Source organism: Hemicordylus capensis, chromosome 11 (assembly GCF_027244095.1).
Source record: "Hemicordylus capensis ecotype Gifberg chromosome 11, rHemCap1.1.pri, whole genome shotgun sequence".
NCBI classification, from domain to species: Eukaryota; Metazoa; Chordata; class Lepidosauria; order Squamata; family Cordylidae; genus Hemicordylus; species Hemicordylus capensis.
Window position 1 is genome coordinate 2,040,633 of NC_069667.1, and position 141,006 is coordinate 2,181,638.

The 141,006-nt window shown below is 49.7% G+C and overlaps 3 protein-coding genes and 1 long non-coding RNA gene across 5 annotated transcripts in view; 2 read left to right on the forward strand and 2 right to left on the reverse strand.

The window, feature by feature from the left end:
- Positions 1-6,035: 6,035 nt before the first annotated feature.
- On the reverse strand, positions 6,036-10,641 carry LOC128335436 (uncharacterized). Its single transcript, XR_008311612.1, has 2 exons — positions 9,881-10,641; positions 6,036-6,273 (listed from the first exon to the last, which is right to left on the reverse strand). It is a non-coding gene; the product is annotated as an uncharacterized LOC128335436 (long non-coding RNA).
- A 3,396-nt stretch (positions 10,642-14,037) lies between these two features.
- Positions 14,038-85,700, forward strand: MSN (moesin). Of its 2 annotated transcripts, XM_053273668.1 has the most exons (13): positions 14,038-14,205; positions 62,666-62,749; positions 69,930-70,025; positions 70,961-71,235; positions 72,603-72,686; positions 74,178-74,324; positions 76,012-76,108; positions 76,642-76,805; positions 77,911-78,041; positions 78,182-78,342; positions 79,878-79,970; positions 82,187-82,420; positions 82,664-85,700. In XM_053273668.1, the coding sequence occupies exons 1-13, from the start codon at positions 14,194-14,196 to the stop codon at positions 82,826-82,828; spliced, it is 1,743 nt and encodes a 580-aa protein (XP_053129643.1). In that variant the 5' UTR covers positions 14,038-14,193; the 3' UTR covers positions 82,829-85,700. The 2 variants fall into 2 exon arrangements, with proteins under 2 accessions (XP_053129643.1, XP_053129645.1); XM_053273670.1 differs by lacking the exons at positions 14,038-14,205; positions 69,930-70,025; positions 70,961-71,235 and having other exon boundaries at positions 62,691-62,749.
- An 11,152-nt stretch (positions 85,701-96,852) lies between these two features.
- Positions 96,853-104,076, forward strand: LOC128335324 (adrenodoxin-like). The gene is made up of 4 exons (XM_053273358.1): positions 96,853-97,093; positions 100,820-100,944; positions 102,583-102,712; positions 103,029-104,076. The coding sequence occupies exons 1-4, from the start codon at positions 96,924-96,926 to the stop codon at positions 103,147-103,149; spliced, it is 546 nt and encodes a 181-aa protein (XP_053129333.1). The 5' UTR covers positions 96,853-96,923; the 3' UTR covers positions 103,150-104,076.
- Positions 104,077-113,405: 9,329 nt separating this feature from the next.
- LOC128335704 (rho GTPase-activating protein 20-like) overlaps positions 113,406-141,006 on the reverse strand; it is a 48,604-nt gene continuing 21,003 nt past the window's right edge. Inside the window, exons 2-15 of the mRNA XM_053274369.1 lie at positions 138,728-138,810; positions 135,261-135,434; positions 133,559-133,708; positions 131,146-131,187; positions 130,619-130,703; positions 129,160-129,237; positions 128,177-128,243; positions 126,389-126,577; positions 125,934-126,109; positions 123,732-123,893; positions 120,978-121,087; positions 120,062-120,251; positions 118,898-119,015; positions 113,406-118,131 (exon numbers count right to left, since the gene is read on the reverse strand). Coding sequence (XP_053130344.1) covers positions 116,441-118,131; positions 118,898-119,015; positions 120,062-120,251; positions 120,978-121,087; positions 123,732-123,893; positions 125,934-126,109; positions 126,389-126,577; positions 128,177-128,243; positions 129,160-129,237; positions 130,619-130,703; positions 131,146-131,187; positions 133,559-133,708; positions 135,261-135,434; positions 138,728-138,810 — 3,315 coding nt within the window. The 3' untranslated portion in view covers positions 113,406-116,440. The remainder of the gene's footprint in view (positions 118,132-118,897; positions 119,016-120,061; positions 120,252-120,977; positions 121,088-123,731; positions 123,894-125,933; positions 126,110-126,388; positions 126,578-128,176; positions 128,244-129,159; positions 129,238-130,618; positions 130,704-131,145; positions 131,188-133,558; positions 133,709-135,260; positions 135,435-138,727; positions 138,811-141,006) is intronic.

A 141,006-nucleotide genomic window follows, 5' to 3' on the forward strand; every position in this document is an offset into this window, starting at 1 on the left:
GGAATTTCTCCAGGGATGGACGTTATTAGTGGGGGTTTCTCAGAAAATCTGCTTGTCTGGGAACAAAGCTTAGACTGGACATCCATTTTATTTTATTTTAAAATCATTAACTCCCACTAGACAGAGAGACAACTGAAACATACCCATGAATTGCACTGGATCACATTATGCATTTTATTTTAATTTAAGCTCAGGCCTTTAGAACACATCATTTGCTTTACATGCAGCAATAGTTTATTTGTATAGAGGGAGAGACCTGTTACATGAAAAGGTATGACTGGCCCGCAAACCCTTAAATTAGAGTGAATAAATGAAGACCTGGCACACCCTTTGGAAAGGAAGGCTAAAGCCTATAGCGGTCTAACCTCTAGGCTAGCCTGAGGTCTGTTGGATGGCCTGGCAATGCTACTGGAAGGGCTGCAGGTCCCCAGGGCTATTGCCAGCCGAGCAGCTGCTGTTCATGCTAACTTCTAGCACAAAGTGATATCATGCACAGAGGCATTGTATGCAGGCCAACAGACTGCACAGAACTCTGCACACCTGGAACCTGAGTGCATTGCTGTGCAAGAGCGCTCCCAACAGCACACTAGAAGTCAAGGCTCCCACAGATCAGTGAGTGCCATCAGCACGAGCGTGAAAAACAGCTGGCTTCCCATGCTCGGCTGCTACCTGTTTCTCGAAGGCAACGGCATGTTATAATCCTCCCACAGGGCCTGGCTTTTCCAGATGTCATCAGTACAGCCCAATTGCTTCCCGACTAGACTTGCACTTTACTCTGAAGCCTGTGATGATGGATTGCATGGCTTTAGCATTCCGATTCTGCTACTCCTGCACTAGCAGCATCACAAGGTTTTGCTTCCTTTTAATGAGAGAACACCTGAGATTTATTTGTGATATAAGCAGGCATCATGGAGACAAATACATCCTTATAGGCAAACCACATGTCTTGCATCAGGTCTCCAAAGGCAGCAACAGCCCTTCAAAGATGCTCCTCTGTCTGATTCTTTCTCAATTCAAACTTTCGCTGGGTCCAAGGTGCTTCTCTACCCCCTCTCTTCTCCTCTGATGAGTATCACATTTGCAAAGCTGGAGATGTTCCCCGCTATCAAGAGATCATCTCCTGTTACTAGCTCTCATTGGTGAACGATGGAGCAATTATCCTAGAACGCTAGCAAGCCATCAGTCTAACCAAAGAAGTGTACCCTGCATCTGTAACATTTATACAAGCAGAGGTCAGCAGAACCAATCACCGTCTAGGGATTGGGAATCCTGGAATGATTCTCTTCACTGTCTCCAAGTGTAGGAAGCAGAGAGGGTTGTCGTCCCTGACTTGGTGCTGCATTTTGGAGAATATGCTCAAGGACAAGAGCTCGTCCCTTGATGGAGAGCCACATTCTGGAGACCACCCACCTTTGGCTGGCTGCCAAGGCTAGCCTAAATTTGTGGGAAACCCCCCCCCCCATTCCATGTTTGGTGAAACAGAAACACCTTCACCAGGAAGCAGGAGACCAACAGTGGGGGAACCAGGGGGCTCATCATGGGGCAGGGAGTTCCACTTGCCCCTTTTCAAAATACTAGAGGCAGAAATTTGCTTCCAGTAGGGAGGTTGCTGGGGAAAGCCCTTCGGTCTGCTCCTCCCATCCAGCTCTTCCTCCCTCAGAGCCAGTCCCTCCTCCCATTCCAGCTGTTCCCTTCCAGCTGCCAACATTTCATGTGGCTAACCCGTTTCCCGTTAGGAAAAGTAAAAGCCGTTTTTCCTGTTTGTGGAATCTCAGAATGACCAAGAACAAGAAAAAGCCCTGGCGAGCGGTGGCTCTGATTGGCCAAGCTGCACTGCCATATAGGGTCGAAAATGCCTCAGGTTTCGCTCTGGGGTGGGCTGGGAAACGGACCTTTTCCTTTCTGCTGGTGATGCGAGGAGGAGGCCCCAACGTGATGATGTCATGGCACACTTGAGGCCACAATAACAGGAAGCCGTCCCGTGTTTATACTGACAGGCGGGGACTCTGGTGTGGCCCTCCCACCCGCCCCACTTCCTCGCTATATCTGTTTCCTCTGATTAAACTGGCAGGGGCCGAGGTGGAGACGCTGCACGCTTGGGAGCGCCATCCCACCCCGGGCATCGCCAGCTCACACCACCACCACCGCCTGAAAGAGAGAGGGGAGAACGGCCTGCCAGTTGCTGCCGCAATTCTGTGCCTACAGAATGGGTGCTCACAATGTGGTGGAGGAGGAAGAGATCTAGCATCATCAATGCACACACACAGCCCTGGGCAAAGCACAAAATGAAAGGTCCCTGCCCCAAGCTGCTAACCATCTAAAACCGGACCCAGGGGGAAGACAAAACAGCTCGGAGATGCTCCTGGATGGCCAGGTCCACCTGCAGCCCCTGGAGGAGCCTCCCCAGCTCAGCCTCAGCTGCTGCAGCCATTCCTAGACTGACCAGAGCTGGGCACACTTATCTGCACACTTATCACAGGTTTCCTGGGTACCTTGAGACTGGGCGGCTGCAACTCATACACATCGGAACGGAAGCGGCCTGACGGAAGAGTCAGAAGACTTGCCCATCTAGGCCAGAATGGTCTGCGCTGACTGGCAGGGACTTTGAGGATTTGAGTGCCAAGTCTGCAGTCTCCAGAGAGGGTCGGAGTTAGTGAACCAGCTGATCAGGGGCAGCACTGGGGGGGGGGAGACAGCAGGTGAAGGGCAAACTACTTGTCTGAGGGGGTGCTCCCCCCACTTCCCCCCACCACCAGAGCCACCCTTGCAGGCAAAGCTGGGCAGAAGAGCTCCTGTCCACTGCCACCACGACCTGGACATCTAGGGCAGGGCTGCTCAACTTTGGCTCTCCTGCAGATGTTGGCCTACAACTCCCATAATCTCTGGCTATTGGCCACTGTGGCTGGGGATTATGGGAGCTGTAGTCCCCGAACAGCTGGGGGCCCAATGCTGAGTAGGCCTGATCTAGGGACAACTCCGGATCCAGGAGTGCAGACCTACCCTAGCAGGGAGAGAACGACCCCCTCCAAGGTAGGCCAACCAACACCAGCCAGACCATGGTAGCACCACTGCGGAGCCAGCCCAAAGTCAAAACATGGAATTCTAAGAGGAGCTACAGGAAGGGATTGACCACAAAAATGATCAACTTAGGGTGCAACTAAAGCTATAGCAGTTCTAGAACATTCAAATCACTTTCCACACATTATCTCAGTAGAACATCAACGGGACTCCATACAACAGCCATCCAGGTCTTGTGGAAACCTGTCTTTGCTGGAACATGCAATGCAGCCCCTTTGTCTGCTGCTTCTATTTCCTGTCTGCACACAACTGCTTCATGGGTGGGGTGGGCGGTGCAGATCTATTGCAGAAAACCCAAGTAAGAGTCTTGTGCACCTTAAAGAGGGACATGTTTGTTGTAGCAGAAGTGTTTGTGGACTGGAGCCCACTTTATCAGATGCGCGCGCGCGCACACACACACACACACACACACACACGTACATACAGAGGAAAGAAGTTTTAAGCAATGGAGCCAAATGACCATGATAAGCAAAAGGCAAGGTCTGTGACAATTCAGTGTAAAGCTTCGATGTGCATCAGATAACTGCAAAGACCATTCGCAACAGCTTATCTCGTTTACATTGAAGCTTCACGTAGAACAGCCACAGACTTTACCTTCACGGCCAGGTGGCCTCACAGTTGATCTCCCTCCTCCCACCGCCACAGGCATGCCTGCTAGTTGAGGATATGCAGCACTTTACACTTCATGCATCTGTGAAGTGGTCCAGTCCCTCCCCACCAGAACATCATGCACAGGAACCTCCCGTCCTTATCTGGAGGTCAACATTTTGACCCTTGCTGAAAGACTATGCACACCCTTTTCTAGCTTGGAAATCATTCTACCCACACCAAGCAAGCCAGGAAACCCCTGGCACTGGCAGAAACCCCACCAGTCGCTTTCTGATTTCCCTGCTGCAAGGTAATGTATGCAGCAGGACCTGCGAGGGATTCCATATAACCTTCTCAGTCAAAAATCAAAGGTGGTTGTGCGTGGCAGGACCAGCCCTGTACAGACGCCGCCCGGCCCCTCATTCCTCGGCCATCTCCAGCTTGCCTTCGCCCTGCTCCTCACTGCCACTCACTGCCTGTGGTCTCCTTCGGGATTCTTGGCAGAGAGCGGAGCCTCTTATCTCTCTTTCGAGTGCTCTGGGGCAGCCGTATTGTCCCTTGCCACATTATCATCTGCGCTGATTATGGCATAATCTAGAGCAAATAGTACGGTGCTGGAACTGAATGAGAGTCAACAAACAAAGGATAACAGGCTGTGATTCCTGCTCTCTGCTCTGTTGGTTTTTCCTAACCGCAGCCAAACAGGGGAAAGAAAGAAAAAGAGAACCCCCAAGGCACAAACCCCGGTGGCTTTTTCAAACCCTGTCGCCAGATTACTGTAGTAATCTAGACAATTACTGCAGAACTCACAAGTGGAGTTGTGCAAAGGCCAGTTTTCACTCAACACAATCCGCCCTCAAATAAAGTGGAGGATGTCTGCTTAGACAGAAAGTATATAGGCAGGCATCACAGAAGGAAGGCGTGCACTCCGCGACAACCCCTCGCAGGAGCACCACACACCACAGCCCCGTCCAGACATTGCATTGCACAGGTGTCTGCACAGATGTACATGTTTTTGTGGGAATGACTGCACTTGGCAACGTGGGCAGAGGAGAGAGCCGGCAGGTGGAAGGCTGCACAAATCTTACCTTTCCCCCAGACGATCACACACATTGCTGGGAGCATGGACTATGCTCCCAGGTGAGTAGCATAGTGTCAAGGAGCAGTATGCAGCTCCAGAAGCCAGGATGATGCATAAGCACCATGCACTGAGTGGGGTGCGTTGGGGGATTCCTCCAGGAGAGGGGCACTCTAGGCACCTGTCTCTGTGTGGAAGCAGCCCGAGCTCACACACGACCAGGGAGCTGGGTTGAACGGTGCGCCGGTGCCCTTCAAGGTAAAGTTGTGCCATCGAGTCAGTTGTCGACTCCTGGGCACTTTCCAGATTAGACCCTGCCACTGGGTCACGGAGGATCTGGGAAGGGGGCTTCCACACTTCCTGCGTCGTGACACCGCAGTCCCTACATGGACAGCAGGGTGCCGTTCACATTGCCACTGCCTTGCTTCGAATTTAATCTCTGAGATATAGAGCTAGGACGTCGTATATCTGGGGTAAGAAAGTGGCTGGTTTTTTGGTTGTTAGTTCCCACGAGACTGCTCCCCCTGCTTGCCTGAACGGAGGCATTTTGCTGCTGTTGGGCTGCTAGTCTGGAAAGTGCCCTAGCGACTACAGAGCCCTGTGGTTGTCTTGGGTAGAATACAGGAGGGGTTGGCCATTGCCTCCTCCTGCACAGTACGAGATGACGACTTTCAGCATCTTCCTCTATTGCTGCTGCCCAATATAGATGTTTCCCATAGTCTGGGGAACATAGCAGTGGGGATCCAAACCAGTAACCTCTTACGCCCTAGTCAAGTTACTTCACCACTGCACCATTAGGTGGCTGCACGGGTGCCCTTAACCCCAACTAAAAGCTGGGATCAGCAGCACTGGCCCGCCGGGGTCGGGCTCGATCCTGGTGCTCCTCATGCACAGCTTAACCCAGGCTGGGCTTCCGTAGCCTGGGTTAGGCTGCGTGTGAGAACAGCCACAGCGAGTTTCATGGCTGAACTGGGATTTGAACCTGGGTCTGAGTCCGACGCTCTGTATGCATGTACGGTTCTGTAAGTGCATACACGGTACACAGATTGTGTATGTAACGTGTGTATGGGACACATGATTGCAGCTTGTCCTCTGTGACTTAATCCTCTGTGCTAGCACACACGCACACAATGCAAGCTGTTGCCAATTACTACTCCATGTGCTTTGACGTGTTTTTAATTACTTGTGATGCTTAATTTTTCTGAGTTTTGTTGTAAGCCACCTTTGGTTAAGTAGGGTAGACATTTCTTTAAAAAATAAAGGAGTAATCAAATTATTTTCAGATTTGGAATGGTTTTATGAGCTCAAGCTCAATCATAGCATATTTATTTGGAATGTATTTAATCCTGAGTGGTGCACAGGACCTGGTGCGAGATGTCAATGTCGTGGAAGCTTTAGGGAACAGTGACCATCCTGTGATCCAATTCAGCATATATGCGAGGAGAGAATCGCCAAGGAAGTCTAAAGCAGACACGTTGAACTTCAGAAGAGGAAATTTCTCTAAGATGAGGAGTTTGGTACAAAGAAAACTAAAAGGGGAAATCAAGAGATCACTTCACTCCAGAATACATGGAATTTATTCAAAACCACAATAACAGAAGCCCAGTTAGAAGGTACACCAAAAAGGACAAAAGGCACCACTAAGCATGGCTAACATGTCAAGGAAGCTATAAAGAAGAAGAACAGAAAGGAACACAACCCCCCACAAAAGAAATGTAAGGCAACAATAAGGGAGGTGAAAAAAGAATTTGAGGAACATTGAGCTAAAAGCATCAAGGGGAACAACAAAAACATCTTTAAATACATCAGAAGCAGGAAACCTGCCAGGGAAGTGGTTAACAGATGAACCAACTCCCTGTAGTTGATGAGGGAGTGAAAGGGATTATTAAGGAAGATATGGAGATCGCAGAGAAGCTAAACATGTTCTTTGCATCTGTCTTCATGGCAGAGGATATTGAGCATATACCTAAATCGAGCCTCTTAGGGACACAGGCTAAATAACTGAGTCAGACAGAGGATGAGGTGCACCTAGGTAATTTTGGAGCCTGGACCTAAAGGCCTTTGGAGCCCACCCCCTCCCACCTCCCGCAAATTAAGCATCATCATGCCGTACCAGGCAACCACACCACCCGGGACAGACTAAAGAGGATTTGGGGGCCCCCAGGGGTGTGGAAGCCCTGGACTTCAGCCCCAAAGTCCAGGGGTAAGAGCACCACTGGATAGAGGAGACAAGAAGAGATGGCAGTCTAAACTGTCTGGAAAAATTAAAAATGAACAAATTGCCAGGGCCAGATGGCATCCACCCAAGAGTCCTTAAAGAACTCAAATGTGAGATTGCTGGCCTCCTTGCAAGTAGCCAGTATAACCCTGATTTTCAAAAAGGGATCGGGGGTGGGATCCAGGAAATTAGAGGCCGGTTACCTCTTCTGTTGCATGCAAATTGTTGGAAGATATTTTCAAAGAAAAAATTGTCAGGCTACTGCAAAGCTACATCTCGCCTCACCAACTTTTTGGAGTTCTTTGAGAGTGTCAATAGGTGTGTGGATAAAAGTGATCCAGTTGACATAGTATTCAAAAAAGCATTTGACAAAGTTCCCCACCAAAGGCTCTTGAGAAAATGTAGCAGTCATAGGATAAGAGGACTGGTTCATGTGTGGACTGGTAAGTGGTTGAAGGACAGGAAACAGAGGGTAGGAATAAATGGACAGTTCTAGAGAATGGAGGAAAGTAAGAAGGGGATCTGAACTCAGACCGGTGTTTTTTAACTTATTCATAAATGATCTAGAAGTTGGAGTAAGCAGCAAGGTGGCCAAATTTGCATATGACACCAATCTATTTAGGGTAGTAAAACCCAAAACCTATTGTGAGGAGCTCCAAAAGGATCTCTCCAAACTGGGTCAGTGGGCGACAAAATGGCAGATGTGGTTCAATGCAAGCAAGTGTAAAGTGATGTGTATGGGGGTGAGGGGACTCCAGATTCACATATACACTAATGAGGTCTGAGTTGTTGGTGACTGACCAGGAGAGAGATCTTGGGGTCGCAGTGGACAGCTAGTTGAAAGTGTCGTCTCAGTGCGTGGCAACTGTGAAAAAGGCTAATTCCATGCTAGGAATCATTAGGAAAAAGATTGAAAATAAAAATGGTAATATTATAATGCTTTTATACAAATCTATGATGTGGCCTATGATCCAGGACTATGATCTGGAGTACTGTGTACAGCTTTGGAAAACAGAACTGGAAAAGGTGCAGAAGAGGGCAACCAAGATGATCAGGGGCCTGGAGCACCTTCCTTACGAGGTAAGGCTACAGCATCTGGGGCTTTTTAGTTTAGAAAAAAGATGGCTGAGGAGCAACATGATAGAGATCTATAAAATTATGCATGGTGTGGAGGTGAGGTTTTTCTCCCTCTCACATAACACTAGAAAGAGGGATCATCCCATGAAACTGATTGCAAAGAAATTTAGGACCAACAAAAGGAAGTACGTTTTCACACAACACATAATTAACCTATGGAATTCTCTGCCACGAGATGTGGTGATTGCCACTAGCTTGGATGGCTTTAAAAAGGACTTAGACAAATTCATGGAGGACAGGTCTATCAATAGCCACTACTCTGGTGGCTACAGACCACCTCCAGCCTCAGAGGCACGATGCCTCTCAATATCAGTTGCAGGGGAGCAACAGCAGGAGAGAGGGCAGGCGCATACCTCTTGCCTGTGGGCTCCCCAGAGGCATCTGGTGGGCCACTGTGGGAAACAGGATGCTGGACTAGATGGGCCTCCTTGGGCCTGATCCAGCAGGGCATGTACTTACGGAAGTCCCTCATACTCCTAAGTAAGTGCACATAGGATTTCCGTCTCAGTCAAGGATTCAAGTGGGAGAGAGAGATCTGGACAGGCTCCCCCTAATTCCCTCCCCCCAGTAAATGAGCATATGAATTTGTTGTGAAGAAGAATGAATTAAAGATTATAAAAGCACTTTGCACCATTATGGTCTGCTGTAAATGAGATACACAAATACAATGGGGACATTTGAGACCCCCTGATGTAACTGCATCCTGGCTTATTCCCAAATGTCTTTCTGGATGATACCGTAGTAAATTACGGCTGGCCAGGGTCTGCCTACCTTGAGGACAATAACTGAGATTACAGCATCCCCTTAATGTCTGGGTAATGGCTCTGCAGGGTCCAGATGCAGGAGGGAGAGAGTCGCAGGTGGTCTCCATGACCTCCACAATGCAAGGGGGAGTGACTGGAACAGAGCCCCTCCCAGAATGGGACCTTCCTCTGGACTCCATGAACTTCTTTACAGAAAACTGTTAAAAGCTGAAGTGGAAGCAAAGTTCTCAGAAAGCCTGCTTCCCTCTCTGGCCAAAAGCACTGGCAACTCCCAGGTTATTTTTAGCATTCTAAAAATAGACTCGAGCCTCGGACAAGACGAACAGAGACAAATTGTAGACGGAAAGAAACAGTAAAGGGTGTTGCACATCTGTAGGTAATCATTAAGAAAAGCAAATGGCAAATCACTCCAAATCCTACCATTTTGAAATATAAACCCAGTTTTTATGGTTTTTAGATCTTTGGGTTATTAAATCCTGTCTGATTCAGGGATGGCAGGGCAAGGTCCCTAGCAACCGTGCCATGGCTGACATTTTCTTACAGTAAGCAAGATTTGTGTTTGATCTAAATCAGAAACAGAAAATATCCTTAAAAATAAAGCAGCAGCAGTCGGTCAGAACGGTGCAGTGAAGAAGGCTGGGTGCTGGGCAAACCTCAGGCCCAATCCTGCTCATGGAGTGACCTTAGACCACTGACCGTCTCTCTCTCAGCCTGATCGACAGGGTGGTTGTGAGAGTAAAATGGGGGCGTGGGGAGGAAAGAACCGTGTCTGTGGAGCTCTTTGGAGAAAGAATGGAATACATTTTAAAAGGAAAAAGAAAACTCTCTTATGAGCACCCCCAGGCCTTGGGGCGGGGGTTGGGGAAATCCCTGGATGACGAATCCATACAAACACCAGGTATGTCCACAGAATACTGGCAACATTTCGAGGTACAGACCCCATGCCTTTAACAGCTACCTGGCTAGCAGAAACTCAACAGGTGCAGCTTTCCCCAGCATAGGCAAGCAGAAACTCACCAGATGCAGCAGCTTTCCCTGGCATAGGCAAGCAGAAACTCAGCAGGTGCAGCAGCTTTCCCCAGCACAGGGAAGCAGAAACTCACCAGGTGCAGCAGCTTTCCCCAGCATGGGGATACTGTAAGGAAAAAAAGGGAGGAGGATTTCTTTTACAGCCTTTCTGTAGAGTGTTTCTTTCCCCCAGGGCTCCACCAGTGAACTAAAATGAAAGCATTTTAAACCTTACACCTATTTTCCCCCCACTTCAAAGTGAACCACATCTAAGCTGCTTAATATTAATTTAAAAAAATGTTAAAGGCAAGTGGTGTTATCCAGCATCTCTGGAAGATCCCTAATAGAATATACATTAAGCTGGTTTCAAGGACTTCTAGACCTTAAAAGCCAATGGTTTGGGTTCTTCCCAGGCCATGGTACTTAATCTGCTTGGTTTCCTTTGAAGATGTCGCTCCTGGTGGGGGGCAGGGGGGGCACAGCAGGTCAACAGCATCCCCCCAAAAGCCCAGGGTGCAGCATGCAGATGACTCTGCGGGACCTGGCCTGCAAGCTCTTGTGGAATCCACTGACATGCTTGCTCGAGAGAGCTCAGCAAACAGAGCCGGCCTCTTGAGATGCCTTGTGCGCCTAGAAGCTGCAGACTGGGGGCAAAGCAGCAGCAGTAGGCTCGCTGCTGACGGCCCTGCTGGGGGCTACCATCTTAGGGCAGCCATTCCCCATCTTGGGTCCCCAGCAGTTGCTGGACTACAACTCCCATCATCTCTATTTGTGGCTGGGGGTGATGGGAGCAGTAGTCCCCTGACTTAGAGGTACAGGTGCTGGCCATCTTCAGTCCAAGCAGTCTTGGGAGAAGATTCTTTGGGGTAGCCCACATGGATGGGTACAGTTGAGAGATGTTATGGTCGGCATGTTTTGAGCGCTGCGTTGGGGTTAACATTCAAAGGTTTGAGCACTGGGGTTATCCAGTGCTCACTATAAGATTAATCGTGGTCATGCCAAAAACAAAAATCCAACACCTAAGAAAATGTGGATTAAAGCCAACCAAGGGTGCCTTGCTGTTGACTTGTTATGAAACCAGCCCAAGCACACAAAGCCAGAACAGGAATTTAGCTGCCTGCCTTGTTGATAGACCCTCTTTGCCCAACAGCCCCAGGAATTCCTGTGCTCTTAATAGGGAGCCCACCAGACAGCCCCAGGCCCATGCAGAGACCTGGGGAGCGCCCTGAAGGGCCCTTTAAGGGTGGGGAAGCAGCTTCCCGTGGGGATGGTCAGAAGCACCGAGAGGGACTGCTTAACCCTTCCTGCCCGGCCATTTCCTCACTCCGAATTGTCCCTCAGAGTAGCCTTTCACCATATGGGACGTCACTGAAAATCTTCTGTGGGGACATGGATAAAATTTTACCTGTTTTAAGAATAATTAAGATTCTGCCTTTCACACTGGGAGACTCCCAGGTTGGCAGACGTACTAAAACACCAGCACAAGACAAATGCACTGAAATGCAATTTAAACAATAGCAGAAGCAGCAGCAGCTGCTGCAGAGTCAGTAAAAGGGCCTTTAGAAGAAGTCATTACGCAAGGTGCTCTCCAGCTGATGTTGGACTACAACTCCCATCATTCCCTGTGGTGGGATCTTTACCCAGAGAAACTACACTCTGGGTTTCTTCATCAGCCTCTTCAGCAACACAGCATGCTGCAAGAACTCAAACTCAACAAAAGACTGCTCCTGACTGGGATGATGCCCCTATAACGCAGAGCAGCTGAGCTGACAATTAAGGGTGGGCCAGAACTCAGGGGCAGAACTTCTGCTTCGCATGCAGAAGGCCCCAGGCTCAACCCCTGGCGGTAAAGATTCCTGCCTGAAACTCTGGAGAGCCATTGCCAGTTGGTGCTGATTGATTTAGTGTGTTTTAATACCGCCTCAAATTACTTGCATCTCTAGGCGGTTTGCAACAAATACAACATAATAAAAGCAATAATTAAACATTAAAACTATTATTAAAAACTACATTGAAATCTAATTATAAGGTTATGGAAACAGATGTGTTTTAAGCAACTTCTCAAAAACATCCAGAGATGAGGTGGCACTTATTTCAACCAGGAAGTTCTTCATAATGGGCTTTTCAAGTCCTTTAGCTCACATCTCCTCTGGAATGGAAGGAGTAAGTTCACATATCAACCAGATTTACCCAAACGTTTTCGGGGAGCAGTTAACACACAATTTGGGTTTTTCACTGCATGAAGGTGTAGCCCAATTTCTATCTGAGGTTTAAAAAATGCACTTTTTGCATTGGTTTTTTGGGACACCTTCGAGTTCACAGCAAAGCCTCCAACAAACCTGCGTTAAAGCCTGCTGTGTGTAAAAGTCCTAGGGCATGCAATCCAAAACCAACAACAGCGGTGGCAGCAGAGAAGGCTTGTCCCAGAGTGCCACCCGATGAGCCGGTGGCAACTGCAGAAGCTTCCCCAGACAGCAGGCTTACTGTGAGGCTTTACTGTGAACTCGAAGTTGTCCCAAAAACCCAATGCAAAAGGTGGATTTTTTTTACCCCAGATATAAATCAGGCTGCACTCTAACGTGCAGGGAAAAACCTGAATTGTGTGTTAATGGCTCCCCGACAACTCGCAGAGATTCATGGGTAAATCTGGCAGATATGTGAATGCACCCCCGCCATTCCGGAGGAGATGCAGGCTGAGTGGTCTCAATAAGCCATGTGGCTCCTAGATGGCATTCTCTTAAAATGCCCGGGGCCTAAGATGCTTAAGGCTTTGTAGGTTGGTTGGCTGTGCCGTTGAGTCGGTGTCGACTCCTGGCGCCCACAGAGCCCTGTGGCTGTCTTTGGTAGCATACAGGAGGGGCTGACCATTGCCTCCTCCTGCGCAGTCTGAGATGATGAGGCCTTTCAGCATCTTCCTAGATCGCGGCTGCCCAATATAGGAGGTCTCCCGTAGGCTGGGGAACACACTGGCGGGGACTCGAACCAAGAGCTTTCTGCTCTCTAAGCACGCTGCTTCCGGGCTGTGCCATCAGGTGGCTTCACCTTTTTTGTAGGTTACTTAGAACCAACAGTAGAGATACTACGGAGCTGGGTGGACCAAGGCTCGGACTCAGCAGAGGGCTGCTTCCCTGTTCTTGTGCAACCTTTGGGACGCACATAAAAGCACCCCCTGCCCGCCCCCCCCATTACAGCTGCACTCTGCCCTGCCCCTGTAACAGCTGCTGGGTGCAATGCAATCACGGGATAATGGCTGAAGAAGAAGAGCAACAGGGACAGGGAGCTCCGAGCGCCTCCCTTGGATACACTGTAGAAACCCCGCTCCGGATTTAACAAAAAGGATACAGCGAACTAGAGGCTGGTCTGGGAAGCTGCCAGGAGGGATGGAGATCCCAGCCCACAGCCCCGGGGTATTTTCCAGGGCCATGTGGGGTCCCAGCACTTGTCCCCTTTGGAAAAGAGGCTGACACAACCCAAGGAGGGAGAAGGGGGGCAAGCAAGGAGATGGCGGGGTGTGTGTGTGTGTCTGAGTGAGGAAGGGGAAGCAGAGGGAACAGGAAGACGGCACCGGAGAAGGCAAAATCACAGGAAGGCCTCTTGATCTATCACAGTGGAGGCCACCCTGGGACTACAACTCCCATCACCCCCCCGGTCCCCTGCTGTTGCTCCCCAGGAGCCGGCCACGCAGGCAAGCCGCTCTCTGTTGCCTCCCAACAGCTGCTACGGAGAGACAGACTGCCTCGGAACACGGAGGCTCCCCAGGGCCATCCATCATGGCTAGTGGAGAGGCCGCAGCCAGCTGCAATGTCCTCCTCGAATTGCCGCCGAAGTCCCGCGGCCTTTGCCCTGCTGCCGCTGCCGCCCTATATCTCCCGCCCATCACTTTTGCTGCCCCTGGTGTTCCGGGGAGGGGCAGAGGTCCCTCCGACCCCAGGCAGGCGCCGTGCCCAGCCCAGGGGCCCCTTTCCCCCGGGGAGGTGTGGTGGAGGGTGCCGTGCCGCGCGGGGCCCACCGTGGGACGGGGCGGGGAGAGGGCCGCGATGGTGGTGGCAGCGCCAGCGAGCGGGGCCCCGCCGGGGGGGGAGGGAGGAGGGCAGGCAGGCAGGAAGGGCGGGGGCTGCGCAGCGCCTGCCCCGAATAAAGGCGGTGGCGCGCGCGCGCGGCGGGCTTGGAGAGGCCGGCTCGCTGTGTCTGTCTGTCTGCCGGGTGGGGGAGCAGCAGCCGCCCAGCCACTCGCTCGCTCGCTCACTCGGGCCCGATAGCACGAAGAAGCAGCGCAGCCAGCACCCGCCGTCGCGCCCAGAGGAGCCCAGCCCAGCGGCATCATGCCCAAGACGGTACGTGGAGCCGGCGGGAGTCCCCTCGGCGCGCCCCTCCCCAGCGGAGCCCCTCGCCACCTGGGGCCCCCTCCCCGCTCGCCTGCTGGAGCGGCAGCTGCTTCGAGAGGGCCAAACGGGCCACCTTTGCAGCCCCCCCCCACCGAGGGAGCCGCGGGGCCCACCCCTCCCTCTCTCTGGGCGCGGAGGGGGTGCTGGTGGTGCGCGCCCTGCCTCCCTCGAGGTGCCCGCCCGCCTGTTGGCTCCGGCTCGCGGGCCGGGCCGGGGCAGCTTCTGAATGGGGCGCATTCATGGCCAGGAGGCGCGCCCGTCTCTCGCACCCGGGCCGGCGGGGAAGGGCAGTTTCCGCGACGGCGGCCCTCTCGCTGTGGGCGGGGGGGGGGGGGAGGCCGGCTGCGAAGCAGGAAAGGGCTGCGGTTGCTGCTGCTGCTGCCGCCTAGACGTGACTCTTGTCTTTCTTTGCCCGGGCTAGGCTGGGAAGCCCCCTGGCCCGGCCCGGCCCGCCCCGCCCCCCAGCGCGCGCGCGAGGCTTCCTCTGCCCACGCCCCAGTTCAGAGGACCAGTGGGGCGGGGGCGTGTGCGCGGATGGCGGGCCGGGAAACCGCGGGCGTGCTCGGGGCGGGGGGCACCTGTTGAGTCGCCCGCCCCCACTCGGGCAGGGATGTCCGCTGCCCGCCGGTCTCGGGATCTCGCTCCAGGGATCCTGGGAGGACCTTGTGCTCGCAAGCCACGTGCTGAGCCGCCCCGCAGCCTCCGGCCCCTCCTCGGAATCTTCGCCGCTGCTGCCTGGTGCTGAGTCGGTCCCTGGTCCCTCCGGCCTTGCGCTGTCTGCTCGGACTGGCAGTGGCTCCTCTGGGCAGGAGCTCTCCTTCCCCATGTGGAGCTCGGCAGTCAGAGCAGGCTCGCTGTGGCTCCCTCCCATTACGGTGGCAAGTTTGCTTCCTACTGAGTTGGGCCATCCCTACTGGCAGCACTTTCCAGAGAGAGGGGTGGGGGCTTTCCCAGCCGGGCTGAAGGAGATCCTTAGAACTGGCAAAGCCGGAACTCGAACCGGGAACCTTCTGCAGGCCAAGCACGTGCTGGGCCACTGGTTATGCCTCCATGCCAGCCTCTGAGGGCTGCTCTGGGTCGGGGCTGGTTGCTGACTGCAAGGCCTGCCTGGAATCGCCAGGGAGGGGGCGGAAGTCAAGGAACAGCAGACACCAGGACCGGGAGGGAGCCTCTGCCTGCCTGTGCAGGTCCCCCGGGCATGCTGGTTCTGGCTTAGTTGCCCACCAGCTCTGTGTGAGACTCTTGCCTTGGGAGAGCTGAACCTGAGCCTGCCCAGACCCCGCCCCTCCTTAGACTGCTGTGGGGCTGTACCTAGAGAGCATCCGCCTTGCACGCAGAAGGTCCCAGGGTCAGTCCCTAGCAGCCTGTCTGAAGCCTTGGAGAGTGCTGCCAGTCAGTGTAGTGAGCCAGATGGAGCAGCGGTCTGACCTGGCGTATCAGTTCCTGTGCTCCAGTGCTTTGGGAGTGTCTAGTTGTGAAGTGGGTAGTAGAGCGTTAGGCCTGCCCTGGGGGCTCTGGGTAAAGCTGGGCCAGGTTGGTAGCTCCCCAGAGTGTCAAGCTGGGGAGTCCTTGTGCCAGCCAGGCTGTTTCAGCTCAGACGGTCCTGAGTGAAGGCGCCTTTTCCTTCCGCTTCTTTGCCCAAGTAACACACCGGGGTGTTCAACCGCTTCAGTTCCGGGAGAGGAGCCGGAGTGCAGTTCCCACCCACAGAGGGGGTGGTCCCATAGCACAGGCCTTCTCCAACTTGGGTCCTCAGACTGCCAGGAAACTTAGGGACATAGGAAGCTGCCACATACTGAGTCAGACCATTGGTCTATCTAGCCCAGTATTGTCTTCACAGACTGGCTCTCTCTCAGCCCGATCTTGGAGGTGTTGCCAGGGAGGGAACTTGGAACCTTCTGCTCCAGTGTTCCCTCTAACAGGGATTCCTGGATGTTGTGAACTACAACTCCCCAGCTGCAATGGCTTTTGCTTGGGGATTATGGGAATTGTATTCCACAACATCTGGGAATCCCTGCTAGAGGGAAGACTGTTCTGCTCTTCCCAGAGCGGCTCCATCCCCTGAGGGGAATATATCTTCCAGTGCTCATACTTCTAGTCTCCCATTCATATGCAACCAGGGCGGACCCTGCTTAGCTAAGGGGACAAGTCATGCTTGCTGCCACAAGGCCAGCTCTCCTCTCCGAGGACCATTTTGTCAACTTAGGGCTGGCAAAAGCAAGTACTTCTTTGCACAGCACATAATTAAGTTTTGGAAATGTCTGCCTCTGGATGTGGCGAAGGCTACTAGCTTGGATGGCTTCAAAAGGGCCTGGAGGACCAATTCACAGAGGACAAGGCGATCTTGATGCCTCTGAATGCCAGCTGCAGGGGAGCAACAGCAAGGGAGGTCCTGCCCTCCCCGACTAGTTGAGGGCTTCTCAGAGGCATCTGGTGGGCCACTTTGTGAAACAGGATGCTGGACCAGATCGGCATTGGGCCTGATCCAGCAGGCCTGTTCTTATGACGTCAGACCACAACCGCCATCATCCACAGCACCAATGGGCTTTGGCTGGTGCTGCTCTGGATGATGGGAGTTCTAGTTCAGCACCATCTGGGGATCCAAGTCTGAGACCCTCCCTCCTTTGGCATGTAATGTGCATTCCTCAAGGGGTGTGTGTGTGTGTGGCGGGGGAATTCTAAAGAAATAATGAAGCTTCTTGTGGCTGACTAGTGCAGTTGTGCAACTTTACTTTAGTAACTGTCAGCAAGCCGTGATGTTCTTCTGAGCTATAGCCTTGTGATTTCTGAAGTATAACCACTTAAAGAAGCACTAGATCTGCACCTTAGAGACCGCTATTGTTGCATAAGTGTTTGTGGGCACTGTGTGTTGCCTAGAACCCACTGATCATCTAAGATGCCGCAAAATGCTTCGTTCTTGCTGCTGCAATGGACTTAGTAGCACAGTGACCTCACTGACCATTGATGGGTAGTGTGTGAGTGAAGCAGATGTTATGTCCTTGCTGCTGCTACCCGTAAATGGGCTTTGTGGCTAAAGTCTTGTGCAGGTCTTTGAGGGTGGCTTTCTTGCAACTCATAACTCAGGTCTTGGTCTGAGTTGCTATGGTGCCTTGTCTCGGCTTGACTGAAAAGTATTTCTTGGCTGAGGAGGCCAGGCAGTGCTGAGATGTGTCAAGTCCATACTTGACTGGCTTGTGAAAAAGGAGGCTGTCTGAACAAAGAGGGGAGGGCTTCTCTCTTGGGGAAAAAAAAAACCCCACAAAAAAACCAACAAGACAAAAAACCACCAACCTCCTTAAAAAAAACTCTTGCTTGGAATCCTGCAATTATCACATTAATTTCCAATTGGAAAACCTGAACCAAAAGGAAAATATTAAGAGCAGTTGTCCTAGGATTTCTTAAACAAGCCTACAACACAGGAAAGTAAGGTATATTATGCCAGTGCTGCAAGGAGGCTATGCATATCTCTTTAAAATAATGGGCACCTTGTGAGCGAATCCCACCTGACTTCAGGCAAAGATCTGGGTGATTCTTCTCGCAACAGTTATCTGCTTGGTTTGTACAATAGCTACTTTAAAGGAACAGCTACCTGATACTTTTCCCCACATGGGATAGAACTTTTAAAAAATGATTGATGGGCAACTCTTCTTTCCCCCCATCTTCAAGCAAAAGTGTTACCATTTTTGCAGCAAACCAATAAAGTCTGCCAGCCCCTCCTTCAACAGGGGCTTGTTTATCTCTAAGTGGCTTCTTAAAGTAAAGTTATGCTGACTCCTGGCGACCACAGAGCCCTGTGGTTTCCTTTGGTCGAATACAGGAGGGGTTTCCCATTGCCATCTCCCTTTCAGCATCTTCCTAGATCACAGCTGCCTGATGTAGGTGTTTCCCATGGTCTGGGGAACATACCAGCGGGGATTCGAACCAGCAGCCTCTTGCTCCCTAGGCAAGTTACTTCCCTGCTGCGGCATTAGGTGGCCAAGTGGCTTCTTAGCAATGGATAATTTTTAGGGCTTGCATCAGCCTGAAACTAGGAACAGGCTGCAGGAGCTGTAGCTGGCTCTCTCTGCCAGCACCAGCAACCCCAGGCTGGTGGTGTATCTCTTCCCGTTTCCGTTCAGAGACATGCCCTATTTCAGCTCCCCTTCTTAGTCATTCTTGTGTTCATGATGGTCACCTTTGGCTGCCTGACTCAGTGGCAGCTTAATGCAGATACTTATTTTTACATTTATAACCTGCTCTTCCTCCAGGGAAACTAGAGCGGTTATGTTTCTCTTCACAATAACCCTGTGGGGTAGGTAAAGGTGGAGAGAGAGAGAGAGAGATTTATGGCTGAATGGGGATTTGAACTCTGATTCTCCTCCCATGGTCCCTTAACCATGGTCCCTCTAATTCATCTCTGTGCGGAATGAGTTTTGTTCTGGGCGGCAGTATCAAGGCAATGTGCACGCACCTACGTTCAGAATGGGGCCTTCCTGATTCAGCCTGAGCGGGATCTAAAATGAACTGAGTGGACATGCAAAAACTTGTGAGCGCATGCATGTGTGCATGCCTCAGAGGGAACAGTGGCCTTAACCCAACACTCTGGCTACTACGCTATGCTGGCCCTTATATGGTATGATCATATGAGATTTAAGTAACTGCACATGCATAATCTGGCTTCATTAGTTGGAGCTCTGTGTATGGATGGATACGTAAAGCTGCCTAAATTCAGCCGCCTAGGATTGAGCTAGCCAGACGAGGCCCTCTTTTCGGTGGAGGGGTTCTTAATGCATCCTGCTTGAGTGGATGTTCAGATAATGATATGGCTAGACCAGGGATTCTCAGCGTGGGGTCCCCAGATGTTATTGGACTTCAACTCCCATAATCCCCAACCAAAGGCCACTGGGGCTGGGGATTATGGGAGTTGGAAGTCCAAAAACATCTGGGGACCCAATGTTGAGAACCCCTGGGCTAGACAGTGTACCATGTGTGCAATAGAAGGTAGGTTACCACCAGGTGTCCTAGGAGCCTTGATATTTTAAATGCAGAAAGGTTTTTGGGGGGTTGCCATTGCATGTCATGATAGTGGCTGTTGCTTGCATCTGGGAGGAGTTGTTCTCTGCCTGCTTTTGGAACAAGAAACCCTGTCATCCATGCATCCAATCTGCAGAGTGAGAGTCCATGTTTAGAGCAGCTTCATAGTTAAGAAATAAAGGAAAGTATCACTCAGTGGCTGAGCATCTGCTTTGCCTGTGGAAGTATTAAATTTGCAAAGGAATTCCTGGCAACATCTCTAGGTAGGGCTGGGGGCACTCCTTCCTGAAGCCTTGGCGTTCAGGCTGCCAGTCAGTGTAGACAGTTCTGAGCTAGATGGACTAGTGGTCTGGCTCAGTATATGGCAGGTTCCTATGTATTACTGTGTTTACCCAAATTGAGGAGGACTCTGAACTAAAGAACCCCTTGAAAAGCAGAGGTGAAATACAGGTTATACCTGCATTTGTTAGAAAGGAACAGGTCTCTGAATGTAAGACAACCTCCTGACTTCTAATATCAAAAAACTTGGGAAAAACCTCATCTTGCATTCTGGTAAATACAGTGTATAATGGGTGATTCTGAGCATCCACTTGTTGCTTGAGAGTGCAAGAGCTACTACTACTTGTAGTAGTGGTAGCAGCAGCAGCAGCAGTAGTAGTAGCAGCTGCAGCAATACATATATTTACTACTAGTATTACTACAAATAGTAACAACAATCAATCAACAAACAATCTTTATTATTACAGTCCAAGACCAGCACAAGAATAAAAGCATACAAGGGCATGGACAAGGAAATAACAACATAAGCTAAAAATAACATCATGATTAGTCAATTACAACCCTACATTAAAACTGTGGTATATATTTAACTATGAAAAACAAAATACCCTTATTATAAAGCTATAAAATACTTTTACTATAAAACTAGAAACTACCTTATACAATGAGAAAAGTCCAGTAAGATTAAAAGTTAAAGGTTAAAAGGCTAAGCATCATAACATGATCGGTTATGAACAAGGCAAAGAAAATGTGAAACAGGACATATGTGATGGGTTGTATGTATAAAGCAGATCATGATGAATTAAGAATGTACAGTGTATGAAACTAGTATAAAAACCAGTAAGTGGGTTAAAATCAAGATGTGTATAAGAGAACGGCTAACTGAGCAGACAAGCCAAAGACTGCAGTTAACTGTTAGAAAAAAATCAGGAGCTTGGTTATAAGCTGGCAGTCACCGTCCGACTACAGATAGTAGTAGCTCTTGCACTCCCAAACAACAAGTGGGTGTTCCGCATCACCCACCATATGCTGTATTTACCAGAATCCAAGATGAGTTTTTTCCAAGTTTTTAAAAATATATGTACTCCTACAAATATTTATATACCGCTTTTCAACAAGTTCTGAGTGGTTTGCAGAGAAAGATAAATAAATAAATAGGTTGGCTTCGAGTCCCAAAAGAGCTCGCGATCTAAAAAGAAACATAAGGTAAGACACCAGCAACAGCCACTGGAGGGTTAGGGATAGTCTCCCTCTGGTTAATGTAAGAGAACTGCCAATTTCAGAGGCGCCTCTTTGGTCAGTTAGCGGGGTGGGGACTGTCCCACTGGCCTCTCTGTTCCGACATTATTTGCCAGGATGGTTGTGACCAGCAGGTGGTCCACCGGGGACCCCACCCTGCCCTTCAGCTCACTCTAGCTTACCCAGTTGGCTGCATAAGGCAAAAGTGTGTGTGCTGTTTGGCTTGGTTTAAGCATCCGTGTGCTGTTAAGCTACCTGTGTGAAATCAGCCAGCTGGCATTGGGTGGGGTGTGTGTGTGTGTGTGTGTGTGTGTGTGTGTGTGTGTGTGTGTACACAGTATTTAGAAACCTGCCACCTCACTGCTGTCCAGAAGATGGTTGTGGGTGGGTTGGTGGTTCTTTCCCTCTTTATTATGCATCATAATTCAAAAATCCAAACATAGAAGGATAGGAAGAAAGTGTACAGTTGCTAGCAGAAAGATCCGGCATCTTGTCAGGCCAGGAAGGTGCTTTGTCACGAAAACAATAGCCAGCCCGTCATTTTTCACCCAAAATGAGAAGCTGTCCAGAAGCCTTTCTCCAGTAGCGGTTTGTTCTAACAAGCCAGGTGGGAGGCACAGCTGCCTCTGCTTCCCAGCACCTTCGCTCACGCCCACTTTCCTGGGAGCCACGCTGCTGGCAGGTTGGCTCTTCATCAAGTAGAGCTGGGCCACCTGGCGAATGGCCAGCCTGCAGGCGGCACTCCTTTTGAGAAGAGTGGGAGAGCATGGAGCATCCCACGCTGCTGCCAGGCAGCAGAGGCTGCTGTGCCTCCTTGGGCGCGTGCACACACACGCACACACCCCGCAACACGTTTGGATGAGTCGCTGCTGCGGAAGCCGGAAGAAATGGAGAACATGACTGGCTGCTCTGCCTCCGAAGACCACCGTTGACCCTTTGAAGAAGATTCACAAACAGCGATTCTCTTTGCAAATACCAGCCATTTTTATATTGCCCCCGTCTGCAGGAACATAAACTTTTAAAAGAGGAAATGTCCCTTATTGCTGCATACACACTGGTTGTGGGGGTGGGAACATGGAATGCTTGCCATGAAGAGGCTCACACAGGACTGGCTCAGCTGAGCTGCTGTTGGAGCACAACTCCCATCATCCCCAGCTGCCATGATTTGCTGATGAGAGCCTCAGCCCAGCCACCCCCTAGGATGGTGCATCAGACTGGAGTCGCCAAGGCCATGACAAGTCTTAGGGTGGCTGTAGCTGTTCGGGGCACTGTACAAAAACTCCCAGAAGAGCAGTCTGTGCCAGGCTTTGACAGATAGATAATGGACTCTTGGATGACAGACTTGATGGGAGGGGTCAGGGCAAATGGGCTTCTCTTGACCCCCTTGACAGGCAACATACCTAGAACAGAAACAGGCTGCCTGGGACAAGTAAGGATTTTATTAAGTAACTCTGTCTCCTGTTTTATGCCCTGTTTTAGATAGTACCATTAAGAACATAAGAACAGCCCTGCTGCTGGATCAGGCCCAAGGAGGCCCATCTAGTCCGGCATCCTGTTTCACACAGAGGTCCACCAGATGCCACTGGAAGCCCATAGGCAGGAATTGAGGGCACGCCTTCTCTCCTGCTGTGACTCCCCTGCAACTGGTTAACTTCCTAGATGCCATGCCTCCCCAGTGCCTGGGATTTGTCCCTTCCTGGTGTGGGCTGGCTTTCCGCTTGGATTGGGGACAGTCCAGAAGCCTGAAGGAGGGCGTGCAGAGGAATCTCCCTGCCTCCCCCCTTGTTTGCCTCCAGCGCCTGGTACTCGGGGGCCGGTGGCTTCCCCAGAGATGCAGAGCTGCTGGCACCTATTGACTATTTACACCTGAACTCATTTTGCACGCGAGTATTCTGACCAATGTTGGTTTGTAACCAGAGCTGCTCTTTCCCTGTGCATGGGGTCTGCATGTTGCAGATGTAGCGCTCCAGGCTGTGGTCCAGCATATGGGTGCTCACGCCTGCCAATGGAAGCCAGTTTCGGCGTGCTTGTTGTGGCCGGAGGCTGCAGTCCTGCTCCCACTGAAAGGCAACTAGGCATCCTCTGTGCACAGTGGCAGCCAGACTGAATCACAGCTTGGGAGTTCTGATTGCTTGATTGGTTGGCTGCCCCACAACAGTTGTTTTCTGGGTGGCGAAACCATCAAACAGCTGGATAAAACATATAGTTAGAAGCACATTAAAAAGGAAAAGCTATGACAAAATATATAACACATTTGAAAAGATTTTTAAAAGGTCTGGGTGACAGGTCTTCACTTGGCATCTAAAAGAAAAAAGTGATGGTGCTGGGCAAGCCTCACTGGGGAGGCTATTCCATAGACGGGGTGCCACCACCAAAAAGGCATTCTCCCTAGTAGCCATCTGCCTGACCTCAGTTGGCAGAGGTACTCGGAGCAGGGCCTCTGAAGAGGAGCAAGCCAAGCTCTCTCCATCCTGGGATAAGGGCTGTAGGCTGTGTGTGTCACTCAGCGCACAACAAAACTTGGCTTATATCCCCTAAGCGGAGGCGTTGCCGTGCAGAGACTGAACATGTGAGCCCAGACATGTGCAGTCCCAACCTTGCTTCAACCACAAGCTTGCTTATGTGGCCTAAAGCACTGCACTTTTCTCTCTGCCTCAGTCTCCCATTTGCAGTATGCACCCTACCACATGCAGACCCACCAAATTCATTCCGTTGGCCTCTTGAGGGGGCAGCATAAGCCATTCTCTTATCAGGCTTTTGGGATAGAAGCACTTGGCTTTATTAAGATTAGTAACATAGGGAGCTGCCATATACTGAGTCAGACCATTGGTCTATCTAGCTCAGTATTGTCTTCACAGACCAACAGCAGCTTCTCCAAGGTTGCAGGCAGGAGTCTCTCTCAACCCTATCCTGGAGATGCTGCAAGGGAGGGAACCTGGAACCTAGATGCTCTTCCCAGAGCGGCCCCATTATCCCCTAAAGGGAATCTCTTACCGTGCTCACACATCAAGTCTCCCATTCATATGCAACCAGGGTGGACCCTGCTTAGCTAAGGGGACAAGTCATGCTTGCTGCCACAAGACCAGCTCTCCTAACATTTAGTTGACTGTTAATGTTAGTTGATGTGAGGGACTGTAGGTTGCCACACAGCAGCATATAAATGGGTCAGGGGACCGGGAAGATCATGCTGGAATGCCTTGTAGGGCTAGAAGGGCACTGAGCGATTGTGTGGATTGCTTGGGGAGCACAAATTGTGCGCTACTGAGAACTAAGAGCTACAAGACCCCACCACCCTGTATGAAGTTCTGTATGAACTTCCTCACATTTACTGTGGACATAGGAAGGAGTCCTGCACTGTGCTAAATAGCTGGCCTCCCAAGCTCAGTAGTGTCTGTACCAGGGTTCACCCCAGCAAGGGGTCTTCCCAGCAGTCCTTCACCCCTCCCCTGCTCCCAGGTTGGGGGAGAGAATGGGCGCGGGTAATCTGCTCAGGAGCCGTTTGCTGGGGTGGCCCTGAACCAGCAAGCCCTCAGCGCCCTCTTCAGCCCCTGAGCTGGGTGAGTGACTAGCAAGGGATCTCTTGTGGGAGTCGAAGCCTGCAGGAAAGAGGCATATGGGAGAGAAAGAGGCCGCCATTTTTTGTTTTGGTGAGCAGTGCCAGCCAAATGCTCTAACCCTCTGGTCTACACTGACTGTACCTGAAACTCTGGAGATCTTCTCATCATCTCCTACTGGACTATGTGAAATGGGATTTGAGGTTCTGAACCTGTGACTGGCATGCAGAACGGGTGCTCTGCCATGGAGCAATGACCCTTTCCCCAAGTAAAGCAAAAATTATCTAGAGGACTCTGGTTTAGCAGTGTTACTGGAATGACCTCTCCACTCGGGTGTGCATCCTTAGTAGTGCTGCAAGTTCTAGTCATTATTAGCACGCCTTCCAAGATGTTGCCAAAGGCCTAACCACCAGTGGACGTGACGCTCGGGGCTTTGTTGGTGTGCACACCTGCAGACTGGACTGTGTTAGTTGACTCTTTAACTGAGTGGCTTTCTTCCCTCCTAGCCAAGGTCAGATGTGGGTGAAGCTTCTGAAATAAATCCTTTGTGGGAGAGCCAGATGGAGGAAACGTTCTGGTGAGCGCTCTCGTCCTGGCAAGACACAAGCTCCCGTTGGAAACTGTTGGGTGATAACAATAGCTGTTGACCCTTGCCTAGACTCTCGCTGCTTGGCTTCAACAGCAAGACCTGTTGGAAGTAAATTATCCTGATGTGAAAGGCTCAGGGTTTAGCAGGGGTGACTGGGCAGAATTTGCCCATGTAGGGAACTTGCCCAACTATGGATCGTGAACAAAGGCTGCAACTCTCAGTCCTAAATTAAGGAGAGGCTGCGTTTCCGCCTGTTAACCTGTGAGTCACATTACCTCTGGCCCTTTGAGGTAGTGGTGGTGGGGGGAGTATGCTTCTCTCTAGCCTGGGAAAACATATCATGACCCAAACGCAATTGAGTCAGCCTGGCATAGTGGTTAGAGTGTTGGACTAGAACCAGGAAGACCAGAATTCAGTTCCCATTCAGACTTGAAACTTACTGGGTGACTCTGGGCCAGGTACTTATCTTGCAGCCTAACTTACCTCTCAGGGTTGTTGTGAGGAAAAACTTAACCATGTACACCACTCTGGGTTCCTTGGAGGAAGAGCCAGATATAAATGTGAAAATAAAATGCCTTGCAGTTGCTCATTCTATTGAATTTCAAAAAAAACACCCTATGTTTTAGGTTGTAATCCATCGCTCCTCTAGGGAGCTCAAGGTGATATACCTGATGCTCTCCAGCGGTCTCCTGTCCAGCTATTGAGCCCAACAGTTTGACTTCGGTTGCCACATTGTAGGCCTTCAGACCTTGCCAGAGGAGGAGCTTCCTTGCTGTGGGTTGCTCTGCAGCCTGCATGCCTGAGAAACTCTACTTGGTATTGGTGGTTTTCTAGTATGCTCATTGGTAGGTGGCTGAGATGATGGTCTCTGATCTGGAGACTGAGAAGGTGGTTTATTTGGGGCAGCGAGTGACTACCTTGCTTTCTGCGCTTTGAAAAAAGTTGCAAAAGGCTTGTTTCCCAGTTTGTTTTGAAATTCCCACCCCTCGGAGTCCATTGGCAAAGAGGCCATCTCATGGATTGGTTGAGGTTGCTTTTTCCATCTTCCCCTTTTCATTCCTGATAGGGCTGCAAATTGGCCTCTGCTCTCAATCCTGACTGAAGGGAAAGAGCTGTTGCTGTGAAAGTTCCCTCTCTCAAATTGTAGACACATCATTTGCAACTGGCACTGGCAATGTGTTGCATAGCTGTGTGGTTCTGACTTCTTGAAGTTGCTTGTGAGCCGAAGAGCTCCCTTGAAAAGCACTGTGTCTGGGCCAAGGCGAAGTGACTGATCTGGGTGGTGTTCTTGCATGGTGCCTTCACGTCGGCCATCCCTTCGCTTTTGCTTCAGCTCCAAACTTGCTCAGTAGCAGGAGTGTGTGCAAAACACCATAGAGTAACTGGGTAGGTCAGCCCCCCCCCCATTAAAGTTATCTTTGGTAATTGATAAGAGTTCTTCATCTAAGATAAATTTGCATATGACTAAAAACTATAGTCCTGAAGCCAAAAAACCCCCACCGGTTCTTTTTAGATGGTGCTTCCTAGGACGCCTGCACTCAGCCTCATAGAGGGGAAAAAGTGAGGTCTCTTCAGAGACTGCAGATGGCAAGCAGGGCCTGTGTTTAAGGACCCCATTGGAAAACCACCAGCCTGATAAATCGGGGGGCGGGGGGCTTGTTAGCCACTTAAGTGTTGTTGATCTCATGTTTGCCGCTCTAGCCTCCCTCTGCTTCTGCTTCTGCCACTTTCCTCCTGAGCTCCTTGCTCCTGGCTGCTGCTTTCTGAGGGTTGCCTGCCTGCCTGCCTGCCTGCCTCTCCTCCACGAAGCAGCTCTATGGCTGGTTCTGTGGCTTGAGAGAGAACTGTGGAGGCGGTGCCGCGAATGCAGCCATGTCTTGGCATCCCGTCGGAATGCAAGGAATTGTGGGAAAAGGCAGCCGAGGAGTATACAGGGATACTCCCTCATGACTTCACTGAGGCTGGCTGGAAAACTAGGGTGTGTGTGTGTGTGTGTGTGTACGTACGTACGTATGTGTGTGCACGGTCTTGTGCGTAAGTACAGTAGAGCCAAGCATTTCTTCCCAAGTGGCACCAGAGTTCAAGTGAAAGCAGCCTTTGTTCCCTACAGCAGCTCTTCTAGGCTCAGGACTCGTATTAAGGCAACAAGACAGGTCCCTGCTCCTGTAGCATTCTGTTGCCCTGTGTGTCATCAGAGTCTGATCCTATGCATATTTACCTGGGAGGGATTGCAGCCCTCTGAGCTGCAGGATTGTGGCCAGTTTGCATATGATGTTGGTGACTGGCATTCCTTTCTTTACCAGCATGAGTCAGGGTAGGTTTGGGATTTCCAAGGTGAGTCAAAAGAGAGGTAGTGTTGACTTCTGGCTGCTTCTGCTGCAGTTTCGCCTTCTGTGCTGCATACAAGGTACTGCTCTCTTGACAGTGTGCTCTGTGGAACCACCCTGGGCATGGGGGAGCAATGGAAACAGTCCTTCACAGGCCCCCTTTCAGTGGCCAGTTCCTGGTGCAATAAAGGCACAGCTGTGGCAGGGAACCCAGGCACACTTCCTTGAGGAGCAGTGTTCCCTCTAGCAGGAATTCCCAGATGTTGTTGACTGTAACTCCCATAATCCCCAGCCAAAGACCATTGCCGCTGGGGATGTTGGGAGTTGTAGTGAACAACATCTGGGGATCCCTCTTAGAGGGAACACTGTTGAGGAGTTGTAGAGATCTTGCTTCTTGCCGGCACGTGAACTGTAGTGTCTCTCTCTCTTCATTCTTATTCTCCTTCCATTCCAACCACCTTCATCCCCGAGACACAGAACAAATGTATTCAAATGCAGCAGTGAGATGTGGCTGTGAGAACGTCATGGGAAAGGGGCTGTAGCATATAAATATGGTTGATCCATTAGAAGAAGAAATCTAGATGCCATAGTAGGACCTAGTGTTGGAAGTGAGATAGATTAGAGATCCTAACTCCTCACTTTCCTATCTAGAATGGAGTTCTTTAACAAATGCCATATATATTTATTTGAAACTATGAACTGGCTCCAAGTCACTTTACTCTCAGCATACACACATGCCTAACTAAATCCGCTGTGTTGTGCCTCTGTGCACTCTGCTATAATGAAAAAGGGGTTCTCTACCAGAGAGAATTCCCAACACCTAGGACCAACTAGAAGGCAAACTTCCACGCTCTTCAGAACTTGACTGAAGGTTAGAGGAGTTCTGGAGATATTGGACTTGCTTTGAGGCAACTTGGTCCTAACAAAAGTGGTGAGGGAGTTCTCCAGAAGTTGTTCAGCCTGAAGAAGACTACCAAAGACCTCAAATGGTTGCTCTCAACTTGGTGCCCTTTAGCCACTCTGCTACAAAAGGACCAAGAGGCTGTGCTGGTGTTGGCCTAATGAGAGGAAAGCTGCAATACTGTATCAGATGTCTTCAACAGGAATTGACCCTCCCCAAACACCCAGCACCTGTGAGCAAGGCTGTTCTCACCATCCTTTAGGTAGGGTGAGGATAATACACTTTTGGTGCTGAATTGGTGCAGATGTGACTGGTGATTCTATAGTTAGAATCTGGCTATCTTATCAAGAAAAGCGGGCTTGGCATGCCCTTTAAAAGCATGAGAGGCTTTTAAGAGGCTTGCCTTCTGAATCTTTAGAATTCATGGCAATAAATACTTTCCCCATAATCATGAGGACTAGAAATCCTGATGATAGTTGGAAAATTTTAGAGGCCCCTTGCTGCTCACGCTTATCTCAAGCATTTTCACAGAGTGGAGGAAAACAGACCATTTTTAATACGAATTATTTTAAACCATTGCATTGCCTCAGTTGACTTCAGAAGGAAAAAACAAAGTTAATAAAAACAAGCAACAGTAACAAAAACAAGCCAGTAATTATTGCAACAGGAAGCCAGAAGCTGTTCAAGGGCTAAAAGGTAGTAACCAGCAGAAGAGATGCTTCACCCAAACTGAAACTTTTAAATATATGGCTTTTTCCTAGAAAGGTGCAGCGGTTTTGGAAAGTCCAGATGCCATAAAATGGCCTCACTAGTCATGCACTAGCTCTAGGTTCAAGCAACATGTGGCCAGTACTGGGGTGACCTGGGCAAGTGACTATTTTAGGCATTTGAGGCTGCAGGAAATCGTGCTTGTCTCATCTGGTCTGCTACTAATTAAAACTTTGCAAGGAGAATGGGCTGGGTGGGGTGAGAGTTTTGCATGCAAGGTTCAGTGTAAAGGGTCTTGGTAGCACAGCTTGGAAAGACTCCAGCTCCGTACTCTGAGCTGCTGTTGGAGAATATGGTGCTAGCTCCATGATTTGGAGTCTCTCTAATTAGTGGTGGCAAACTGCAGCCTTCCTGCAGTTGTTGGCCTCCAGCTCACTTCCTCCCCAGTCACAATGGCTGGTAGTCGGGGATGATAGGAATTGTAGGCCACCGACAGCTGGAGGGCTGCCGTTTGAGACCCCGCTCTGCACGTGCTCTGTACGCTCATGTGAGGACATCTCTAAAGTTCATTCGGGGCTGCCGAGAACGGAGTTTGCTCTGATGATCAAACCTGAAAATGTCAGAATGCTAATTCACTGCTCGCTGGATGGTGCAAAAACCAGCAAACTAAATCTGCAGCTCTAATCCCCTCTCCCTTTATGTTAGGCATCTTGTGGCGGCGGCGGCGGCAGCTCTGAAACCTTGCCAGCCCCTCCTTGAAAAGAGTAGGAGTGAGATCTCCTGCCCGGTCATGCTGATATTTCTCTTCCGCACCCACAGGCCTGCTGACGAAGGAAGCAAACTGCCGAAGCAGAGAAGAGCTGGCCTGCCCCCCTGCCCCCCACCCCCGGCCTTTGGCAGGAAATGAAGCAGAGGAAACGCTCTCTGCCTCCGCGCAGACGTGGTGCATGAGGCAGCCCTGCTGTGCTGTGCCCAGCGGCTCGCCTCTCCTCCCATAGGCCTAGCAGGAAGCGGCACCATTTCGCCCCAGCCTGCATTTGTTTAGTGGGCCACCTTGCCTCTTCTCTGCCCTTCATCCCAGCCCTCTGAGGCTGGAGCGTCTCGCTTCCAGAGGGCAGGCCGCTTCCAGGGCGGCTTGAAGACTCCCTCTGGCCCTGCTCCAGAGCCTGAAGGAAGCGGGTGACTAAATGCTTCCTCTGGAGTGACATCAGCTCCTGGACCCTTCCCTGGTTTTCTACTGAAAAGGCCTTATTTGGATGGCTTGGAGGACTCCCTCCTCATTCAGCTCGGCCCTCCCTAGACTTGCACAATCGAGCTGCTGTTATCGGACGTGAATCATCACCCTGAAGGTTCGAGTGGCAGCAGGAGCAGCAGGGCCTGCTGCTTGGGGGGAAACGTGGAGATTCCCGCAGTTGGGCTCCACCTTCTCCCCCACTGCTGTAGCACAGCTGCTTGCTACAGTTAGGTCACAGGTTGCACCCTTGAAGATAGGAACACAGGCAGCTGCCATATACTGAGTCAGACCCTTGGTCCATCTAGCTCAGACTGGCAGCGGCTTCTCCAAGGTTGCAGGCAGGAATCTTGCTCAGCCCTTTCTTGGAGATGCTGCTGCCAGGGAGGGGACTTGGAACCTAGATGCTCTCCCCAGAGCAGCTCCATCTCCCAAGGGGAAGATCTTCCAGTGTTGACACTTCTAGTCTCCCATTCATATGCAACCAGGGTGGACCCTGCTTAGCTAAGGGGACAAGGCATGCTTGCTACCAGCAGACCAGGTCTCCTCTCCTCGATCTTTGAGCTGTGTATCTTCTTTGCCCATGATGCAGTGGGAGGAGTGCCTTTCCTATAAGAATGTGCAGAATTCTGTCTGCCTGTGTCTTCTAGTCCTAGGATAACGGCGTAGAGTAAGAGCTGCTACACCAAACTACTTGGAAGTGGACCTTGACTACCAAAGCTGGTACTAGTTATATGTGCTACCTTAAGTGGTCCTACAAAAAGGCAGCCACTTTGGGTGGTGCATTAGGAACATAGGAAGCTTCCTTCTACAGAGTCAGACTCTTGGTCCATCTGGCTCAGGATTGTCTGCACTGACTGGCAGCAGCTCTCCGAGGCAGGAGTCTCTCCCAGCCCTACCTGGAGATGATGCCAGGGAGTGTGAACCTGGGACCTTCGCGCAAGGTGGATTATCTGCCCCTGAGGGGCATATCTTACAGCAGATAGTGCTCACATGTGGTCACCCATCCAAATGCAAATCAAGGCAGACCCTGCTTAGCAAAGGGGGCAATTCCTGCTCACCCCCACAAGACCAGCTCTCCTGCCTAAAAGGCAGCAGAATGGGAGGCCGCTGGTGCCAGGTCAGAGATGGCCAACCTGAGGCTCTCCTGTTGTTGGAGACAACTACAACTCCCATCATCTCCAGCCGAAATTGTGCCCAGCCTGGTATTGTCTGCTGCAGCTGGTAGCTGCTCCTGAGGGTTTCCAGCAGGATTTTCCCTGGCTACGCTGCCCAAGTTCCTCTTAACAGGCAGTGTGCTTCTCTGGTTAGGGTTTAAGTCAAAGATACATATTTTTAAAATAAAGTGCTTGAATTGGCTTAAAGAACCCTTCTGCTTGTGACTGTTTCCCACCACCTCCGCCGAGGCCAAGAGGAGGGCTTCCCCCTGCCTGGCATCCCATGCCCTTGCCAAGGAAGTGGCCGGGCGGGCCCAGCACCTCCCTGGCTAATGACGAGGCACCTTGCGCTCCAGCGGCCACTTCATGTGGTACGGAGAGCTGGGGCTGTACTTAACCCTCTCGCCCTCACTCTTGCAAAACTGCAGCATATAACCACCACTAGGTCTGGCTGAGTCCAGAGTGGCCAGGCGCTTGGGAGAGGTGCAAGGCTGGTCCCGATGCTGCAGGTGCTGGGGATGGTGCGGCTGGGCGGGGTTTCCTCTCCTCCTGGTGGTGCACGTGGGTTGCTGCTTTTCATGCCCCTCTGAGCCTCCCCAGCCTTTCCCTTGCCTGGCTGCTCTCTCTTGCTGTCACTCCGCCTCTTCCGGCTGGAACGGAAGCACAAGTGCGGAGGGAGGAGGAAGAGAGAGGGCTAGGCTAGGCTAGAGTAGCCCTCCGTTCTAGCTCGGCCCTCTCTGCTCCTCCACATTTGCGTCCACATCTTCCTCCTCCTGGCTCTTGAAAATGCCAGAAGCAGGACTTGGAGTGAAAGGCTAGTGGAGGCAGCCCATCGGCCACCTCCGTCAATTTGCCTCCTAATGGGGTTGGGCTGCCTTGTGTAGTTGAGGGTTGGAGTTGCTCTAGGCCCTGTTTTGCAAATGGAGGAAATTGTGGCCAGATAGGAACGTTTTTTCAGTATATGAATGTCTGTTTATAGAACTTGTCATGATATTTGATATTGACATTTGTTGGTTCTTCGGTTTCCAATACGGTACCCCTGCCTAGAAGAGAGGTGGGATATGCATTTTGTCAATGGGCATTATTTTACTTCTTTGATAATATCATCACACAGGTTCCCAGGTTACAGTCCAGCCCCTGTTCTTCCAGATTTCCACCAGTTTGTTTTTCCCTTATCTAGCAGTGTGTGCACGGTTTCTTTTTGGGTCCTTCAACTCCATTAGCTGGCATGCTGTGGAGAGGGGAGGGAAGAGGAGAGCTGGCCTTGCAGTGAAGGTAAAACGTGCCGTCGACTGGTGGCGCCCACAGAGCCCTGTGGTGGTCTTTGGTAGAATACAGGAGGGGCTTACCATTGCCTCCTCCCGTGCTGTATGAGTAGCAAGCATGAATTGTTCCCTTTGCTAAGCGGGGTGTTCCCTGGCTTGCATTTGGATGGGAGACTACAGGTGACTGCTCTCTGCTGTGAGATATGCACGCCCCTTAGGGCCTGGGCCATGGCTCAGCGTCTGCGTGCCAAAGGTCCCAGGTCCACTCCCTGACAGCAGCATCTCCCACATAGGACTGGAGCAGACTCCTGGGAGAGCCACTGCCAGTCAGTGTAGACAAGGCCTCAGCCCGATGAATCGATCGTCTGACTAATTATAAGGCAACTTCCTATGGTAAAAAGCGGACCTCTGAAATCTCGATAAAACTGAGCATAGTAGAAAGTGCTTAGGAAATGTACCCTGCCCGCTAGCCTGCTGCCACACACACCTCACCTCCTTGAATCTGTTGGCCAGTCATTTCTCGCTTGCACCAACTCCTGGCTTACTGGGGCTTTGACAAGATGGAGGTGCTAACGTTTGGGTGCCGTTTTGGTAAAGAACACAGACTTGACGGACTTGCAAGGCTCAGGTAGAAGCTGTTAACCTGCTGCAGCTCTTTATCATGGTTTTTGTTAGCCTGGGTACTTCTGCCAAGGTGTGTCGCTTTAAGTATCTGTGAGCTAAAAGGAAGGACCAATTCGTGTTGCACTTCCCACCATGTGAAGGCGGTTCTCATTTGCCTCTGGAAAGGAGCTGTTAACAACCCTGGGCAGCTTTCTGGTGCCTGAGGGGACGTGAAAGCTCAGCTTCATCTGGTCTCTCTGCATCATCTCCATGCCATGGCTTTTTGCTAGTTTGAAATGTACATCTTGGTGGGGTAATGGAGCATACCAGCTAAGCTGCAGTGTGGTCCAAGGCAGTGTTCCCTCTTTCTTTCCTTTTTTTCCTCCCCATCTGTGTGCAGAGTGAGTTTTGGTCTGGGCGGCAGATCAAGGCAGTGTGTGCACACACACACACATGCGTTCAGCATAGGGCCTTCTAATAAAATTAACTGAGTGGGCATCAAAAAGCCTGTGAGTGCCTGCATGCCTGAGAGGGAACCCTGCTCCAAGGGGACTTCTCTCTGCTCTCTTCGGGTCGCACCAGAAGCTGCTCATGGCTGACACTCTGCTGCAATATGGAAGTTGGGCTGTGGAGGTGCCACCATGCCGGGCGGCCTGTCTGGTGACTGTCAGTGGCAACCGGCCGCCTTCTTTCCCTAGCAGTCTCTAGAAACTAGTCTTGGAGCTGGAAGACTGTCCCGCATTTATTATGAAGTCACCGATTCTGAAGATAACAATGGGATGATTAATGTTGGAAAGAACAAGTTTTCTGTTCTGCTGCTTTGCACTGCTGCCCTGGTTTCCTCCAGGCTGGCTTCAGAGATGATGCAGTTTGTTCTCTGCTCCCCCCACCCCCAGTGAAGAGGCAGGCGGCACAGCAGCGGTGGAAAACTTTTATCAGTGCTGACTGACTTACAGAGTCTCTGGTGTGGTTTTCACAATTTCTTTAAAAAAAAAACAACAACAACTTGAAGAGAGATGCTCCATTCTCTGCAAACAGCTTTATTCTTTTTCTCTTTTCAAGTGACAATACATTTGTGCCTGGGGACGATGGGAGCTGTAGCCCGGCAGTTGGAGACCCTTGGGCTGGCCATGCCTGCTATATAGCTGGCTTTTATGACCGTAGCGGTATGCTGCCGCAGGGATGCATTTCTGGTCCTTTCCCCCACTCCAGGCAGTGTCCTCTCTAACAGGGCTTCCCAGATGTTGTTGACTACAACTCGCAGAATCCCCAAGCCAAAGCCATTGCAGTCGGGGATTCTGGGAGCTGTAGTCCACAACATCTCGGGATCCCGGTTAGAGGGAACACTGCCGCCAGGGACTCAGCAGGGACGCAAAGTCCTTTGCTTCCTAAAAGGACGTAACCGGCTGCTCTTGCTATTCCCACACTTTGCTACATAACAGAATATCGGACTGCGGCGGGCTTTATTCCCATTCTTCCTGCCTTCCATTACAAGGAGTATCCTCCCCGCTTGGGGTTCAAGCTCTGTAGGATTAAGAGACTGTCTTTGATTGCTTGTAACAGGAGCCCCCACATTAGTGCATCTAAGTGGGGTGTGTGGCTGGGGTGGGCATGGCCATGGGGCGTGGCTGACAGGGCTGCTATGGAGAGCGCCTGCACTAATTTGCCACCACACAGGCCTCTTCCTTGGCTCAAGTAGCCGCTTCCACCAGCTCTGGGCAGGTCCTTTGGACACCAGAGGCCTCACATGTTGAGTTGCAAATCTGAAATACTTCCAGTGTGTCTGAATTGGGCAGAGTGGTGCCCCGCTGTGTGCAGTTATGGGCAGTGTAAGGGGGCAGGGGTGCAGAAGGCTGTGGTTCGGTCTGCGGTGTGTGTGGATTGCAGGCTGCACCAAGACTCCCATTTCCTGGGTGGCAAGGAGGGGCGATGTGGCTGTGGACTCGGGCCTGTTCATCTTCCCGAGGGACTGCGCTCCACGCTTGTCTGGCCATTGCCAAGGGCTGTGGCTTGCAAACTCCCTGCCTCCTGGGGAATGTGGCTCCATCCCACCTTGTGGGAGAAGAACTCCTGTGGCGAGCCAGTTGTCTTCTAGGGCAGCTCGTCTTGTTGCTCTTCTCATGGAGGGAGCCTGAATTCACTTCCAGAGTCCCTCCCCCTCCAGTTCTGAAGAACGCCGAATTGTGTGGCCACAACGAAGGGCACGGGGGGGGGTTGCTGTGCAGCTGTGTCCTCCTTGCCCGGTGCCCTTGCAACATCTGCTGAGGGTTGAGAGGGAAGGGCTACAAGAGGAAGGGCCAACCTGTGGCAGAGGAAGTGGAGGCTTGTGGCACTTTGGGACAGGAGGTGTCTGCTGAGGGCAGCGTGAGGTCTGTGCTGGTGCCAGACTGTCCTGTGTCAGACCTACTGCTTGGTTCCCTTCGTGGTGTGGTGGAGGCAAACCCACGCCAAACTCTCTGTATATGTACAAACTGCCTTTTGTCAGTTGACCTTCTACGGTGCATTTTTCTGCATGCTGCAAAACTCTAGTTGCTTTCTCTTGGGGTGGAGGTAGGGGTCCCCCTCTGATGCTTGAGCCAGTTCTAATTCTAAACACCAGACACCCTAATTCTCCCCTGAGGGATATGAGGAGTAAATTTGCCTCCTGTACACTCTCTGTGCATGCACACATGCTTTCAAAAAGGCCAGAGACAATACTTAACACATACACTTTTGAAGAACGAGGAGGGTTTTTTTGCTGACATGCCGAATGGAAAAATCATACTTCATTCGGCAACGTGCAGAACAAATTAAGAAGGGTGAACTGATGCACAGTAACTGTGAGAATGTTGACAGATGATGGTTTTTCCAAAAGGGGTGTGTGCCTTTTTCCACTGTGAAAAGCAGCCTTGTGTGAGTGTGTGGCTTATCACTTTGACTCTCTCTTTGGTTGCTAAGTTTGCTATTTTGTTTACAAAAAGTGCGTGGCGCCAGAGGAATCAATGCCCTGTCTCTTCAGGCTGACTTGTCTATCACAACCTGTGTGGCTGCAGAGGATTCTGGGTGCATTTCAAGAGTGCACTTGGTTCATGTGGGCAGTCATGTGGGACCCCTGCTGACTGGGCAAAGCGGCACCTTTTTAATGTGGTGAGCAACTGGCCCTCTCCACCCCCAGCACAGAACCCCTCCAGTGACTGTTACTGGTGCCTTATGTTTTTTTTTAAGATTGTGAGCCCTTTGGGGATAGGGAACCATCTTTATGCATTTCGCTATGTAAACCTCATAGAGGAAACTATGGGGAAACTATAGCTCAGGAAATGTTTGTTTGTTTGTTTGTTTACATTTCTATACTGCCCCATCCAAATGGCTCTGGGTGGTGCACAGCAGCAAAAATAAAACCCACAAATCAGTCCTTTAAAAACAGTCCTTTCAAAACAATTTTAAAACAGTTTAAAGCCATTAACATTTAAAACAGTTTAAAAACCCTGGAAGGCCAGGCCAAGCAGACAGGTTTTAAGGGCTCTCTTGAAGGCCAGCAATGAACTCAAGCTGCAGATTTCTGCCAGGAGTGCATTCCACAGCCCTGGAGCAGCTATAGAGAGGACCCGCCTCTGAGTCAGACCTCCTGAGACCTCCTCTGAGATGGACCTCCTCAGATGGCTTTAACGTGTGGTGGGGATCATGCAGAAAAAGGCGCTCACTAAGGTAACCCAGACCTAAGCTGTTCAGAGCTTTAAAGATAATAACCAGCACTTTGTATTTTGCCCAGAAACATATCAGCAGCCAGTGCAACTATTAAAACAGGCATAATATGGTCTCTCCAGGTTACCCCAGAGACCAATCTGGCTGCTGCATTTGAACTAACTGAAGTTTCCAAACTATGTACAGAGGCAGCCCCGCGTAGAGCACATTGCAATTGTCAAGCCTGGAGGTTACCAGCTGATGCACCACTGTTTTGAGGTTGTCGTCTTCAAGGAATGGACACAGCTGTCAAATCAGTTGAAGCTGGTAGAAAGCACTCCTGGTCATAGCTTCCACCTGAGATACCAGGGTGAGGAGTACTCCCAAGCTGCGTACCTGTTCCTTCCAGGGGAGTGTAACCCCATCCAGCACAGGAAGATCTAACTCATCCCTCAAATTCTGAACCCCTACAATGAGCACCTCTGTCTTGCTTGGATCCAGTTTCAATTTGTTATCCCTCATCCAGCCCATTACTGCCTGTAGGCAGGCATTTAGGGAATGAATGCCATTTCTTGATGATGAAGATGAAAAGAAGTAGATTTGGGCTTCATCAGCATACTGATAACACCTAGCACCAAAACTCCTGATGACCTCAATCAACCAGAAATTTCATGTAGATATTAAAAAGCATTGGGGATAGAATGGATCCCTGAGGGGACTCCATATAACAGCTCCGTTTTGAGGAGCAACTGTCACCAAGCTCGACCATCTGAAATCTGCCTGAGAGATGGGAGCGGAACCACTGCAAAACAGTGTCCCCTATCCCAAACTCCCCCATCCATTCTAGAAGGATACCATGGTTGATGGAATCGAACATCTCTGAAAGATCCAAAAAGAACCAGCAGAATCACACTTCCTTTGTCATTTCCCCGGTAAAGGTCATCCATCAGGCTGACCAAGGCCGTCTCAACCCTATAGCCAGCTCTAAAGCCAGTTTGAAATGGGTCTAGAAAACTAGTTTCCTCCAAAACTGCCTAGAGCTGGTCAGCCGCCACCCTCTCAATCACCTTGCCCAACCATGGGAGACTGGAGACTGGCCTATAACTATCCATCACTAAGGGATTCAGGGATGGCTTCTTAAGAAGCAGTCTAACCATTGCCCCCTTCAAACAAAGAGGCACACGCCCCTCCCTCAGTGATGCATTTACAATATTAATTAGGCCCCCTCCCACTATCTCCCTGTTGCATAGAAGCAGCCAAGTCAAGCAAAGATCCAGAGAACAAGTGGTAAGTCGCACCGCTCCAAGCAGTTTGTCCACATCCTCAGGCATCACCGACTGAAACTAATACTGCAAGAGGGATTTGCTGGACACCTGTTTCATAGACTTTGCAGAAATAGTGGAGTCCAAGTTGGCCCAAATACAGAATACTCTGCACAGCCTCCCTGGCACCCTGTGGAGGCCACCGTTACCACTGTGCAGTGCTGCACTTTACCCAGCTCTGGAAGACGGGGGCTCCTTGAAGGGAAGTGGAGCCCTCTGGAGCCCCTGTGCCATCTTGGAAGGCATGCACAGAGTGCTGGGAGGTGTAGTCTTTCCCCATAGGAGAGGGATCTGTTTAAAGGGCCCTCCCAGAAATGAGAAAAGCCCAGTACTGTGTGGAGGTCAGCACTAGCAAGTGGCTCTCTCAAAAAGGCGGCTTGTTTGTTTGCTTGCCAAAGTGGTCCCTGCTTGAAAAATAGCCAAGATCATTGATGTAGGGTTTTGTCCAGTCTTGGAAGTCATGGCAGCAGATGCTCTTCCACCAAGCTATGGCTCTGTAATGTAATCTCCCATCCAAATGCAAGCCAGGGAGGACCCTGCTTAGCAGCGGGGACAGTTCATGTGCACACTCACAAGGCCAGCTCCCTTAACTTTCATTCTCTGTCTTGACAAAACTAGTCTGAGGGTATATTAGGGATGTAAGCTGGAGGGGGCGGGGTGTCTAGGTGGGCTTTGCAGTCATGCACAAAAGTCAGTTTGGTGTCTGGCTTCCCCTTCACACAATGGACTCTCTTCAAGCTGGGAGCTGCTTCAGAGTATGTGTGGTGCAGCTCCATCTCAATCTGAGTGTTTGCGTTTTGCTCAGGGAGCAGGGATGGAGGCATGTGTGCGTGCATGCAAGAGAGACGGACGCTGAGCTTCATTGGAGCCCCTCTCAGATGTGGTCCTGGTCACATCTGCTTTTCTTGTAAAGAACATCCAGAGTTGCTCTTCTCCGTCATCCTCCCCCTTTCTGAAAAGTAGAGAACCAGGTTGCAGTTCCCCAGGCTTTGCTGTAAATCACTTACAATCTTTGTTTACTGGAGACTTTTAAAACACTGAGCTAATAAATCTCATAAAGCCTCCATTCTTCAGGATTAAATTTCTGGAGTTGGGTGAGGTTGCCATGCAGTTATGACTTTTTAAAAATCATGCCACTGAACCAAAAAGTGTATCCATCTGCAAAAATGACTCCTTGCACCCCTTATAGAGGAGAACTGCACTTCCAAAGCAAGCTTGCTTGACTGCTAAATATTCTCCAGTTTGCATAATTTTGACTTGAAGAAAAAGTTCTCTGAAAAAGTTTTGTAGATATTAATCTCCTTCCTGGACCTTAATCTGTTCTGTTCTGGTGCCATTGTTTCCCCAGCTGCCTTGCTCTCCTTTTTTCTGGATCAGTGCAGCCAATCACGGATCCCGTAGTGAGTGGGACGTACCAGGATGGCCGGACACTACTGCGAATGAGCTGATCCAGGAAGTTGATCTTTTACAGTGTAGTGTACAAATAACAGCTGTTTTCTGCTGGTCTTTTCCAAAGAAAATGTGGCACAGATGTGTCTTGCTAGGTCAGCTTCTATTACAGTCTTGTTGTAAACTCCCCAAAGCTTCACTGAATGTGCTTGTGTGGCGTGGAGAAGAGGCAGGCTTTATATTTTGTTACAGCAGCAATTTCAAACAGCTCCTAGAAGCACTGAGAACTTCTGCTATGGCAGCTACATGCTGTTGATGATGGTTGCTTTCTTTTTTCCTTTGGGAAATCTAGAATAAAGTAGGCTCAGATGTCTTTCTTTAAGGCAGTTGGCAGCATCCAGCTCTTGTGGTTGTCCTCTGTATATCCAAGTGGTATTTGAAGTGGCAGCAACAACACTTTTTTTTAAAAAAAGAAAGACCCCTTGCACACACACCCAAAAAGTTGTGGGTTGCCAACAGCAACTGGGTGAATAGTCAGAGGACTACATCGGCTTCCCCCATTACAGCAGATGGTGGTAGTTAAGCAAGTTATGTGTTATAGGTTTCGTTCGTTCTGGATCGGTTAATTAGATTGGTAGTTTCAGAATGATGGTGATGGGTTTAATTCTGATGTACTGGCCAATGACCGTAATAAAGATCTGAGCACTACATGGATGCAAGCATTTTTCTTTCTTTCATGTGACTGTCATCTTGATGGAAGCAGGGCCATCTTTATGACCTAAAAATTCTTGAAATGCAAATGCCAACCTGATAATGTGTCACCACTTCTGAGACTCTTCTAGTGCAACTCTCCCTCCTGACATGGGACTGATCAGCACTTACAGGTACAGAACTCAGTGCCCCTCGCCCCTAAAGTGTATGAACTGTCTGCACGGAAAGCATGCAAGGCAATCTGCTGGTGGTTTCTGATATGCTCAAGGGAATATGTGCATTCCCTAGACTAAAATGGGTTGGGAGTTCTCTCTTCTTGAGCTGACTTGAAGTTGGTCATTTCAGAAGGAGCCTTCTAATATGAAGAACAAGGTGGTCAACTTGTAACTTCATCAGGAAATGTCATAATTTCCCTAAATGCCTTCCTGGAGGCGGTAATGGGCTGGATGAGGGCTAACAAACTGAAGTTGAATCCAAATAAGAGGTACTGATTGGGTGAATCCAAATAAGAGGTACTGATTGGGTGAATCCAAATAAGAGGTACTGATTGGGTGAGTCACCTTAAGTGGCACAGCGGGGTAATGCTTGACTAACAAGCAGAAGGTTGCCAGTTCGAATCCCTGCAGCTACCATATCAAGCAGCAGCAATATAGGAAGATGCTGAAAGGCATCATCTCATACTTCACAGGAGGAGGCAATGGTAAACCCCTCCTGTATTCTACCAAAGAAAACCACAGGGCTCTGTGGGCACCAGGAATCAAAATCAACTTGACAGTACACTTTACCTTACTGATTGGGTAAGGAGTCAAGACTCTAGAGATGGTTTACACCTGCCTGTTCCTGATAGGGTTACACTCCCCTGAAAGATCAGGTACGTAGCTTGGGAGTGCTCCTGGATCCAAAACTCTCTCTGGTTTCTCAGGTTGAGGCAGTGGCCAAGAATGCTTTTTATCTGCTTCGGCTGATAGGTCAGCTAAGCTTTCTCATTTCTGGAGGTAAATGATCTTAAAACAGTAGTACATAAGTGGGTGACCTCCAGGCTTGACTACTGTACTCCATGGTGCTGCCTTTGTACATAGTTGGGAAACTACAACTTGCACAGTATGCCGCAGCCAGGTTGATCTGTGAGACAACACGAAGGGCCACAGATTCTGAAAGAATTGCACTGGCTGCCAATATGTTTCCCAGAGAAATACAGAGTGCTGGCCATTACATATAAAGCCCTAAAGAAGGCTTAGGTCCAGGGTACTTGAGAAAGTGCCTCCTTTGTCATGAACCCGGCTGCCTATTGAGATCATCTGGGGAGCAGTGCTCCCTGTTAAAAGGAATCCCGGATGTTGTTGACTACAGCTCCCAGAATCCCTAGCTGCAGTGGGCTTTGGCTGAGGATGCTGGGAGTTGTAGTCAAGAACATCTGGGATTTTCTGTTAGAGGGAATGCTGCTGGGGCGGTTTATGCTTGTCACTGGCTCATCTGGAGGCCAGTGCAACTTGTTGGAGCCGGGACTTCTTTGGGGCTGCCCCAGGGCTCTGGAATGTGCTCCCTGTGCGCTCCAGCAAGAGCATCTCCATCTCTACTTGCTTAAAAAAAAAAGAAAGACCCTTAAGACACACCTGTTTTCTCAGTCTTTTAATTAAAATTAGTTTTAAACTGTTTACTTGTTTTTATCCCATTTATTATTTTAATTGTCTTGCTCTGTGAATTGTTATTTATTCTGTGAAAGTGTGTTAATTGTTCTTGTATTGTAATTTGGATTGTGTACACCGCCTAGAGATGTATATTTCAGGCAGTATATAAATCTGATAAATATAAATAACGATGCGAGGAGCCTGGACCTCCTGTTCATAGTGGAGTTAATGAGGTAATAAGTTTAGCTTTCTCTGAAGTGGAGTTTGGGCCATGCTCTGGGTTGCCAGAGTAACGGGTCCGTTTTCCAGGGTGGTTCCTCAGCAACTCGCTTAACCTCAGCATATCAACATGTGCTCACAGTGGGGGGCCGTGGCTGAAGCACAGCGGAGAAGTCTGGAGACGAAAATCAAGGTTTCTCGAATGTAGAACACGGGCCATGAGTCTTAAGCCGTGCGGAGCCCTTATCAGGCAGGCAGGCAGCTCTTTTCCAGCTTAAATGGGAGCTGCCCAAGAGAGTCTTGGGGTGCACGGAGCCGGTCAAGAGCGAACGGCCATGTGCTCACGGCGGCTTCTGCCTGCCTGGCCCCTGGGAAAGGGGTCCTGGGCTGGGCATGGCTGCTTCAGAGCTCCCTGGCTGCAGCGGTGGCCTTTCAGGACCGGGCTTGAGCTCTCCGCTGCCCTGCCCCAGCCCTGCCTTCCTGGGCCTGCTGCTCGTGCTTTGCTTGCCCAGAAGCCCCCGGTGGGCAGTGGGGGCAGCTTCTGAAGCAGAAGTGCTTGGCCAGGACACTTCCGTTCCCCCCAGTGGGGAGCCCCTCCCAGAGAAAAGATGGCTCCTGTGAGCTTTGCATCGGAGCCAGAGCAGCCTCCTTGCCTTTTTTTTTAAAAGGGAGAAGTGGAAATCTGGGGCTTCTCTGATCATAACCATTTCTGGCTAAAGATATATTTGGAGCGAGACCTCATAGTCTGGGCAGGCAGAGGCTGCCTGGTGAGTAACTGTGAGCTGTTTCTGAGCAATTTGGGCAGTTACTCAGCAGAAGCGATGAGCCGTCCAAGGCTTGCTGTGCCCCACCCAAAGCTCGGACTTGATGTGTGAGATTTGCTAGCCTAGAGCTCTTCCTCTTTTCCCCTCCTTGCAGGGCGGGATATCTGACTTACTATAAAAGCTACTTGAGTCAAGCACCAACTTTAAAGGCGATTTATTATCTTGCATTTGAAATAGCCCATTTTGTGGAAGTGGGCAAAGGTGACCTGCTGGCTTGTGGCATAGTTTGCTTTGCTGAAAGATGGGAGTTGCATCTGTGGAGGCTGAGAGAATTCTGTGGGAAATGCACATTGGTGATTCCCAAACTTGTGAGGGCTCAACATCAGCCTCTCTCAAAACAAATGAATTTGTCTCCTGCTAAGCACCCTGCTAACTGAGCAAAGAGGCCTCTCTTTTAAAGTGGTGGTTCTCTTTATTTAGCAGCGGGAGAGCAGCTGGCCCTATCCGTCCCCAGCACAGCACCCCTCCAGTGGCTGCTGCTGGTCTGTCTTAATTTTAAAAAGAAGAAGATTCTGAGCCCTTTGGGGACAGGGAGCCATTTTATTTATTTATATTGATGTAACCCACTTTGGGAACCTTTGTTGAAAGAGGCGTATAACACCTTTTTACAAATGGAGGCAGTATAAGGCTGCACCCACCACACTGTATCTGTCAGAGGAGGGGTGCCTTGCACAGATTCAGCTTTCCTACATATGGGCAGCAGTATCCTTGTAGCATGCATGGTATTGATGCAGTTGGTGTGGCAGATGCAGGGAAATCGCAGAAGTGTGCTGCTGATACGTTGCCATTGGGGATGAGGCCATCGCTCAGTGGGAGAGCGTCTGCTTTGCGCACAGGAGGTCCCAGGTGCACTCCCTGGCAGCATCTCCAGGAAGGGCTGGGAAAGACTCCTGTCTAGACCTTTGGGAGAGACGCGGCCAGTCAGGGTAGACAAAACTGAGCTAGATGGACCAGGGGTCTGACTCAGTATAAGGCAGCTTCCTATGTTTTTCTCCACAAAGGACAAGGTTTGATATAAGTGTCTGTGGGATATGGAATGAGCAACAGGAATGAAAACCAATATTTATTTTTATTTTATTTTGCTTTAAAAAAAAAACTGCCTTGTATTAAAACAATCCCAAGGCAGTTCCACTAGACAGGGTTGGGGCTATGGTGGGGGGGGGGGATGAACAAGGCATGTGACGTGACCTTGCTCCTCCTCCTCCTCCTCCCCCTCCTCCTCCAGCTTGTCATGCTCTACCAAGCAAACGCTTCAACATGATGTTCCTCCTGCGCTGAACCTGAGGAGTCCCATGCACTGGGCTGAGGCTTGGAATAGATCCTTGGAGACTTGTGGGTGATGGATAAAGGTGTGTTTCTCAGCTAGGAGATAACCTGATCGCTTGAGTTGGGCACCCCCTGCCCTAATGATTCAAGAAGGGCTGATGATTTGCCTAATGGTGCTTTCAGACATGGACAGCTTATTCGTGCAGGGAAGCCCATGGGAGTCTACCAACGGGGTTCTTTCTTCTCATTGGTCCCGCTCAGAGATGGCTCTACAGGGAAGCAGCAGGTGGTGTGTCATTAGGCTATGAGTGATGCTGATGGGAGACTGTCTGAGGCAGTCGGTGCAAATTGGGACCTGGGGAATAGGATACGGATTGTGCTTAGTGCTGCTAATCAGTATCCTAGAGGGAGAATGAAAGATGTTTTCAGTTATCCTTTGCTACCCGTGTCTCGGACTGGCAGCTTCTCTACTTCTCCAAAGTAAGAAGAGGAAAAGGCTCCTGGAAGGGGCTTTGCTATCATGGATTTGGTTGTATATTATTATTTAACACATTTATGTACCACACGATATAAAATCGCGGGGTGGTTTACCATTTCAGCAAACAGCAACTAAAACCTTAAAAATCATATAAAACATATTAAAATTACCATACATCCTAAACTAAAAGCCTTATGAAACAGGAGTGTCTTCAAAAGTTGTTTTTCAAAAACAGACATGGGGAGATTCCGATTTCATGTGGGAGTGTGTCCCAGAGCCGCTGGGCAACTCTAGAGAAGGCCTGGTTTTGGGTCGCCACCAAGCAAGCTGGTGGACCGCCCCGATGATCTTAATAGGCAGCGGAGTTCATGAAGAAGGCGGCGCTCTCTTCAGTACCCTGGGCCCAAGCCATTGAGGGCTTTATAAGCAATGCAAACAAACCAACAAACCAATTATTTACATACCGCTTTTCAACAAAAGTTCCCAAAGCAGTTTACACAGAGAAAACAATAATAAAGTAATAAGATAGATATAAGTTTGTTCGGTCATTGACCAGCAAAAATAAGATAAGATGGATCTCTTTTCCCAAAGGGCTAACAGTATACAAAGAAACACAAGACAGACACCAGCAACAGCCACTGGAGGTTTGCTGTGCTGGGGTTGGATAGGGCCAGTTGCTCTCCCCCTGATAAACAGAAGAGTATTACCACTCTTAAAAGGTACCTCTTTGCTCATTTAGCAGGGGACCATAACCAGCAATTTGTTTTTTGTCTGGAAACTAATTAGCAGCCAGTGTCGTTCTTTTAAAAAAGGAGTCATGGATGTTACCAGCATATGCACCACTGTTTTCAGTTCGTTTATCTTGAGAAATGGATGTAGCTGACATATCAGTCGAAGCACTCATGACCATTGCCTCACCCTGAGATATCAGGGAGAGGTTTGGGTCCAGAAGCACTCACAAGCTACATATCTCATCTTTCAGGCACAATGTAACTCCATCCAGAACCAGTAGATCTAAACCACTTCCTAATTTCTGGCCTCCCACAACGAGTACCTCCATCTTGTTTGGATTCAACTTCAGTTTGTTCTCCTCATCCATCCAGCCCATTACCGATTCCAGGTAGGCATTTAGAGAGGTTAAGTCATCTTCTGACGAAATTGATACAGAGAAATAGATCTGGGTGTCAGCAGCATATTGATAGCATGAAGCAGCAAATCCTCTGATGATCTCTCTGCAGTTTCATGTAGATGTTAAAAGCATAGCATTGGAGATAAAATGGAACCATGTGGGACTCCATATAAAATAGCAATAGCAATAGCAATAGCACTTACATTTTTATACCGCTTTATAGCCTGGGCTCTCTAAGCGGTTTACAATGATTTAGCATATTGCCCCCAACATTCTGGGTACTCATTTTACCGACCTCGGAAGGATGGAAGGCTGAGTCAACCTTGAGCCCCTGGTCAGGATCGAACTTGTAACCTTCTAGTTACAGGGCGGCAGTTTTACCACTGCGCCACCAGGGGCTCTTCTTTGAAGAGCAAAGAAGAGCTCTTGCTCAAAGAGCTCTTGCTTTGAAGAGCAACGGTCTCCAAGCAACCCGAGAACCAGAACCACTGCAAAGCAATGCCTCCCACCACCATCCCCCTCAGGAGGTCCAGAAGGGTACCATGGTTGATGGTATCAAAAGCCACTGAGAGATCCAAGAGGACCAACAGGGCCACACTCCCCCTGTTGATTCCCAACTGGAGATCATCCATCGGGCTGACCAAGTCAGTGTCCATCCCATAACCCTCCCGAAAGTCAGTTTGAAATGGGTCTAGACAATCTGCTTCTTCCAAGACTAACTGGAGTTGAGAAGCCACCACCCTCTCATCACCTTGCCCAACAATGGAAGAATGGAGATAGGCCTATAACTGCCTAGTTCTGAGGCATCCAATGCAGGTTCCTTCAAAAGTGGTCTAACAAGGCAAGGAGGCATCATGTCTTCCCGCAGAAAGGCATTGATGATATCTCGCTAACAAGATAATAAGAATCCAATAATTTCCCTTCTAGATTGTATGAGCCATGTAGGGCAAGAGTCAAGAGAACCGGTGGTAAGGCAGACTTCTTCAAGCAGCTTGTCCACATCCTCAGGACTCACAAACTGAAATTGATCCAACTTAACCATACAAGAGGACACCTCCCTAATAGACTCTGCAATAACCGTGGAATCCAGTTTGGCTCGAATCCAAGATACTTTATCTGCAATAACTCAATAAAGGTGTCTCAGCTCTACATTCTGATTCAAGGTTGAAGGGGAGCATGCTAGTCCCCTCACAACTCTGCTGGACATGAGCTTATGGATGCAATGCATGCAAAAAAGAACTGCTTCTTTGCTTGCACGTATTGCCTGAGCATAGATCTCCATATGCGCTCTGTGCTGTAATCTGTTGGATTCGAGTTGCCTTTTTCCACCTGTGCTTTAACCACCTGCCTTGTTGCTTCAGCCCCCATAGTACTTATGTATACAAAGGGGCTAATTTAGAAGTGGGTTGGGAGGTCTACCACCTTGGTTCATTATTCCAAATCTGGACCAGAACATCAACAGAATCACTGGTGGAACTAAATCCTCCAAGGCTTCTTGGAATCCTGTTGGATCCAATAACCTTCTTGGGTGGACCATCCTAATAGGTCCTTCACCCCCACAGAGGTGGGTTGTGGTTCAGAGTCCAACCTTAACCAGGTGGTGGTCCATCCATGGCAATGGGGAAATCACCATAGCAGAAGACTAAATCAAGCATGTGAACAGCAATGTGTGTCGGTCCCGAGACCACTTAGGACAGGCCCATAGTTGTCGTGGCCGCTATGAACTCCTGAGCTGGTCCTGACAAAGGGGTCCCAAAGTGAACATTGATGTCCCTGACTGCCATCAGCCTGGGCGACTCCACCAAGTCATTCAGCTCAGCTAGAGATTCTGTTGGGCAGAACCTAGTTGCCATGCAGCTGTTTGTTTTAGCTACTGGTAGTTATAGCAGGTAAGTAGCACGTGTGGGTGTTGGGAGGGTAGATTCCAGCACCTACAGTTACTCAGAGAAAGTAGCAACCTGGTAAAAGGTAAAATGTGCCGTCAAGTCGATTTCGACTCCTGGCGCCCACAGAGCCCTGTCGTTTTCTTTGGTATAATACAGGGGGGGTCTCCCCTTGCCGCCTCCTGTGCAGTATGAGATGATGCCTTTCAGCATCTTCTTATATCTCTGCTGCCCAATATAGTAGCAGCGGGGATTCGAACTGGCAACCTTCTGCTTGTTAGTCAAGCATTTCCCTGCTGTGCCACTTAAGGTGGCTGGATAGGCCCTTAAAAACACATGAAGCTGTTAACAACCCACCAAAAGTATACATAGAGTAGGTTCTTGCTGATGAGTCGCCTCCCCCTGTAGGTGTGGACAGATACGTCTGGTTCTGATCCATTGGATATTCTTGAAGCTCCCTCATGCAGTTGCTTGTTAAAGTTGAGGATAACAACCGCTTCTTGCTGGTGTCCGGTTTTCCTCATGTGGCATGTCCAGGAGGAAAACGGGGGATGTGGTCAAACTTGGCCCTTGCCTGGGGTGAGAGCTTGGCTTCTCAGTTTGCAATGGCAGACATGCATGCTTATTGGAAAATCTCTCAAGAAGGTGGCTGAAGCAGTGGTGCTTGCTTCTTAGTGGTGGTGCATGTATGTTAGTTCACTATCTTTTAAAAAGAAAAAGAAGAAAAACACCCAGCATCCTTAAATGGCTGCAAAACTAGTTAGGTGGAGGTGGGTTGGGGTGTGTGTGCCGTTTTGAAATACTCCCCCATGCCAAAAACTCTTTCCGAGTAAAATACAAGCATACTGGTTCTGTCTCTGCCTCTTTGTGCTAGTCTCTGGTTTTCAGGAAGCTTTTATGCAAGGGAGCTGTTGCAAAAGGCAATTTCCCCATGCGCACTGAAGTAGTATGATCCATTCTGCCTCCTTATTCCTACCCTAGTTTTGCTGTGTGTATTGGTCAGGCCTTAGAGAGGGGTTGTTTTTCAGAGCTCCCAGTTTTTCACAATTCAGAACTTTGAATTCTCAGTTCTTCAGAACTCCCCCAGCAGAGGGAAATGTGTGTTTACATTAAATACGATGGTGCTGCTAAACTGATCTCCTCCACTCTCCTGGGAATTTGCCATTTGTGTCTGCTCTGAGGAAGGATCAGAGAATCCCTGGGGTTTGTGTCTGTCCGAAGAGCTGCTTTGTCCTCTTGTCTGCATGTTACTGAAATGCCGTCATGACCGAGCAGGTTTTCTCAAGTGATTCTTCTATATGTTTGACTCCTTTATCTCCAGGCCCGAAGCATCTATAAGCAGCGACGTTATCTCTTGAAACAGCTACAGGAAAGCAAGGGGAGGCTGCTCGAAGCTTCTCTTTGTGAGAGAGGAAACAGCAAAAATAGAGGAATTGGACCCTTGCATAAGTTCATGAAGAAGTGCAGCAATTTGCAGGGCCATAAATACATGAACTTGAGTGTTGGAGAGAAAACACCCAAGATTTCTGCTTGGAGCTGGCCGGTTAGAGAGGCTTGCATACTGCTGAGATGGCCACTCTGTAGAACCAAAAGTCACCGCACCACTTTGGGCAGCTAGGGAATGCATCCCCCAACCTCTCAGCAAGCCAAGGCTGTGAATGGTTTTATGAGCCACAAAGGTTGGCTCCCCTAGGCTACTCAGATCTTTGACTTGATGTGCTGGGTGTATCTGAGGCTCAAGGATTTCGAGGGCAGGGGGAGTAGCCCGCTGTTGTGGCAAGTGTGCCCTGGGTGTGCTCCTAGAACGGTTGTCTCTTTGGCACACCCACAGCATGCTTGTTAGCCTCCCAGGCCTTGGAGCCGTGCCGGAAAGCTCGACCTCTGCTCCCCTGTGGCCCTTTCTGGACAGGCACATGCCTGCTCTAGGTCGCCTGCCACTTGCAGAGGTTCTTAAGACGTGGGGCTAGAAGCAGAGCTTCTACAACTTATTATTGTAGATTATACAACACATTATTATTGTTATTTATTTACACAGTCAGACAGGTGTTATTGACTGGTTTGTTTTATCCAGACATCGAGTCCTTCCCAAGGCCCTGGGATGCCAGAATTTTATTGTCAATGTTGTTGCTGTTGTTATAGATATCGTCGCAGAATATAGGCTGTTCCCAGTAAAGCTGCTTTTTGTAATTGGCTGATGGTGATTTCTGTGGCCCCGATGGTGTTGAGGTGCTCTTCAAGGTCTTTTGGAACCCAGGGCGCCAATTACCACTGGGATTATTTTGGTCTTTTTCTGCCACAGCCTTTCAATTTCAGTTTGTAGATCTTTGTATTTTGTGATTTTTTTTCTATTTCTTTTTCTTCTATTCTGCTATCCCCTGGTATTGCTATGTCGGGTTTTTGACTTGTTTTTCTTCTCGACTACAGTGATATCTGGTGTATTGTGTGGCAGATGTTTGTCTGATTGTAGTCGGAAGTCCCATAATATAGAAAATGAAGATGTAAAAATAACTTTTTCAATTTTATGGTCCCACCAATTTTTGGCTACAGGTAGCTTGTATTTTTTGCCGCTGTTCCAGTGTATCATCCCTGCTACCTTGTCATGACTTTGTTTGTAGTCAGTCTGTGCGATCTTCTTACAACAGCTGATTAGGTGGTCCACAGTTTCATCTGCTTCTTTACAAAGGTGGCACTTGCTGTTTGTTGTTGATTTTTCGACTTTTGCTCTTATTTTATTTGTTCTTAGTGCCTGTTCTTGTGCAGCCAGTATTAAACCCTCTGTTTCTTTCTTCAAGTTGCCATTCTTAAGCCATTGCCAGGTAAAAAAAAGAAACTGAGGGTTTAATACTGGCTCCACAAGAACAGGCACTAAGAACAAATGCAATAAGAGCAAAAGTAATTATTATTGTAAGTAATAGTAATTATTAAAGTAAAAAGTAATTATACAAGTTAATAATAATAATAATAATTATTATTATTATTATTATTTACATTTTATATCCCGCTCTTCCTCCAAGGAGCCCAGAGCGGTGTACTACATACTTAGGCTTCTCCTCACAACAACCCTGTGAAGTAGGTTAGGCTGAGAGAGAAGTGACTGGCCCAGAGTCACCCAGCTAGTATCATGGCTGAATGGGGATGTGAACTTGGGTCTCCCCGGTCCTAGTCCAGCACTCTAACCACTACACCACGCTGGCTCCCATTTTACAATGGGAGCCATTATACACATTATACAATGCATAATCAACTTGTGGAATTCTCTGCCACAAGGTGTGGTGACAGCCAACAACCTGGATGCATGGAGTAGAGAGAGTGGACAGACATTTTTCTCCATCTCTCACAACACTAGAACCTGGGATTGTCCCATGAAACTGAAGGTTGTGAGATTCAGGACCGACAAGAGGAAGTACTTCTTCACACAGCGTGTAATTAATCTATGGAATTCTCTGCCACAAGATGTGGTGATGGCCACCAGCTTGGATGGCTTTAAAAGGGGCTCAGACAAATTCATGGAGGACAGGTCTATTAGTGGTTACTAGTCTGGTGGCTGTGGGCCACCTCAGAGGCAATTTGCCTCTCAATACCAGTGGCAGGGGAGCAGAAACAAGAGAGAGGGCATGTCCTCTGCTCTTGCCTGTGGACTCCCCAGAGGCATCTGGTGGGCCCCTGTGGGAAGCAGGATGCTGGCCTAGATGGGCTTCCTTGGGCCTGATCCAGCAGGGCTGTTCTTATGTTCTTAGAGGCATTCATGGTGGTGTTAAATTCTGAACTAGGTTGCAAATGTGTGTTGGATGCCTTGTGTGTTGCAAATGTGTGTTGGATGCCTTGTGTGTTGGCATCTGCACGATGTTTAGGATACCTGCAGTTCCAACATCCCGCTCCGCTGCATAGGAGCATAGTGCACACGTCTCATGATTCTGGTCATGGATGGGCCCTGTCTTCTTTTCCAGCCTCCCATATGTTTGTGGGTGGGAAAACCCATCACACTAGCGCAAAAGGCTGCTTCACAGCTCTGGTGCTCAGTGCCCTTTGGCTATGAAGGAGAGGCCCAAGGCTTTGCCATGCGCTCCCTGCCAAGAGTCTCTCCGTCTCTTTAACGGCTTTTTAAAGGACAAACAAATGAATATTTATATACTGCTTTTCAACAACAGTTTCCAAAGTGGTTTACAAAGAGAAATAACAAACAAATAAGATGGCTCCCTGTCCCCAAAGGGCTCACATTCTAAAAAGAAACATAAGGCACACACCAGCAACAGTCACTGGAGGGATGCTGTGCTGGGGGTGGAGAGGGCCAGTTACTCTCCCCCTGCTCAATCAAGAGAATCACCATGTTAAAAAGGTGCCTCTTGGCCCAGTTAGCAGGGCAAAGGACTCTTAAAACACATTTGCGCATCCAAGCTTTTAATTAGATTCGTAGGACTGTGAATGTGTTTTTCAACTGTCTTTAATGTTTTGTGTTGGTTTTCTTTTATGTGTGTAGTAAACTGCCCAGAGACTTGAGTTTGGGGCAGAATGCAAATAAATCCGTGTTGGAGTGGAGGGGTGACCAGGTAGCCTCAGGACCTAGAGAGCATAAGGCAGCTGCTTCTCAGTGCAGAAGAGTTGGGCTCTGCCCTCCGTGAATGGAGTGCATGGAGTGAGGTGTCGGCGCACAGTCAGTAGTGTGCTTCTTGACAGGATGTGTCTCTGCTTCCTGTTCTCAGGGGCAGACCTGGCCTCCCCCTTAACCACACCGCTCTCGAGTTCTGGGTGCAGCTGGGGCAGGCAGCTATGGCCTGGAGAGAAACCAGCGCGCTTGAAGCGGAGGGCGGGCCGGCCTTGTGTGGTAGCAAGCATGAATGGTCCCCTTGGCTTAGCAGGCTTTGCCTTGGTTTGCATTCGGATGGGAGGCCGCTTGTGAGCCGGGGATGTGGTGGAGGGGGCACCCGCAGGGACGGAGCGCCGGTACTTCTCGGCTGCTCTGGCTGTTGGGGTGGGCCCGGCCATGGGGGCTGTTGTCGTGGAGAGCGGCTCCTGCGCTTCTAGCACTGATGTGAGTGCTGTCTGCGCCAAGATATTCCCCGTGGGGTGGGGGATCCCAAGGGAGGGGGGAAGATGACCCCCTGAAGGGCTCCCAAGAGGTACTCAGAACCCCGCTGCCTCCTCACATGGCAGCCTCGCTATTTGTTCCCCATCTGAAGATCACCAGCTTGAAGCTGACGAGTCCTCAGCAACGCATCTGCTGAAGAAGGGGAGGGAGAGAGAAGGGCGAGGAAGCAAAAAAGTCCCATTAATTTCAGCAAGACAGCTTATGAGTTGCTTCGTGTGAATGCCAGCCAGTGACTGAGGTCGCCTGTCTCCCTGGCTTACATCCGGATTAATTACTCATAAGCACTTATTGAAATTAATGGGACAAGTTTACTTTTCCCGTTTCAGCGGGAATACTCACGAGTAACTTAGTCCATGTAGCCATGGTTTCTTGTAACTTTCTGCTTCCGCTGATAGTCATTTCCGTGGGTACAGCAGTGAATGCCAGCGGTTTGAGATGGTTTTTTGTCTTTTATGCAAGATCAACAAAGGAGCTGCTGTCCCAGGGGATCCTCTGGAGAGCTAGCCTGTCGTGTCCAGACTGGGAAGGTGACTTTGGATTTCACTGGATTTGGTCTCTTCTATTGCCCCTCCCTGCACTTTGTGGATCTGTTTGCCAGCCCTTCTTATGCAGAATAAATCTGTAGCCCTTGTGGATGATCGTTCAGTAGTGAGTGAGAATGTCTAAAATATCCTCCTGGGTATCACAGCACCCTTGGCCAAACTTCTCCCACCAGCACTGCAGAGAAACTAAAGGCTTCTCCAGATGACTTTAAAAAAAAATCATCTGGCTTTATAGCTGTGATTGGTCTGATCTGGAGCCAGGGTGTCTTTATCAGTGGATGGAAGGGAGAAGATGGCCAAGATGCTCTTTCAAAACCATTCTTGTAAATGGAGCTGGGTACATGTGGCAGTGATGATGGCGTGGCATAGAAGCCAGTGAGGAGATCTCTGTGCCTGGTGTGGGGGGAGTCCCAGTGAAGACTCCTGAAATGGCAGAACCGTGAAGGCAATGAGTGGAAGGGACGAGAAGCTTTCCAGTAACTATTTGCATGAGCACAGCTGAGCGGTGGTTACCTTACATAGTAAGGAACAGAGTAAGCTGCCTTATAACCGAGCCAGACCCTTGGTCCATCTAGCTTAGTACTATCTACACTGACTGGCAGCAGCAGTTCAGGGTTTCAGGCAGGACTCTCTCTCAGCCCTGCCTGGAGGTGCCAACTTGGGACCTTCTTCAAGCATGCAAATGCTTTCCCACCGAGTGACAACCCCATCCCCTAAGGCAGGCATCCCCAAACTGCAGCCCTCCAGATGTTGCTGAACTACAACTTCCGGCATACCCAGCCACAAAAAATTGTGTCTAGGGATGCTGGGAGTTGTAGTTCAGCAACATCTGGAGGGCCGCAGTTTGGGGATGCCTGCCCTAAGGGGAATATCTTGCAGTGCTTCCATGTGCTTACCCACCCAAATGCAAACCCAGGCAAACCCTGCTTAGCAAAGGGGGCAATTCGTGCTCGCTGCCACCAGACCAGCTCTCCTCCCCATACTGCCTCCCCTTGTCCCGGACCTGGACCTTGAGGTGGTCTCCATAGGAAAATGGTTGACAGTCCCAAACTGGCATGGGAAGGGTGTGTGTGTGTGTGTGTGTGTGTGTGTGTTAAGTTGCTCATTGCTGGCCATGTCCACTAGGTACTTGCGATACTTGAGCAGTTCCTCGCTATTCTAAGCTCTGTGTGAGTGAGCTGACTGGGGTAGGGAATTATCTGGCAACCATATATTGTGGTGTGGGCATCTGGGTATGAGGTGCAGCATCCTAGCAACCAATGGGCTCATTGGGGAACATTTGGCACTTGTATAAATGTTCCGAGGGCTGAGTGCTCCCCTTCCTCAGCTGCCCTAGCAACTCTGTGAGGCCGGTTTCTGTAACCCCGTGTTATTGCTTGGGGGTAGAGAGGCTGAAACTTGTCGAGGTGGCTTGTGGCTGAGGCAAGATCCCCACAGAGGATGTCCTGGTTCATGCCTCCAGTCCCTTGCTCATTGTGGTGCAAAGGGGTCTGGCTCCCATGCAGCAAATGATGAAAAGCTGAGTATTGGATGAAGGTGGGATGAGCTGGAGAAGCAACCTGTTCTCTGGGGACAGTTAGTGGTCCATGTTGGCACACTTTCCCGAGAGTTTGCTTCAGAGCCCGAGCAACTCCTTCGAGTTCTCAGGCTCCTGGTGAGCCTTCCTGGCTTACCCACTTTGGTGTGGTTCAACCAATAGAATCCGTATCCCATGATGCAATGAATTTCCATGCGTAATGCAAGGCGTCAGTCCTGGGAGGGAGCCCGGAGAATTGGCCCATTCCAAGGAAAGGGTGTAGCTTTAGTTTCTGCACTGTCTTTCAAAATTGCTCTTTATTCGAGCTGCAGTTAGTCAGTGGCTCGGAGCGCACTTGCTGTGAGGCGAAACGGTTGAGGGCAGAAGCCGTGAACGACTGGTGGCAATTCTGGAAAAGGCAGAGCAAATTGCTCTCATGGGCATGCATGAATGCCGGGGTGTGTGAAGCATTTTAGACCTGACATTGGCAAGGTAGGCCAACCGTCTCCCCTTGACGGCGCCAGAAGGAGTCATGGAAGCGGCCGACACGGAGGCATTCCTGCAGGGAGACCTCCCTGTCTCCTCCCTGTGTGACTTCTGTGCCCGTTGGATTTAGCCAAGGACAGCGCTAACCCTGGCTGTGGGTTTCAGTTGGACTCCTTGGGAATGGTCCCAGGAAGCCGTGTGGAGGGTTAAGCGTGTTTTCTGCAGGCTGCCGCTGGGTTGTGCTTGGGACCCGGGGAGTGCCTTCGGGTTGGTGTCCTGTTTCCTGATGAGCTTAGGGATATGAAAAGCCCTCCTTCAGACCGGCTGCAAGGAGGTTTGGTTTAATTAAATATAATCCCTTCAGCAATTGCAAGCACTTTCATATGACCCAGGTCCAGGCTTTCTCCTTTCAACACACAAAATGCCAAGGCCAGTTGTTGAGGAGGGGACGGGCTGTCGCTGGGAAAAGAGGGCTGGAGCCTACGTATCCCTGGAGTCTCCAAGCAGGGTGGCAGACCTCCCATGGCTTGGAAGCCTGTGAGGCCCAGGAGAAATGGCCGCGCTCGCTCCTGGTAGGTTTCCAGGCCCAATGCAAGGGGCTAGTTTTAACCTTTGTAAAAGCCTCAATAGGGGCGGCACAACTTTGGACTACAACTCCCATCACCACCAGCCACAGTGGCCACTAGACGGGGAATATGTGAGTTGTAGGGCCAACCTCTGAAAAAGGGGAGGCATCATGCAGCGCTGCCCTAAAAGGCTTGGGAGCAGGACTTCACATTGGAACCCTGCCAACTATTAAGATCTACATAGGAACAGAAGAAGCCGCCTTCTACTGAGTCAGACCCTTGGTCCATCTAGCCCAGTCTTGTCTACACTGACTGGCAGCAGCTCTCCAGAATTTCAGACAGAGGGGTTCTTTCCCAGCCCTACCTGGAGATGCTACCAGGGACTGAACCCATGAACTTGTGTGTGCAAGGAGAATACCCTGCCACTGGGATACAGCAACTGAGCAAAGAGGCACCTTTTGAAAGTGGTGATTCACTTTATTTAGGCGCAGGAAAGCAACTGGCCCTATCCATCCCCAGCACAGCATCCCTCCAGTGGCTGTTGCTAGTGTCTATCTTATGTTTCTTTTTTTAAGATTGTGAGCCCTTTGGGGACAGGGAGCCATCATTCATTCATTCATTCATTCATTTCTAAGTAAACCGCTTTGGGAACTTTTGTTGAAAAGCGGTATATAAATATTCACCGTATTCCTATTTGGAGGGCCCTATTGCTAATCCCCTTACCTGCAATGGTGAGGTAGGTGGAGCCTATGTTGAGGGACCACCACTGAGAAGGCCCTGGCTTTGGAATGGGCACCATTCAGTGCTGCTGGCATTCTGGTGGAGGAGGAATGGGGGGGGTGGCCTGTTCTTGCTCTTCTGTCCTGCCCCCCCTTTACACTGTTTCCCTTCTAAACTTGCTTCTAAGTAGGGTATAACATAGGAATCTGCCTTCTACTGAGTCAGACCCTTGGCCCATCTAGCACAGGGTTGTCTACACAGACCGGCAGCGGCTTCTCCAAGGTTGCAGGTAGGAGTCTCTCTCAGCCCTATGCTTTGGTAGTTTGTTGGTTCAATAAAAAAAATCTTGTCCTATCTTGGAGATGCTGTTAGGGAGAGAACTTGGAGCCTTCTGCATGCAAGCAGGCAGGTGCTCTTCCCAGAGCAGCCCCCTCCCCTAAGGGAAAGACCTTACAATGCTCATGCATGTAGCTTCCCATTCAAATGCAAACCAGTATGGACCCTGCTTAGCAAAATGGACAATTCCTGTTTGCTACCACAAGCCACCTAATGGTACAGCGGGGAAAATGCTTGACCCCTCCTGTATTCTACCAAAAGAAAACCACCGGGCTCTGTGGGCACCAGGAATCGAAGTCGACTTGATGGCACACTTTACCAAAAGACCAGATCTCCTCCCACTTTTTAAAAAACAACAACATTTATATCCCGCTTTTCCTCCAAGGAGCTCAGAACAGTGTACATGGTTATTTTTATCCTCACAGCATTGGGCTGAGAGATACCTGACTGCCCCAGAGTCACCCAGTGAGTTTCGTGGTTGACTGGGGGATTTGAACTCGGGCCATTGAAGGAAGAGGTGTGGCGTGCATGGGAGAAGGCAAGCGTGGGAGCCTGCTGCATGGTAGCCATGCTGTCCTAGCCGCAGAGCAAGAAGGGGCAGCCAGGCCGGGGGAGGGCTGCACTGGCTTGAAAGGAATGCAAGTTCCCTTTGTCACCTCTGCATTTGCAGCCTGGGGTTTGCCTGGAAGCGGTGGGTGGGTCGGTGTGGAAAGTATACAAGGAATGCCAAACCTTTTATTCCGGCCCCGTTTCAAATGGTCTTAGCAGATAGTGGTACCAGGCACCGCTCTCTGGTGAGGAGTGGGGGATGTGGCAGAGACTCCTTCCACAGCTTCGGCAGGCTGTCTGCTAAGGAGGAGCTCTGTGCCGAGGTCTCCCATCTGGGGCAGGAACTATCCTGGCTGACGGGGCTGGGGCAAAGGCCCGGTTCTCCCCACAGTGGCCGCAGGAAACTTGGACATGCTGCTGGAGAAGCACCCTCGGAATTGTTCACACACACACACACTGGCAGGAATGCGGGGACTGTTGCTCACCGACGGACCAGAGTAGGCATCTGAATTCCTGGCTCTTTCCTGCAACTGACGTCACCAGCTAGACAGAGCTCCGGCTTTGCCTTTCCGCTGGGCGAGTGGATGCTCAGAGTCTCTGTGACTGGAGATGGTTCTGCGTTTCTTGCCTGCCTTGCTTTGAAAAGAGGTTTCAGTTCACTTGGTGTCTGCCCTTCTGGTCAATGGACTACGAAGATGTTTGTGTGCATTCTTTAGAAACCTGTTGGTTCAGAGGGTACAATGAGACAAGTCGGTGTGCGTGCCGTGCACCACATGCGTGTTCACCATCTCTCTCATTCATTCTCTTACACACACACACACACACACACACACACACACACACACCAACCATAGGGAAGGCCACACACACACACACACACACACACACACACACACACACACACACACACACCAACCATAGGGAAGGCCAAATGAGGCCTCAAATGATTGTCTCCAGCTTGAAAGAGCTACTGTGACTTTTGCATACCTTCCTGGCTAAATCTGAAGAATGCCCCAACCTGTTGGGACCTGGTATCTGACTGTACAGTGCAAATCGTTCTCACAGTTACGATAGATGTGATGGTTCTGCAGTGATGCAACCTTTTAATATGTATCCCAGAGGGCAGAACTCTCTGAATAAAATACTTGGAGAAGTGTGTTGTTTGGGGGTGTGAGAGAAGTGTGTATTTGGGCATTATCCTCCTTTTTATGACCCCAAGTTCTGTGGAAAAAAAAAATTTGCTCTGCTGGATTGATCAGTTTAGGCAAAACTGCGCACTTGCCCACCCACCCGCCCCTGTTAAACACTTAACCTGCAGAATCATTGCTGCTTCCAAGTGGTAGATCCACCTGGGATCTCTCCTGCTGCCTGACCAAGTGGAGCGTGACCAGGCTCATGGACTGGAGAGAAGTTGTAGGCTTCTCAGTGCAGAGAATCCGTGTTCCCCCCTGACCAGCTTCTAACAGCATGGGTGCTCCGCAGGCAGTCCTCTCTGACTTCTCCCCAGGGAGGCTTCAGCGCTTTTCAGCCTTGTGTCGTGGGCCTCCTGGAAAGCCAAGCTGAGAACCTCAATTGCTCTGAAAGAGTTGAAGCGCTTTAGGAGACCAGCATAACACAAGTGTTGTGTTCAGTAATCCAAAATGGCAGATCTGGAAGAGTTCCATTAGATCAGAAGTGAGATGAACAGAGGATTGCTTCTTTGATACATCTCTGGTTGTCGTTGATTCCGCTCTCAATGGTCGAGTTTCCCTTTTTTGCCTTTAGCTTGTGGTGAGTCTATCGATATAGACTCTAAGTTTGAATCTGAAGCTTTCTGGTCACAAATCTCTTGGCCTGCAAAGCTCTGCAGGGGGTATACAAGAAAAGCCAGACAGAGGGAATTGCTGAAGGGAACTTGGGAAGGCCGATGATGTCTCCTGTTAATCGGGCTGCTGTTCTGCCGGGCTGGGTAGGCAGCTATGTAGTTTGCACATGCAACTGTCCATACCCTTCCCTCTCATAGAGCTATACACAGTTAGAATGCCTTGTAGTTCTCTTCCACTTTTAAAGCCCACTTGCTTCTAAAGAGGGGGGGGAGTTCCTGAAGCAAATTGCTAGATCTCTTCTTCTCTCTCCCCCACCCACCACCCAGGGTGGGGGTTAGTATAACTTCTTGGCTTGGGAGCATTCAGTTGCTGCAAGTATCTGGGTCAGTTGGGCAGTGAAGAAAGGGGGTTGGATTTAAATGCAGAACATGTGGCTGCTTCCTGAAACTGTTAGGCTCCAGTCCGATGAGGAACACTCGTGGGTGGGGTGGGGTGGGGGTTAACCTTTCTGGGAACCTTTCTGTGCCAGAGCTTATAGCAGTGACTGCAGATCCTTGCATTTCCGTCCCTTGGCGTCACAGCCCTGGGCCATGTGACCCTTGGTTAGATTGATGACTGTTGATGGGTCTACCCTGGTTCAAAGGAGCACTTCTAGGGAAGCTTGTCAGGGGAGCAGTAATTCTGGCAAAGGGTCATGGGGCCTGGTGCAGTTAGAGCTTAGCCATCTGAATCGAACCCTGCTGTCAGATTATAATCGATGTCCTTGTATTGCCTTGAGTTCCCTGGAAGCAGGTTGACATTAAGGCTGCAGTGGTTGTGCTGCAGTCAAGATTGTGGAGAAGCCTCTAGAAAGGTACAGTTTGCTTTGCCCTGTGCTTTGTACGTGTGCCCCACAACTGTTGATTTTAAGTACTGTGGTGTTTCAGTTCTAATGGTAACAGCAGAGGTGCAGCTAGGGAATTTTGGAGCCTGGACCTAATGGCCTCTTTCCCCCTCCCCAGATAAGCATCACCACCACCACCCCGCCGCTACAAACACACACACCACACACAGAGACAGTATTTAATGCATGGGTTCTTGAGAGCCCAAACAGCAGCTGAACTCACAAGAATGTAAGGATGTAAAACAAGTTTATTTATGAAGATATGCCTTAACATAAACATTTCAACGTGCAGCTTAGCATATTCCCATCCCACCTGTTTCTTTCCCCACTCCCATCTCTGTCTCTCAGGGTCCAGTTTTTAAGAATTTGCAGTAATGTAAAGACATAAAACATAGCGGAAAAGCTCCATCCGTTTCTGGCTATGAAAGCCACAGGAACCCTGCAAGTAAATATACTGCCAAACCAACGTTGCAGTAAAGCAGGTGACACACTGGATGTTAAAAACTCACTAAAGCACTATCACAAATGCATCTCGGCACATTGTGCTCTATAGAACTTTTGTGTAGCACATGAGAGAGTCTAGCAAGACTGAGAAACGTATTTTTCCAAGAACACCCAGTTAGCAGCACAATCCAACACAGAGTTAGAGCACACCCACCCAGCAGGGTTTATTCTGAACTTGCAAATGTCTCCCCGTCTCTTGCTGCCATTTATTTGCTCCCTTTATATCCTGCTCTTACCCCAAGGAGCCCAGAGCAATGTACACGGATGGTGTTCCTCACAACAACCCTGCTAGGTAGCTTATCATTCAGTGGGTTACTTCATCCAAATTGCCCCTCGAAGCATGGATTCAATGCTCTCTTAAAGTTCTAGTATCCCCTAACTTTCCACACCAGCTATAAGTGGACATAGGAGTATATAAATGCCCTCAAGGGGCCTCTGCCTAGCCTCGGGACCAGCCCACGCCCATGCCCCATCCACAACTTCACGATCACAACAGCTCAGCCTCATGAGGTGCTCCTCAGCTCGGGACTCGACAGCTACTGCCTGAGCCTCACTCGCTCTCGTCTTTGCTCGGTGCCCGACTCTGAGCCTCATGCCGCACGGCTCGACTGCACTGACGCACGGTGAGGACTCTGTGTCACGGATCTCCGACTACACAACAGGGCAGGCACTGAATGGCCAGGCGGAAGTGGCTGTCTGCTTGGCAGCCACCTGGCCCAGCCCCACTGCTGCTGCCTGCTGAGCAGGCAGTGGTCAGCCTCTGCTCGTCAGCATAGACCACACTCAGCTAGATGGACCAGGGTGACTCCGAAGCCAGCTGCACGTGTTCATCAGGGGCAGAGCAACTGCTTGGCATGTCGGGAGTCCCAGGTTTGGTCCTGGGCAGCATCTCAGGGGCGGGCTGGGAAGGTTCCCCTGTTTGGAAACTTGGAGAGCTTTGCCAGTCTGTGGAGCCCTGGGCTTCCCAACCTGTGGCCCTCCAGATGCTGCTGAACTACAACTCCCATCATCCCCAGCTACAATTTATTGTGGTTGGGAATGGAATGGTGGGAGTAACACCTGGAGGGCCACAGGGTGGGAACCCAGGCATCTGGATTCAACAAAAGGCAGCTTCATAGTTGCATAAGGACATGGGTGTCCACCAGAAAATTTCCTCACATGGGCATATTTTGCTTCATTGGTCTGTATGGAAAGCCCGTTCTGCTAATGATGGTGTCTTTCATTACAAGGTTGCCACTGCTGCTTCATCTCTTTCTCAGGCTCCCTTTTTCATTCTCTGCTCATCTGGTACACCACTTAAGAGACACTTGAGGGTTTTGTATTTTCCAGCATTTATTTTATATATTAATTAATTAATTGCATTTTATACCACCCCATTAAAAAAAATTCCCTGGGAATTTTGCAATCTAAACACCATAAAAACATTAACACAATAAAAACAACTTAAAATACAAATAAAAACTCTAGAACCTGAAGCTTTAAAGCTATAAACTTGAAAGCCTGGCTAAACAGGTATTTTTTCAGGTCCTTCTTAAAAACATTCAGAGAAGGGGAAACTCTAATTTTGTTAGGAAGTGCGTTCCAGAGTCCCTGGGCAACTCTAATAAAGGCCCGGTTTCAAGTTGCCACCAACTGAGCCAGTGGCAGCCGCAACCGGTCCTTCCCAGATGCTCTTAACCAGCCGTGGGGTAGATGAAGAAGGCGGCGCTCTCTTAAATATTGCAGACCCAAGCCGTTTAGGGCTTTATAGGTCATAACCAGCACTTTGTAATTCGCCCAGAAACTTATTGGCCACCAGTGTAGGTTTTTGGTCTTTTTAAATGGGTGTTATGTGATCTCTTCAGGCAACCCTGGAGACCAACCTGGCTGCTGCATTCTGGACTAACTGCAGTGTCCAAACTACATACAAAGGCAGCCCAACATAGAGCGCGTTGCAGTAGTCAAGCCTGGATGTTATCAGCATATGCGCCAACGGTCCTTACTCTAGTGTTGTGGATTTTGTGTGGTGCCCTTGAGTAATTTCCTCCTTTTTCTATTCCAGATCAGTGTTCGGGTGACCACCATGGATGCTGAGCTGGAGTTTGCCATCCAGCCCAACACGACCGGGAAGCAGCTGTTTGACCAGGTAAGGTGACTGGCTGGCTGTTAACGCAATGTCTCCAGAAATGCAGATAGTGGGAGCTGGCAGTATGTGGTGCTATCTGTAACGACTGATGGCTTGTTCGTGCATGCAAGGAGTCACTTGTTGCTACAGGCGGTGAACACCACCAACCACTCTCTGGCGTTGGAATGCCAAGATTCCGCATAGGCTGGCAGGGTTCATTCTTGGTGTGAACAGCCAGGGGTGGGCAGATGGACACTGCAACCACGTATACAGTGAGTGTAGCATTAGACTACATTTTGCTGTTCTGAAGAGTACACGAGAGCCAAGAAGTCATTTGGTGGGTTGGGACCTGACACGTTGGGTTGCACTCCAATAACGCCAGCTGCAGTCCTTAAAAGGGGCGAAGTGAATTTTGCCAGATGTCGCTCATACGCTTCATGATAAGCTGCACTTGTCAAAATCTCCCTCTTCGATCTAACGATTAAATGTTTTCTTATGCCTTGATCTGGAAGAGAGGGATAGGTGGATGGAGGCAAAATCAACAGTGGATCCTTGGTTGCAGGGTGTGGGTCAGGGAAGGTCCCAAATCGACTAGGAATACTTATATACCACTCTTGAATAAAAAAAATTCTCAAAGTGGCTTACTTAGAAACATAATGAGATGGTTCCCTGTCGCCAAAGGGCTCTCAGTCTCAAAAGAAACCTATAGCAAACACCAGCAACAGCCACCAGAGGGATGCTGTGCTGGGGTTGGATAGGGACAGCCGCTCTCCCCCCTGCTAAATAAAGAGAATCGCCACATTAAAAGGCGCCTCTTTGCTCAATTAAGTTCAATCACCATGACTGAAGGTTACTGGAATGGCATATATATGGGTGGGGTGGTCCCTGGCCTTAATGCTATGCAGTCTGTTTGCAAGCAAAGAGGTGGCCTATTCCTGAACTGTTTGGCCGCAAACAAACGGTGGTTTGTGGCCTTGCTCAGGTTCAGGAATGGAACCAGACCATGGCCTTTTGTGCTGCATCTGAACCCGGCCTGTGTGTTCCTCTGTAGCCTGATTTATGTACAAAGCAAATGGGTCTGACTTTTGTTGATCACAAAGGGGCAAGGAGACACCCAAATCATGTGGCCCCTTTGATTAAGACACCCACTCCCTGCTTCGTGTGAACCAGGAAGATCTACGAATCATAGTTTAGCCCCCTGGTGCCAGTTTCACATGTGCTGGTCATTAAGTAAGTGTGTGTGTGTGTGTGTGTGTGTGTGTGTGTGTGTGTGCGCGCGTGTGCGTGTGTGCGCGCGCACACACACACACACACACACTCTAGCTTCTTGTAAATGTTCTGCTTTTAAACTATATTCTGCGTTTCAAGGCAGCCAACAACAAAATTATAACACTATTGGAACAAAACAATGAATTGCAAAACTTCCACAGCAATTTTTTAAAAAGCAAAAGTAATAATAAATGCAGTAAAACATTTATTTATTTGTAGGCAGGATTTAAAAAGAGTGCTAACCGTTAAAAGGCTTGGGAGAATAGAATTGTTTGGTCTAGGTACCCTGTGAGTGTTTCTAGGAAGAGATTTCTGCTGCTGGGTTGCCGCCCTGGAGAAGGCCCTCCTTGCTTCAGTCACCAGCTGCTGAACCTCCTATCATCTCAAGGAGTGGGCAGCTCCTTGTGGGATTTGATCAGGGTGCAGTTCTGCTCCTGTTTTGGTAGTTCAAGTGTGGGAAAGTGGCTCTAAGCCTTCCAAAGGGGTGGCCCAGGAGCAAAGAACTCTGCTATCAGTGGGCAGACCTGGATACAAAATCTGCATTCTAGATATTATTGGAACTTCCTGCACAAATTGCATCTGGTTTTTATTTTGTCATCCTTCAGTGCCTTGTTTATAGACAGCTGTAGCAATATTCTACCCTCCCTGATGTTCTCTGCCTGCATCTGTCTACACAGAGCCATGCTTTCACATGCGTTTCCTAAGCTCTGAATGAACAATTCTCTGGTATCCGCTGTAATCAGCTAAAGCTTGTTAATGCAGGTGAGAGTGGTTTGGCCCTTGTCTATCCATGAAGCCACTTCCTGCTCTGTGGAGCAACCTGAAAGTTGCTTTGTTTGGTTCCTGAAGCATACATCTCAAAGATTAAATTGTACAGCGCATTAATTAAGCAGTTCAGTATTGTCCACACAGACTGGCAGTGGCTTCTCCAGGGTTGCAGGCAGGAGTCTCTCTCCCAGCCCGATCTCGTTGGAGATGCTACCAAGGAGAGAACTTGGAACCTTCTGTGTGCAGAGATGCTCTTCCCAGAGCAGCCCCGTCCCCTAAGGGGAATATCTTACAGTGCTCACAGGTAGTCTCCCATCCAGATGCAACCAAGGTGGACCCTGCTTCGCAAATAGGACAAGTCATGTTTGCTCCCACAAGACCAGCTCTCCTAATGTACAGCAGAAGTGAGAATTGGGGAGTCTGGCTCACAGCAGTTGTGTTCACCAGTTTCCAGAAAAGAGTTTGGCCTGACCCTTTGTCCTGACGGCCAAAAGGGCATCTTGGGTGGGAAGGGGTTAGGACAGAGGCAATCCTGGTCAAGGCCTGCTGAGGCCTGTGGCGAAGGCAGAGGCATCTCTGTTGGTGACTGAAGTCTCACTTTATTTATAGGTCCTGAGGCAGGAGACCAGATGGTGGGAGGGCTTGGCCGTTCTGGAAGCTGTGGCTGCTGCTGCCTCCCCAGTGCCTTGATAAAGAATCTAATCTCTGCCCTTTTCTAATACTGCCCTGGAATTCAGCAACTGTCTCTGGACAATTGTAAGGGGAGGAAGTTGATTTGCAGAGGAAATAACCCATTCAGCTCTGGCCACAATAGGAAATAAAACCGATTGTTCCATACTTTTATTTTTGCTGCCTGGCTGAATGTTCTAGCATGCCCTGCCTGCCCCGTTTGTGGAAGGAAAATGAAAACAGCCTGGCTAACGCTTTCAATACCGGCATTGTTGGGGCCCTCTTTTTAATTTTGCAGCTCTGCAGATCAGGCTGTTGAATTTGGCTGTTAACGTAACTCTGAGTGCTCTCTGTCCTGTTGCTGGCCATGGAGTCTTAAACCACAAAGATGGGGCCATTGCATCTGGCAGTTGCAGAGAGATAGGTCCCTGCCACCTCCTGCTAGTTGATTCTTTGCTTGGCGATGCCAAGGATTAGACCTGGACCCTCTGCAGTACAAGCCCTGCTCCTGAGCTGTGGCCAGCACTCTTCTCCTCCCCTTCACTGCCATGGATTGACCTGGTGGGTGCAAGCGAGAGAGGCTGCTTAAGCATCTGAATTCGTCTGTCTGTCTGTCTGTCGCTTTGGGTTGGTATTCAGCAAAGCCTCCTTTTAAAAAAAATAACATTGAAATGCAAAATAAGGCTTCCTCTTGCACTCTGCTTTGTTTATCCATCAGCTAATTCAACACACACACACACACACACACACACACACACACACACACCCGCAAGAGTTATCCTGCTGCTTTCCCACCTTGAAACATTTCCTTCCGTTAACAGTAGCCTCTGCAAACTGACTATTGGCTTGTCATGCAAAGTTGGGGCTGGTGATGATCTGCTTGCTAAGCACCCCCCAGGTAGTGGTTTCCCTCAGGATGGGTTTTTCCTTGTATTGGTGGTGTGTGAGCAACTGGCTAAGTTCTTGAGCTAGCATTCTTTCCTCCAGATCATATTTCCTCCCACAAGAGGAGCAGCAGTGCCCTATGGACACCTGTAGATTGCATTCTTTTTTTCTTTTTCTTTTTTAAAAACATTTTTTGTGTCCCGCTTTTCCTCCAAAGAGCTCAAAGCAGTGTACTACATAAAGTTTCTCCTCACAACAACCCTGTGAAGTAGGTTAGGCTGAGAGAGAAGTGACTGGCCCAGAGTCACCCAGCAAGGATCATGGCTGAATGGGGATTTGAACTCTGGTCTCCCCGGTCCTGGTCCAGCACTCTCAACATTGTACCCCACCTGCAATTGGAAATGCAAATAAGAGCACCTCTGCAGCCCTTCGGCATAAGACTTTCTTCTGTATTTTGCCACTTCTGTTTGCAGCGTTTTCAGACTCCCTCTAGAGGCTGCCCTGGAATATGAGACACGGACATTCCTGCTTTGTTAGGATATCCTTTCTCTTTTGAGAACCTGACACTACTTTTAAAAAAAGAATGACACATGGGTGAGGTGTTACTTCCTCCTAGTTCTGGTAGAACTGGTTGGGAAACCACTGGAGCTGCTGAGCACCTTGGGAAGGGACCTCCCCCTTCTCTCCCAGATTTAATCTTGTGCATCTGCAAGCACAGCCTCCGTCTTGAGCACAGCTGGGATCTTAGCAAGCCAGAACGTGCCTGACTCTTCTAGCTTGCACCATGCAACTTCGGAGATCTGTGCAACCTGGCAAGCCACCACTTGGTTGGGGTGGATGTAGCAAGCCTGTGCAGATTTGGCTTCCTTCCTGGCTGATGCTGTTTGTTGCAGGGCCTGCCTCGGGTCCCCCTTCTCATGCTCCTGTGGCATCATAAACCCAGCTAGCTTGGCAAACAGGCACCTTTTAACGTGGCCGTTCTCTTTATTTAGTAGGGGGAGAGTAACTGGCCCTCTCCACCCCCAGCACAGGACCCCTCCAGTGACTGTGGCTGGTGTCCATCTTGCGTTGTTGTTGTTTTTTAGACTGTGAGCCCTTGGGGGACAGGGAGCCATCTTAGTTATTTATTATTTCCCTGTGTAAACCGCCCTGAGCCATTTTTGGACGGGGGGTATAGAAACCAAATTAAAAAGTAAATAAAATCATGGGAGGCAGTCGCCCGCAGCTGGCTGTTTCTAGGCCCAATCAAACTCCCTTCCGACTAAGGAACTCGGTGGCCAGAGGCTGGGATGGAGTGAGCTGGAGCGGCAAGGGGACTTCCTGGCAGGAGGATAGCAGTGTCCTGCCAGTCCTTGGTGCTTTCCATTTTCCGTCCTCCCTGTGATCGGGGGGGAATGGCCAGGCCCGCCAGGGGACACTCCTGGGCTCTTCTCTGCTCCTGTGGTGATGCATCCCAGCCACCCAGAATTGTCGCCCGTGGCCTGCAGCCGTGGAGCTCCTGGCTCCCTCCACCCCTGGCTTCCAAGCATCCAGTCTCCCTAACTGCAGGTTGTCCAAATGAATGCCCCGCAGGTGAAAATGCTGGTTGAGGGTATGCAAAGAAAAAGGAGGCGCCAAACGGGAGGTTAGGGCAGCCTGTTGACATCTGCCTTGTGGCTGGAATGCTCCAGCAACCCTCCTCCGGTTTGGGGAGCGGCCATGGCTCTGTGGAAGAGCTCCTGCACAGCTGGTCCAGGTTCATTCCCTGGCATCTCCAGCTAAAGGACTGGATAGCAAGTGATGGAAAAGCTGGCCTCTGGCAGTCGGAGCAGACGGTGCTGGGCTAGACGGACCAATGGCCTGCTACAGTTGGAAGGCCCTTTCCTGTGTGCTGTTTAACTTGGGAAGGGGCTTGTCTGCCGAACCTCTCCACTCAAGGTTGTCAAATGCTCCAGCAGGAATGAGGACTGAATTTCCCAATCCGCAGCTGGTAAAGGGCCACATCTGCTATAAGTGGTGTTTTAGCAACTCTCTCTGTGGAAGGAGAGCTGGTCTTGTGGTAGCATCATGGATTTCCCCCTTTTCTAAGCAGAGCCTGCCTTGGTTTGCATTTGGAAGGGAGACCACATGCAAGTGGAGCCACTCTGGGAAGAGCATCTGCATGCAGGAGGTTCCGACTTCCCTCCCTGGCAGCATCTCCAAGAGAGGGCTGAGAGAGACTCCTGCCTGCAACCTTGGAAAAGCTGCTGCCAGTCTGGGTAGACAATAGGGATATGCACGGAACTGGCACCTACCCGTTTGAAGGGGTGTGTGTGGAGGGGGTATCTTTAAGGACGGAGGAGCGTGCTCTTACCTCCTTTCTGCCCCGGTGCCGCCTCAGACCCCGAAGTCAGATGTGCTACTGGCACGCAAAAAGGCTGTGCCATCAGGCATTTTATATCCTAACTAAGTTTGGGAACTCCAAATAAGTGCAGGGGATGGTACTAGTCATGTGCCCAGGTGACCAAGACTTCTGTGGAGTCTGTAGTCCTTTGCTCTGCTGGGAATCATTTGTTCTGTTCTTTAAAATCAGCAGCAACAACAAATATTTATATTCCAACAAAAGTTTTCAAAGCAGTTTACAGAAGGAAGTCTATTAGCATCTGAGAAGGATTCTACGAGAATGGTTGCCCCTGTGCAGATGCCCAGGAAGGGGGCAGGGAGGTCTCAAGAATTGCTCCATACTCCGGTCACTGGGGCAGCAAGGAGGTACACTGCCCCCCCCCGGCCCGACCATTTGAACAGACAGCGCCAGCAGGGGGAACACTGCGGGAGGGGTAAGAGCACCCTCTCCGTCCTTAAAGATATCCTCCCCACCTTCAAATGGGCCAAACTGCCGGACATTCAAACCAGTTCGGAGGCCTCTGAACTGGTTTGTGCACATCCCTAGTAGAGAATACTGAGCTAGATGGACCAAAGGTCTTACCTGGTATATGGCAGCTTCTTTTGTCCCAGTGGACAGACATCTGCATACTTGCACACAGAAGGCCCCAGGCTCAATCTCTGGCGTCCCTAAGTGGGGTTGGGGAAGGATCCTTGCCTGGAACCTTGGAGAGCCGCTGCCGGCCAGTGTAGACAATACTGAGCTAGGTGGACCAAGGGACTGACTCCGGACAAGGGAGCTTCCCGTGTTCCTAAGTGGACCAGAAAAGTCCATTTCTTCTCCTTCTGACACGAGGGTTAGAGCTGGAAACTTGCCCCTGCAGCTTTGGCTGGCTACTTGTTCCTGAGCATTTATTGAACAGAGCACGGAAAGCGTGTCTAGGTAATACATCGCTTTGCTTTGTGTGTCCTTCAGGCTGGCTTGCTGATTGGGGTGGGGGGCAGAGTGGTGCAGACACCCTGCTCCAAGTGCATTTGCAGAAGAGGTGTGATGGGGGTGGCATGCAAGCGCAGGGGTCAGCTTGAGCTGCTTGCAGGCACTTCCCTTCTGGGTCCCAAGAGGGATGTCGCCGGCCGGCTCTCTTGCTCTCCGGCGTACTGAGCTTGCTGATGCTTGTTGAGGCTGAAGATGGGCCACTGGGAGTCAACATGGCCAACCTGCCTGACTGTCACCAACAAGCTTGTTTTTCTCTGTCGTTTTCTTCCACAGGTTGTGAAAACAATTGGCCTGAGAGAGGTCTGGTTCTTCGGACTTCAGTACCAGGATACAAAGGGCTTCTCAACATGGCTGAAGCTAAACAAAAAGGTATCTTTGTGTGTGCGCGTGCTTCATTCTTGGTTTTCCACACCCGCTTCCTCCTCAGTTGCCTTCCCAAGCAAGGTGGGGCCTCGCTATCTTGGGTGGTGACTGAGCTGAGCCTTGGCAACCCCATGGCTCTCTCGGATTCTCTCCCCACCAGCAGCAGTCGAGGGAGCGCTGGCAGGAGAAACCCTCTGTGTTGAGCAGCAGACACAGACTGGCTCCTCTCTTTCCATGCGGCCTTAACTTGATAGAGTCACAGTTTCAAGTGAAATAACTCTGAATCCTCCTGATTCCCTAAAAATGTCTGGGCTTCCTTTTCTTTCCCTCTTTTAACCTTTCTCCAACCTGCTTTTTAGTGTGCTTCCATAAAATAGTGGCCCCTCAACTTTCATCAGCCTCACTGTAAAGCACCTCATATTATTATTATTATTATTATTACATTTATATCCCGCTCTTCCTCCAAGGAGCCCAGGCCCTGTGCAGAGCGAAGAACACAAGTTCTTAGAAAGGAGGCACCCTGGAGAGTGAGCCCTTGTCTTCAGCTCCTGAAAAGTCCAACAGCTTGAGACGTTCTATTAATCTTACATAGTTTCCTTGTTTTAATATTGCAAACCGCTTTGGGGGCCTTTGCCAAGGCAGAAAGGTGGTATAAAAATGTAATAAATAAAGTCCTCTCTCACAGGTTTACAAGTTGAGAGAGGAATGCAACTTTGCACAGCCTGGTGGGGAGGGCAGTGAAAGAAGGAAAGAGGCAAGAATTAACCTAAAGAAAAAAAGAGAAATGCAAAAGTTACACAAGTCTATCAAGAAGGAAGCACCAGAGAGTAACCTGCTAGGCTGCAATCTTTATTCCCTTAGCGTGTGCCAAAAGCTCGGATCTTTCAATGGCCATTGAGGTAACGTTCTAAAAACTGGCCCTCGCTGTCCATTCACCCCAGGTGACGGCACAGGATGTCCGCAAAGAGACTCCGCTGCTTTTCAAATTCCGTGCCAAGTTCTACCCTGAGGATGTGGCGGAGGAGCTGATTCAAGACATCACACAGCGCCTCTTCTTCCTCCAAGTGAAGGAAGCCATCTTGAACGACGACATCTACTGCCCCCCGGAGACTGCAGTGCTGCTGGCTTCGTATGCCGTCCAGTCCAAACATGGCGACTTCAACAAAGAGGCACACAAGCCCGGCTATCTGACTAGTGAAAAATTGCTTCCTCAAAGGTAGATTCAGCCTGGCAGTCTTTTCTTGGTCTCTCGAAGGGGTGTGTGTGTGTGTGTCTTGTATTGCTTCCTGGTGGGACTTGCCATACTAATCCTTTCAGTGAATCTAAAGTTGTAAAGATATAGTTGAGTAGACCTCTGTCTCATTCCGTATAAATATGATTAGAGACCTCCGTGTAGGGCTATGTCACAGCTGGCCCAGTAGCATCTCTGGCTGGCCACTGTAGGTCAGAAGAGTATGAGCCCACTTTGGTCTGGTGCAGTGGAGCTGCTCTTGGGCTCTTATCCCCTGATCAGCCCATTAGTAAATCTTCTACATTTACATAAGGTGCGGAAGAGGGAACCCAGAGGATCAGGGGCCTGGAGCAGCTTCCTTATGAGGCTCGGCTACAGCATCTGGGACGCTTTACCTTGGAAAATAGGTGACTAAAGGGAGACATGATAGATGTGTATACAATTATGCATGGAGTGGAGAGGGTAGACAGAGAGAAATTCTTCTCCCTCTCTCACAGCGCTAGAAACTGAAGGTCGGGAAATTTAGGACTGACAAGAGGAAGTACTTTTTCACACAGTGCATAATTAATCTGTGGAATTCTCTGCCACAAAATGTGGTGGTGGCCACCAGCTTTAAAAGGGGCTTAGACAAATTCATGGAGGACAAGTCTATTAGTGGCTACTAGTCTGGTGGTTGTGGGCCACCTCCAGTTTCAGAGGCATGATGCCTCTCAATGCCAAATGCATGGGAGCAACAGCAGCTGGAGAGAGGGCATGCGCATACCTCTTGCCTGTGGGCTCCTCAGAGGCATCTGGTGGGCCACTGTGGGAAACAGGATGCTGGGCCGGGTAGGGCCTGATCCTTGGGCTTGATCCAGCAGGGCTGTTCTTATGTCCTCATGATATGTTATCCCGCTTTTTCTCCAAGCAGCCCAGAGACGTGTATATGGTTATGTTTATCCCCATAACAACCCTGTGAGGTAGGTTAGGCTGGGAGCAAAGTAACTGGGACCTGTCTGGGAAGGGGGGCAAACAGGCGAGTTGCTGGCCAGAGTTCTATGTTGAGAACTGCCTCAGTCCCGGGCCTTTCTCTGAAAACCTCTTATATTAATCCTTGGAGTAGTCTTAAGAGCCAGAATGGAAGACCTGAGGAGAACGAAAAGAGAGTGGAATGTTCTTGGAGACGGGGATATGCAAAGGGGAAATGAGGCTGTAGAAAATGTCGGTTTCCTGTGGTCTCTCTGGTACCAGTTGGCTAAAATCTGGGTCCTGACTCATGGACTACGCTGGGGCACAAGTCCTGCTTTTGCTGGGGTTATGCTTTCTTGGAAGCTGCTCGACTCTGAATCTGTCTTTCTGCTCTTTGCTCCCAGAGTTTTGGAGCAGCACAAGCTCAACAAGGATCAGTGGGAAGACCGGATCCAGGTCTGGCACGAAGAGCATCGGGGAATGCTCAGGTGAGTGGCATCTTTATATCTGTACTTGGCCTGTGTTTTGTCAGAAGCCTTCTGTGGCTCCGTGGCATCTTAATCAGTGGCGATAAAGCATGTGTGCGGCTTGATTCTGAGGGTTTGTACATGTACATGCAGATGTACTGAGGAGTTCTGTATCAGTAGTATCAGTAGTTCTGTATCATCCCCATACTGCAGAGGGAAGGGGATAAAGAAAGAGAATCTCAAGTCTCCGGGGATGAAATAAGCCTTGAAACCAGGAGCCTCCTGACACTGCAGGGCACCGGTTCTTGTAGGGCGTCTGGCAGCTTTCAAATTGTCGGTTAAATTGCTGAGTCTCGCATCTGGCTTAAAAGCAAAGCAGGCTCTTAGTGCTCACTGGGATAGATTTTCTGGGCACTGGGCTTGCAGAACCGGGGAGGGGAGTGTTCCATTATCTGAGAGTGGAACATTGGTTTCCCATATAGCTGCTGCTGTTGTTTTCCTCATCTGGCTTCCAATCCTGTTTCTTTGCCTATATACTCTATGTTACCTCTCATAAGAACATAGGAAGCTGCCATATACTGAGTCAGACCCTTGGTCTATCTAGCTCAGTATTGTCTTCACAGACTGGCAGTGGCTTCTCCAAGGTTGCAGGCAGGAGTCTCTCCCAGCCCTATCTTGGAGATGCTGCCAGGGAGGGAGCTTGGAACCTAGTTGCTCTTCCCAGAGTGACTCCATCCCTTAAGGGGGGATATCTGACAGTGCTCGCACTTCTATCCCATTCATATGCAACCAAGGTGGACCCTGCTTAGCTAAGGGGACAAGTCACGCTTGCTACCACAAGACCAGTTCTCCTCTCCTTTCCAGGACTACTTTGCAAAAATTAAACCCAGTTCTGTAGGAAGTTAGAAAAGTGTATTGAAAACAAACCATACAGGAGTGGCATGTTTGCAGACACGAATTGGCTGGTGTCCTCTGAGGTCCCTTTCGTGCACAGTTAGCAACAGCCCTTCCATTTTGCTGCTGCTGCCTTTGCCCTCCGAATTCCTGATGCTTGTTCTGTGAAATAAACTCCCATCTTTCCGCATCTGTCCCATATGAATCTGCCAGGGCCCTTCGCTGCTCATGGCTCTGCCGTTGACAGTGGTTTGATTGACAGGGACAAAAGACGGGACCTTTTTTGTTGTGTCCCCTCGGCTCTGGAATGCTCTCCTAGAAGAATTTCACCATGCTCCCTCCCTTAGGGATTTTTTAAAAGCTTTTAAAACTTACTTGTTTGGAGAGGCTTTTTAATATGTGTCAGTAAAGCCTGATGGGTTTTTAATTTTAACCGGGTTTGTTTTGATCTGATTTTCTTCTACACTGTGTGTTGTTGGCTTTCTTGTGTTTGATTATTTTACTGTTGTGAGCCACCCCAAGCAGTATTGTATTTGAGGGGCAGGATATAAATATTTTAAATAATAATAATCTTTCATATTCAAATCCAAATTGTTCTGTCATCCTTGCGTCTTTCAGAGAAGATGCCATCTTGGAGTATCTGAAAATTGCGCAAGATTTGGAGATGTATGGCGTAAACTACTTCAGTATTAAGAACAAGAAAGGATCTGAACTCTGGCTGGGAGTTGATGCCCTTGGGCTCAACATTTATGAGCAGAATGACAGGTAGGACTGAGAACCTCAGAATATTTAGGCTTATATATTATTATTTTTTGTTTGGAATATGTATTTTTGAATTGCTTTGTAAAGGCTTGTGGTCCTATAGTACAATGAACTAGACTGGATTGGAGAACCTGTCTGAGCAGAGGTCACGGGTCCATTTAGCTGCCTCTAGAAGCTCACCTATGAAGCAACTGCCCTCCTCCATCTTGTCCCAAGCACCTCAGCTGCACAGCCTCAGAAGACAGAGGTTCTATCTGGCTGTTTTGGCTCATTACTTCTTGCTATTCTAAACCTCTGTGGTGGGGGGGGAGACGGATGGGTGCTAATCCTTGCTTGCCGATGGAGAACCTTTATTCAGCTCGGAGCATGTGGTGTCTTCTGCCGGCATCGGCTCTGATTTGCCACTGGCTGAATAGTCCTAGCATAGAACTAGTTGGCTAGCAGAATCCTGCAGTTAGGTTTACAGCCAAGCACTGCACTTGCTTCCAGTCTGTTTCCAGGTTCCGTTCAAAGTACAGGTTTTAACTTTTAAAGCCCTAAATGGTTTGAGGTCGGGCTATCCAAGATAGTGCCTTGCGCCCTTATGTCCCTACCCAGGCCTTGAGATCTTCTACGGAGGTTCTGTTCTGAGTACTCCTGCCAAATGAGGTGAGGCAGCTGGCTACTAGGGAGAGGGCCTTTTTGGTGGTGGCACCCCATTTATGCAATAGCCTCCCCAGCGAGGCTTGCCGGGCACCCTCACTCTGTTCTTTTAGATGCCAGAAGGCCTTTCTGTCCCCCCAGGCCTCCCCCCCCCTTTTAAAAAAGATTCATTTTAAAAGTTTCTAAACATTTTTAGTATTATGGTTTTTTTTTAATCACATGTTTGTTCAGCTGTTTGTTTCACTTTGTGAGCTACCCCGAGAACAATTGTTATGGGGCAGCCAACAAATAACATTGTCTTTGCTGCTAATGCTCTAAGCAAGTTGTCTTGGAAACAAGTCCCACGGAGTTAACCTCCCAGTAAGCGTATTTGGGATTGCAGCCTAAAGAGTGCCCAGTGACACACTTAGTTTCTACTCTCAAGTTTCAGTAAATCTTTGAAATGTAAGAATATGGAGCATTACTTAAGACCTCCCGCCCTCTTCCTGGGCATCTACAGAGGGACAACCATTCTCGTAGAATCCTCCTCAGATGCTAGTAGACCAAAGAATCCAAACACTTGAAAAATAGTGATCGCACCTTTTGCTCCATAACTCCACTTCTGCAAGGGCTAGGGCTTAGCTTAAAAAAGAAAAGAAAGAAAGCTGGGGATCCATGTTAGGGTTAGGACAGGGCGACTTCGAATCCCCATTATTTCCTATGGTGGAAATATACAAATTCCGTTAAAAAATTATTACTTATCAACGAAGTGCCCCACTGCCTTGAACTCTGGTTAGGAGGTGGCACTCATGGGGACCTACCCACCACCCAAATTTGGTGCCCCTGGGACCTTTATAAGTGGTCCGAATCAATCTGAATCCAAATCAAATCTGGGGTGATTTGGGGGGACAGATTCAGACACAAAACAAATCAGGGGTGATTCGATTTAGGCACAAATTGAATTTTAAAAAATCGATTTGTGCACATCTCTACTGTCCAATTGCTGCAAATACTCTGGTTGGTTTAGCTTTTAAAACGGTGTCTATTCCTTTCTTCTTCACCTGTGCAGGTTAACACCAAAAATTGGATTCCCTTGGAGTGAGATCAGGAATATTTCATTCAATGATAAGAAGTTTGTTATCAAGCCGATTGACAAGAAAGCACCAGTAAGGCACTTCTTATGGTTTAAAAGAGCTGCTTGTTGAATTGTCAGATGCAAATTTCCAGAGTGGTCAAAGGCTGCAGTTTGCTTTCTGATGAGGCCAGGGGCAGAGCAGAGGGTTGCCACTCTAGCTGTGTCCAAAGGGTTGGTGTGACCATTAATCACCTCCGTATCTTGGTTTAGGGTTAGGGTACTTCCAGCAGAAAGATGTTCTTTAAATCCTTAATCTAGTGATCCCTGGGGAGACCTTTCCCTACTTGAGAGTTTAACCACTGGCAAACCCCTTCAAACTCCACCGCCTTCCCATCTCTCACGCAAGCCAAGGCTTGTGGGAGAACCGCTCTAGCTTCTTTTTGCATGAGGACATCTGGTCAGGCTAAGGGTGGGGGGCGGAATACTGATAAAGACTTGAAATGGAAGTGAGTTGTTGAAGATGTAATCCAGGCATGTAGCTACTGCAGCAGGAGGAGGAGGTGGGGGAAGCGTGTGGGTGCATTCACAGTTTTAATTCTGCACTTTCCCCCCTCCTTTGCAAAGGACTTTGTATTTTATGCCCCACGGCTAAGGATTAACAAGCGCATTCTGGCTTTGTGCATGGGGAACCATGAGCTCTACATGCGTAGGCGTAAGCCAGACACAATTGAGGTGCAGCAAATGAAGGCCCAAGCCCGGGAGGAGAAGCATCAGAAACAGATGGAGAGGTGCGTACCGTGGAGTTCTGGGCAGCCTCTTTCCCAAGAGAACACAAAGGGTCCACAAGCTGGTGCTTAGCAGCATTCGCACCAGTGCCCAACAAGGCAGCCATCTGCTCTAGAAAACCTAGTGGTGTGACTGGACATGAGTGGCAGGGTGGGACGTGTGCTTTCCCCACTGGGGAGGAGAGCTGGTCCTGTGGTAGTGAGCGTGAATTGTCCCCTTTGCTAAGCAGGGCCTGCCTTGGTTTGCATTTGGATGGGAGACTACATGGGAGTGCTGTAAGATATTTCCCGTGGGGGATGGCCCCATGACTCAATGGAAGAGCACCTGCCTGCTTGCATGTTCCCTCCCTGGCAGCAGCATCTCCAGGAAGGGCTGGGTGAGACTCCTGCCTGCAGCCTTGGAGAACCTCTGCCAGTCACTGAGCTGGATGGGCCAAGGTTTTGACTCGATATAAGGCAGCAGCCTCTTTTCCTAACTAGAACGCTGGCCATCTGCAACTGGAGACCTTTGCTGCCCGCCCCCCAGCCGAGAGGTAAACCAGGGGTGGAGGTCGAGCCATTTGCTAACTGCCTCTCACCTGCTTCCCAAAGTAGTTCTGCAAGGAGTTGGTGACCACTGGAGCATGTGATGCAGACCCAACAGGTTGCATACCCAGCTGGGTGGGAGGGGGTGGTGTGACTTGGGCATGGACATGACGTGTGTGTGGAGGGGCTTTCAGGCAACAGGAGGTTTGATGCTTTCGCCTCTGAAAGCTCAGCCCCTGGTGTTGTGTATTGCACCTTGTGTGCTGGGCCCAATCCTGAGGCTCCTGTCTCTTATGGAGAGGTCTGAAGAGCGTCCCCACCCCTGAGCTTGCTGGGCAAAGCAGGCGGCAGCAAATGCATCTCTGCCACTGTGAAGTGTGCTTCCAGTTTTAATCCGGGGGGGGGAGAGGGAGGGGGACCTGTGCCCCAAGTCTCCAGTGTCGCTCGAAGGTCAAATGTGCAATAATCCCCTGGGAAGTGAAATCTGATTTTGGCAGAATGCCTAACCCAGAGTTGGTTGTGAGGCAGACCGTGAACTCTGCCAGCCAGAGAACTTGATTGACTGCATTTCTTCCCCCCTCAGAGCCTTGTTGGAGAATGAGAAGAAAAAGAGGGAACTGGCAGAGAAGGAGAAGGAGAAGATAGAGCGGGAGAAGGAAGAACTGATGGAAAGACTCCGGCAGATCGAGGAGCAGACAAAGAAAGCTCAGCAAGGTAGGCCAGCGGTCCGGCCAGGGCTTGGGAAACTGCTCAGGAGACGCCTGGCGTGGAAACGGCCGAGGGCCCGCGTGTCTGGGAGAGGAGCTTGTCCCTTCCCCCTGCTGACAGAGGCCTGTCTCGGCTTCTTTTCTTAGAACTGGAAGAGCAGACCCGCCGGGCGCTGGAGCTGGAGCAGGAAAGGAAAAGAGCTCAGGAAGAGGCCGAGAAGCTGGCAAAGGAGCGGCAAGAAGCCGAGGAGGCAAAGGAAGCCTTGCTGAGAGCATCCCATGACCAGAAGAAGACCCAGGAGCAGCTGGTAAGGGAGCTTCTAGGAGGCCTGGCCTGCGTCCCCTCTCTCGCATCTGCCCATGCCCCTGGAACGGGCTCGAGGCAGTGCCACCGAGGGTATGTGACACTCAGCAGAGGCCTGGACGCAAGAGGGAAAGGCCCTGCCCCAGAGAGCCTGCAGTCTAAATGCGGACAGTAGGGAGGGAAGGGAAACTGGATCAAGGTCAACACGGGAGGGATGTGGGGGACATAGGCAGCTGCCATATACTGAGTCAGACCATTGGTCTATCTAGCTCAGTATTGTCTTCACAGACTGGCAGCGGCTTCTCCAAGGTTGCAGGCAGGAATCTCTCTCAGCCCTGTCTTGGAGATGCTGCCAGGGAGAGAACTCGGAACCTTCTGCTCTTCCCAGAGCAGCTCCGTCCCCCGAGGGGAAGATCTCATCGTGCTCACACATGTCGTCTCCCAAGGACAAAGTTGCTTGGCAGTGGAGGAAAGGGGGGTCTTGAAGAGGCTGCTGTGCTGGCGGGGGTTGGAGTAGCGGGGAGGACACTCTCGCAGGGCTGGCACGTAGATGCGAGGCGTCCGAGCTGTGGTGCTTCCAATCCGCTGTTTGTGTTAGGATACACATCGCCTAGAGATGCAGGTTGAGGGGATGTACAGTCCGTAGAATAAACAAAACCGAGGAGGCTCCTGAGGCTACCAGAAGGGGGCAGTTTCCGGCCCTGTTCCCTGAGAGCTGCTTCAGTGCAGCGGTGGGGATAAAGGGAACCCCCCCACCCACCCCCGCCTTGGTCTTCGGCGCAGGCCCCTCGACACAGTGCTGCTCTTAGGCCAACGTGTGCATCCTTCCCGGTAATTCTGTATGCGACACTGAGGCAGCCGCTGAGGGTTTTGCAGCCCAGCAAAGCTTTCCTTGGTGTTCAGTTGTGTTAAAACGGTTTTTGCCACCTTTCAGTTTATTTAAAAAGCAAAAAAATAAAACTCCTCCCAGGGCAGCTCACAAGAGGGAGACGGGATTGCAGATCCAGCATTCTGCATTGCAGTTAATAGAAACAGCGGGACGGCTGACCTGCCTGTGGAGAGAGCGAGGGCCCTCCCTTCCAGGGGTGGTGCTTTTCTGCCCACGGGAGCAGCTGCTGTGTCACCCTCACCTCCAGTGACTGTCCTGGAGATGTGGTGCCTCTGTTGGCCTGGGAAGCAGGTCTGCATCTCCACTACAGCCTTCCACTGGCTAAATCGCCATTCCCTGCCCAAAGGGAATCCCGAGTGCAGTTCTGGAGGGGCTGTGTGCATGCGCATGTGTTGGGGGTCGCCAGCAGCAGAACTCTTGCAGCTCCACCAAGATTAGATCCCCAGTTTGGGACAAGCTGAGCCTGTTGATGGCTTTATTGGAGCAACATAGGCTTGTAGTGGAGCCAGACCTTGACTGCAATGGGGTAGGAAGAAGGCACTGTGTGTGCTGCTGGTGGAGAGCAGAGGGAAAGGACTGGTTGAGTGGCCTGGCGTGTTCAGAGCATGGGGGTCTTCTTGGGACTGACAACATGCTGTTCAATTCTGCAGGCTGCTGAAATGGCGGAGCTCACAGGCAGAATCTCCCAGCTGGAGCTGGCCCGGCAGAAGAAAGAGAGCGAGGCTATGCAGTGGCAGGAGAAGGTGAGTGGGGCCTTTCTTTCTCCCTCCTCATCTGGCCCTTTTCTCTTGCTCATTGCAGTTGGGTGCCCCATTGACACCTACCCAAAGAGCTGACTGTAGCAGGGAGATGGCAAAGCTTCTTGGGCAATGAGATTGATTGATGATGAAGTGCCGTCAAGTCGGTGTTGACTCTTAGCCTTTAAGGTCTCTCAGTGGTGCATTCACTGCTGTCATAATTGAGTCCATCCACCTTGCTGCTGGCCGTCCTCTTCTTCTCTTGCCTTCAACTTTCCCCAGCATGATGGATTTCCTGAGGGAGCTGGGTCTTCGCATAATGTAACTGAAGTATGATAGTTTGAGCCTGGTCATTGGTGCCTCAAGTGAAAATTCTGGATGGATTTGTTCTATGAGCCACTTGTTTGTTTTCCTGGCTGTCCATGGTAGCCTCAAAAGTCTTCTCCAGCACCAAAGTTCAAAAGCGTCAATGATTTTTCTGTCTTCCTTCTTCAAAGTCCAGCTTTCGCATCCATAGAGTGTTACGGGAAGAACCATTGTCCAAGTGATTCTAATCTTTGTAGGTGTAGACACATCACGGCATCTAAACATCCTTTCCACGGCCTTCATTGCAACCCTACCAATGAGATTAGAACTCTTTAAATGGATGTAGTCCTTTTTAGGATGACAAAAGATGCAAAGCCTGGATTTGTGTAGCAAGCTGCGTTCAGCCAGTACATGTGCCATACAGTGGTCAGCTGCTTTGGAAGGTGTGGTAGGGAATACCGTGCCGAACACGCTGGATCTTTGTGAGTTTGGGCAGCCTTGCAAATAGGTCCACAGAAATGTCCCCCCAAAGCCGCTAGTCCCATTTCTCCACGTAGATCTAGGCTACACAATACACCAGAGAACTTGGCAATTCTTGGAGGGCTATAGGCCACCTCCAGCCTCCAAAGCAGGATGCCTCTGAGTACCAGTTGCAGGGGAGCAACAGCAGGAGAGAGGGCATGCCCTCAACTCTTGCCTGTGGGCTCCCCTGAGGCATCTGGTGGGCCACTGTGTGAAACAGGATGCTGGACTAGATGGGCTTCCTTGGGCCTGATCCAGCAGGGCTGTTCTTATGTCCTTATGTTCAAGCAGGAGCCAATTCACTATTTTTCAAGTGGGGACAAAAAACCTTCAACAAGAGTAATTTCCCATAACGATGCACTTTTCTGAGTGCTGGGAGGTCCCTTTAAGAGAGATGGGGCCCTCTCTGGGGAGGGCTGCTCTTCCTGGCACTCTGTGCATGCCTTTCAAGATGGGGCCGGGTCTCAAGAGGCCTCTGCTTCCCTTCAAGGAGCCCCTCCCAGCTCTGGGCAAAGCTTAGGACTGCATGGTGGAAACCGTTGTCCCCACGTGGGGGGCTGTGCCGAGTGTTCTGCTTTGGCCCAGGCTTCACCCAGGCCCACTGAGCAATCAGTCTGGAGCCACACTTGGGGTTGGTGGGGGCTGCCACTGGCCCTGGGGTCTTCCACTGAAGGGCCCTGCAATGCACCTTAGTGGTATCTCTGCAGCATAAAGGAAGCTCAGAAGTTGCTCTCTCCCTCCTGCCTGCAACAGTTCCCCTGCTGAGCCGACTTGAAGTCAGTCCTTGCTTGCCACAGGTCAGGCGCATCAACCTGTTGCAAGAAGCCCCATCCTCGAGTGCTCGACAAAACATGTTGCAAAGCTGTGGAAGGACGTCCCGCTGCCCCTGCTGCAGGGCCAAGCCAGGCCAGGGTGTAGTTCGGACCAGTGGCTTCTGCACCTGCAGTTCTAGGCTGAGTGAGTTGACCAGCCAGGCAGCGGCTTGCTGCTTCTCGGGACTGTTTCCACCTGAAGATGTGTGTGCTTCCTTTGGAGAGCAGGCTTTATCGGGGGGGCGGGAGAGGGGGGCGGAAAAGCATGCTCCTTTGGGGAGGTTCTTGGACTAGGAGGACACTTTCCAGGATTGGGCTGCTCGTCGGAGCCAAGCTCTTGTGAGGCTGGAGGCTCCTGTTGGTGGCACATGGCATGAAGTGCAGCGTTTCCATGCTCCGGCCCTGGGGAGCCAGTGGTGTTACTTGTGTGAACTTCCAGGGCCTTCCATGTGGTGCAAACGGTTCCATCAGCCTTTGCTCCCTCTGACTTTCAGCCTGGTCACAGGAGGGCTGGAGTGGGCCAAGGGGCTTCCTTGAGGGGGCTTCTTTAAGTCGCTGACCTGGGAAATGCTGTTCCTGCAGGCCCAGAGAGTGCAAGAAGACCTTGAGAAAACCAAGGAAGAGCTGAAGACGGCCACGACCACCGCTCACGTCTCGGAGCCCATGCAGTCGGAGAACGAGCACGATGACGAGCAGGACGAGAACGCCGCAGAGGCCAGCGCAGAGCTGAGGGCGCACGCCTCCATCAAGGACCGCAGCGAGGAGCAGCGCACCACGGAGGCCGAGAAGAACGAGAGGGTCCAGCAGCACTTGAAGGTGAGGCAGTGGGGCTGGTGGAGGGGCCCGTGGGGAGAGCAGCACCCTCTCTGGACTGCGGGAGAGAGATGCTCTCCCTGGCTGAGTCGGGGTGCAGAGAGGATGTCCGTGCCAGGACTGGTCCAGGGTGGTGACGGGAAGGCGGGAGCAGAGCTGGTGTCTTGAGGAGGCCTCCTGCTCAGGGGGTATCTTGTTGTCGCAACTTACTTTGAAACGCTTGGTCTCCTCCTCCCCCCGCCCTAGGCTCTCACGTCTGAGCTGGCCAATGCCCGGGATGAGACCAAGAAGACGGCCAACGATATGATTCACGCCGAGAACATGCGGCAGGGCCGCGACAAGTACAAGACCCTCCGCCAGATCCGGCAAGGGAACACCAAACAGCGTATCGATGAGTTCGAGTCCATGTAACCGTCCCGGTGCTGCTGTCCCCGCACAGTCTCTCTCTCCCTTGCTCCACCCCTCCCCTTTTCTCCCCCCCCCCCCGCGCGCGCGTGTAACCACGTTATGCTGGAACCACTACAGAAGAGTGGCCGTGGTCTTGGAGTTTTGCGCTGATGCTGCCGTTCAGCATAGCATAGGGCCAAACAAAAACAAAATTTGTCAGTTGTGCCTTATTGCCAGTTCCTTGCTTCAGCTGGTGTCAAGAGACATCTCCACTCCTGGGGGCTTTCTCTTGCTGCTTGGGATGCCAGGGGGTCTGGTGCTGCAGGCCTTGGCTTGGCCTGGCCTGGCCAGGTGCTGAAGGAACTGGAGCGCCTCCTGTTCCTGCCAGCCGAGTTTCGACATAGTGTGGTGAAGGGAAACGGGTCGAAAATACCAGAGTGCAGCATTTGTGCCTTCCTTCCCGCCACCAAAGACCAAACCTTTTCAGGATTGCCTGAGGCTCAGTAGACCGAACCAATCCCTCTGATCTCTGGAGTGATCTGCATGTGCCACTAACAAAGCGGCTGAGAGGCCGGGCGGTTTCACTGTGAGCTTGGGAGTAGACCTGGGTGGCTAGACCACCTTGCCGCTGAGGTGGCTTTTGCCCCGTTCAACAGGAAGAAAGTTCTGCTCAGCCGCTTGGGTGTTGCCATTCCTCTTGCCAATGTATTTGGACCGAGTGTCTGAAATGGGGGGTTGTCTTGGCCATGAAGCCCCAGGAGAGAGAGAGAGAGAGAGAGAGAGGCACAAATAGAAAACTAGTCTTCTGGGGACAGACTTCTAGCCCAAGGCCACCCCTCATGGTGCCTTACGGCACTTCCCATTCTCTCTAGCAAGTGTTAGGCTTTTAGAAAGGGCCTTCTTGTTGATCTACACGACCAGCAGTTAGACATTGGCCCTGCCGCGACCCCCAGCTCTGCTTCAGGGCTTTGCACACATCGAGGGTTAACGTTCTTGCCTACATCCCCATCCCCTAGTAGTGGCCGTCACTGGTTTCTCTTTTTGCTGCCTTGCTTTTTGGAAGGTGGCTGTCTTGAGATCTCTTGCTCTGGGATTTCTTTTGCTTTTGGCTTTCCAAAAAAATGTGTGCTTGGATTTTACGGAGACTTAACTCTCCATCTACTGATGACAAAAGAGATGATTCCAGGTCTGGGTAGAGCTGTGTCCTGTTGCTTCCTGCCAGCTATTCTGAGGGCATTCGCTTCTCCAGCTGAGCTTGCCAGTCACTCCTGATGTCCGGTGACCCAGGGCTGCCTCCATTAATTGGAGGAAGATGCAGATTTCACCAGGGTTGAGCTGGGTATGGATGAGACACACACCCACACCCCTTTTAGGAGATGAGGCTAGGAGGCAGAAGAAAGACTTTCTTCTCTCACTCAGAGTAGACTTTATTCCCAGAGAAGCTGCTCAGACCTCTGAGTGCCCTTGATGGCGCTTCTTTAAATGCCTGCACTCCATCTCGCCTTGCTGGATTTTCCCTTTCCAGTCTTTGTTAATTCAAGTCAAGTATTGTTACTGTGATCAGACATATAGAAGGAAGTGTAGAGGGCCATGCAGCTGCAAAGGCTGTTTGCAGATAGTACGTAAGAAGGATGCAAAAGTCCACTTCAGTGGGATGTGATGGAAATGCTGCCGTGTCCCAGTAGGGCTCTCTCAGCGCCCCCAGGTTTCCTTATTTGCTTTGGGTAGTTTATAAGTTGTGCCAGCTGCACAGACATCTGTCAAAATGCAGCACATTCTGGATTCCAAAGATTGCCATCTAAATGTCCAACATAGTGCCTTCCAATATGCTCCCTATACTGACACCCCACCCCACCCCCAATATTAATGTGCCTTTTAGGAAGTTTGAGTGGGGGACATGAACAGTCAGCCCCTCCTTCTCCTCAAAAACCGACAACTCCATAGCTTTGAACACTTTTCTTGAAAAGAGACCTGTCAGCTAACTTGTCAGAACTGATTTGCATGCTCTCCTGCTGAAGAGTTCTGTGGCTTGCCCTCTCATTACTGAGAGAACAATTCGCCATTAAATTTCTGGGGCCTGAGCTGGTTCTTGGCAATGCTCCCCAGCTCTTACTGGTACACTTTGATCTGCATCCATCCTCCCACCAAGCAGTTCCTCCGGGGGAAGGATGCAGTGCCTACAAGATCCATGTTTATGGCTGTGAAATAGTTGCTGGGTCCCGGAGCTTGGTGGATCGGGCCACCTTCTGTTCCTGTCCAGTTCCTTCCAAATGGTCCCGAGGAGGACGGAGCCAACCGACCTGTGCCAGAGAGACCCACACCTCATGTAGTCGTTTCAGCTCTTCTTCCCTGATCTTACCAGTATTATGTACTCCAGTGGTATCTAATGATTTTCATTCTCTTTTCTAGCTATGCACGATTAGAAAATATTAATCTTGGAAGTGTTGGGAGAGGGGAGTTTCCCCTTCTTGGAAAAAAGTATACTGTATTGTAAAGAGATATTTTGCAAGGAAATTAATGTAAGGAGTGTTCAGTATTACAATAAGATTTCTAGACACATTTTTTTATTTGTTAGGATACATGGAGACGCTTCCCTCTCTCAATTCCCCCACTTGTTTACTACTATTACATGGATATGTACTATCCTTGGGGGGCGGGAGGATTACTCTATTAAGCATTTTTGCCTGGCTTTATTTTGTATGTTGAAATTTTGCTGTAAATTATGTCTACTTTTTTTGACCAACATTTTTACATGTTTTGTTAAAACTCCAGAACTCCTAAAGGGGTACAGTGCCTCTCTGGCTAGCCTCAAAGATCCTTGGCGTTCAGAGGGGCTTTGTCTAAATTTCACAGCCTGTCCTCTTCATTCAGTGCCAATAAAGTTTAGAATAATTGAGTTCTTGGTGAGTTTCTGAATTATTGTGACCCATTTTCTGGTCTGCATGTCTCCGCCCAAGAATCCACCCCACCCTCAATGCAGGTCTCTTGAAAGCCTCCTTGCAGCATTTCAGCCTAAGGTACAATACTCATAAGAACAGCCCTGCTGGATCAGGCCCAAGGAAGCCCATCTAGTCCAGCATCCTGTTTCACACAATGGCCCACCAGATGCCTCTGGGGAGCCCAGTCAAAGTCAACGGACTTCTCGATTAAAAATAAAAAAGACTCCACAGGAGACCAGAATGGAAACATTATTTATACTTCTTGCTAAATCACTTGCTGGGGTGCTGCTGTTGCCTAGGACAAAAGGTTCCAACTTTGGGTCCCCAGCTGTTGATGAGGACTACAACTCCCCTCATCCCCAGCCACAATGGTTGGGATGATGGGAGTGGTAGTCCAGCAATATCTGAGGACAATATCAAGATGATCAGGGGCCTGGAGCACCTTCCTTATGAGGCAAGGCTACAACACCTGGGACTTTTTAGTCTAGAAAAAGACGACTGCAGGGAGACATGATAGAGGTCTATAAACTCATGCATGGTGTGGAGAAAGTGGATGGAGAGAAATTCTTCTCCCTCTCACATCACACTAGAACCAGGGGTCTTCCCACGAAATTGATTGCCGGGAAATCTAGGACCAACAAACAGAAGTACTTTTTCACACAACACATAATCCACTCGTGGAATTCTCTGCCACAAGATATGGTGACAGCCAAGAACCTGGATGGCTTGAAGAGGGGTTTGGATAACTTCATGGAGGAGAGGTCTATCAACAGCTACTAGTCAGAGGGCTATAGGTCACCTCCAGCCTCCAAGGCAGGATGCCTCTGAGTCCCAGTTGCAGGGGAATAACAGCAGGAGAGAGGGCATGCCCTCCTGCCTGTGGCTTACAGCAGCATCTGGTGGGCCACTGTGCAAAACAGGAGGCTGGACTAGATGGGCCTCCTTGGGCCTGATCCAGCAGGGCTGTTCTTATGTTGACCCACGATGGGGACACCCCCTGCTTTAGGAGATTGTACTAGAGCTCCTAATGGCGCAGCGGGGAAATGATTTGACTAGCAAGCCAGAGGTTCCCAAATGATGGGAAACTCCTATATCGGGCAGCAGCAATTTAGGAAGATGCTGAAAGGCATCATCTCATACTGCGTGGGTGATGGCAATGGCAAACCCCTCCTGTATTCTGCCAAAGATAACCACAGGGCTCTGTGGTTGCCAGGAGTCAACACCAACTTGATGGCATACTTTACTTTAGATGCTATGGGGCCAGGTGGACCAGGGGCCTAACTCTGCATAAGGCAGAGGTTGTTCCTTGGCTTTTGTGTTTTGAAATGCATTCAATACTGCTGACAGGCTAAAAAGCCTCTAAAAGGCAAGATGGCAGTTCGCTGAACTCGACCCTTGCAGGAATTGTAGAGTTTGTACTGGAGGCAAGAGATTGTTGCTGGCAGTGGACTCGGCTGGAAAAGACTAACACCTTGCCTTGTGTTTCAGTGCTGCTTGCTTGTGTCCAGGCACAATAGATCTCCCAGCCCAGCCCGTTTTTAAAAATGGAACTTCTAGTCCGCAATGCATGTCTGTTTCGTGGGTGTTCAGCAGTCTCCTCTCTGTTCTGATGGGCTACTCGAGGGCATTGGAGTTCACAGAGTTAACAATGTGCATGTTTTGAGAGGAGGGAGTTATGGCATCGCTATTTGGCAGTGAAACACTTACCCTTCAAGCAAGCAAGCAAACAAACAGCAAACCTCTCTGCGAATGTCCCAATGCTTTGCTTTAGGAGAGGATTAGCCGGAGTTCAGCAAAAGTGTCCCATACTGCGCAAGCTTTCAAAAACCCTGCTTTAGATAGTGGGAGTAAGAAACCGCTAAATCTGTTGGAAGCTTTGCTTGCACGCAACGCACGAGTCAGAGGTGTGAGGATCTGAAGTACTGTCAAGATGGAAGGGGCTTGCTGCCCTTCAGGGCAACCCACCAGAAAGGTAACCTGGACCAGTTCCACCGAAACACACAAAGCGCTTGCTGGTGCCCTTGCATGGATTCTGCCAGTTTCAATTAGGCTTGCATCACTTTGTCATTGCAATGTAAACATGTATACCCACCTTTTCGGTAGCAACGATCCAAGTAGCTGCAACCAATCAAGAACAATACAAAGGATCAAACTGTAACAACAAGCTACGGAACAGGAGTCGCTGTTGGGTTTAGGCCTGGGTTGCACAGCTTCGGCCCTCCTGCAGATGTTGGACTCCCATAATTCCTGACTATTGGCCACCATAGCTGGGCATGATAGAAATCATAGTCCAAAAACAGCTGGGCAGGCCCCCTCTCCTGCTGTTGCTCCCCTGCAATTGGTATTCAGCAGCATCATGCCTCTTGAGGTGGGAGGTGGCCCATAGACACCAGACTACTAACCATTTATAGACCTGTCCACCATGAATTTGTCTAAGCCCCTTTTAAAGTCATCCAGGCTGATGGATGTTACCATGTCTTGTGGCAGAGACTTCCATAGATTAACAATATGCTGTGTGAAAAAATACTTCCTTTTTGTCTGTCCTACATTTCCCAACCTTCTTTTTTCTGGGATGGCCCCTGGTTCTAGTGCTGTAAGAGAGGAAGACAAATTTCTCTCTGTCCACTCTCTCTAAAGGTAAAGTGTCCCATCAAGTCGATTTTGACTCCGGGCGCCACAGAGCCCTGTGGTTGTCTTTGGTAAAATACAGGAGGGGTTTACCATTGCCTCCTCCCGCACAGTGTGATATGATGCCTTTCAGCATCTTCCTCTATTTTTTAAATTTTATTTTACATTTTATATCCCGCTCTTCCTCCAAGGAGCCCAGAGTGGTGTACTACATACTTAAGTTTCTCCTCACAGCAACCCTGTGAAGTAGGTTAGGCTGAGAGACAAGTGACTGGCCCAGAGTCACCCAGCAAGTCTCATGAGGCTGAATGGAGATTTGAACTCGGGTCTCCCCGGTCCTAGTCCAGCACTCTAACCACTACACCACGCTGGCTCTTTATTATAGGAGTTTCCCATCGTCCGGAATACATACCAGCGGCGATTCAATCCAACAACCTTCTGCTTGTTAGTCAAGCATTTCCCTGCTGCGCCACTTAAGGTGACCACTCTCTCTACTCCATGCATAATTTTATAGGGCCTCTGGTTTAGGCCCTGACAGCCCCTCTGAAACCTGAAAGGACAGAATAGCTGCTTCTTGACTTTCATATTTCTAGCCAGCCCCGTCTCCTTCCATGCAATCACTTGTGGAGCATGTTTTGCGTCCTCTTGAGCGGTGCCCCCGGAAACTGACCGCTGGATAGTTGCAGGGGGTGCTTCCAAGGGGCGCAGCAGCCAAGCCCCTCGAATGTCCCGCGGCAAATACTTCTGCGACACTCCAAGGATTCCAGAGGGATGAGGGATGGGGACAGTTGCTCGCACGTGGCAGGCGGACAGCCTTCACCGCACCCTCCTGGCCTCAGCTCAGTGTCTCCAGAGCTCCTCATTGACTGCCGTCCTCAATCTCCCTGACAGCAGGGCAGGCTCGGCTCACTGGCCTCAGAGCTTTCGGACTTGAAGTGGGAAGAGTGATGGCGGTCTGTAGTTTTCCATACACTGGCTCACTGGACTGGAAAATACTGAGGAATTTGGTTTGGAAGGGACGTCTCTCGGGTGGGGGCAACAGCTGAGACCCTCTTTGCCCCCTCTCTCCAGAATCTTTCTCCATTTGAACTCCCTGGAGTTTGTTTCAGGTCTCCCAATGGCTACTGGTCTTGATGGCTATAGGCCACCTCCAGGCTCGGAAGCAGGGTGCCTCCAAATGCCAGCTGGAGGGGAGCAGCAGCAGGAGAGAGGGCCTGCCTTCATCTCTTGCCTATGGGCTTCTCGGAGGCATCTGGTACATAGGAACATAGGAAACTGCCATATACTGAGTCAGACCATTGGTCCATCTAGCTCAGTATTGTCTTCACAGACTGGCAGCAGCTTCTCCAAGGTTGCAGGCAGGAATCTCTCTCAGCCCTCTCTTGGAGAAGCCGGGGGGGGGGGGGGGACTTGAAACCTTCTGCTCTTCCCAGAGCGGCTTCATCCCCTGAGGGGAATCTCTTCCAGTGCTCACACATCAAGTCTCCCATTCAGATGCAACCAGGGCAGACCCTGCTTAGCTATGGGGACAAGTCATGCTTGCTACCACAAGACCAGCTCTCATCTCCTAAAAATCTTGTCCTATCTTGGAGAAGCCAGGGAGGGAACTTGAAACCTAAACCTTCTGCTCTTCCCAGAGCGGCTTCATGGGGATTATCTTGCAGTGCTCACACATCAAGTCTTCCTTTCATATGCAACCAGGGCAGTCCCTGCTTAGCTATGGGGACAAGTCAAGCTTGGGCAACAGGATGCCAGGCTTGATGGGCCTGATCCAGTCGGGCTGTTCTGCTGTTCTTCCCTGGTGGGTGCGTGAGTGAGGTGGGGAGAATTCGGGTTCAGCACAATAACTGCAACATCAGGTAGGCCTTGCCTGTGTACACCGGCTCTCGCTGATCATACACAATCCTTTTCTCTTGCTGCCTTATGGAATCTCCATTGGTTGCTCCTCGGGAGAGATGGTCCACATATTCCATGGTGACATCTGAAGTGACAGTGGAGCTGCAGCCTGGAGCCTGCAAGTCAGGATGTCCCTGGTTCAGGTCCCCCCTCAACTCAGTCCTCCATTGCAAAATGGGGGTAGAAATTCTGCTGCTTTTGTTAGGGCTTTTATTCTAGTCTGAAAATACTCCATAAACGCCAACTACAATCCATGTGGAGGGGTCCTCAGGAGAGTAACTGCAGGTCCAAAAGCCCCCTTGGCAATTACGAGCATCGTGGGAAAGCACCACAAAAATATTTGCTTTCCTCCTCCTGATTCTAGTTGTATGTTCTCCTTTTGCACCCGTGAGTCTTTACCCTGCTCCCTGGGGCTGGTAGTGTGGGGGAAGGCTGTATATTGTCCTGTCTGCCATGTGACACTCCCTTTGATTCTGCGCACGGCATCCCAGGAGGATCAACTCCACGCGAACTGCCCAGCCACTGAGCTTGGTCTTGGCCTGGAGGAGTGGCTCAGCCAAGGGGGGAATTCACAAAGTGCACACACACCCTAAAAAAAATCCATGCACGGAGTAGAGACTTCCATGTCATAAGCCTTCCTGGGCTGGCTGAACTCAGGACAGAGCCTAGGAAGAAACATTCATCGAGGTGGCTTGGAAAGGGAACAAAACGCTTATAAGGACTGTCACTCCGCTTGGCCCACTGTGAAACTGGCGGCTTAGCTTGTTGGTTGGTTGGTTTCCAAATGGTCTTGCACAGAAGCCTCGTGCATTTCGTAAGCAGCTCCATGTGCTTTTCTGAAGAATTGGCTCCTCCCGTGCATGAGAATGAGGCCTGCCTTGCCCTTGGAGTATAGGTGGCGTGGCTTTCCTGCAGCGATTGGGATCATGATGAAGCCAGGCCTGCCTTCTGCAAATCGCCCACCTGCCAAACAGCCCAGCCATGAGACTGGCAGCCTCTGATGCAGCACTGAAGTAATCTCACCTCTTTGGTTGACTTGGCTGTTTGATGCCGGCTGCATTTCACAGGGTTGAGGTTTCCCCCGCCACCAGAGCATTAGAGGGAGGAAGACACTGATACAATTTTGACATTCATGCATATGACTTTTATTAAGGCAAGGGTTGCACAAAGGTGCCTCATCCACTCACACATTCATACTTACTCTAACTAACTTTGGAGTTGGCCAGACTCCAAGAATTAGTTGGTGCTTCGGGACAGAGAAGCATGGTGTGTGCGCGTCCTGGTTCCAGACGGAGACTTCTCCGCCTTAGGTCTCCCAAACTTCACACAGAGCTTTCTGGTGCATCTCCATTGCCTCACAGGCCCATCTCTGGTGGTCACCACGGAGTGGCTCTCCGCCAGCTTCCCCCAAGTCTCAGGGATTGCAGGAGGCCACTGTGCTCGTGCTGGTGTCCTTGGCACACCCGCTACGCACATAACATCTCCCGTATCCTTCAGTTCAAGGCCTGCAAGTGAGATAAGCAGTGTGGATGTGTTCTTGGAGCGTCTACATCTTGGCTTCATATGTGAGGTGGCAGAGATGCATTTGCTCCAGCAACTGGGGAGCTGTCAAACAAATCTAAAAGCCTTTGCTGGTTAAATATGTGAGGATCTCACTGCATCCTGCAGAAGGGCTGGGTATTTTCCGCAAATTTGTGGGTTTCCCCCCAGTGAACAAGAACTGAAATTAAACTTCAATATCTTGATTACCTTGAACTTGAATCAGAATGGAAGTAGAAACTAGCTTCAATAGCTTTCAGCTGTATGATCAATGTTTTAGTTTCCTGTTTTTTATCCTGTTGTACATATTTTGCTTATAAAAACCTTTATAATTTTTTTAAAAAAACTAATTTCTGTGTGCAGTATGAACTTCACATGGGTTACTACTCTACTTTTGCTAAACACTTTTCTTCATTTTTTCATTAGTTCTTAAAAAAACCAAAACCCTCCAGGTTCATTGTTTTTGTGTTTTGCCTTTTTACTGCTTCATAGTATAATTTTGTTGCTTAAAGCAGTTACAAGGAAATATTCCATATTATTTCCCCTAATTGTTTTGTTTTCATTTGCCTTTAGCTTGGTGTGTGTGTGTGTGTGGAATGCATGTATTTACTGATTATATTGAATACACCTGCATCCTATAATGCCTGTGTAAACCATATTTAGATTCCGTGACATATTTAGGCATATTTAGATGCTGTGATGTGTCTATACCTACAAAGATTAGAATTGTCCAGACAGTGGTTTTTCCCGTGACACTCTATGGATGCGAAAGCTGGACTTTGAAGAAGCAAGATAGAAAAAGCATTGATGCTTTTGAACTTTGAAAGTTTTCTCCAGCACCAAAGTTAAAACGCATCAATACTTTCCCCATCTTGCTTCTTCAGTGTCCAGCTTTCGCATCCATATTAAATCGACAAAAAAAGGTAAAAAGAAAATACAAAATACAATACAAAACAGCTTAAGAACTCATTTTAAAACTAATGAAAAATCAAAACAAATCTGAAAACCCAAATTTCAATGGCCTGGATGAACAAAAAGGTCTTCACTTGGCATCTAAAAGAACAAAGTGATGAAGCCAAGTTAACCTCACTGGGGAGTCTATTCCATAAACGGGGTGCAACTACCGGGATGGCACTCTTCTGCGCAACTCCTGCTAACTTGGCAAAGAGGCACCTTTTAACTTTGGTGATTCTTTTATTTAGCAGGGGGAGTAACTGGCCCTATCCACGCCCAGCACAGTACTTCCAGTGACTGTTGCTGGTGTCTATATTGTGGTTTCTTTTTAGATTGTGAGCCCTTTGGGGACAGGGAGCCATCTTATTTATTTGTTATTTCTCTGTGTAAACTGCCCTGAGCCATTTTTGGAAGGGCGGGCAGTATAGAAATTGAATAAATAATAATAATTAATAATAATAATTAATAACTCTGCCTGATGAATGGCCTGCCTGCGGGGGTGGGGGGAGCCACCTGAGCTGCTGTCAGGAAGCAGCACTTCCTTTGGGACCCCCTTGGCTTATTAGAGCAAGTCTCTACTGGCTAAGGCATTGCAGAGGAAGACTCCATTTCTGGTAGCAAGAAAGTGCGTGTCAAGTCCCTCAGGGCAGGAAACCCCTGTCCTGTGCTTGCTTCGAAAAGCACATGGATGGTGCTACATGAATGTGTTTGTGTGAAGGTAGACTGCCATGTGTGGTTGGTGGGCTGCATGCACTGGGTGTGGTAGGTCACAAGGTGTGCAGGCCTGAGCTGGAAAAGATGGCTATTTTGTCCACACAAGCAGTCTCCCTTCTCACACTTTCCCAACAGGAAGGCTTCTCGGCATTCTTCACGTCCACATCCAACATTTCTCTTAAGAACATATGAAGAGCTCTGCTGGATTGGGCCCAAGGCCCATCCAGTCCACCATCCTGTTTCCCACAGTGAACCACCAGATGCCTCTGAGAAGTCCACAGGCAAGAGATGAAGGCATGCCCCTTCTCCTGCTGTTTCTTCCCCCGCAACCTGGATTCAGAGGCATCATGCCTTTGAGGCTGGAGGTGGCCTATAGCCCTCAGACTAGTAGCCATCGATAGAGAAACGAGCTACAAAATACATCTGAGGCTGTGCACAAGGCTGTCCCAGAGGTGCATAAAATTCCATAGGTTAATTAGTTCTTCCATGGTTGGGCAAGGCAATTGAACGGGTGGAAACCGAAATCAGTCTTGGAGGAAAGTGATTATTTAAACCCATTTCAAACTGGTTTTCAGGTGGACTCTGGGGTGGAGACTGCCTTGGTTGGCCTGATGGATGATCTACAATGGGGAACTGACAGAGAGAGGGTGACTCTGCTGATCCTTTTGGATACTATTGACCATAGTATCCTTCTGGGCCATCTGAGGGCGTTGGGGGTGGGAGGCACTGCTTTGCAGTGGGTCTGCTCCTACCTCTTGGGCAGATTTCAGAGGATGTTGCTTGGAGACTGTTGTTCTTCACAACGTGAACTTTTACATGGAGTTCTCCAGGGCTCCATACTGTCTTGAATGCTCTTTAACGAGTCAGGTCTTGGGGTAGCAAGCATGACTTGTCCCCTTAGCTAAGCAGACAGGCGTGGAGCCAGACTGCCAGTGGCCCGTGTCCAGCCATGGCGGTGGCCCCACTCACCCCGCCCCGCCCCACATCTGACATCAGACGCAGGGGCATGGTCTGGCTCCCTAACCATTCAGGAGTCTGAGTCCAGCCGGTGCTGCATTTGCAGCGGCCAGGAGTGGCCATTTAACTCCTGAATGGGGGCTGCATGGCCCCCACTTGGGAGCTAAACCAGCACCCCTGCATCTGACATCAGATGCTGGGGGGATGTCGGGGCCGCAATGTGAGGGCCCTGATTGGCAGTGGCCCAGGTTCTTTGAACCCATTCGCCCAATGGTGGCTCCGCCCCTGTAAGCAGGGTCTGCCCTGGTTGCATATGAATAGGAGACTAGAAGTGTGAGCACTGGAAGAGATTCCCCTTAGTAGGGGATGGAGCCGCTCTGGGAAGAGCAGAAGGTTCCAAGTTCCCTCCCTGGCTTCTCCAAGATAGGGCTGGGAGAGACTCCTACCTGCAACCTTGGAGAAGCTGCTGCCAGTCTGTGAAGACAAGACTGAGCTAGATAGACCAATGGTCTGCCTCAGTATATGGCAGCTTCCTATGTTCCTAATGTCTACATGAAAACCCTGGGAGAGATCATCAGGAGATTTGGTGCAGGGTGTTATCAGTATGCTGATAACAAATCTATTTCTCCATATCCACATCATCAAGTAAATTCCTGCCCAGAGGCAGTTATGGGATGGATGAAGGATAACAAACTGTGGCTGAATCCAAATAAGAATGGAGGCATTTACTGTGCGGGGCCAGAAGTCAGGAGACAATTTTGATCTGCCGGTTCTGAATGGGGTCACACTTCCCCAGAAGGAACAGGTACGCAGTTTGGTAGTGCTTTGGACCCAAACCTCTTCCTGGTGTCTCAGGCTGAGGCAGTGGCCAGAGGTGCTTTCTATCAGCTTTGGCTGATATGCCAGCTGCGTCCGTTTCTTGAGATAAACAACCTCAGAACGGTAGTACATATAGTAGTACATAGGCTGGTAATCTCCGGACTTGACTACTGCAATGTGCTCTATGTGGGGCTGACCTTGTCTGGAAACTGCAGTTGGTACAGAATGTGATCGCCAGGATGGTCATCTCAAAGAGACCATGTTGCTCCTATATTAAAAGAACTACACTGGTTACCAATACATTTCTGGGCAAATCACAAGTTGTTGATTTTAACCTTTAAAGCCCTAAGCAGCTTAGGGCGGCCAGGGTATATAAGAGACCGCCTTCTTCACGATGAGCCCCATTGCCCATTGAAATCATCCGGAGAGGTCTGTCTGCAGCTGCCACCAGTTCGTCTGGTGGCTACAGAGAGAGAAGAGTCTTCTCCGTTGCCGCCCCGAGACTCTGGAATGAGCTCTCTACTGAAATAAGAGCCTCCCCATCTCTGACAACTTTTAAAAGGTCTTCAGTGACACATTTATTCACCCAAGCGTTTAAACTCGACTTGTGGTTTTAAATTGCTTTAAGGTTTTACATTTCTGTTTTAATTTACTGCCCAGCGATGGAAGTTTGGGGCGGTGTACAAATATAATCAATAAGCACATGTGGTGTAGGAAAAAGTGCTTCCTTTTCTTGGTCATAAACCTCCCAGCAACCAGTTTCATGGGATGATCCTTCCCTGGTTCTAGTGTCATGAGAGAGGGAGAAGAACTTCTCTCGGACCACTCTCTCCACACCATGCATGATTTTATAGACCTCTGTCATGTCTCCCCGGAGTCCTCTTTTTTTCTAAGCTAAACAAGGACGTGGGATTTCACTGGCTGTGGAGAAGGAAATGCCCTCTGCCTATGTTCAGAGGAACCTCTTGGACAATATACAGCCATTGGCAAAATTTCTTGAGCCATGTGTGTTCTGGGACGCAGGAGCTTCCACATGGAAAAGAGGTTCTAGTCTTTGGACCCCTGTTTTAAGCACATAAGAACAGCCTTGCTGGATCTGACCTGAGGCCTCTCTGTCTACAGCCCCCACCCCCAGATGCCTCTGGGAAGTTGCTGGGGGCAAGCTTCTTTTCCTCCTGCTCCTGCCACGCCTTCCCTGAAACTGCAGGTATTTGGAAGTATCCTGTAGCCACCAGGACTAGTAGCCAGCCACTTCTTCATTAACATGGTGAGACACCCCCCACCTCCCTCTCTCTCTCTCTCTCTCTCACACACACACACACACACAAACCCCTCTCTTTCAGTACGCTCCTACTACTGTGTCAGTGCCTTAATTCCTGGTGCGGCTTCCAAAGAAACCAGAAGAGAGCCGCTCTGCAGGTTCCTCTCGCTTGGCAGGCCTTCTGTGGCCACGTGTGCTTCCCACACTTTGCTGCAGCTGGCCCTGGAGGAGTGGGCTGGCGGCTGAAGGTACACTCCTCTCTCTCCCCCACCCCTGGGAGGCGGTCCCAGCTCACTCCCCACTCTCTCTCTCTCTCTCTCTCTCTCTCTCTCTCTCGGCTGCACTTATATCTCCCCAGCCAGCCAGCTGTGCAATCCAGGAGAAGCAGAGCAGAGGCGACTCAGGTGGCAAGATGGCCCAGTGCATCTCTGGGCTTGTTCGCCGTGGGCTGTGTGTTCCTGGAGCCCGGCTCCTCCGTTCCTTCCCGGTAGCTGAGTGCACCCAGGCACTTGTCAGCCGGCACCCAAACAGATGCTTCAGTGGTACCCAACATCGGCTTCAGAAAGTTCCTGGTGATGGAGGGTAAGCTGCTTACTGGACATCCCCCCGCCCCCGCCACCCACAGGAAAGGGCTGTTTGGTGATTCCTTCAGCAGCAACCCCTTGAGTGCAGGGCTGGCAACAGAGGTGGGGATCCTCTCTGACCCTTGTGCCCGCCTTGGGGCACTGCCACGGTAGAGAAGGCTCTGTTTCTGGGAGCCACCTGCCTGACCACCTTGGGATGCAGAGGCACCTGGGACAGATGCTGGTCAACAGGCAACTTCATTTGGGAAGTTCAAGAGGCAGTCTTCAGATACAGGCTGAATAGACCTGTGTCCATCTCTGTCTCTCTGTCTCTCTCTCTCTCTCTCTCAGGAGGAGAGGGCACTCAAGGCACTCCCTCCCGGAACAGCTCTCCAGAATTTTGTTCCGTGAATGCCTGGCCATCTCTGAAGCCTACTTTGAGCCAAAGCAGAGTCTTTCCAGCTGCACTGACCCCATTCCTCCCTGCCTTGCTTTCTGTCCTCCTTCTCTCTGCTGCCCCTCCTTTTGCTGTTGCTAAAACACACGCTGGAAGCTCCTTGAGTTGGGGGTCAGGGCTAGTAAGCTCCTCGGGACAGAGACCTCTCCCATTTCATTCTGTAATGTGCCGGGTGCGCCAGAGGCCCTGTGCCAGACCGCCACAACTGATGATCTACGGAGCAAAATGCCATCCGCTGTCTGCGGGTCTAGCAAGGCTTCAATCAACCTTCTTTGTTTTACTGCCCACATGAATTTGCCCAAACAGGGTCCAGTATCTGCCAACGCCTGGAGGTATACCTGTGGGGACCAGTGGGGGCTGCATTTAGTGTCATGAGTTGCAAGTCTATGAAGTTGTATCTTATGGCTTAAGGATAGGCTGCAGAATGCCCTCTTGCTCCTGGGCTATACAGATATTCTGGGGTCCAAAGAACTGTGGTTTAGAATTAAGGTGCCTACAAGTTCGCACAAAAGCATGGCAGTGATACCTCAAGATGCCCCCCAGGGCCCATCTGCGCCTCCACAAGGGCCAGGGCTGTGCATGTTGTGCTCTCTTCCAGCTCCAGCTCCACACACTCACTTCCCCCCTTGGGCTTTGCTGGACTGCTGGTGGATATGTTTGGTATCGGTTTTAATCATGTGGGCTGCTGCTGCCGCCACCTCTAAATTAATGTGGAGAGGTGTCGTTTTTTAAAAAGGTCATGCATTCAAATACTCCAGCCCTCTTTTGATGTGCTCCGGCGGCGTAATAATTCCCCTCCCTGTTTGGATCTGTTTCAGCAGGGGCGGGGGGGGGGGCGCTTGTCGAGTTCCATTCCCTTGCAGAGGTCCTTCCTTGACCGAGGCTGCCACAGGCTTTCAATCTGGACAGGGAGGACCGTCAAGCTGATGACGCCGATGCCGGCGGGTGGCTTCCTTGGAGAAGTCCGTGCTTGCTCCTCCCCTGCTCCAGGCGTGCAGAATGTTCTGCTGCTGCCAGAAATGACTGATCAAGGCCTTCCCATGGCCCAGGAGATTATTCAAGGATGTGGGTGGGGTTGGGGGTTTCAAATAATAACCCCCCTTTCCAGAGCATGGAGGGTGTCGTGTCTGTGGAAGAGCCTGGTGAAGGATGTGCCCACAAAGCTCTCTCTGGGCGCAGAGACGGCGCTGTTTTTAGAAAAGGAAAAGGGGAGAATCAGAACAGGCTGGAGTCTGTTTGCAGTCCTGGGGGAGAAAATAGGTTTGCACAGGCAACGTGGGGGCCCTCAGGCCAAGCAAGGACAGGCTGGTTCTGGGGTAGAGCCCTGGAGGGCCAGAGCCCTGCTTTGCTGCTTTAGTGCCAGGCAAACATATAGGACAGAGCAGCAGTGTGTCCCTGGATCTTGTGCATGTGGAGAAGGAATCCGTCCATCCTCCGTCGGGCCCTGCCAGTGTCAGGCTGAGCAGTTGCTAGGAGCTTGCTCTGCCTTCCTCTTGGGCAGGAGAACCCTGTGATCTCCATCAGGCGCTCTGTGAGCAGGGTGACCAACCGATGGAGAAAAACGAGCCTGCTCCGGCCAACAGCCAGCCACTTCTCCTGCCAACACGGCTGGAATGCGTGGACAGTTAGGGGACACCTCCAGGGATTTGTTATCGTAATGCCATGAAGGCATGTTTGAAAATGTGCCTCGTCGGAAGCCGGAGCATGCTGAGGTTTTGTGCACGAAGCTGTGGCCTTTCCCGCCGTGCCGTGCTTGCAGCTCCTCTTGTCTGCCAGAGGGCAGGTTGGTCTCAGCCCACAGAAAGGCAGCTAGGCTTGGGTTGCCGGCTGGGCCCCTGCTCCGACCGAGAGATGAAGACGGGGCCATTCGCATTGCGGATGGGTGGAACATGCCCTGAACACACACACACACACACACACACACACACTTTTCTTGGTGTGGAACATGCCACTGGCTTGACCCTGCAGTCTCCTGGGCCTGTTGTGGGAACTAGAGGTGGATGGAAAGGTGGCTACCATGCGCTCTGAGGCGGAGATGCGCCAGATCAGATGCTCCCTGGCAAACCAGCCAGTGTGGATATGCCTTGGCACAGCTTAGGGCCCCAGCATGTCAGTTAAAGAATGTCCAAACCATCCTAGGTAAATATGGCTTCTCAGAACAATTTATTCGTACTTTAAGCCACGATGTAGCGAAAAAGATTTTCAAACAGAGGCTGTTAGATATAGAGAAGCAAAGAGACCTTAGTTTGATTGCTCCTAGGAATATCTGTGGCAGTTTTTTAAATTACCCGGAGCCTGCTGCTTATTTAACCCAACTGTCTACTTTAAGGTTGGGAAGAATTTTTTTCCCCCAGGCACGATTTAATGCTCTTCCCTCAGCTGTATTAGAGCGAAGATATAAAAGAGTCCCTCTAAGGAATCGCCCCTGCCCTTGTGGTGTAGGCGCGGTTGAGTCAATAGCGCATGTTTTGCTCCACTGTTCCTTTTATAAATCAATTCGTTCCATTTGGATTGAGCCTCATATGAAAAAAATGTTCTGGGCTTTCTGATGATTATCATGTTGCTTTCTTTCTAGTGGATCGCCAAGAGGAGACTACTTACAGAATCACATGTTTTTGTGCCGTGGCGTGCAAAATAAGATGCTTGCAAACTGGTGTTCAAATTTATTTTATTTGGTTTTAGATTTTTAATTGTGTACTTACTGTTCAGGTGCTGTTTTGTTTGGTCATTGACCGTAAATTAAAAAACAAACAAACAAAAAACCCTCAGGGCCTCAGCATGTCAGTTTTTCTGAGTTGTGGATATTTCAGATCCTGATGCAACATTTAGAACCTTTGGCCCAGGAGAGCTCTAGATCTGCCTCAGGATCTATGGCATGGGGGGAGGGGGGCAAGAATGCCTCTAAGTCCTTTCTGCCCTCACAGGGGAGTCCGAATGCACAATTTTACTTTGCTCAGATTCTTGCAAGGCTGGAGACCACATTTATCTCGCCTGGCTTAGCTGGGCTGGGCCTCCTCGTGCCGAGTGAGAGCCAAGATGGCAGCCAAGGCTCCTCCTTAATGGGCCAGGGCCTCAGGAGTTGCCTGAGCCCTCCATCCTTTGGACCCAGCCATGGTCAGATCAGTCAAGGGGCACTATTGCCAGAGGCGTGTTGTTGTGTTCTGGCCAGCATGGAGGGTCACCTGACTTCCTTGCTTGCAAATGGCTTGGCTGTCCATCCAATTGGCCTTGTGCATCCAGAAGCATGCTGACATGTCTCAATGTCTTGTGGTGTTCCCTCCCCTGCAGGACTACGGACAGAATCACGTTGCATTTCATCAACCGGGATGGAGAGAAATTCTCAGTCACGGCTAAAGAAGGCGAAAGCTTGCTGGATGTAGTGGTCCATCAGAACCTCGACATCGATGGCTTTGGTGAGTGATGCTGGACTGGTCAGATTCAGGACAGGGAGGTCTATGCAATGCTGGCTTTGCCACATGTCTTTGGGTATGTTCCTGAGCTCTCCTTGGAGTTGCCTGAAATAAACCTGGGATTTCTGAATTCAGAGTCAATGGAAATGGTCAGTTGCTGGCCCATGAAGTGAAGCAACAACCAGTACCCCTCCTTTATCTCACCCAGGGCAGGTTTGGATGACGGCCCCTAACCAGCCACCCAACACATGATGAGGAGTGAATCTATGCACATCTCCCTACCCCGCTGCACTGCCCCTATGTAATAATCTGGGGGTAGAACATCAGAATTCTGGGGCTACAATACTAATTTAATGTAATATATTGACCATGTGATTCTGCCCCCCATGTGACTTTTGGGGATGGCGTACCAGGTGTTGGAGGAAGAAATGGGGCCATAACTCAATGGCAGAGCATCTGCTTTGTGTGCAGAAGTCCAAGGATTAAGTCCCTGGCAGCATCTCTAGGGAGTTATTGGCACCTGGCTTCATGCTGCGGGGTAAATGTTGAGCAAAGCCACTTGGAATCACACTCACGGCATGGAGGGAAGCAGCCCCTCCCCTCTGCTCTCGGGTTTTGTTTTGGTGCAAGTTCACATAACATGCCTCCCTGTTTTCCTTCTAGCCAATGGGCGGGGCGGGGGGAGAGATCTCCTGCAGAGATAAATCTGCATTTCTGAAGAGAGCATGCCTCTTATCATGCTAATGATTCTACATCAGTCAGTGCCTCTCCCATTTGCTCGGGGGTGGGGGGGGGGGTGTTCAGAAAAAGTAACTTACAACCAGCATTTTAAAAACCCAGAAATACCTCGAGATAAGCTAAAATTTGCATCACCAAGTCTGGTTCGTGTGTGGAGTGGGTCCAAGGATCTCAAAGGGACTACGAGGCAAGTCTGGCTGGTGTGTGAACGCACACCCTTTCTTCTGATGGCGATTCAAGCCTCCAGGTAGGGCTGGGCAAAGACTCCTGCTAAAGGCCTGACTCGGTCCAAGGCAGCTCCCTATGCTCCTAGTCCACAGGGCTGACACCATGCATCCGATCATGTGGACTCTAAGGAATGTGCTAAAAGGAATGGCAGGGAATGCCCACTGGAATGCACGGGTTCCTTCCAAACAGCCACAAGGATGCATGGAATCCCCCAATGGCCCTTGGCCATTCAGAAGTCCAGTGCATGCCATGGCCATGGGGAAGGAACCCCTGCATTTCAGTGAGCATTCCCTGCCCTTCCTTTTAGGATGCCCTGACACTAGCCCACTGTAGGGCTGGCTTGCAGAATGCCCTAGGGTCAGCCCCTGGCAGCACCTCCAGGTAGGGCTGGGAGAGCCTCCTGAGCCTGAAACCTTGGAGAGCTGCTGCCAGTCAGTGCAAACTATGCTGAGTGAGCTGGACCAAGGGTCTGACTCAGTATACGGCAGCTTCCTATGTCTCCGTGACATGCATACACTTGCTTTTCACCGTGTGGTGGGCCAAGTAAGTGTCATCTCTTGGTTTGAACCCAAGCCCCCGCCGTTCAGTGTGGCTTCAAAATGTGGTGGCCTGCCCGTCTGATTCCCTGCCTGTGGGCCAGCTTTAATCAGTGCTGATGCTTCGTTTCTCGCCAAGGGGCGTGTGAAGGAACGCTGGCTTGCTCGACGTGCCACCTCATCTTCGAGGAGGACGCTTTCCAAAAGCTGGGGGCCATCCCGGACGAGGAGCTGGATATGTTGGACCTGGCGTATGGACTTACTGACACGTAAGCAGCCCGGGGCCTCACTCTGTACCCTGCCTATTCCGTGATTCTGCAGCCACACCACGCAAGACAGAAACGGATGCAGGTAGCTGCTCGTTGGAGGCACATTGCCAGGCCCCAGCGGCGGAATGGCACCATTGTTGCTCAGGGCTGGAGCATCTGCTTATGATCCTGCAGAAGCTCCCAGGTTCAGCCCCGCCCCCCCCCCCCCCGGCAGTGTCTCCAGCACAAAGCGAGCCACAGCTCCTGCCCCTTTTCTTCTGGGGGGCTGGCTGTTTCCCATCCAACATAAACTCAGTCTTTGGTGTCTGCTTTTCAGGTCTCGCCTCGGCTGTCAGGTGCAGGTGAAGAAGTGGATGGACGGTCTCACGGTCCAGGTGCCTGTGGAGGTCTCGGACATCAGGAGAGAGCTGGAAGTGGAGAAGCAAGGGAAGCAGTAAGAGCTCCTGGGTTGCCGCCGCCACCGCAAGATCCTTTCCCTGCTGTGCTCATGACTGTGTCCGTGTGCCTTTACGGGGGGGGGGGGGGAGGCTGATGTGACTCGGGGCCAAACGTGTTCGGGGCCGGCACTGTGTGTTTCCAAACACAGGCTTCCCCATTGCATAGAGATCAGGATGGGAGGGTCTACTCTGCATGCCAAGCTGAATCCTTCCCCTTTTCTGCCTTCTTGAAGACCCTCCTTCCTGCCCATCCAGTCTTGGAGCTGGGCTGGAAACAGGCTCCTTAACAGAAGCCAAGAACATTTATTTCTCCCTCCCTCCCTCCCTCCCTCCCTCAAGCAGCTCCTTAGCACAGAGCCCCCAAGACTGGGACCATCTTGTGGGGTCTTGAACTCTTTCCTTACACATCATTTCCCTGCCAAACTCCCCCTCCGCACAGCTGCTATGGGTGCCCTAAGGTATCATGTGCTACCATGGGCACCGTCCTTCAGGGCCCCATAAGAGCTGAGTGGGGAACAGTGTGCAGGTAAAGGATTTAACTACACCGGGTCCTGGTGTAGTGTGTGATGCCTGGGCCCATAGGAGGGCCTTCTCTGTGGCCGCCCCTCTTCTCTGGAACACCCCCCACCACCAGATTCATTCAGCCCCCTCCCTAGCTGCTTTTAAGGCCCTTCTTAAGACCTTCCTGTTTTGCCAGGCATTTGTCCTTTAATTATTCTTTTTAATTGTTATCGGTATTGTTGTCGTCCACTGCCTAGAGTCTTTGGAGGAGGCAGCATATAAGAAAGTTCTAATAAACAAACAAACAAACAAACATGCCCACCCACCCCCCTCTAGGCTGCAGCCCCCATCCATCTCACGAGACCTCTCAGAGCTGCTACTTTATGTGAAAAATATACCCCAAGCCAGGAGACACAGTTACGGCCACATCTCGTTTTTGTCCTGAGCCTTCTGATGGGAGAGTAAGATGCAAGTGCAGACGGTCTGAATTTTGTGCTCTGAAACCACAAGGTCAAGAGCACGCCAACCTTCAGTCACATAATTATTTCGCTCTCTTGGGCCAACCAGCGGGTGGTTCTGTGGTTCAGAGATCCTGTACTAGAGACCTCTGAGGGCCCCTTCACTGCCTCTGCATCTCCTAAGGAAAGGGTTCCCAGCCGTGGGTCCCCAGAGGTTGCTGGACTACAGCTGTCATCATCCCCTGTCACAATGGCCTTCAGTCATGTCTAGGGATGATGGGAGTGGCAGTCCAACAACCTCTGGGAACCCACAGCTGGGAAGCCCTGTCCTAAGCACAAAGCACTTTGGTACAGTAAAGGACATGACTGAGTAAAGGTCAGCTAACATCTGCACCAGGAGAGTTATGGCCTTTGCACCCAGAGGGAAGTATATGCAGGGAGTGTGTCGTGTGCATAGCACCCGAGATTTGAACTGTGCAGGAAATACATCACATTCCGAAGTGCCTCTGAGCTTCCAAGCCTGTGGTCTTCGTCGTCTATGACTGTCTCTCTCCTTGGGACCACATGTGATGTGTTTGCTTTGCACCTGAGGCACGACTGCTACTCAGTCATTTCATTTTGAGAGGCCCAGAACAGAGACTTGCAGAAGGGTGGCGCTCTTCTCTCCCAAGAATGCCCAGCAGATTGTGTCCTTCCCAGGAAGGAGTGAGGCTTTTCCTTGGAGTGGTTTTCCTGGCTGCAAAAGAAAGGGACTTTTTAGAAGCTCCTACATGCACGACAGAGTCCTCACTAGCCTGCAGAATGGCTTGATTCAACCGGCTGTGTGTAAAAAACAAACATTCTAGATGACAGCACTTCCATTGGAAAGCACAGGGTTTAATGAACCACTGCTCCTCACTAACTAGGTTAATGTCTTCCTTCTGCAGGAATAACCCAATTTGTATTTCAAAATAAAGCATATTGCAGCGGAATATGTCCAGCTGAGCTTTCACTGCGTCACGGGTGCAACCTTTTCTCTTTAGTTCTGTTGTCATCTCTGTCAGAGTTGGTCAAGCAATTTGCTACTGTACTTCTCAGCCTAGAAGTTATTGCTAGGATCCCATCATGCTGGAAGTGAACACACCAGATAGGTGTGGGGGTGGGTGCTTAACTCCAGGAAAAATCTCCCTGCTGCTCCTGTTGTATATTGCTGAGCCATGTTTTTGTAATCTGCAAAATCAGCCTGGATCTGTGTACTAAAATCAGAATGTTGCCATCCTCCCATAGTTTCCCAACTCCCCTCATCTTGTAGGTGTGGATGTCTTGAACAAATCCAAGAAGAATCTCCGGGGCACTTTCCAGACTAGCTGCTCAAGAGCAGCAAAATGCCTCCGTTCAGGCAAGTCACATTCAAAACATAAACAGCAGGGGGAGCCGTCTTGTAAAAACTAACAACCCCCCAAAACAGCAACTTCCTTACACTGGATATACAGCTTCCTAGCTCTATATTGCAGCGATTAAATCCGAAACAAGGCATTGGCAATGTGAATGGCACACTGCTGTCTGCGTAGGGAGAGCGGTGTCACAACGCAGGAAGTGTGGAAGCACACTTCCGAGATCCTCTGTGACTCCATTGCAGGGTCTACTCTGGAAAGCACCCTGGCTGCTCCTGTTCCTTTTGAGCTGTCTTCAACTGGCCCCAAATTGTATTGCTGGAAACACAAAACCAGACTATTGTTCAACTTCAGGGAATGAGCCTCTCCTCCTTAGACATCAAGTATCAGTGGCAGCACCAGAAGAAATACGGGGGGGGGGCACTCCAGAAGGGGAAAATAAGTATATGGGGGGACATTGTCTGGTAACGGGGAGCCACAAGTTACTTGTCTGATGGGTGCTTCCCCCACCTTAGTGCCATCTATGTCAAATATGCACCTTTTCTTAGTAACTATGAACACCATTGGTGCAGGTACCTTTGTGTGGTCCCTGGATGTCATGAACTCCAAATCTGACACCGAGGAGTCCTGGGATGAAGGGGTCCTGACCCCTGAGCTGGACACCAGGGGATCTCGAGGTGAAATGGTTGTGACCCCCTGAGCCTGATTCTGGCTCAGAGGATGAGGCAAGCTCCGAGGGCCCCCCCACCCCACCCCCACCAGTGGAAATGCCAGCACCTGCTGGCCCCCACCACATACCCTTGCCTTGCCTGTGTCCTCTGCCAGATGATGAACCCTAAGCACCCCAATCCCCACCAGCAGCCACCCAGCTTGGCTGCAGCCAGGATTTAAGCAATAGGGCACAGCCCCTTTCAAGTCTTCCAGGCTTGGGTGGCATTGCAGGGCTGGCTCTGTATTGAAGGCCTCCGCCAGCATTTGCTGAAGCCACTTTGTCGCGGATGCCTGCTGCTCCCTTGGTCCTGCTCCTGCCTGTGCTTTTCCTGGCTTCTGACCCTTGGCCTGCTTTGACTTTGCCTTGCCTGTCCCTCCCTCCCAGACTCATCTTTGGCTCCTGTCCTCCTCCTGCTTGTCTGGATTTGCCTTGCCTACGCCTACAGACCTGGCTGGGCTTTTCTTATGTCCTTATGGAGTGAGTGCCACCTGCCCTGCCCAGGTATGACACTGCAGACTTCAGACTGATGGGGCTGTACAGAGGTGTAGCTATAATTGAGCCGATGGGTTTGAAGATCCCAGGGCCCCCCAGCTCCTGAAGGACCCCCAACTCCACCCCTCACAATCCTCACTCCAAGGGCCTGCTGAGGAGAGGGGTGAAAGGCTCCCTCTCCCCTAGTTACACAGGGGAGTGAGAGTTACACACCCCTGGGACTGTAGCCTAGTGGAAGAGCATCTGCTTTCCATGCAGAAGGTCCCAGATTCAGTTCCTGGCAGCATTTATTTTATTTTATTTATTTATTCGGTTTCTATACTGCCCTTCCAAAAATGGCTCAGGCCTGAAAGGAAACGTGCTACTGGGGACGTGCTACCACACCCCGGATCAAAATGCTGACAGTGACTGGGAGTTGTAGCAGGAAATCAGGGAGGTGTCAAGGAGAGGCAGGGCTGTAATCATGGGTGACTTCAGTTACCCACACATAGACTGGGTAAATTCACAGACAGGTCATGACAAAGAGGTCAAATTTCTAGATACGCTGAATGACTGTGCCTTAGAACAGCTGGTCTTGGAACCAACCAGAGAGAAGGCGACCTTGGACTTAATTCTGAGTGGCAACCAGGACCTGGTGTGTGATGTCAGTGTCATCGACCCTTTAGGGAAAAGTGACCATAGTGCCATCAAATTCAGCATACATGCCGGAGAGAATCACCAAGGAAGTCTAAAACAGAAAGTTTGAATTTCAGAAGAGGAAACTTCTCTAAAATGAGGAGTATGGTGAAAAGGAAGCTGAAAGGGAAAATCAGGAGAGTCACTTTGCTCCAGAGTGCATGGACTTCACTCAAAACCGCAATACTAGAAGCCCAGTTAGATTGTATACCCCAAAAGAGGAAAGGTACCACTAGGTCCAGGAAGATGCCAGCATGGCTAACGGGTACTGTCAAGGAAGCCATAAAAGGAAAGAAGACTTCCTTCCGAAATTGGAAGGCCTGTCCAAATGAAGAAAACAGAAAGGAACACAAACTATGGCAAAAGGAATACAAGGTGACAATAAAGGAAGTGAAAAGAGAATTTGAGGAACATTTAGCCAAAAGTATCAAGGGGAATAACAAAAACTTCTTTAAATACATCAGAAGCAGGAAACCTGCCAGGGAAGCAGTTGGACCAAACCAAGTTGGGTTTCTTCAAGCAGCTGATTGTTGATTCACAGGCTACAAGAAAGAAAGATTGCAACTTTTTCACATGACTCTTTATCTCTTGTCAGAACAGACAATTGGATTTGCATGAGTTTCTGCCAAATTGCATTCTTTGTAGCCCAAAGTTCGCGATTCAGCTCCTTTTTGCCATTTATCCGCCCCACAATTAATGTAGCTTCCTAAGTTGCAAAGATCAGCTGTCCACTACGGAGTTTGGATTGGGTTGTGTCAGCTCTGTGTGGCCACAAGGTGATGCTGTCTGAACAGCAGCAGCATAGCCAGGGCAGCTGGGAAGAAGTGAAAGGACTTCTCCGTTGGCATCCTTCCTTGGTTCTAAGGTTTCTCCCTGGTTTCTGTTTGTTTCTCCTTTAGGCTCCCTGTCCCTGTTCCTATCGCAATGTTCTCAAGAAAACATGTTGACGGAGCTATAACGTCGCCGAATGATGGGGCTGAAGGTCACATCCCACTTGCTAGGTTGCCAAATCATGTCTCCAATAAGATTCCCAGGGACACTGCGATGTCTTGAAATGAAGGACAGTTTGGGATGATCTAGGGAACTGTGAGCTTGGATTGGGGGCGCAAGAGAACCCTAACTTCCCAGAGGCCAACCAAAAGCTACAATCAAAGTGGGGCAGGAGGAAGGAACATGGGTTTTTTCCAAGGACGACTTGGGATATCTAACCCAACGTTTTCTAAAGGTTGGATCCCCCCGCCCCACTCCCCAGATTGCTGCTGGAGGCCTACTTCACTCTTACACTCAGACATATCCATTATCTTGACCAGGCTTCAGAGAAATGAGCCAGTGCAACACGGCCACTACACTGGCTTCCAGTGACCGGCACCTCCCTCTTCCTCCCTGTGGCCAGTCACTCGAGGCTCAGGGGTGGGATTGTACTTTTTGTGTGGGTGGGCTGCACGGTGATGCTTCTCTCAAGGCATCATGTTTCATTTCTACTACCACCCTTGTGATCTGCTATCACTGCCAAAAACAAGTCTGGACTGCTATCACAGTCCTAAGGCAAGTCTGTACTCAAGAAACTTTAGTCGCCCTACACAATACACAGCCACCTAATGGCGCAGCGGGGAAATGACTTGATTATCAAGCCAAAGGTTGCCAGTTCGAATCCCTGCTGGTATGTTTCCCAGACTATGGGAAACTCCTCTATCGGTCAGCAGCGATCTAGGAAGATGCTGAAAAGCATAATCTCGTACTGCGCAGGAGGAGGCAATGGTCAACCCCTCCTGTATTCTACCAAAGAAAACCACAGGGCTCTGTGGTTGCCAGGATTCGACGGTACACTTTACCTTCACCCATAAACAATACACAAGAAACCTAATGTCACACTGACGCTCATGTTCCCCATAGAAAGTGGTGTTTATGCAAGCTGCTCTTTCTAACAGATATTCATGTTTTAACACTTGCCAGAGTATAAATTTGAGGCCTCTTCATCTGTGGCCCTCCTCCAGCCCCCACCATATAATGTCAGGCTGGTGGGGACAGGAAAGAAGAAGCCCATCTTGGTCCGGGTCTTCTCCTCTCCAGAAAAGCTTGCCTTGCCTGGGACCAACCCTGGTGATATTTTTAAAAATTTGCCCAGGCATTCCTTTATTTCATAACTGCTGGGTTTTCTTGGTTTTATAGCAGCATCTTGAAGGCTTTATGATGTGCCTTCCCACTGTCTTGTGCTGTCAACCTCTCCATGCATCTTGATTCTGTCCGGGAAGGGAAATACCCAGATCACTCTGGAGTGTTCCCACACTTTTAATCGCCTTGGAGTCTGGCTTATTGCAATGCATTTTCGGACTGACCTCTTCCAAGCTGGACCTCTTCATCTGCCACAGCGAGCTGTCAGCACCCTCTGAGGCAGCACCCTATAGGGCACTGAGGTCCAGAGGGCGGAAAACTGATTAGCTGCTGGTTAAAAGGAACGAGGACCTTGTCACATTTCTGAACTCGGGACATCACTCCCTTTCCTGCTAACTGCCCTTGAAAGTGCTAGATTGCTGATACATGGGGCACACAAAGTACTTTTCCTGTTAGTTGCTGCAATTCTCCCCATCGTGGGGAAATTATTCCAGCCATTCATGCAAGTGTTAGGCTCAGGGGTTATGCTTGAAAACAGCCTAGATGAGGCCCCTAGTCCAGGAAGTCTGGAATACTGATTCACACTCCGCTTTCATTACTTCATTAAAAAGTTGGATCCGGTATATTCAGTGCAGCTGATTCTATGCAGCTCTGGAGTTACCAAAGTGAGAGCTGAGTGGGCACAGGAACAGAATTTCAATGGACAGCCAGATTCATAGGGCAGGAGTGGTGGCCTTGGGGACCTTCGGTGTAGGGCTTTCAAGGTACTAAGCAGCACTCTGAATTGGGATTGGCAACAAATTGGAAGCCACTGGAGAATGCACACCACTGGAGTGGCAGAATCCTGCCGACCACAAGCTGGCTGCAGTGGGCAGAACTCACTGCAGTTTCTGAACAATGTTCAGAACACAGCCCCCTCTCCCACAAACACTCTGCATCAGAAGAGCCAAACCAGAGGTGAGCAAAGCCAGATTTGTCTTTTTCCAGGAAAAGGCTCACTGAAGCATCCCAGCAGGGTGGAGCACATCTCGCTTGTGCTTCTTGAACATGATCCCCAGCCCCGGTTTTTGCCATTTTGCAAAGATGCCAAAGTATCTCTTTCTAAATGATGTGTGGGTCTCTTATATGACGCCAGTGTGATGGCCCCAGGATGGGGGTGACCTTCAGACCCAGCCAACGCTCCTTCTTTGGTCTGAAAGGAGCCTCACCATTGGGCCAGTTTAATATCCTATTAGATTTCTGAAATACAGATTTGCTTCCTTCATCCAAAGAGAGCTTAGCTTTTTATTCTGTTTATTATTGTGTCACCCGCCTAGAGAAGGGAATTCAGAACATTCAGATAAGGAGATTCTTCGCCTGCTGTTCTTGCAGTAAAGACTTCCCCTGCCAAGTCAGTTCAGTTCTTACTACAATACCATTCACTGCTTTCGAGTAACTTTTGTGTTACAACTTGTGAACCCCAAATAGAAATCTCTGTCTAAATGTATAAACAACTTAAACCACAAAGTATCTCCCCTGCTAACTGGGCAAACAAAGAGGCACCTTTTTAACGTGGTGATTCTCTTTATTTAGCGGGGGGGAAGCAACTGGCCCTCTCCATCCCCAGCATAGCATCCCTCCAGTGACTGTTGCTGGTGTCTGTCTTATGTTTCTGCTTAGATTGTGAGCCCTTGGGGGCAGAGGCGTAACTAGGGAAAACGGCGCCCGGGGCAAGAACTGAAATGGCGCCCCCCCGCCCCCCCAACATACTATATTATACTTAGTTTTTTTCTCACAAGCACCCGCTGCCGCCAAGCCAGGCCACTGACTGGCCGCCAGGTGCCAGCAAAGCAATGGGGAGCCCCGCGGGTGGTGCAGAAGGGACTGCTCGTGGGGGAGGGGGCGCCTATGCGCTCCCTTGACTGCTGCAGCGCTGCTGCACTGAGCAGGAAACATTTGTATTAACAAAATTTTTTTAAAAAAATTTTGTCATGGCGGCGCCCCCCATGTGACCAGAAAAGATGGCGCCCGGGGCACGTGCCCCCCCTGCCCCCCCTATAGTTACGCCTCTGCTTGGGGGACAGGGAGAGCCATCTTATTTATTTATTATTTCTCCACGTAAACCGCTTTGGAAACTTTTGTTGAAAAGCAGTGTATAAATTGTTGTTGTTGTTGTTTGTTTGTTTAACACAGTTTGCATGATAAATAATAACACCTCATTTCAATGCATTGATCCCAAATACTAAAATCCTTCCAAGTAATCACCCATTTAAAAAATACCCTCCTATCGTAAAAAAGTATATACAAAGTCTAAGAGTCCAGAGGATCTTTTTTCTATGATTCCTAGTCAGTGCAATACAAGTCAATATGATGCCTATAATAGAACTCCATGGATATATCTCAAAAAATCCATATGAAAATATTGACTGCTTCAGAGAAATATGTCCAATAATTCTTTAAAATATGCCAGACATGTTTCGGCTGTATCCCAGCCTTCTTCAGTGGCGTTGATTCAAAACATTCTTCAATATAGTTGTGTATATGTCATGTTTTACTCTTGTAGCTCAAAATGAAGACATCCTTCCCTCTTGCAAGAGGAAGGAGGCTGGGAGACAGCTGAAACTGGTGTATTTTAAAGAATTATTGAACGTATTCCTCTGATGCAGGTGATATTTTCATATGGAATTTGAGATATATTCATGGAGCTCTGTTAAGGACATCATATTGACTTCTACTGCACTGACTAGGAATCATAGAAGAAAGATCATCTGGTTTCTTTTAGATTATGTTTATATACTTTTTACAATAGGAGCATATTTTTAAATTTGTCATTACTTGGAAGGATTTTTTATTATTTATTTATTTATTTATTTATTTATTTTTACATTTTCATATTTGGGATCAATGCATTGAAATTAATGAAGTGTTATTTATCACACTAATTGTACTAAAATGGGATACTACAGGAGGAGAGCGGGTCTTGTGGTAGCAACTTGCAAGCATGACTTGTCCCCATAGCTAAGCCCTGGTTGCATTTGAATGGGAGACCACAATTGAGCACTGTAAGATATTCCCCTCAGGGGATGGAGCAGCTCTGGGAAGAGCAGAAGACTTCAAGTTCCCACCCTGGCAGCATCTCCAAGAGAGGACTGAGAGAGATTCCTGCCTGCAACCTTGGAGAAGCCGCTGCCAGTCTGTGAAGACAAGACTGAGCTAGATAGACCAATGGTCTGACTCAGTATGTGGCAGCTTCCTATGTCCCTGTGTAAGTTGTTTATACATTTAGATTGAGATTTCTTTTGGGGAGTCTCTTGTGTACCACTTACTGTTTCTTTGAACCCCAAAAGGCTTTTAATCAATCTAAGCTCAAGACAACTTGTTTGATGAGCAATTCCAAACTGGCATTCTATCTGTAAACAAGAAAGCCAAAGAGCTGTAGAAGTGTTTGCTTGCACAAGGGGCCTGAAGAGATAAACCCCTGAAAGAAAGCGCTCAGTATGTATACAGAGATTCACATTCAAGACCATGAGAGAAATTCTGCACACACAGAGTGACTGTGACTGCAACAAAATGCACACAGGCAAAGATTCATGAAAAGCACTCTGCCATGACTTTGGCTTTCAGTTATTTTTATAGCTTCTCCTCAAATCCCCTTAGCCCAATGCTGCGGCTGCAGGACTACAACTCCCATAATCCCTTACTATTGGCCACTATGGCTGGGGATGATAGGACTTATAGTCCAAAAGTCACTGGTGGAATGTAGCCCAGAAACTGCTTGTGTGCACCTTGCTCTAGCCATATACTTGCACTCCCTGTCCAAGTATCAAGACCTGTCCTCTGCTCCCCAGTACAGAAACACGGAGTGGGTGAGGTCTTTTCCTGTTCGCCAGTTTCCTCTATGAAGGTGCCAACATGAGCACTGTTCATAAGCACCAAATAAAAAGAAGTAGGCTCTTGGCAAATAAAACCGTGTTTCTTTAATTGAATTATTTACAACCGTAGCTTAAAAATGCAAAGAGAATGTGACTGTCTCTTTAATGAGAGTAAGTGCAAGAGAAAGGGCGGTGTAGGGCATCCAGTCCAGGTATACACTTGCCGTCACACAAGGGCCGCCACACTGAGGCAGGAATAAAAGCAGACACCGATTGGCAAGAGAAAGTCCTCTACAGAGAGCAAGAAATGGATTCTCCACCACGTGGAACAAGAGAGACTCTTGTTCACATGCGTTCCCTAATAAAGGCATCTTTTTCTTCCCGTTTAATTTAATATTAAATAGCGGAACCTTATGGCGATTTCTATGGCCAAGACCTTACAAGGTCTCTCATTGGCTTTTGGGTGCAAGAGAACCCCAGCTAAGCTGCCCTGAGTTCCATGGTGGAAGAAAGGCAGGACATAAAGATAAGAAAAATAATAAGAATAAGAATAATGGAAAGGAAAGATCCTCAGGAAGACTCCATGAGCAATGTTAGGGATCCGGTTAAAAGGCCCAAACCAGGGGCTAAAGCAAATAGCTGGTTTTCTTCTGTTCTTGCAGTACAGCCTACAGCAAACTTTGAAAACCCTTCTGTGGCTTTTCAACCAAACTGGACTCCAAACACCTCAAGCCTTTGCACTTTTCTCAGCTTATAAAACACCTCTCTCTCTCTCTCTCTCCTTCCACTAAGCAAAGATGGCTCCCTCTTTTTCAGAAAGACAGGGCCCTGTCAGTGTCTTTAAATCTATCATCCTCTGTGGCCTTACTCAGTTGGACTCCCATCTGCATAAACATGCACAGGATCAGGTTGTTCATTGGATCCGGTGCATTTTGCAGCACACCACCACTAAAACTGAGGAGCCACTTGTATAGTTTCCCTACCAGCATAGTAGTTTGCTCTCTCTGAAGGCAGCCAATGGGCCATCTTCTGGTTCCCCCCAAATCAACCCTATGCATTGTGGGTCTGTCCAAATCCAGGGCATGACCTGTCTGTTTAGAAGCTCCTCAGGGGTATGCCAGACCAGAGCTCCTCAGCTGCCATGTTACACATCCAGATTGTCCTCACATTGTATTTTGTGCATTTGTTGCACAAATGTAGATTCTGGATTATGCGCAAACAGAACCATCAATAACTTTGATGGCACAAACAAAAATTAAACGTTTTTAAAAGGGTGGGACGGGAGATTTTTTATGGCACTATGAAGGAGCCGAACCAACCACCTTTTCTCTGTCTCCTCAAAAGGAAGGTAGCAGAAAAAACTGTCAACACAGCTCTACTACAGGAGTAACTGTGCAAAATCGTCTTAATTTTTTAAAAGGCTTTGATGAAGGAGAAAAGAAACCAGAATAGTTGAAACGAGGGATGTTCTATGACATTTGTCCAAACATAAAAAACCAGAACAGTGCAGGGAAGTTAGTGCCCGTTTGATAAGTACTAACTTCCCTATGAAGCAACTGAGGAGTATGCAGCATTGATCAAGGCAAGCTGCAGAAACCGGCTAAGGTGTTGAAGCAAAACCATTTGCAGTGTTCCTGAGTAGTGAAAACTGCATAAAATTAGGTCGGTCTGGAAAAAATGCCCCCAAAGAGTTTCAACAGGATCAGGTCTTTCCCAAGTCAACCAACCAAGATGAGTTGACCAACATCTCACTTCCCTTGTCACATACTCAGCCGCTTCACACAACTACTTTCACAGGTCCTTCAACATCACACAAAACCAAACCATTCTAGGGAGAATGGTAAGGATTCATTTGAATCCTTAACCAGTAAGAACTTAACACTGAAATTTTCCGCTCTCTCTCTCTGTGTCTCTCTCTCAGGCACACACACACTTCTTTTATTTTAATCTTTTCCTTCATTAAGTCCACAACAGGAATAGGCAGGCCATATCAAGAAAGCTAAGAGCAACAACTGGGCATCCTATTTCAGAACCACTCTAGAACACTGAAAGGTGTCTGTGGAACTGTGACGCTCAGCTCACATCAAGGAAGGATCAGTTCTTGGAGACTCCATTGAAAATCCAATCTAAAAAATGAAAAAGGTTGTGGCCAGTGTGCCCTCCAACAGGGATGCCCAGATGTTGTGGACTACAACTCCTGGAATCCCCAGCCAAAGGCCACTGCAGCTGTGCATGCTGGGAGTTGTAGTCAACAACATCTGGGAATCCCTGTTAAGAGGGAACACTGGTTGTATTTGGAGGTAAGTTCCACTAAAAATCAGTCTCTTGCCTCCCACATAAATGCATTTAGAGTTTTCTGTTGGCTGGTTTGGGCATTTCTTGCCTGCCTTTCTTTACAGCATGGACTCATGGAAGGTTACACATTCAACAAAGACTAAGACCACTTTAAACAAAACTAAAGGCAACATCCTACAAGAGGAAGGAAGGGAAAATGCAGAAACATAGACCGGAAAGAAAAATCTGGACTGGTTGAATGGCCGTGAAACTTCCCTTTTGAATGTCACTGGCCATTGTGTTAGTGAGCAAACCACCATCAACACCTTTGTGTGACGTTTGTCAGTGTGGCAAAGAAACAACAACACCCCAGCCCTTAGAAGGGCGGTTTCCTTTTACCCTCAGCCTCCCTGTGTTCACTGTGGCCTTTGGTGTGGAGCCAAGCGCAAGGTTTTCATGTGACCTGGTCCAGTGACTTCCCACCCACTCCCTTCTCAGTAACATCTGGCAAAGCCAGTAGAAAAATCTGGAAACGGCATGAGCTCTCTTGAGCACCAGGCAGGATGCTCAGCGCTTCACCTGGCCTGCAGCCTCAAGTGAAGACTGCTTCTTTCCCTCTTTCTTTGTTTTGGGGAGTGGAAAAAATAGTGGAGACAGAAGCCAATCGTAGGAAGGACACACTGGAAGGACACACTGGCGTTTGCTTTACACGTGTGTCAGCTGAGGCAGCCAGTGGCATTGTTCACCCCTAGGTAAGTATTTTACAGAACACTTTAATGTACAAAACCTCCCTATATAGAAAGCGAACTGAAGGAGCTGTCACGAGCGACAGCTGTGGTGCTCCTAGACAAAAGTCTCTTCTGCAAATATTAAGTTGAGCTCCTCGGCGGGGGCCCCCGTGTGGGGCTGGCCCCTCAGCCACTCGGCCCTGCTCCGGATCAGTTCATTCTCCACAGCTTCTGCATCGTCCACGCAATAGTCCTGGTGGCCATCACGGCCGAAGTACTCACGGACGGTATTGCGGATGGAGGCTGGCAGGAAGATGTGGAAGGTGTGGCTGAACGTACTGCTGTTGCCGGCCTTGCTGAGGTGTGTGGTGTGCGTTTGCTGAGCTGGGTGTCCCGCTTCTTCCCCGAGCGGAGCACTTGGGGGAAGCGTCACCTGTGGCGGGCGGTTCATGGATTCATGGTGGTACCTCCTAGAGAGGGACTGGAGCACCAAAGGAGTGTTCTGCCCATAAAACACTGTCTGGGGGATGTGAACGCGTACAGTTTGGAGGCTCTTGGAGGCCCCGGGGTTGCTGCTGCCCTCTGAGCTGGTGCTACCGGTGCTCGTGGCCACATCTTCGTCGTCTTGTCCAACCGGAGACTGACTCGGGCTTCTTTCCTTGGGGGCCATGTAGACAGTGATCTTGGTGCGTTTCAGGCTTTCTTGACTGCGTGGAGCCCCCTCCGTGGCTTTGATCTCTATGTGTTTCACGGATTTCTCCCTTTGAACTTGCTGCCGGCTCTTTGGCGCGGGAGCCTTGGCCTCTGGCCTTCCGGAACAGCCGCTTCCAAGCGTGTGGGAGAGAGGCTCCGTGGGCCTGGCCTCCTCCCCGCCTTCGCCCCAGTTGTCCTCACGCAGTGGGCTCCCCAAGGCATGGCTGGGGATGGGCCCAAAGTCCTTGGCCCCCCCTTCCCTGCAGCAGCTGCTCTCTCGGCCCTGCCCCTCATCCTCAAGGCACAAGTCCAAGTCGCCAGGGCTCAGGGGCAGAGGGGAAGTCCAGGGTTTGTGCCACTCCTTCAGGGACCTCTTGGCCGTCTTTGGGGACAAGGTCTGGAGTCTGGCGGAGGTGCCAAACATGAACGGCAGGGAGGAGACGTCCGCGGGGCTGAAGGCAGAGGACTCGGAGCAGTAGGAGAAAGCGCTGTCGAGGGAGCTCAAGGAGGAGGCCGACGGGGAGGTGGTGGTGGACGACAGGCTGGAGAAGCTGGACCGGTTGGACCGGCTCGCCTTGTGGGGGCTGGGCTTCCCCCCCAGGAGGCTGCTTGGAGGGGATCTCCAGCAGTCCGGTTTGGCTCTCCTCGGGCCGGGGCTCAGGCCTTCTTCGAGGAGCTTCTGGCTTTCCAGCTGCAGCTGCTGGAGCCTGCGGATGTAGTCGCCGTGGCTGTGCATGATGGTGGCGTCACAGCTGGACTGCCGGGCCACTGGCTCGTGGTCCTGGCCGGGGAGCTGGGAGCTGAGGCAGACGCTGGGCTCCGAAGAGCACCGGTTCCGGGGGGGGCTGAGCGAGCAGATGGAGCCGGCGGAGCGGAAGGAGCCCTCCTCCTCCGCCAGCAGGTCGTAGCTGTCGGCACTGGCGTTCTTGCGGGCCTTGCTCTGGTAGCAAGCGGTGATTTCGCTGAAGAGGTCCCAGTCCTCTTGCTCCTCACTGAGGAGGAACCCGCTGGATGGGCTGTAGAGGCCATCGCCTGCCTCCAGCACAAACCGCGGCTTTGCTCTTTCCCGGTACGAAGCAGCAAATTCCATTTCGTCAGAAGAATCGTGCTGAGCTGTGGAGTCAAGGCACAGAAATCAGATGTGGCTCCTCTGCAGAGGGATGCGTCTTTCTCACCCCTCTACAAAGGATGTCATTAGACACTGCTTATTACCCACAGAGGAACAGAGGGAGCTGCCTTCTACCGAGTCAGACCCTTGGTTCATCTAGCTCAGTATTGTCTGCACTGACTGGCAGCGGCTTCTCCAAGGTTGCAGGCAGGATTCCCTCCCAGCCCTATCTTGGAGATGCTGCCAGGGGGTGAACCTGGGACCTTCTGCATGCAAGCAGATGCTTTGCCACTGAGCCACGCCCCCATCCCTTAAGGGGAATATTTTACAGCACTCACATATATGCTCCCATCCAAATGCAAACCAGGGCAGACCCTGCTTAGCAAAGGGGACAATTCGTGCTCACTACCACAAGACCAGCTCTCCTCTACCCCCAAACCACTTGTTAGAAGCAGAAGAGGGCAGAAAGAGATATTTCTTCCCTTGAAATACCCTACCTTTCTCTTCCACTTTCTGTGAACTGTGTTTTCTAAGCTTGGTCTACCGTAAATTGAATTGAATCATGCCACTTTTTCTCACTGGGGAAGCTCTAAGCAATATTCAGGCAATGCTGGTGATACCAAACCACCACTGCTGGAATTGTCTTCTTCTGGATTTGTTATTTCATGGATGCACATTGCTTCAGTTTCTGAGTGTGATGCCACCGTGACCAGCTCAGAAATGTGGGTTATAATTTTTAAAAATAGATAAGTATCACAGCCACAGTCTTACCCAGTAAATCATCCACACTTCGGGCCTTCTCCTTCTGTGGTCTTTGAAAGAGCGAAGCAACGTCCCCTCCAAAGATTTCGGCTGAATTTTCAATCAAGAATTGCACCAGCATGGCCACCTACCGGAGGAAGCACTTGCCAGGTAAGAATGGAGAAAACAGCTTCAGAAATGTACCTGTGGCCAAATGTCCCATCCCCAAAAGCCAAATTTGATACACGAAGCTGCTGTATACAGAGTCAAGCCATTGGTCTGTCCGGTCATCTAGTCTACTCTGATTGGCAGTGGCTCTCCAAGGTCTCCATCAGAGGTCCTTCTCCTCACCTGCTATCTGGTCCTTGTCCTGGAAGCTTTTCGCACGGGGCTTTTGAAGCCCTTTAACTTGCATCTCCTCCAAAATGGAGGGGGTGCCTTCACATATCGGCCAGATTTACCCCAAAGTCCCTGCGAATTATTGGAGAGCACTTCACACACAATTCGGGTTTTTCACTGTGTGTTAAGGGTGCAGACTGATGTATATGCGGGGTAAAAAAATCCACTATTTGTGTCAGTTTTGGGGGACAACTTCAAGTTTGCAGTAAAACCTGCTGTGCATAAAAGCCCCTGGAAATGCTGGGGACTGAGCTGGAGACCTTCTACATGACAACACAGGGGGGCTATTCTCACAATTGGGGAAAATCAGGCTAGGAAAGCCTAGCCTGATTTTTCCCAATCATGAGAACCACCGGGCTCGGCTGTGAGCCAGGTGGTTCTCGAGCGGGTAACCCGCTCAAGTACCCCTCCTCTTAGCCCAGTTTTGCGAAGCGAGCGCTCCACAAACCTGGGCTATCTGGTCGTGAGTAGCAGCGGCGTGGCTCTGCGCCACGGCTACTCGTGAGTAGACCCCTGGAGGGGAGGTGAAAAGCCGCCTCCCGGTTCCAGGGGTCTCCCCAGTATGCCCTGTGTGCTTGCGCAGGGCATACTGGGGCTTCCGGGGGCAGCACAGCCCCCAAGGTCCTCAGCCCCCACCGGCTCCATCACAGACCCAGCAATCATGCGGGCAGCCGATATGGCCACCCAGGGCTTCTGCAGAGATCATCAGTTTCGGCAAAAGTGGGTCTCACTGATCGTAAGACCTGTCTCAGTGAGAAGTTGGCTACCAGATGAGTTCTCACAAGGAGAAGTTACCTTCTTTGTAGATCTGCTTTCCTCCTCGGGGCCAGTGGGGCTGGGAAGCCAGAGCATGTTGGGAGCAATACAGAGAGCCAAGTTGAACGCATTCATCTGGTTCTCCATGGAATTCTGCTCAATGTGATGCAGGACTCCAAAGAGGTGCCTCAGCAAAATGAGGTTGGCTTCCGGAAGCTGATTCACTAAACTGCCCGGAGAAAAGAAAAGAGACACCTTTTAAAACCAAACAGGAAGCTACAGATTAACACTCCCCTCGATATCCAGAGCAGAAGTGAACATTTGCAGGATGTCTTTAGCCACCTTTTCACGGCACAAACCCCAAGCTTCACACAGCTGAACTGTATGCAGCCAAATGGCATCTCAGTCCAGAGTTCCACTGAATACTTTCAACTATTCCACACTGGCCAAAAAGTTGAGGCTGAAATTTTGAATTTCAGCCTCATATGGAATTTGCATTTCAGATTCATATGGAAGAGACATATCCTTTCAGTTGTTGACATTTCGGGGTTGTTCTCAACTGCAGGATTGGCTAAAGGGTACCGCTAGGAAGCGGCCTATTATACAGGCTTTGAACAGAAGGTGTGAATGTGTGGGCGGATCTGTACATGCATACACTGTACACATAAGCTGCATTCACACGTTAAATTCAATGCATGTGCAATCTGTGTACAGTGTTATAGACATGTAGATCTGCAGGCAAATACAGTCATTCACACATTATGGTCAACACACATACAGTACTCTAATCCACTTAACATCTGTACCCTGCATTTAAGGGGGCTTGTATCCACATTCACTTTGAAATGAACGCATATGCAGTAATCCAAACACAAACGCATGTGTATGTGTATGTGTGCAGATGGCATGGATGCTGAACAGAGCTCATGGCATGCAGACTGCAACAGTCACCAACCTTTTGATTGCTTCAACCTTATGCACTCGGTTTTCTTTATCCATGGCCTCCATCCAAAGCCTGTGCATGTCTGAGGATAGAACACTGTCAGGTATATTTCGCAGAAAATCCTAAATTAAATATACATACGCAGAGTAATTCAGTCAGGTTTGAGCATGGTGTCATAATGCAACAAAAAGCATTTGTTTGTTTTGAATTCAGAGTTGAGAACGAGACATATCACAAAGGTGCCTCTCTACACTTTGACATGATATGGGACCAGAAGCTTTTCGTACTTCTGGATCCACACCTATCCCTGGTATCTCAGGTTGAGGCGGTGGCCAGAAGGGCTTTCTATCCACTTCGGCTGATACACCATTTCTTGAGATGCGCGACCTCAAAACAGTGGTACATCTGCTGGTAACCTGCAGACTTGACTTCTGCAATGCACTCTATGTGGGGCTGCTTTTGTACGTAGTCCAGAAACTCCAGTTGGTACAGAATGCAGTGGCCAGATTGGTCTCTCAGTCATCTTGGAGATACCACATCACTCCTTTGCTGACAGAGCTACATTGGCTGCCAATAGGTGTCCGGACAAAATACAAAGTGCTGGTTATCCTCTATAATAAAGAGCTAAAGTGTCCGCCCGTGTCCCTGCCTGTGTCTTTCTTGGCCGTTCTGAGCATGCGCTCCGCGCATGCTCAGAACGGCCAAGAAAGATACGGCCGCAGGGACACGGGCGGCCATGTTGGCTCCCGGTAAGCGGCGAGAGGAAGCAGCAGCAGGAGGCGGCGGCGACTGGGGCCGATGCCAGCCGGGGAAGCGATGCCAGACGGGGAAGCGATGGTGGCGCCGGGGAAGCGGTGCCAGGGAAGCGGCGCCGGGGAAGCGCTGGTGGGGAAGCAGCGGCGGAGAAGCAGTGCGGGGAAGCGGTGCCGGACGGGGAAGCGATGGCGGCGGTGAGTGGGTGCGAAAGGGCAAGAGACCAGGGGGGAGGGGAAAGGGCAAGTGGAAGTGGGGCAGGGGGGAGGGGCAAGAGGGAGTGGGGCAGGGGGGAGGGGGAGGGCAAGAGGGAGCAGGGCACTCTTGGCAGCGGTGGTGGAACTCTCCCCTACTAGCGCCCATTATCTTAACGGGCTTGAAAACACTAGTAACCTATAAAGCCCTAAACAGCTTGGGCCCTGGGCATTTAAGAGAACATGTTCTTCATTATGAGCCCCACCACCCATTGAGGTCATCTGGAGAGATCCGTCTTCAGTTGCTGCCAGCTTGGCTGGTGGCCACATGGGGTCAGGCCTTCTCGGTTGCTGCCCCGAGATTGTGGAATTCACTCCCTACTGAAATACGATCCTCCCCATCTCTGGCAATTTTTAAAAAGTATTTGAAAACTCACCTCTTCACCCAAGCCTTTTCAACTTTTTAAATTTTTAGGTTTTAATCTGCTTTGATTGTTAAACTGTTTACATTGTTTTGGGGTTTTATGTATGTTTTAACTTGTTTTATGCTATTGTTAACTGCCCAGAGATGAAAGTTTAGGGTGGTGTACACATCTGATAGATAGATAGATAGATAGATAGATAGATAGATAGATAGAGTAGCTATTGGTTGATCTACCATTGGCTTCATGCGCCAGGGCTTTGTTTTAATGCAGCCTCAAGATCTCCCAAAGGTGGAGGCAGCAAAGCCCATTTGGAAGACCATGCCGTAATTTGTACTGATCCCAAGACAAACCACCAGGCACAATTAATATTATTAACGTCTCTGTAAGAACAGGTCGCTCTAACACAGGAGCTGGGAGTGGAAAGTCTTCACTGATCCCCACAAGAATGGCACGCCGAAGGCCTCTGCTCTTCGGAAACAAATCCTCCACACTGTCACACTTCTCGACAGCCACCAAAGACACTGTTATCTCTGGCCGGCACAATCTGTGATGCACCAGCCTGGGTTCGCCATGTATGGCAGCCTCCCAATGGCTTGATAAATCTCCCGGACTGGCTGCCGGCCTGGGACTTGAGAAGAAGGCGGAGAGGAAGTTGCCAAGCACCTTCAGCACGCCAAGATCCATGACTTCTGGGCTGCTTTGGGGAGTCAACCATTGCCTGGGCCTGATCTCCCATCTCCAGCCATGCTCTCATGGCTGCCTCCTTCCACCCACTTTCAACCCACTGCCAGGCACTGTCCGTTCATTCCCTTGAAGAGCCACTCTCTGCCCTTCCTGCCAAGAGCCTCCTTCCTGCTCTCCTACCATCACTCTTGCTCTCCCTTCCAGGCTCACCCTCCCTTCGCTCATCCCTCCCCACTTCAGCATAGACTCGCGCAATCAGACTTCAGGGCAGGCAACCAACCACCTGGGATGCTGGGCTTCGAAAGCACCAGGCTATTCTTTAAAAGTTTCTACAAGATTAAGGGAAACAGTTTTGCTTTTGTTAGCTTATATGTGGTATGAATTAATGCAGATTTAGAGATCTGTGGGTGCAAATGTAATGCCTTACGTCACAGGGATAACTGGTGCATGCTGCAAGAGCATCACAAGTTGTAAAAGGGGCTGCAAATGGAATAAAAAAAGAAGGGTTTCCAAGGCTGAGCAAATGGAAAGAGGGGACTCCAAAGATGCTCGTTGCCTGGGTGCCCTTTGGTCAAGGGCCTGTCCTGCATGGGCACAGACAGAATTTATTTCCAAAGAATTTTTTTTCAGACTCCTAGAAATGCAAGGTTAAGACAAAGGGCACCATCCCACCAAAGGTAAGTGCATTTAAGTGCTATGGAATTCCTTACCGTGATAACGGCTGCAGCTACAAAGACAGATTCACCATCCACCTGGACATCATCTCCAGAGTTGAGTTTCTCTTTCAGTTCCTTGCAGATCTTGGCATTGGCCGAGCGCCTGAAGATGCCCCTTGTGGACGGGCCTTCATGATACAGGAGCTGAAGAATGTCCTGAGAGCAGAAAAGACGGCACTGTCAGCTGATGGTTCCCCAAGCATGATGGTCAACTTTCATTCATTGCTATTATTGTTGTTATTATTTAAAATATTTATACCCTGCCCCTCCAGTACACTACTGCTCAGGGAGGCTCACAACATTTATAAAACAGTTACAATGTAAAATCAGACAAATGAAATTAACCAAATTAAGCTAAACAAGTTAAAAATCCAAGCAAAAATCACAATCAGAATGACAGATTTTAAAATTTCAAATTAAAAGTTATTTTTAAAAACTAAAAACTAAGCATTGTGAAAATTCTTATAACCTTATATATTCTTATATAAAAATTGATCATAACCTACCAGATATAATCAACAGATGAAACATTTAAAAGCCTCTTTAAAAAGATGTGTTTTTAGTTGTTGTTTTAAAAACACTGAGGGAGGGAGCATGGTGAAGCTCTACAGGGAGGGAATTCCAGAGCCGAGGGTCCACAACCAAAAAGGCCCTGCCAGCTGGATCTCTATCAGTGGCAGGGCCTGAGATGATGAGCGAAGGGCCCGACAGTTTCATATGAACGAATGCGATCTGACAGATACCCCGGCCCCTAACCGTGAGCAGCTTTAAAGGTCAATACCAGCACCTTGAATCTAGCCCAGAAGCGGACCGGTAACCAATGAAGCTGCCACAGGATGGGTGTGATACTCATGAAGTCACTTGCACCCATGAGCATCCTTGCGTCAGCATTCTGGACTTAAGAATTAAGCTTAAGCTTAAGAAAAAGTCTTCAAGGGCAGCTCCACATAGAGCACATTGAAGTAGTCCACTCTGGATGTTACCAAAACATGAGTGACTGAGGTCAGGTCCGACTTCTCCAAGTAGGGTTGCAGCTGGCGTACCAGCCATAGCTGGTAAAAGGCACTTTTGCACACCACCACCACCACTTGAGCCTCCAAGGACAGCGTTGGGTCCAGAAACACCCCCAAGCTGTGGGCTTTGTCTTTCAGAGGGTGTGTGACCCTGCCCAAGACCAGATTTACCTCACTACTCGGATGATCAGTTTTACCAACCCAGAGCTACAAGGGGATCTGCCTCATCACTCAGTGGGCGTGGCCTTCAAAGAAGCCGGGATGTTGGGAAAGGGAATTGAGTGCTAAGTCTTGGATGCCTGTTACTCACAGGAGCCAATAGGAGATTAATCTATGAATGATGACCATGAAGGCAGCTCTCAGAAAGTGGGGCCACCTTATCCACCATGAGCGATGCTTGATTACTAGTGTGTCTCAAGCAGGCATCGGGCTTGCTTTGTGAAGAAAACTGAACTGGGAACTGAAGGAGCTTCTGCCTGGAAATTTCAGTTGCGTCTGTGTGGCAGTTTTGAGATGAGGGAGGTCAGACATGCACCCATTGCACATTAACTCCCCTCCTGCAGTCCACACATGGTGGAGACTCCAGCTTTGCTACTCTGTCCACATTGTAGAAGGCCAGCAGTCTGTATGGCAAGAGTCACCTTTGTGGCCCAGCAGGAAGAAGGTCCTTGCATGCTGCCACTGGCTTCACAGACTATTTCCTGTTACTTCTAGTTCGGCGCTGATGCGATGTACAAGAGCAAAAGAAGCTGCGCTGCAGATGTGCCCACAGGAGCATCAAGGCTTAGTGTCACTCAGACAGTGGAGTTGGCTGGCCAACCTCTCCTCTTGCCACCATGGGGGCCATCAACCATCTGATTCATCTGCTGCTGGTGGCCGGCACCATGTCCTGACTTCCTTGGCTCGTTATAGTATTATGCAGGCATGGACCTTTGCAGACAGGCAGCACCATAAGAAAAGATGGAGGTCAAGGCCTGGATGTTGGAAGCTCTCCCAAACAGCCAAGAGAAAGGCCAATCGTGATGGGTGGCAGAGCAGGAAGGAGAGGGAAAGGCAGCAGAGCTGGTTGGAGACCCTTGGGAAACCTGATGTGGCCCGTGAGCCCACCCATTAGGATAGAAAGCAAAATGGACAGATTGCAAAATTCCATACTCAGGTAAGTCTAGCAAGAGCTCCACCTTACCATAATTGGCTTAGGAAGGCTCCCATCAGGACAAACGGATGTAAGAGACAGGCCAAAGAGCTTCCGTGGGGTGGTTGGGGACTGCGATGCCGGGCTGCCAGTTGGGGTGCTTGTACTTCGGCGAAGAGCCCAGTCGATCAAGGATTTCTTCCTCTTTGTATGTTTCTGCAAAGTTTCTGAAAGCACAAATGCCCCTTGGGCTTTAGAATGCTCCTTTCAAAAAGATGGCAAATTAAGCATAAACCAGGATATTGCCTGATGGTGGGAAGGGGACAGAGAGAGGCTTCCAGGAATTTGGATATGGGATAGGCATTCTGAAACTTTGCTGAATTTGTGAGAAATTTCATTTCCATACTAAAAATAAATGTTCTTCAGAGAGAGCAAGAATATGCAACAGCAGACGTCACAATCTGACATTCCTCTAGGTCTGCACAGGCATTTAAGACTATTTTTACCTCTCCGTAGTTGCACTGGAGCATGGGGCTTGGGCTTCAGGATGAACTGGCACTGCCTATCCCTGGGGAGCTGGTCCAGGAGAGAAGCTTCATGTTCATCTGTCAGCAGGATGCTGTGGTTGCTTCCTTGGAGCTGGTCCAGAGAGTCTCGGAGGCAGCTGAGGATTATGCTGAAAGGATGCTCATGACCTGTTGTTGTGACAGACGAGGAACTCATTCATGTCATAGGGCATGAAAGTAATTAAAACCTGTCAGCTTGGCCTGACCAACCTGGGAATAACTAGGCTTGTGAAAGTGCATGCACAGAACTGCCTTCTCTCCTTTTGCCTTCTCTCACTAACCATGGTGAATGCTTACATCTGCACTGAGGCTAATATTAACCATGGTTAGCTGTAAACTCAACGACCACAGTTCAGCGGACATTATGTCTAAATGCAGAGAACCATAGGGACATTGGATCCACAGTTCCCTGTTACATGTGAATGCGGCCAACGCAGACATAATGCTAACCACAATCAGAACTGAAAAGGAAATTTAAATTGAGTGAGAGAAGGAACAGGGAAAGAGTGTGTGAACTCAAAGGACACTCCCAATGTTTTCATCTTAACCATGCTTGAGAGATTGGGAAATGATACTTCTCACATAGCCACAGAGAGGCACAGTAAGAGAGTTAGGGTTCCTGTGAAGGGCAGGAAACATTTCAGAATAAAAATCTGAAAAATCCTCAAATCCTCAACATTTTCTGCACCTCATCAGAAAGTTCAGGTCTGATTTAATAATAATAATAATAATAATAATAATAATAATAATAATAATAATTCAATTTCTATACCGCCCTTCCAAAAATGTCTCAGGGCGGTTTACACAGAGAAAAAATAAATAAGAAAGATGGATCTTATAAATAAATAAGATGATTTGATCTTATAAATAAATAAGATGATTTGATTTCCATTTGGTCTGAAAGGCCCATCCCGAAATACGATACTGTCACTATGTCAAATATAATAATAGAAATTGTTATGAAATACGATGGGAAAGGTTGAAAAGACATAACATTAAACTCTTGGCCAAACCCTTGGCCAAAGTAAACACTCTGCCTAGTTTTAATTGTACACTTCAGCTTACATCATTTTCTTATTTTTGCCAACAACTCAGAAAGGAAAAAACATTTCATGCATTTGCCAATTCTGGGATCCAGGATTCTCCAGTGATCAATGCTTTGAACTTAAAGCAAGATATTGTGTTGGTTTTATTTTCATTTTGATGTTCTTGAAATCATCTTGTGTCCTGGATGACTGCTTATTTAAAAGCCCACTGCATTCTGGGATGTTTTGGTAGTTTACATCTCTCTCAAAAGATCAGCACACTGAATGATAAAAAGAACGATCCTTATACTTCACAGAAATGAAAGGCTGAGGCTCCATCCATGAGAACAGAAGAACAGCCCTGCTGGATCAGGCCCAAGGAGGCCCATCCAGTCCAGCATCCTGCCCCACACAGTGGCCCACCAGATGCTGCTGGAAGCCTACAGGCAAGAGGTGACGGCATGCCCTCTCTCCTGCTGTTACTCCCCTGCAACTGGTACTCAGAGGCACCTTGCCTTTGAGGCTGGAGTTGGCCTACAGCCCTCCGACTAGCAGCCGTTGGTAGACCTCTCCTCCATGAAGTTATCCAGACCCCTCTTAAAGCCATCCAAACTAGTAGCCAACACCACATCTTGCCCTAATATGATTGCACCACAGATTGCACTAATATGATGTTAGTCGAGGAAGTAAGAGTTGTTCTTACCAATAAGAGGGTATGGAGGATCATCCCTTCCTGATACTACCCAAAGGTGATAGTCACTTGGTCTGCCCTGAGAATTGAGAAACAGAAAGAGAGGTGGGAAATATGAAATGAGGCCAGGTTCTGGAAAGTCAGCCCTGAGCACTGAATAGAGGACGTGAAGCAATAGGAAGACATATCAGTTGTGCAGGTGTGGGGTGCAGGGTCAGGAAATCCATGGCTGTAAATCTCAGGGAACACAACCGAGCGACAGGCATCTCTGACTCGTGGCGGAAGGGGAAAGGTTCAGCAGAGGGAAAGAATGGCAGGCAGAAAGGTATGAAGCATAGTTTAAGCTTTCCAACACCATTCAAATGTTCTGCCTTTAGAGAACATTTTGTATGTAGTCTTGTTTGCCAGGGAAATCCTGTCCATTACAGAAAATTCGGGAACAGGTTCTAGTGTGCCCCACCCAGAGTGTGGGCATGTTTGTTGAGCCGCACCCTTGCAGGCACTGAGGTTGTGCACACATGGCCTTTCTGCTGCGCATTTTAAGGTGCCTCGGTCAAGATGAGTTTCAGAGACACGTCTCCTTTCCTGATCCTCTCAATGAGGAATCTCTTGGAAACTTAATAAGAAGATCCATTGACACAAAGACCATAATACTTGGACCATCCCTTGGCTAGGCTGAACTGCGCCACACCTTCCTAGACAGGGCAGCCCTGGAGACTGATCATAGATGATGGCAATCATGTGGGGCAATCATCTCTTGTGGGGCAATCATCTCCTACTTTGCATGCCTTAGGATCTAAAAGCGCACTGCCCGTCTCTGACCGGCTTCCCCTTGGCCCAAGTAAGAACATGGGTGGACACTGCCAAGTTGCATCATCTGGCCTTTGGTCTCATGCTTGGGAAAGTTCACTAGGACAGAGAGCATGGAATCTCCGGAACGAAGCATTGACAGCACTGCTGACCCATCTCAAACAGGATACAGAGTTTACACTTACAGGAAGTCCCAGCTGTTGAGTCGTCTTCTTGATGATGTCATCTGTGGATTCCATGTTGGAGACGCTCACTGTGGTATTCTAGGTACAATGAACAGAAACACATTAATGCATGTTTAGGGTCTGTGGAGAGAACTGAGGAACACGTTAGAACTGTGGCTTTAAAGTCAATGCTAAGGACTCCCACACCATGGTATCAAAAACCAGGTTCTGCTGCATTTGGTTCAGCTTGATCTCTCTGGCCCAGTATGGTGCTTACAGCTTCTGCAACATCTTCTTAAGCTTAGTTTAAACATGAAAGAAAAAACTCTATGCATGAGCTGTTGTGTTTAAATGGGACTCCCAACCCCTAACATGCCCACTACAGCAGACTCCTGCACCATGGTTTCCCAGCATGCTACTGACCTAGTGTGTACCAGTGACCAGTGTAAAAGCGACACTATTTCAACACAACTGGTGTTTAAACCAAGCCTTACCTCAGTGAGTAACTTAAACATCCTGAACACACAGCAATGCATTTCCTCTCGGCACCTATCTCTTATTATTCGTCTACTTTCCTTAAGGAAAGTAAGCTTATGAGATCACCTGGCAGTGTGTGCATGTGTGTGTGTCCACCCCCCACTATCAACTTTGCAATGCCTGGACCAATATGAACCAAATTGGGCACAGTCATAGGGATGCCTCAACAGCATAGTTTGTGATGATGTCATCCGCCCTGATTCAAGTTGGTGGGTGCATGCATGTTTGAGGCGCAAGTGGTCTAGCTTGGGAATTGCCTAACCGATTTGGACCAAATTCAGTCCAGTTGTAGGGATAGTGAAAGGAAAGTAGGCGGATCAGTTCTTACCAGAACTTCTTATTATTCTTCATATACTACCATCTATATGTAACATATGCTTTTTAGCTATGTGGCAGTTTTTATGGTTTAGTTATTTTAATTTGAACTTGTATATATTTTGATTGTTTTAAATTTTCTTGGTTTGTTTTATTGTTGTAAACCACCTAAATGCTTCGGTTGTGGGAAGCATACAAAAATGTTAAATAAATAAATATGCAGAGACAGTTCCCCAATCTGAATTTTGACAGCAAGGGCAAAGTGGTTTCCGTGCCTTAATGTTTCCCAACCCCCGGCTGCAGCTCTTTTTGAATTCCATAAATGTTGTCCTGTAACTGTGAGACCGCTTCTGCTAAGTAGTGATGACTTTACTCTAGAGCAGGGACACCCATGGAGGGATTGGCTTGGACAGCAAAATAGCCTATTCTTCTCTAGGAACTCTTCTGGAGAAGGAAAGTGGCCTCAGTAATATAGAAGGTAACCACTTCTGCTCTAGCATTAGACCTACGGTTTGGGGTTTTTTCTGTGCATGTTTCCAAAAAGCCAGAGTGAGGCAATGAGGTCTTGCTTCCCATTTCCTCCCACCACCTCCACATCGCTATTCAATGGTTCTTCGCCGTTACTCACAGAGGAGCTGTTGTCACCATCCATCAACAGAATCTGCATGGACAGACTTTTCGGATATTCATTCTGCTTCATTTCATTGATGTGCCTGTAATTTGGAACTGTATGTTAGGGGGGGGGAAACTCCAAGCTTCAGAACACGCCACATTTTATTGAGGCGGGGGAGAGTCCGTGGGAAATGAATTCAAAATGCTGCTAGGGGTCACTTCGGGATACTGGCTTCCATATGACCTGCACAGGCAGCTGCCTCACACTGAGTCAGACCCTTGGTCCACTGGGGTGCTCTGCTCTGACTGGCAGCCGCTTTCCCAGGTTGCAGGCAGGAGTCTCTCCCAGCCCTACCTGGAGATGCTGCTGCTGCCAGGGAGGGAACCGGGGACCCTCTGCATCATGCCAAGCAGACGCTCCCCACCCGCACTGAGTCACACAGAAACCCTCTTAGGGCATGCAAGCGCGCACGTCCCGGCCCCCCAGTTCCCTGCTACCGGTTGGGATATAGTGCAGGAGAGGCAGAAGATTGCGTCCCTTACCACAGCAGCATGGACAGCCACCTTTCCTTCACTTCGGGTGAGCTGGAAATGAGAAGAAGATACAGAGCATGAGGCTTCCCTACATCTCACAAACCCAAGTGAGGAGGTGCTTTGGACACCGCCCCTCTCGGCGGCACAGGCCGGGCAACAGCTCCACGTCAATGACTGCACATGCTTGCTTGCCCGTCCAGTGTGGAAAGCTGAGGAGAGGCCGTGTGCTCTTTGGCTCCAGGGCCACCATCCAGCGGCATGTCCCGGCAGCCCGGCCCTCAGAGCTGCCAAGAGTTCCTCCGGGATCATTGCAAGGATGCAAAGGTCATTTGTGGGGAGGTGAGCACTTTTGGGCTTCCTCCCTGCAAAAACAGGTAGACCAAACAAATGAATAAATCAAGGTGGCTCCCTGCGACCTGTCCCCAAAGGGCTCACAATCTAAGCAGAAACATAAGACAGAGACCAGCAACAGCCACTGGAGGGATGCTGTGCCGGGGGGGGTGGGGTGGGGTGGGGTGGAGAGGGCCAGTTGCTCTCCTCCTGCTAAATAAACAACAAATATTTATATACTGCTTTTCAACAGAAGTTTCCAAAGCGGCTTACAGAGAGAATAATAAATAAATAAAATGGACCCTTGTCCCCCAAAAGGCTCACAATCTAAAAAGAAACAGAAGATAGACCCCAGCAACAGCCACTGGAGGGATGCAGTCACAGTGCTGGGGATGGATAGGGCCGGTTGCTCTCCCCCTGCTCAATCAAGCGAATCGCCACTTTTTAAAAGGTGCCTCTTTGCCCAGCTAGCAGGGGCAACATGATTATTGGCCACCCCAGCAGTCCTATTCAAGGCACAGATAGGCAGGATCGATGTTTTGTGTCCCATAAAAGTCACACATGTCAGTCTCTTAGAGAACAGAGGCACCCACCATCCACCCTTCCTCGGTTTTGTCTCCAGAGACCCGAAGGAGAGAACAAGTATTTCTAAGTCACTTGGAAGACCAAAGAAGTGGAAAGGCAGGATAGAAATCTGTGAAATGAAATAAATACACACCTAAAGAGATGTAGAGAACAAAGAGACCAGAAAACAGGGCAGCTGGAGTGGAAGGTGGTGTCAGAGAGAGGGGCAACCAGCTGCCTGCTGGCCTTTGACTACCCTGCTATGGATAACACCTATTTAGTGATACCTTACAGTTCTTTCCTGCCAAGGCCTAGAACAAACGCACAACAATCCCTTCCTGGTCCTGTTCTAGTTTAATGAAAAGTGTACATATTTTTAAATTTCTGCCGAGCTCCAGTTCCTGGCAAGGGTGAGTGAGGCTCTGAAAAGGGGTGTGTGTGTGTGTGTGTGTGTGTGTCCTTCTCTGCTGCCAGATCCTGCAATCAATATTTTCTTTCTTCTCCTCTCCTCGTGACTCCTAGAAACCATTTCCCTGGCAATATCATCATGACGTACAGGAAATGGTACCCAGCCTCTAGTTCGCATAAGCATACCTTGGCTGTAGAAACAAGGGTCAGGACCTTTGTTATCAGTGGCCAAAGACCCTGAAATGTCCTGCATAGTAAAGTCAAAGGAAGCATCTCCAAAAGAGATTGAGCAACCAAAAGGAAATGCTCCTTTTCTCTGGCTGAAGTGAGAGAGAAGCTTTTCACTTCCTCTGCTCCCGAGACACCCTGCTCCTGGCTGGGTAAATGAAGGTGGTGATGAACCAGCAGGCCTTGTTTGCTGACCAGGAATGAATAACTCTTTGAAAGACTAAAATACACATCCTTTCTCAAATCTGGCCTATGTTTGGATGAGATAGACTCACTGTCGGGCAAGTCACGAAATCACTCCAGAACTGTCAAATTAACTGTAGTAACACCCTGAAAGGGCAAATTATACAACATCCAAAAGTGAAAACCACTAATTACAGAATGTACTGGAATTTCAACAAAAGGGGAATTAAAAGTTGAATGGGGGGAGGGGGGCATTTCTCCCCCGGCAAGATGTCAGAGGCATTTCAAAGGAAGCTGGACAGGCCTTGGATTCATGCTAATGAGCAGAATTGTTGGTGTGCTTTCAGTTGCGGTTTTGCTACTATTTTTTGATCTGCTGGACAGAGCACTTTGTGAGATGAGGAGTTCTGAGGAAAGCTGGATAAAACCAGTCTGGATTGTGTGGAAAGTTCTCCCAACAGCAATGGGCACTTCTAATGCATCCAGCCACAGCCAGGGAGCCAGCCAGAGAGCACTGCGAAGGGAGGATCCAAATGGCAAACCATGCCAGACCTCACCACATGAGGAAAGCCAGCCTTGTGAGAAGATGCGTACCACACAAATTAGGTGATGAGAGATCAGGACCATCTTCCTAATTCTGAGATGGGATGGAAGCTCGGTCTTCCAATCTCTCCTTGAAAGAACGCTATGAGGCAATGGCACACATTACCTGCATGTGACGACGTAGTTGGTGGTGGGCCAGCCAATGACAAAAGAATTCTCTGGGCTCATCCTTTTCTCAGACACTTCACTGAGGCAGGATCCTGTCCACACCTCACTTAGGCGCAACTGTTTCTTCAGCTTCAAGCTGGAGGACGATCTAGAGGCCAAGCCAGAAATAGTCTGCGTTAGGCATGTTGGCAGCAGAAAGGTGCATCAAGGATCATGGGTGCTCCTGTTACATGGGGCCTGTCTCCTTGGGCATTCCAGTGGTGGAATTCCTCTATTCATTTCGAACTGCTGGGCTACTAAGAGGTCACTACAGGAGGAGACCACCAAATATTTACTGCTTCACATTGACTGCGAATAGCATGGACATACTGTATGTATCCATGGAATATCCAGTATCATATCCCAATTGAATGATTATTCCAAAGCTGCAAGAGTCCTTCAGGATCAGATTTTAAGGCCAAGTATACAGACATCTAATGTCTGAATCGGGCTAATATCCCTCCCCAATCTGGAGGCAAGGCAGATGGCTCAGGGGATTGATCAGAGGGAGAAGCCCAAGGTCCAGAACCCAGAAGCCTTCCCTTCACTGGAACCCCTTACATCAGTAGAACCATGTGGGCTGATTTCCTTCACCCACTCCACGGCGGAAGGAAAAAGCTCTGCCCTCATCTTCCAACTTGGAAGTGTCCCCTGAGGACCCAACAGGTGAAGTGGAAGCCTCCCAGCACCAGAAGGCAGGGCCAATCACCCTAGCTAGCCAGAAACTTACATATGTCTATACTGGTCTTCAGTACTTTGCCGGAGGACCACCTTACCTGTTCTGATGTTACTCTCTAGTAGTGCAACCTAGCTTGCTCGGAGCTGTCTAAGGTACTGACCCCCTTGCCTGAATTTCCTCTCCATCTGAATTGTCCAAGGCTTGAATCGCTCTTGGGACTCTTGCCTCCACTGAAACCCCTACCTCAGCTGAAACCCTACACCAAATATCTTGCATCACCATCCTCTCGTATCATGACCTGTTACAATTCCCCTCCAAGTTTTGGGTTTGGCCAAGCTAATCCTGCTTCCTACAAGGGCCAACAATATGTATCCAGGAAGCAGGACATGAAAGCAATACACCTCTCCTGCTGCTGCTGCTCCCCAGAAATTAGCATTCAAAGGTAGACTGTCTCTGAATATGGAGGCTCCACAGAGCCATCATGACTTGAACCTAGTGATAGGCTTTCCTGCCTCATGGATATGTCTAAACCTCTCCTAAAGCTCTCTAAGTTAGGAGTTTTCAAGCTTAGGTCCCAGATGTTGTTGAACTTCAACTCTCATCTTGCCCAGCCCCACTGGCCCATTGCCCCATTGGGGATGATGGGAATTGTAGTCCAACAACATTTGGGGGTCCATGTTTGAGAACCTCTGATCTATCACCAACACATATTCTGGCAGCAAATTCCACCAGTTAATGAGATGCTGTATGAAGTCCTTACTACTTTCTGCTGTCTGTCCTGAGTTTCCTGCTAATCAGTGCCATTGGATGACCCAAGCTTTAGTAGGAGGAGTGAGAGAAATCCCTGTCCATTGCTGTCTTCTTCTTCCTCCACACAATGCCAGAGGGCCTACTCTATGCCAGTGATTGAAACTGTGTCCTGGCTCTAACATGGATTGCTCTGGCATCAGTCCTGCAGCACCAAATCAGGGCTTGCACCTACCTGGACTTGGCGATGATCAGTGTGTCACTGAAGAGAAATAAATGTCTCTCTTGCGTCTGTAGGCCTGTGGTAAGCTGCACACGGTCGTCCAGAATGAAAATGGAGTTTGGGTTACCAAAGGCCCTGGCTGGCAACCCATTATCTGGATGGGAGGTGTTAAAAACAATTTCCCTGCTGGAAAAGAAAGCAAAAAAATGGCAGTGGTATCATTATTTCACCAAGAAATAGCCGCAGTTAATTGTAACCAACCAATAACCTACTGCCAGTTTGCCTGCCAGTTTCCAGGAGAATACATAATGTGCATGAAACACAAATTATATATGAGGTTCAGTCTCCTCTGGAGGGACAATTCTCTGTCTGTCTGTCTGTCTAGCACTTAACCACAGTAGTTATCCATGCACTATCTATGTCCAGATTGAACCACTGCAATGGGTTCTACATAGGGCTGCCCTTGAAGACAGTTCAGAGGCTTCAAATGGTGTAGAATGTTGCCCACACAAGCCTGTCCAGGTCCTAAGATCAGCCATGGAGGCTCTACTTGCAGGCTCATCCTGGACCAAAAGACATCTGGTGAACCATCAAGACAGGACTTCTTCATGGCAAGCACGTCCATTTGGAATACCCCCTCAGGGAGACTGGCTCCTTCCCTCTTTGGGATGGGACAGGTTAAGGCATTTTCCTTCCAGAAAGCTTTTCGATCCCATTGCCGCTGTAGATTTAAAAGTCGTTTCACCATTGCTGCTTTAACTTGCGGATTTGATTGCTCTTTTGTGTATTTATAATGTAAATTGAAAGTTCCTCAGGGCAAAGACATTTCTCTTTTTCCAAATGTTAAGCGAAACACACACACAGCTGCTGCAATATGAATATGAATGCAATACTAATGCTAGCAATAGTTCAGCACTAGGCGTTCTGTTCTGGTCACCTTATCACTAACACCAGGATTATGGCTTCGGCATTCTTTGAGCCACTTCCTTACTGTTAGTCTAAAAACACAGGAGAAGCAAGAGGTGGGGGGGAACCCACCAGTGATCTGGTGGCAAATCTCAAGGGCTGATCATCCACCATGGGAAATGTGAACTCGACTGCCCCCTCCACCCGGCCTCCAAGAAGGAGTCCGTCCTCCCCCCTCTCCCATCCCCCCTAATCCCAGAATCTGTTTCTCCTGTTTGAGCAAGAGCTCCAGGAAGGGGAGGCAGAGGTGCCCCCCCCCCCCCACGGACTGCTCCTGTGTTTGAGTCAGTTACAGAAAATGGGAGGAAGCTGAGCGAGGGTAGGATTTGCCACATGCAGGCCAGGCAGCAGGAATCCCTGCCTTTGCATCAAAAACAGGGGGACCTGCTATGCAAACCTTCTCCCCGGGGGAAGCAAAGCAGTTAAGTGTGGCGTAAAATGAAAAACGGTCCTCTCATAAAAGGCTGTTTGGTTCTAAGTGTAAATCATTTAAGTTTTTATCTTGGCTTTAAAAAATATTTATTTGAATTAAATAAACTGCCAGGAGATGTTATTTATGAGGGCATTTTTGGAAGCAAATGGAAAAAGAGCACTGCGATCTTTTATCTGTCATCCCAGCGCAGGGTTGGGCGTCAGCTCTTGAAACTCTAAGATGACCCTCTTCCTTCTTAAACAGAGGGAGGAGCAGCACATTTCAGGGAAGTCACACCTGGAAGACCCCTTTGCCGCTGCTCTGGTGACCAAGATGCCTGGGACAGAAAAATCTACCGGAGGCCACATGTTGGAGTGGGGAGTCCCCAGGTGATTCCATGCCATGATGTGCCTGCAGATCCTACTCACAGCCATGGGTTTTGTGCAGGAGAACTTCCCTGCATACTGTATCCCACAATGGGCCATATCTCTCTTCCACCCCCACCCCAGCTGCTGCCCCCAAAGGCACCCCAAATCCACTCTCTAAGGCGGAGGAACTTTTCTTGCCTCAGGGGAGAAAGATCCTCCTCTGGTTTTCAGGCTTTTTGGCTTTTCAGCCCACAAATTGGAGCAGTTATATTTCTGTTCAGGAAAATAATAAAATGAAATGAAATGAAAACCCTAAACAAAGAAAACCCCGATCGGGGCCCCACCAAACCTGCTCTCACTTAAGCCATCTGGAAAGCGATTTTATTGGGAGCTTTTCCAACCACCGAGAGCTTTTCTGGGCCCTATTTTGACACTTGGTGGTGATTTCCCATGGCTACACATTGCTGGCGTGGCTAAGCCCTTCCAGTGAAGAGCTATCCTTGAGATGTGAAAACACCTCCCCGCTTTTGGATGTTCAAAGGTATCCGGCATCCCCAAAGGGGGAGGTAGCAGTTTCATACAGGAAGCGCAAAACTGTGCTGGGTCTTCGGTCCCATGCTGAGGGTGCAGGAGGGGGCCAGGGGTGCAGTGTGGACCCCAGATTTGCAGGCATCCTTCCCCCCTGGTTCTGATGTCTCACAGGACAATAGTGTGGGGATATGAGCGATGTTGCCGCCTTTGTTTTTGGGGGGGTGGGGGTGGAAGGAAACCCGGGTTATTTGTCCCCATCATTCTAGAGAGCAAAGCCAAGGGCTACGATCGGGGCAGAGGAGGCTGCCTTATCCCCATAGATCCAACCAGCTCCATCATGCTTGCACTGACTGGCAGCAGCTCGCCCAGGTTCCAGGCAGGAGTCTCTCCCAGTCCCACCTGGAGATGCCACCAGCAGGGCATGAACAGAGGCATAGCTAAGAAAAATAGCGCCTAGGGCAAGCAGTGAAACTGCGCCCCCTGTCCAAACATCTGACACTCATCTTTCAGATAACTTCACCATAATATCAGCTGAAAAATACAAGTCTGAAGGTCACATACGTCACATATCTGAATATGTGTATAGTGACTTATATTATATTAATTTTTTTTTAAAAAATTACCTGTAGCCGCTTTGGGGGGGCGTCCTAAAGACCATGGGGGGGGTCTGCAAAGGTTCCCCCCCCCCGCTGGCCTCCAGGGCCTTACAGGGACCATCTGAGCATGTGCAGTGGCCATTAAATTTTGTTTTTTGAAAAATGGCCGTTGAAAACAAAATGGCTGCCGTGCATGCTCAAATGGCCTCTGTAAGGCCTGACATGGCCTAGGGCCTCACAGAGGCCATTTGAGCATGCACAGTGGCCATTTGTTTTCAGCAGCCATTTTTAAAAAAATTAAAAAATGGCGCCCCCTTCAAGTGGTGCCCAGGGCACGTGTCCTGCCTGCCCCACCCTAGATACACCCCTGGGCGTGAACCCAGGACCTTGGGCATGCAAGCAGGCAGGGGCTCTGCTGCCATGGAGCTTTGCTCCCTTCTCCTCTGGGGAATATCTCACCAGCCTCACACATGCCATCTCCCATTCAGATGCAACCCAGGGCATACCCTGCTTAGCAGAAGCGACCATTGGTGCTCGCTGCCACAAGGCCAGCTCTCCTCCTCCTCCCATGCCACAACCGGAGGACACGAGTGGGACATTGCTTACCTGGCATGAGATCTGGACTTGCTGAGAGCTTTGCTGAGGGCAGAAGAGGTCGAGCGCCGCCTCTGGACGATGGGCTTCATTTTCTGTGGGCCAAAAAGGGCAGGCTGGTTACACATCTGCCATCCACAACACTCCTTGCTCCTTAGAGCTGAAGGGCACTCACTGGAGGATGGGAGGCGTCCTGCTGGGTCAGACCAACGGCAGGAGCAGCTCCTCCAAACGGGCCGGGGGGGAGCACCAAAGGAGGCACAGCTGCCACTTGGGTAGCTCCTCTCTCTCTCCCGCCCTACCTGAGAGCTACGCTGCTGGCAGGCTCACCATCCATCCGTGCAGCTGTGTGGTTAACTGCAGAGCTGAACCTGACAAGTGGCAGCCTGCAGGCAGCACAGGAGAGAGAGAAGCAATCTGAGCTGCTGCTGGGAAGCAGAGGCAGCGGCACCTCCTTGGGCAGCCCCCCACAACTGACCAGATGCTGCCGAATCCCCCTTTAAAGACCCTCTAAACTGGGAATGGTCAACACACCTTGTGCCAGTGAGTTCCATAAGCTAATCCTGCATTGTGTGAAGGACTTTCTGATGCCTGTCCTGAGTCTTCTGCAAATCAGTTTCAGTGGATGATTTCAATCCTTGCTGCCTTCTCAGAGAGGGAGAAGCATATCTTTCTAACCAATTTGCTCACACTATGTGTAACTTTATACACGTCAGCCATGTCCCTGCTGAGGCATGAATGGCATTCAGACTTTCTGCCTTCAGAGAGCCCTTTCCCCACCAACTTTTCTGCCAAAAAGAATGTGCAGTTTTAATCACTATCCTGAAACTGCCTTGGGAGTCAAATCCCCTGGGCAATCCAATGTAATGACCTAGGCATCTGCAGGTAGATCCTTCTCTATCTACCGCCTGCTCCCTAAATGGAAGATAGGAAGATAGCTGCACATTTGGGGGTTGCCTGGTAAATGTCGAGGCTGCTTTGCTCCTGGTAATAATGTGTGGCGCAGTTAGTTAGTTGGGGCACTGCTGCCTCCTAGTAGACATCCGTGCCAATGTGTGCAAGGCGCTGTACATCTCTGTCCCAAGCAACAAAAGCTTCATTTCTTTTATATAAAGACTGCACCCCGTTCAGATAATGTATGAATCAGGTCTTAGGAACAGAGGAACATGGGAAGCTGCCATATACTGAGTCAGACCACAGGTCCATCTAGCTCATCTACACAGACTGGCAGCGGCTTCTCCAAGTTTGCAGGCAGGAGTCTCTCTCAGCCCTCTCTTGGAGATGCTGCTGCCAGGGAGGGAACTTGGACTCTAGAGCGGGCCCATCCCCTAAGGGGGGATATCTTACAGTGCTCACACATGTAGTCTCCCATTCAAATGCAAACCAGGATGGACCTTGCTTAGCAAAGGGGACACTCCATGCTTGCTGCCACAAGACCAGCGATCCTCCCATAGACCTTCCCAGCACCTTTGGCCTGGTGCTTTATTTCAGTCTGTTCTCTGCTTTTTTAAAAAACAAGATGGTAAACTGCCAGGAATTCAGATCAATGTTCTTTTGGCGTCAGTGGCAGGTGAAGCCACCAAATAAATGTGAATGGGGAAAACAAATAAGTCAAGCGCTGGAAGGGAATGGGATGTGAAGGTTTTGCCAAAGTAGATCGTGCCAGGCAACTCCCGTATCTTTATTTCTGGAGAAGAAGAGGAGGAGGAAGAAGAAGAAGAAGGAACTGAAGAAGCAGGTTTTCTTGATTAACTGCCCTTTTATGCCACCCGACCTCCCAGGAGCATAGGATGCCATGCACAGAAGTATTCTCAGTTCAACCTTGCAAGCTTGGGAGCTCTGTGCAGATCTTCCATATAGATAAGCTTTTTGGTGGTGTGGCTGGAAATGCAGCTTCTGACTCCCTCCTTGCCAGACCCACTCAGGAAGCAGAGGCAGCTGTGCCTCCTTCGGCACTCCCCTGGCTCCTTAGGACGAGCCACTATTGACCAAAGTCCCATCTAAGCCAGCATCTTGTTTCCGGGCAAGAAAACAAAGGCCTTCCTCTGCTATTGCCCCTGGTATTCAGAGGGACCCTGCCTCTGAACATGGAGGTTCCCTGTCTGAGGTCCACTGCACACCATGCATGTGCACCCCTCGGTCTGCAGAGGCATGATCTGCACAAGCCAAACCCTCCATAATATGGAGATGCACCCAATCCAAGCCCAGACTATGGAAATGGCCCGCAGTCCAAACCCTTCCAGAATATGGATCACACATTCACAATCCATGTGTGTTGGTGCTTCTGTGAA

Coding starts and splice junctions, on each gene's coding strand:
- MSN (XM_053273668.1), top strand. Junction 74,325..76,011: donor ATTTATGAGCAGAATGACAG/GTAGGACTGAGA, acceptor TCACCTGTGCAG/GTTAACACCAAAAATTGGAT. Junction 78,042..78,181: donor GACAAAGAAAGCTCAGCAAG/GTAGGCCAGCGG, acceptor TTCTTTTCTTAG/AACTGGAAGAGCAGACCCGC.
- LOC128335324 (XM_053273358.1), top strand. CDS start 96,924: ATGGCCCAGTGCATCTCTGGGCTTGTTCGCCGTGGGCTGTGTGTTCCT. Junction 97,094..100,819: donor AAAGTTCCTGGTGATGGAGG/GTAAGCTGCTTA, acceptor CCTCCCCTGCAG/GACTACGGACAGAATCACGT. Junction 102,713..103,028: donor GCGTATGGACTTACTGACAC/GTAAGCAGCCCG, acceptor TCTGCTTTTCAG/GTCTCGCCTCGGCTGTCAGG.